Below are 144179 nucleotides of genomic sequence, written 5' to 3'. Positions count from 1 at the left end.
ACTAATTGCAAGTCTATATCAATTCTAAATGATTGAACGTTCGTAAAATCATGAAAATGTAAATTTTATAATTTTTTCTTATAATCCAGGTCAATTCAAAACCTCAAAAACATTACTACACAATAAACATAAAGATTTTATATTAAATGTGTATATGGAGAACAATGGTCACCGCTGTTTGCTCCAAAGTCTTAACAATTTAAAAAAAAAGCCCGCGAAGCTGACAGACGCAATATCTGAACTCCTTTATAGTATGTGATGTATGGCCTCTTTCGGCGTCTCTGATTTATGACCCACTACCGTGCTCTTAGAATTTAATAAAGTGACACTAGATTCTTTAATTTTTTTATTAATTCGTCAAGGAATGAGATCCACTTGTGTTATACGGTTTGTCACAGCATTTCTAAGGTAGGGTTTTTTAGATTATTAAAATTGTCTGGTTTCTTTTTTATGTTAAGATATTTATTAGTACCAAGCTAACCTACCCAACTTTGTACCTCCATATGTTTTATTTGTGATTTTTTTTAAGCTTATTGTTGACTATAATAAATACAAAAAAGAATTGTGTGGTATTATGAAACAACGATGCAAGTGATACTTTAGTGAATAAAAACATTTACATTATATACACAGATCAAAACACATATACCGCGGTACACTTGTGACATGCGACATCCGACATGCGACATGCGATAGATGAACGAAAAATTTTGGGTCGATAGAATAAAAGTTTCACTTTAAAAATCCAGTTTGATGTTGATCGCAAATTGCCGGTGTAGGCTGTATGAGGATTGCACAAAACCGGGATGTCTGGCGCGAACTTTGGGAGCCTATGTCCAGCAGTGGACTGCAATAGGCTGAGCTGATGATGATGATACCTACATTTCTAATTTATTTAGATTAAACATTAGTAAGTTAACAATAAGGAAATAGTTCACCTAATAACTACAATCTCTGAATCAGCATACAGATGACAGATGGGTACATCATAACACCAATGTGACAGATTAAAAATAAGCCTTTATTGCAATAAAACTTCTTTACGCGTGCTTGACTCGGGAAGTAAGCTGGTGGAAGTTAGAAAGACAGATTTACGTTTGATAAGTTTTAGTTCAATCGTGTGGTCTAAAGCACACTCGCTTTTATTAATTAACCCTTGCTGTCCTACATATAAACCAGTAACTATCAATTGCAACTCACTTATTAGCAAGCTTGTTCTGGTGGAAAGGTCTTGTAGGATTAGTTTTTATCACAGTCTTTCTAGTCTTATGTGGAAATGCAAGTTGTAATGTCAGCATACGAGACCAAAAGTCAAAGAGGCAATTATGAAGTCACACCAACGCGCTTTAAGTCGTGTATGACATTATCTGTGACTTCTTTATTAGTAATTAAGTGTTAATTATAACCTTTAGTATTGTGAGCTTCGAAATATTTTTTGTCATTAAATTTTTAATTTTTGCTTGAACTAATAGCTACTTCATCGCAAATATAATTAACATCGTTAAATCTTCAAAAAGATAAGCAAATGGTACTGTTCTCATACTTGAAAGCAGTCCTATACACTACTGCGTTGTGTTCCTGTGGTGAGTAATCCAGAGCGATGATGCGATATAAGGTTGAGTCGGAAAAGTGCTTCTGGTGTTCCATACGGCCATAGACTATGGAACCGTTTACTATCAAGAGTTAGTTTGTTACCCTAATTGCACAATCATTTAAGTCGTTAATTATGTATTCGATGCAACGAGTATGAATTTTTATACAACTGAAAAAGATTTTACGATGAAATTATATTTTTGTTACTTCAACAGTTATAAAAAGTAATATGAAGTAAAAATTATACTAATAAATTATTTATTTATTTAAATTCTTTATTGTACAATAAATACACTAATACAAGTGTGTACAAAAGGTGGGCTTAACGCTAATGCATTTTCTACCAGCCAACCTTGGTATGTGCAGGAAAGTATAGTGTGTAGGTGTACAATCAAATATATACATATATATATATATATATATATATATATTATATATAACATAATTAATTGTATTAATTCACACTACACAGTTAATAAATTTAATTGTGTGACAATTTGATGTCATTAATAATAATCACATAATTAAATAACAAAGTTGTCAATAGTTGTCAATTTATTATTATCTTTTTGTTGAGCTAATTGGAAATTAAAAATTTAACAGCGGTAAAAATTCCTGCATCGAACAATAGGAATGTTTATGTCTTATCGATATTATTTTTCGTGTCCGGACGATGTTATTTCTTTTTTAATGCTTTTTAGTATTTTATGAATATAGTGTGTGTATTGTTAGTCGATAAACAAGTTTGACGCTTAGGCATATTTTGGAAAAAAAAATATAATTAATTTTTTAGATTTTTAAGTAAAGTTCTGAAGAAAGCGTTATGAAAAGTGTTATCGGGCGAGGCGAACGGAAGTTAAACGTGAGATACATATATAAAGTTAGTGAAAGTAGAAAGAGAGAGAGTTACGTTTCGTATATTACTGTGAAGCAACTAAGAAGTTTTACTTCAGTCGTGTGGTCTAAAGCACACCCTTTTATTTCTTATTTTCTTTGTACTAATAAAGATATACAAATCGAAACAGCAAAAAAATCGACGTCAATATTTGAAATATTTTTAATGTTGTATTCAAATAAATAATACTAATTTATATCTAACTGATTCATCACGGAGCCTTATTAGTGAAAATTACTTGAAAATGATCAATGGTCCTATTATAGTCGAAACCTTTTATTTGTACGTGTCAAATGTATTTTTCTGTGGTCAAAACACATGAGCTTACGCCGTTTTTTGGCCCGAACTTGTGGAGGCCTATGTCCAATTGTGGACTGCGAAAAGTTTGTGTGTGTGTGTGTGTGTATATATTTTTTTGTATACGATGTATTTAATTTAATCTGTATATTTATATGTATGTATTTTGATTTCAATTTCCTACATTCTATTGTTTTATATATAATTATGTTTATTTCTGTTTTTCTTTGTTTCTATGCTAATTATTTTCTATACTGTTTTTTCATTGTATGGACCTTGCCTAAAGTAAACGTACCATTATTATTACTATTATTAAGGCATACTTAATACTTACACTACCCTTTTATTTACTTATTTTTTTTTTTATTTCAAATAAATAAAATGTGTGAAAGAGAAATTGTAAGGATTATTTTAAATTTTCAGACAAACGTGTAATATTCTAGACCGTATCCATTCAATTATCAAGATTGTGTTGTTTTAATACATTAAGGTTTTAATTATTTTAAATTTTTTACTAGTACTTACGAATAATAATTTAATGGTTATTAATAAACTACTCAAAATATTATCTCAAACACAATATAACACGCATAAGAAGCTAAGGAAAAGAAAAAACATATACACTCTTTCACAACTATTGATAGTCAATAAATGTTATTTATTACTGTAACCATCAGTATGTCATATTTCATAAAACGCTATTGTTTTATAGTAATTACTAAATGAATACGTGCAAGTCAAGATATTGTGATACATATATAGAACTCAATTAGGGTTCCCCTCCATGTTACTTAGCTCGGTAAACTATACTGAGCGATGCAAGTGCAGCAATCTCATCAAACAGAACAACCCTCGTTAAACATAATAGTTGTTATAAAGAAAAGTATCAGCCTATCGCAGTCCGCTGCTAGAGATAGGCCTCCCCAAGTACGCGAAAGACATCTCGGTTTTTTCAATCCTCATCGAGCCTACACCCGTGGTCTTACATAGATCGTCGGTCCAGCGACATAAGACGGTATAAAGAAAGTATAACATAACATGAACTCATAAACCAACCTAAGATATGACTTCAAGATATACATACTTCGTCTTCATAAAAGTTTGTGAGTTTTTAAATCGTCACTGTATTAATTCGTTCCAAATAGGTTATTTTTTTTTAATAGCAGTGGAGCGTTATAAATGCTATAATATAAGGCCATGTAGAACTACAGCCTTAGAGACAAATTGCTATCGCTCGGTGTATCGTAGTGCCACATCTGTCACATCTAGACTGTAGCTATAAACTATGAGTCTAAATTAAGATGTTATCTCAAACTACCCCCTTCTCTCAATGTATGTCCACTCCGTAATATCGTGATGTTATATCAATTAAATTGTTCATTGTTCGTTGTTGTAAACTGAGAAAATGTTCTTTTCGCTTGAAATATAGAGATAATTAATAGATAGAAATACGGCACAGGTGAAAATATCTTCATGCCCAAAATCTGGTGCAGATGTGGCCATGTCACAGATAAATAACACTGCTCTCCAGCAGTGTTGTGTTCCTGTGGGGGGTGAAGTAGTCACAGCGCCTGGAAAAAAATATTTCAATTAATAAATTAATACTGCTGTGTGGCTACGGCACCAAAGAATATAGCCACCCCCTCTCTTCCCGTGGGTGTCGTAAGAGGCGACTAAGGGATAACAAGGTTCCACTACCACCTTGGAACTTAAGAAGCCGACCGATGGCGGGATAACCATTTAACCGCTGGCTTAGAAACACACAGACCGAAGGCGGGCAGCAGCGTCTTAGGTGCAACAAAGCCAGCCCTGCGGTCACCAACCCGACTGCCCAGCGTAGTGACTATGGGCAACACACATGAGTTCACGCATTTTTGGTGCGTACTTGTGGAGGCCTATGTCCAGCAGTGGACTGCAATAGGCTGGAATGATGATGATGATGATGAAATTAATACTAATGTGACACATAGCATCATGTACATAGTGTGTTAGTACGAATATGTATCTACATATTACACAGTTTTGTACAATATCGTATACAAGTTGAGATGACGATAAAAATTGCATAGAAATGAGTAATATTTTAAAATATAACATAGTATGAGTGAACAATCGACAATATCGGACGCGAACAAAGGAAGCGGTCGGCTTTCATTGTGCGATCACGGCCATAAGTTACCCGCGCGTACGCCGCCACCAACAAAACGACGCCCGCGCACCGCCGCGCTACAGACAATAGCGCGGTCAATACGGTAGCCCGGATTTGCATATCGCACATCGCAAGCGAACTTTGTAACAGGGCCGGATAGCGGCGTAAAGAGGCCTAAGGCCCCTTTTGGGGGCCCTCTTTACTTTGTAATTTTAGACAGTTTTGATTCTGCGAGACTTACCGTGATTATTATTTTAAAACTCGTGAAATTACGGTGACGTTGCAGGTGCCATGGTCGCGGGGGACTTTAAAAACTGACAAATTTCGGAAAGATTTTGAATATTAAATGTATATTTTTAATTATAGTAATTCACATTAAGAAAAATAAACAATATGTTCAACTTTTATTTAATTATATTAGTAGTGTTTTGTCATAATAATTAAGGCCCCCGTTCAGCACGGGGCCCCAAAAACATTTTTGTATCCACACACAAATCCAACCCAGTTCTGTACACCCTATCCAAATTTCGAACACTAAAAACGAAACGCATACTTTTATCAAACTTATATTATATATAAATAGGGAGGAAAATGGCTTGTTAAGTTGTACAGATATGAATATAGTTGCCGATTTCGAACGCTATTGTTTCCTTTAGCGAAATATTCTAGTCTTTTGTCCTTTAAAAGAAATTCGCGGCGAGATTCGCTCGTGTCGAGCACGCGGTAATCTGCGATGTATCGATTACGAGCGGCTATTCGACTGTTTATACTAACGATTATGCGGTTTTGAAAAATTTTATTATAAGTGCTATTGTAATTTGAAAAAATATCTATGAAATTAAAAGTTCCTAAAGTAGATAACCTAATGCCTATCTTATGTATACTAGTCGATAAATAAAGCGATATACAATAAAATACATAAATAATACAATAGACAAATAAAATATCGACAGACTCGGAGCGAAATTCAAACCCCCAGAGCAGAGAGCAGGGTCACTGCAAACTGCGTCACTTCAGAGGGGCTTGTTAAATTGAATCCCCGAGCAGATAGCAGGGTCATTGCAAACTGCGTCACTGCAAAGGGGCTTGTCAAAATGAAGTAAATATACGCTAACCGTTTCGGCGTAGCGATCACATCTACAAAAAGCTAACTACATAACACTAGTAAAACTTAAGAACTATTACGAGATACCTACATATTTCATTCCATTGAAATGTTGCAAAATATAACGAAATATGGTTAAAAGTTTTCAAATACTTTTTAGAAAGTTTTCTTCAAGGGATGACAAATGAAAAATAAATACATAAAAAATTGTAAAATTTCAAAAAACATAACGATTTCTTTTTCAATTTATACGTTTAAAACGTAATAAAGATCTACGTTACGTATAATAAACGTATATCTAAATACATTTAAAACATTAGTCAAATTTGTGTAGTATGAACCGATTCCAAAACGCCTATACATATGTATAGACCCCAGTCCTTTTTATTAAAAAAAAAGTATACCATAATATATTCTAGTACCGTCGTTCTATAATGAAGTAGGCATTAAAACGATGTAGTTAAAATGGATGGTGTCACGTGGAGCCACGTGAGACAATTAGCATCGATTTGAATTGAGTGACAGCGCATGCGGCGGTCGACGGGAATTTTCCAGCACAACAGTCCTTCAGGATCGACCTATTTCTAGATACATTTCATATATTCGACGGGATCTTTATATAGCTATCTTACATACACTATCTTCTTATACATATACATAACATAGCTTATTTAACTCAAATGATTTATCGGTAAATAATAAGTGTATTTAATAATTAAGAATATTACATTAGTAATAGGAGTATCTTGTAGTCTCTTATATAACTTTTTTTATCTATGTAGTTGGTAAATAAGTTTTTTTTGTAAATATTAATACCTTATGTTGTTGTCAATGAACCTTAGAGTTGTATTTAAATTAGATGATCTTAATAGAAAATATCGTTTTTACATTTCGGTTACGTTAATCTCATTAATATTGATGGCATTTTGGTGTTTGAGAGTGAAATACGAGTATAATAATGTGTGTGTGTGAGTTTTGTAAACCTATTGAATAACTATTCTACGCCTATAGTATTGTTGTTTATAAATTATATTCGATATTTAACATTGCTACTAAAAACATTTTTCTGTTTTAATTTTTAGTAGTCTACAATCGATACCGAAGCCAAAAATATAGTTTTTAGAATTTTTGTCTGTTTGTCTGTATGTATGTCCGGGATAAACTCAAAAAGTACTGCATGGATTTACTTCAAATTTGGTACGAATATTATTAAGAAGTCGGGTCAACATATAGGCTACATATTATCACGCCTACGGGTGACGAGCAGGAGCAGCAGAACCTTTATTTCTTCAACGCATTCTGTAACAACGTGTAATCTAACGACGCATATTTGAATGTTGTTGTTATTATGTCATATAACCATGTCATAAGCTAGCTTCACACTATAAATATAGACATTCTGTAGTACATTTAGTATCAGCATTGCACCCGTGCGAAGCCGAGGCGGGTCGCTAGTAACATTACACACAAAATCACACAAAAAAATATGTTGTTTTCGCTATAAGTTATTATAATTACAATTAATTTAATATAATAAAACATTTGATACGTTACGTTAAAATGTAATTCTTAACTATGCACATTCTAACGCCAAAAATAATAAATATATAAATAAAAACTATCTTTATTAGATAAAAAAAAAAACGAGCGTGCCTTAGACACGACTAAAGTAAAACTTCTTTAGAACAATAGGCCTGAACTATGTCTTAGATATACGCAACGTAACTGGCTATGAGAGAAAGAAAGTGTGTTCGCACCTCTCTCTTGCTCCGTTCGCCTCGCCCGATCACACTCTCGTCACACATTCACCAGCTTACTCCCCAAGTCAAGCGTACGTAAAGAAGTTTACTTCAAAAATAATAATCTACATATATTTATAGCTATTACACATATAACATTACACTTTGAAATGTGCTTAAGAGCCATTTCACAATTTTACGCTCTGCAAGTTTAGGTAAATTTGGTCGCATCGCGCGAGTCGTACGAGCCGCGCGATCTTTGTGCTAGTACGTATAGTGTGACAACCAAAAGACCATCGTGATCATTTTCTGATGTATAATAAAAATTATAACTATGGTATAAAATGTTTTTTACATAATTAATTTGTTAAAAATTTCAAGTATGTTATATAACAACAGTCAATAAATTTAAAATAAAATTAAAAAAATCAATTTTATGAAACATTTTTTTTAAATTGATTTAGTTTTTTCAGTTTACGAATGAATCTAATATTTACGATATGAATAAAAAAGCATTTAATGACATCGACACCGACAAACATATTAATTAACAAATAACAAGACAAACAGATTGAAATGCCTATTTGTATTGATAGTGTGAGAAAAGAAAATTAAATTATACATTTGTTTACAGAAATTATCATTATATTATTTTACAGTCATTTTCGTAATATGTTTATTTTATTTATATTTTATTATGAAAGTATCAAATGCGTTTTATCCGCTATAACAACAGGCGCTTGGCGCGTGTGAGCGAAAGAGACGGCTGCGCAGAATTTGGCGTGGACCTTACCTCTAAGAGCGCTAGCGCTCGACTGATTTACCGGGCTTGATGCGTGGCAATATATACTATCTTTTTATTATTTAATATAAAATGTATTAAAAATAATTACATCTTTTAATTATTTTTTTTGTATTCCTTAATGATGTAAGTTTACTTTGATGAAGATAGTTCGTTAAAATTTCTTAGTTTTCTAAGAGAAATATCGCTTTTAAAATTGTACTTATTTGGAAAATATTCGTAACTTTAAATTTTTTTTTTCGTTTAATAGAGATACAAATGGAATAAAAATCTATGATAGTGGACAACAAAATTATATTCCACATATTATGATATTTTTTTAAAATGGTTTCAACGTAGAGGTTATTGAAAAGTAGGACTTCAAAGTATACATTGCGACCGTTTACCCAGGGAGGAGGCTGATGAAAAGGTTAATAATTTTATACACATAATATAAATCAAAATTCTGATTGGACTATGGACTACAACAAAGGTTGCTCTATTATATTTCAAGAATATAAATTACATTATTGCATCCAACACTGAGATTAACGACGTCAAAATATTACAATTTCGCGGATTGTTACCGATTTTTGTGAAATGGCTCTTAAATATTCTGTTACAAGAAAAATAAAAACAACAACATTCATTATGTAAATTTTAATATCGACATTAATACAGACTTAGAAGAACCAATGAGTGTACTTCGTACGTTACCTACAAGATGTAACGGCTAATTTGACCATTATAATTACATATTTAAGAATTTTTTACTAACCCAAAATTCAAAGAATTTTGCAAGGTGTATAACTAGAAAAATATATAAATTGAAAAGTCGATTTCATATAATAACAGGATCAATGAATGTTAATTAGTCCTTAGCTACCCTATTTACAAGGTATCGAAGCCATATTTGTCTCATTACGCTGTAATTGTCACTAATTATGTACATCTACGACATATATCTATAATTGTAAAGGTTTCAGTATTTAATATGTTATTTCTGTTTTGCAAGGGTTTGGAATATAGGAGGAGGGGTGTTTTGTTTATGAGAAATTATAGGAAATGTTTATGTGACTGATGTGTCTTTAATTATAATTATATATAATTATTTTTACTTTTTAAATATTACATTTATTTACGTGTAATTTTTATATAATATTGTAGTGTATTTTGTCGTATGTTAACTTTATTTATCGACTTAAAATCGATTCCTAGGTTTTGAAATGAATTTGCTAAACTACGAACATCACATTGTTTTCATTCCAGTTATTTTCAGTGATGTATAATGTGACACATTTCTGTTGTAACTAAATAAATAAACATACATATTCTGGCTTATATTATGTATAAAATAATAAATAATCTTTCTGCGAAATCTGGAGAACTGAGGCATCAGGGGAGTACCTCAACCTTACAGAAGACTGCAGCTAAATTATACTGCTTTCAAGCAGTGTTGCTGTCTTGTGATGAGTAATATGACCAGAGCTTCTGCGGGATTAAGGGTAGGGTCGGCAACACGCTTGTGATGCTTGTGGTGTTGCAGACGTCAATAAGCTACGGTAATTTCTTACATCAGGTAAGAGACTTGTTTTCCGACCTAGTTGTGTAAAAAAAATTGCAATTTATTTAGTATTTTATTAAAGTTAATTTTTGAAATTGATTTAAATGATTTAATAAGTTGTTCATTGGAACTGACTGAACTTATAATTGTCTGATCATTGCAAAGCCTATTTAGTGTTATACGTTATAGGCTATAAAACATAGTATTATGACTGATATTAACAATGAAGTAACTGTTAACATCCTAACGAGTCAACTACACTTGCATTATGTCAAAATAAATAAGGTTAAAAGTAAAAAAAAATTGGATAGCAAATAATTATCAATACAAATAAATAAAATTGGAGTGTCTGGTTGTAATATTAAAATAACCGCTTTTTACTAAATGAATATGGATGTATACACGGTACACATGTATACCAATATAACATTTTTTACAATTTTTTGGTCTATCTGTCTGTCTGTTTGTTCCAGCTAATCTCTAAAACGACTGAACCGATTGTGATGGGACTTTCACTGTCAGATAGCTGATGTAATAAGGAGTAACTTAGGCTACTTTAATTATAGGAATTATCAATTTTATAAGTCTGCGAACTGAAGAAAGAGTTTTTTGTTACATTCCACGCGGACGAAGTCGCAGGCACATCTAGTCTATAAATAAAATTATTTATAAATTTTGTTATTTATACCATAATTTAAAATCAATAAAAAATATGTCAAGAGAAGTAATGTCGATCTAATGCAACCGTTACAGCACATCGTTGATTTAATTATCATTAATTAACAATGATGAATCATGTTTTTATGCAAAGTTCACATTTGAATAGGGCTTAATACCAACATTAAAATATTAATTAAAACTACAAAAACATATATATGCACTTACCGTTTTGTTTTAATATTCCACATTACTAGCCGAGTACGATCTTTGTACCTACCACCATGTTTTCTTTTCGTGATAATAGCGGTTTTTTGGCTATATTCTTTACTGCCGTGCCACATTACGTTTATCAGTTGGATATAGCTATATACCAGATACTTTTATCAGAAGCAGAATTGGCCCTTAGAGTTAATTATTACATTTCAATAAATATTTTATACACTTTTCTTCTTATTAATTAAAATCTGTTATATAACCACGTCACAAAAGTAATTTTAAGTTCAAAAATTAAGTCATAAATTACGTACTCAATGGCGATGATGTAATAATAATAATATATTATTTATTGCACATCATTAAAAGATACAAACAAAAGTAGTACAATTAGAGGAAGATGTGCAAAAGGTAGTCTTATCGCTAAAAGAGCGATTTCTTCCAGACAACCTTTGGGTATAGGACAGGGATTAGTAAAGCGGTTAGGAAATATACAAATTGTTATAGAAATTAAAATAAATTACAATAGAATATATTATAGATGTAATTTACGCCGTTTACTTGATGTCTTAACGCCGAGACAAAATAAGATGTTTTAATTACTATTTGATTCAACGTATTTAATGCTTAAGAGATTAAAATAATGTTTTTAATTTTAATCCTAGTTTAATAGGAAAGTTAAGACTAGAGAAACAACATACATAATTATCAAATATTAAAAAAAAACTACTAAGAACAAATTAGAAATAATATGATTTCAACGGCCTCTCACATACTAAACGACGCACGGCTGGCCGAAATCCTTTGCTAGAGATAGTATTGAATATTTTTGTAAGACCTATGAGGGTGGCATCGTCAGACTGACGAAACCATCCATAAATAATAACGATTTAAAAAAAAGATCCAGGCAAACACAAACCAACTTAAACAACCAAAGCAAAAAAAATTATGAGTATGACCTATAAAGCATTCGTTATAAACAGTCATTGAAACGATCGCTAATGCAACAGACAATTTTTTGACACACGAATGAGTAAAAAATTAATAAATATGGAAATGATATTAACGAACATTTTAAGCATTAAAAATTTTAAAATGTCATAAATTATGATAAAGGAAAAACAATTAATTCAAGAAACAAACCATTCAACTGGTATGTAATATGGCCTGCAAAATAAACATAATTAGTGCACTAAAATTTATCGTGTGCCATATTCAAGCTAATTATTACTGCTTATAATGATAGCTGAGCAAAAAGCCGTCGATTAAGCCTTATTGAGAATGAAAATTTCATACCAACGTTGTATTTTGTATTGAATAGAATTATATTAATATCATTTCATGTAAATACATTACCTCTTTGATACGAATAAAATTGTAAAATAAAGTGTGTGATAATTTGTATGTGTGTTGTACCCCTTTTTACGAAAATTGCGCGGACGGAGGAGTATGAAATTACGCACACTTATCTAATATATAAAATTCTCGTGTCGCGGTGTTTGTAGTTAAGCTCCTCCGAAACGGCTTGACCGATTCCCATGAAATTTTGTGTGCATATTGGGTAGGTTGGAGAATCGAACAACATCTATTTTTCATCCCCCTAAATTTTAAGGGTAGTCCACCCCTATTTTTTTTTTAATTTTTAGATAAATTATTTATTCTTTATTTTATTATGAGCGTTGAAAAATATATACAACCCAAAATTTTCACCCTTCTACCACTAACCCCTATTTTTAATTAGCGTTTATCGGCAAGACAACGTTTGCCGAGTCAGCTAGTAGCTTATATAAAGAATGAGTGCAGAATGGTAATGTCACACACGCATATATACTCTTTTGTTTATTATTATAGAAGTATAGTCTTTGACAAGAGAACCTAAATAACGTTCAAACTTATAATTTAAATTAATTATGGTCGAATTTTAACAACTAGGCGACCACTAGTTATTTTAACACATCATTCCAGCCTATTGCAGTCCACTGCTGGACATAGTGTGTGTTGTCCATAGTCACCACGCTGGGCAGGGTTGGTGACCGCAGGGCTGGCTTTGTCGCACCGAAGACACTGCTGCCCGTCTTCGGCCTGAGTATTTCAAAGTCAGCGGTTAGATGGTTATCCCTCCATCGGTCGGCTTCTTAAGTTCCAAGGTGGTAGTGAATCCTTGTTCTTTGGTGCCGTAGCCACACAGCATATTTTTATATTTTTTTATTTCAGCTTATTTTAAACCAATCACCACAAAATCCACCAGCCCTCTTGTCACCACTTGAGATAATAAGACGAGGAGTCATCTATTTTTAAAAACAAATTGTACTGCTAATCCAAGTTATTTCGACTGCAAACGCCACAAAGATGTAATTCGGAATTCGTGACGAATGTAGTAATATCTGCCGGTAATATAATTCTTTATTTATTGAGATACGCCAGGCATAATTGTAGGATAAACGCATTACACATATTCTTGTAGACACACACACACACACACACGAGAAAATGCATTGCCTGTTGCCTAGTAACGCATAAAACTCATAGTTATATTTTGGTAAGTGTGCTCGAGAGCTTAAACCTCGCTCGTTTTTCTACAGTCAAATTTCATTTAATAATTCAGTCATTAATTTACTTCAAAAACTGCTTGCAATAGTGCAGCTGATTTCGTCAATGTCACATAGGATGAAGAAAACACGAAAGATATTAATCAGTGAGATTAAGTTTACAACATTGACTGTATTGAAGACCGTTTAAAAGTAGATCTTGTTCAGTTAACATTTCAACCAAAAACAATAAACAATAACTAATAAGAACAGCAAAAGCTACTCTTGATGATCATTAAAACATTAACCATTAAAAATTTAATCACCTGTCAAACTCATAAGCTAGACTTTTTTTACCGCTTCAGCCTGTAATATCCCACTGCTGGGCATAGGCCTCTTTCCCCTTGTAGGAGAAGGATAATAAGAAGGGTATGAGCCAGACTTACATTACACTTATTTGTTGTTAAAATGGATATATGTCCATGCATAATCTTTTATCATTAAATATAATTTTCCAGTTCAAAAACTTTTTGAAATAACACCTTTGAACGACCAAAAACTTTCCTACATTCTTACATACATAATTCTAACCGTAAACTTCACGTGATCCATACTTTCAACTCTTTAATACCCTCAACAATAAAATACTTCTACCTATGATATAAAACGTTCCATTATAAATGACTAGTCAAGCTACTTTCGCTCCAAGAATCAATATATTATGATTACAATGTTTAAAGTGATTATTATAATTTAAATTTGTTTTGTCAAAATTTCTGACAAACAAGAAAAATTTGCGATCTTTTATCAAATTCCAGTTCAATGGGACATTTTACGAGAAGGTATCGTACCATTAACGTCGTTTCATACAGGTAAGGTAGAGGCAACATGCAAAAAACACTACCATGTTTACCATATTTATCAATAACACAAAAGTTTAAAAATATCAAAATTAAAACATTGGTGAAAAAGGTATGTTAGTAAAAGCACCTGCGCACTGCGCCAATCCGAAGGCAAGGACCGGTAATCGTCGTTGTGACCAAGAAATTGCGAGTCTCACTTACAAAAGGGGCAGGATCGAGTGGAACGCGACACCCGTCCGCCATATTAAAAGTGCATGCCTGAGCCATTACAATGGACATGCCATGTCGAGCGTGTCGCAAATATTGTGAGCTAATTACAACACACGGACGTAATTGTGGTTACATGTCGCACGTTTTTGACATTGGCACAAAATTATCAAATGCCAAATAAAATATATCTAATCTAATGTTTTGTAATGTTAAAATTATATAATTGTCCAAACAGAAATTTTATAAGAAATGTTGGTTTCTTACTTGTCTCGATAGGTTCCTATAATTGAGTAAAGGTAAAGATGTTATCAACACAAATCATCAAGCGACAGGGTAACGAAGTTAGAGACAGTGCCAACTTCTTTGTAAAAGTATATGAGACCATGTATTTAATTTGTTTTATCTTAGTTAACTTCTAATTAATTTTATTATCGATAAGATTCGCAAACCAAAATTTCTCTCTCGTCATACTATATATATATTACATCTGATAAATGTCAAAACATAAAATTTAATTAGCATCAGATTCACATGAATGGTCAAAAACTTATATAATTTAACCGACTTCAAGAAATTGTGAGGTTCTCAATTCAATTGTATTTTTCAGTTGCAGACTCAGAGACAAGTATTGTTTAGGAATTTAAAACTTTGTTCGTTTGATGTTGGTGTGGTGCAAAGTATTCTATTGGATCCCTTATCAGAATCTGCTAGAATGATTTTTGATTTTTATAAGTTATAGTTGATTTATGTACTTAACTAGATTTTAGTAATGGAGGTATTTTTGTAAAGTATTTTTGTGCGTTTGCGATTATTTTGTAAAAGTTACAATGGGACTAGCGCGTCCATGTAGGACAAAAGTCCCTAAAATTAATAAAATAATTTTAAAAAAGTAGGGACTCGTATATAACACCATAATTTTTTACTGGATGTAACCGATTTTGACGATAATTTTATTCGAAAGCTGGCTGGAAATTTAACTGCAACTTATTAACCCTTAAATTGTATTGAAAAATACGCTTACAATTTTAACCGTCAAATTATTAATAACTTTCATCGATCCCACGCTCCTAAATACAGTTGTATCTAAATCGTAATTTAAAGTTTAAAAAAATAACTTTCGATCATTTAATTACACCAACATATATAAAATAAAACGACCCTATTGTCTGTACGTTCCCGACGTTTGATTTATCACCAGCACCATTTGAAAAGTTTTTGCCACTCGAAACAATGATCCTGAGGATATATTTATACGCAAAGGAATCCAGTATTTGATGGGCATGTATCAAATATTGTATCGGTTCGTTCGTTCGCGGTCGCCGACTTTTTCCCGCGCCACCGAAATCCCTCAAATGGCAATTCTAATGTATTATTCAATTGATTTTATTAGTGAATAGTTTTTCACCGTCGGCTCTCGGCAGGGTCATGATACATATGTATGACTCTCTAATAAATTGGACGGAGCCATGTTTTTAGATAAGCGAGTGGTTTTTATTGTCGGTTTGTTGGGGGACAGGATTATTTGATGTGCTGTAGCCTGTAAGCGTTCGAGTTCGTGAATGTAAGTGATTACTGGATAAGGACGCTTCGACTTTAACGTGTTCTTAGTTTTATTTTGTGTCCGAGGGTAATAAAATGTACGTCTGAAATAGCTTTTGTACTTCACAATGATAAAGCAAAATACATGTTTTTTTTTCACTAGTTTGGCAAACAAGCTTACGGCTCATGGTAAGAGATTACCGTAGCTTATAGACGCCTGCAACACCAGAAGCATCGCAAGCGCGTTGCCGACCCAATCTCAATCCCCCAGGAGCTCTGGTCACCTTACTCACCAACAGGAACACAATACTGCTTGAAAACAGTATTATTTAGTGATCTTCTGTAAGGTCGAGGTAGTACCCCAGTCGGGCTGCTCCATATTTTGAGCAGGAAATTCCTGCTGTGCCCTACCTCAGTTATAGTTTTGTACTGTCCAGTAGCTTGCCAAACACCAGTTATTTTGATACAATTCGAATAAATTAATCAAAAGAAAAAAAAGACTAATTATAATACGGAAGATATCTAACAGTCAAAATAGAAAAGTCGTTATTCCAGCGGGCGTCAAACTTACTTTCGGGCCGTCAATTGCGCTGACGGAGGAGTATGAAATTTCGTACACTTGTCGTTTATATAAAGAAGGAGTGCAGAATGCTATTTTTTTTTTCAAACTTATCCATAAAAGTATATTAAACCGATAAAAAAACATTACACACACTACCGTAAGTACTAATACTTATTAGACACACGCATATTATATTCTTTTGTTAACTGTCAGTTTATAGTCAAAATGAAATTTTTAGGTTCTTTATTTTCATAATTTTTTGGTTTTCTTTAATTTAAATTTTTAATTATGGTCGAATTTCGACCTCTGGGCGACCACTAGTAATATTTAAACACTCCTTCAATTAACTAATTACAGTAAATGTGTTGGGAGACTGGATGGACTGGGGACTTTGGAGATGTCGGAGTTGTCTGGAAGAAATGGCTAATTAGCCATAAGTCCGCCCATTGTACCTCACTCTCTGTAACTATCTTTATGCTTTGTTTGTATATATTTGTGGTGTACAATAAAATATAAAATAATAATAAATGTGTAGCTACCTTTATTTCAGAATGTAAAATTACTTTTTTTGAAAACTGCCAATCCCATAAAATTAGTCGACATATATCAGCCTACACATCTTTGTCATTAATATCTTATTATATATAAATTACGTGTCACGTAGTTTGTCCGCGATGGACTCCTAAACTACTTAACCGATTTTAATCTTTGCACACCGTGTGCATTTTGATCCAACTTGAAAGATAGGACATATTTTATTTCGATTAATGAGTGCAATACATATTTTTATTGCAAAATTTAAAAAAATATGGCGGTACGAAGTTCACCAGGTCAGCTAATAATTTTATATGCTTTAGCTGTTAAAGTATTTTCAATAAAAACTTGGAGTTTCTATTCGTAATTTCAAAACCACACGATTGACGTAAAACTCTTTAGCTCCATCTAGCTTATATCTCCCTCTCAACTTTCGTTCGCATCGCCCGATCACACTTTTCGTAACGCTCTCGTCACGCATTCACCGGCTTTAGTCCCCAAGTCAAGCGTGCGCAAGGAAGTTTTACTTCAAAAATATATCGAAATCGTTACAGCCAGTAGATAGTTACGAGATAACACATGAATAAATACAGTCAAATCGTGATACTCTTTCTTTTTTAAGTCAGTCAAAAATATTGTACCATAACTTCACTCATTCTCAAGTTAAGGAAACAACAAAATAATTTAATTATATTTTATACTGGATGTGACCCGCGTTTCTTTTGCATTAATTTGATAAAAGAAATAGCTATAGTCTTCCTCGGTAAACAGACTATCCAAAATCAATAGAATTTTTCAATTCGAACCAGTCAGTATTCCTGAAAATAGCGCATTTAAACAGATAGTGCAGATAAATTAATAAATTCCTAGTTAACATAAAACAATAATCTTAAAACATTAATTTAAAATAAATAACTACATATCAATTCATTTACTTCACGATTAATTATTATACGACAAATAACGATATTACAACATTTATATTACAAATATTAATGCAGGAATTACCTACACAAATGTAACAAGACTTACAAGTCCTAGAGCCGGCTGCACCGGTTGTCGCATAAAGTTTATCCAGCAAATAAGCTACGAATAGACTTTAACAGCAGGAGATAAAGTTGTCTACAACTATGACCTGATTATTTTCAATTACTTCAACTTTACCTCTTAGATTCATAATTTAATTTAATTTAATTTACTCTTTATTGTACACATAAAAAAGTTTACAATTTACAAAACGATTCACAAAAAGAAATGTACAACAGGCGTTCGTTTCGCTAAACAGCGATCTCTTCCAGACAACCAGCTTGGAGGAGAAAATGTGAAAAAAGCCTAAAGGGTGTACAGAATTAAAATTAATAGAACAGGAAGAAAACCAAATATACACACATATATGCATACATATACATACATACACATATTAAAAATATATTAACTATACAAAAAAAAAATTCATATTTGCAAATAAATATCTCATATTGTGGATTCGATGGATAATGGATTATTATGGTATGGTATGATATAGATTGGATGATTTTGGATGATATAATGGATTTCGATGATCAAAATGAGTAAAGTTAAAAACTTTTATCTGTTGGATACCATTATCCGCACCTGTTGAAACACGCCCTAAGACTATTTACGGCTCACCTTATTGTAAGTAATTACCGTAGCTTCTAGACGTCTGCAACACCAGAAGTATCGCAAGCGCGTTGTTGATCCTATCCCTACTTCCCCCCAGAAGCTCTAGTCATCTTACTCACCAAGAGGAACACAATACTGCTTGAAAGTAGTATTATTTAGCTGTGGTATTCTGTAAGGTCGAGGTACTTCCCCAGTCAGGCTGCTCCAGATTTTGAGCAGGAAATTTCTCGCTGTGCCCAATCTCAGTTAAATCAGTTTAGCGCTTTAATTACAATTAAATTTAGTCTGTTTTTGTCCCGATTTCTCATTGAATAATAATAGTCACAAATTCTACATCTAATACTGTAAATTTATATAATTCATCACTCATCATCACTTCAGCCTAACACAGACCACTGCTGGACATAGGCCTCCACAAGTCCGCACCAAAAATGGCGTAAACTCATGTGTTTTGCCCATAGTTACCACGCTGGGCAGGCGGGTTGGTGACTGCAGGACTGGCTTTGTTGCACTGAAGACGCTTAACACATTTAAGGATATTTAAGAACTCAAAGTTGGAAGCATGAAAAATTAATACTACATTTGCTAACGCTATTTTTAAAAAGTTAAATCAATGGTTCAGTCAATCGAAAAGGGCTTCAAAGGCGTTTGCAAACTTGTCATGTGAATTATTTATACTTATTCAATTCAATTGTCATAATTTCTTATTACGTTTCCCACAGATGCTATTAATTACATTCTATGTGCACTTAATATTATTACCAAAATGGCCGTTGGAGCAGACATGTCCTAGAGTGGAGAAAACGGAAATACACAGAAAAGTGTATGAAATATTGTGTTGTGAGAAGTTCCCCATTTAAAACTATATACAGTCCTAATAATCGCAATCATAATAATTCTATTATATAAAATTCTCGTGTCATGGTGTTAAACATTGAACTCCTCCGAAACGGATCGACCGATTTTAATAAAATTTTGTGGGCATATCGGGTAGGTCTGAGAATCGGCCAACATCTATTTTTCATACCCCTAAGTTATAAGGGGGGGAGGGATTAAGGGTGTTAATAACATATATGGCAAAACAACGTTTGCGGGGTCAGCTAGTCTTTTTATAAATTTCCATGTACTTCTAAAAAATTATTTTAAATGTAGAATTTATAATTATTATCTCACACGAAGTATATACGTCTAAAAACAAATAAGAAAAAAACATTAAAAAGCACAATGAACACAATAAATCTATGTCATAGATCGAACTTCCCTGAGACGTTTATAACGAGCCCTTATTATTTGCAGTTCGTAATAGTTTCCTAAAAAAGCGACATTAGTACCGGAGCGCACGCGGCGCCCGCGACCCGGAACGTCGACTTTTTTACGACAAAACACTGCGGAAGTTATGTTTCAAGGGCATTACGCACAGATCATTAAGCGACGCTCCTCTGTTAAGTGAAAGAGCAGAAATATTTATTACTGTACGCCTTGACAACCCTGTCCGGTGACCGCGCTGCGGAACGCCCCTCTCTTACAAACCCTTTGAATTAATCCATGCTTTAATACTATAACATAAGGAGTAATTTTCAATGAAGCTGCGGTATGACTAGGGATATTGTCCCCAGGGTTGTCAACTAGAGAATTATCTTTCGGAAAGTTATATTGTCATTATTTTATGACATCTTCATCGGGACATTGGACACGGCGCGCGCGCCAACGATCTCGAAACGTGTAAATTCATACAAGGATAGATTTCAAAGAGGGCTGAATGATATTGCGCAATTTATTTGTATTGCGGAACGATTTGTTTTAAATGTAGTTTTGTTTATATTAAAATATAAATTGTTTGCGCTGTAAATCAATGTATCTACGTTTTGTAGTTTCAACATTAAGGGCAATTGCTAAAATTAATGCATTGCGTGTGCAGGTGTAGTACCTAAAATACAAAATTTTATTATTTTACCCACTAGCTGAACAACGATCTTAGCACCGACACTTTTTATTTTGTTCCTGAATATCTTGTTCGATTTTTTATTTTCTGTTGGAAAAACCAAGTCCTGATAATTTTTTCTTTACTAACTGACATATAGGCCTCACCAAAACATTTTTTACCTACGAATAATTCTTTGATATAATATAAAATGTGTGTGTGTGTTAGTACAATTATAAATCTATGCAATTCACACACGGCAGAAGTGAAACTTCTGAAACTTCGTTGGAAAGTAGACCGTTGCGATTTGTTCTATTCACGACGATCACGGTCTCGTGAAAAAGGTCATAAGCGACATACAAAACGCGTCGCTGTCATGTGTTTCTTTCTTTATCTGGAATTATTAATGTGGAACTAGTGGCACTATACTTCATGTAAGATAAATATTACCAAACTAGCGGACCCGGCAGACGTTGTCCTGCCCGGAAAACAGCTACCAAATTTGATAGCTTACATACCGATAGCAGCGCCACCTAATGGGTCCATTTGAGATAACTACCCTATCTCCCAAGTTAGACCAAATTACAGATGCTTACAAAATTTGATAAAAATTAATTCAGTAGTTTCGGAGCTACATACAGATAGTAGCGCCACCTACCGGGTCCTATTGAGATAAAAACTACCATATCTTCCAAGTTAGACAAAATTACAGATGCTTACAAAACTTGATAAAAATTGGTTTTGTAGTTTCGGAGTTACAGACCGATAGCAGCGCCACCTACCGGGTCCGATTGAGATAAAAACTCCCCTTTCTCCCAAGTTGGACCAAATTATAGATGCGTACAAAATTTGATAAAAATTGATTCAGTAGTTTCGGAGCTACATACAGATAGCAGCGCTACCTACCGGGTCCAATTGAGATAAAAAGTACCATATCTTCCAAGTCAGACAAAATTACAGATGCTTACAAAACTTGATAAAAATTGATTTTGTAGTTTCGGAGCAACATACAGATAGCAGCGCCACCTACCGGGTCCAATTGAGATAAAAACTACCATATCTTCCAAGTCAGACAAAATTGCAGATGCTTACAAAACTTGATAAAAATTGATTTTGTAGTTTCGGAGCTACATACAGATAGCACCGCCACCTACCAGGTCCGATTGAGATGAAAACTACCCTATCTCCCAAGTTGGACCAAATTATAGATGCGTACAAAATTTGATAAAAATTGGTTCAGTTGTTTCGGAGTTACATACATTTAAAATTTTTATTGTTAACGCTCACCCGCGCAATCCTTATTGGGGATGAGTTATCCTAAAATTCGCTCATTGATCATTTCTACATCACATAAAGGAAATTCGTACCAAATTTGGAGTCGATAGTTTAAAAACGGGAATTTTCCATTGTTAACGTCCCCGCAAGAACATTATAAGTAATGTGAAATAGCTAGTTAATACCATTTTTACTGTATGTAAAATTAAAATGCGGTCTACAATTAAGATCAATTTAATCATTAATAACTTACGTAAAATGCGCCCTAATATATTACTTAACATGAACTTTATTGAATAGCAATAAAGTTCAAATTGACTCTATATTTTAGTTAGAAAACGTTTTTGTGGGAAAAGAAAAGGCATGTTTTTAGGGTTTTCTTGGAAATTATTCGAATTTTTCTCGCCGTAAAAACCATTCTTTGACTTCAATGAACATTTAAAAGAAAGAATTGGTAAAATTAGTCTAGGCGTTGTTGAGTTATGCGCTTACCAACACATTTTGCGATTCATTTTTATATACATATAAGAGATATATATATAGTTATTATATATTTAGTTAAATTGACTTTTAAGTATTATCACAAATCTTTTGTATGGGAGTATAGAAAAGTGTTGTTTTTAGACTTTTTCAGGAAATTTAAATTTTTTTTTTTTTAGAATTTTTCTCTCCGTAAGAACCATCCTCGTACTTCAAGGAACATTTTAAAAAAAGAATTAGCGAAATCGGTCCAACTGTTCTTGAGTTTTTCGGTTAGCAACACATTCAGCGACTCATTTTTATATTATAGATTTGTATAAATACAGTTAATATTTAATAATTGTGTTTGCGCGCAAACGAAAAAAAAACCGACTTCAATTACATCGACAAGTAATACAACGCAGATCGACGAAAAAATAGTCAAGCAACTACGCGTTATCAAAGATTACTCAAAAAGTAGTTATCAGATCTCGATAAAATTTATATGTGACCACATGATAAACATCAGCTTTCGATTAAATTAAAAATTATCAAAATCGGTACACCCAGTAAAAAGTTATTGCGGATTTTCGAGAGTTTCCCTCGATTTCTCTGGGATCCCATCATCAGATCCTGGTTTCCTTATCACGGTACCAAACTAGGGATATCCCCTTTCCAACAAAAAAAGAATTATCAAAATCGGTACATCCAGTAGAAAGTTATGTGGTATAATACAACGTAGGTCGACGAAAAAAGCGTCAAGTAAAAACGCATTATTGGATATAACTCGAAAAGTAGTTGTTAGATCTCAAATAAATTTAAATGGGACCAATTGGCACACACCACCTTTCGATTAAAACAAAATTTGTCGAAATCGGTCTACCCGGTCAAAAGTTCTGATGTAACATACATAAAAAAAAAAAAAAAAAAAAAAAAAAAAAAAAAATACAGTCGAATTGAGAACCTCCTCCTTTTTTGGAAGTCGGTTAAAAAAAGTAACTGCGGAGTTTTTCGCAGATTCTTCTCCGCTAAAATTTGTATTCCGAGCGCGTGGTTTTAAATTACTCCACTTTTAAAAATTTGTAAAATGACGATTCGAAGGTACTTTTAAAGTAACACAGTTTATATATTATTTTTCAAAAGAGTAAGAGTTTCTTGCCGATTCTTCTCTGCATAATTTACATTCCGAATCGATGGTAGCTTTACTTCTACAAATATAATCATTTATTTTTAAAGTTTTAATTTGTAAAATGAAGATTCGAAAGTGCTCTTAGAGCCTATATATAAAGCTGTTTTTGATTTTGATTTTGATTTTTAAAGCCTATTTGAATAATGATATTTTGATTTTGATGTTATCGTGACGAATTTCAGTTACATCGAGTTTCGAATCACGATTCTAAAGTTTTACTGTTATAGCAAACTGCCATCTAGTGTAAAATTAGCGAATTACAATAAAGTAAAATCGCAACCTTATATTTATGAACCGCAGTAGTTCATTTCGTACTCTCCCTTGTTCTGTTAGTAGTACCGACACGCACTAAGAGATGTCGCTAGTTCCAATTACCAACAATGTTACGTTTAAGTTTAAAAAAATAGTATAAATATTTTTTAGTAATAAGTAGATACATTACTATTAATTATTTTATATTTTTTATAATTGTGTTAATACAAAGAAAACTGTAAAGAACAATGGTTCTGCTTGTTATATTTTTGATAGGTACAAAAATAACTCTAATAGTTTTTTATCGGGTTCTCTCAAAATAAAACATTGTTAATATTTGGAGTTTATATAATATTAATAGTAAATGAATTATCATGAAGACCAATCAATGAAATACAATTTATCATTTTTAATATATCGTCAACAGAGACAACGTAATAAGTATGTAACAAAGTTGATGACCGGAAAGGCTTGATAATCGGTTACCATAGCAACAGATAATCGGTTTACCATCGCATAAAAACTATTCGATAAAGGACAGTGACTTGACAATCGATACAATTACAATCCATGAAGTTGTGTTTCGAAATGACGCGTAAAGGATTCTACAATCAAATGCGCCTGTCATTGTGCGTCCGGCAGTTGATAGATTATTATTGCATGCATGTGTTGTTTTGTGGTCGCGGCTTGTGAGGAGTGCTATCTCCTTGTTGTGAGGACGGCGAGGAGGCTGGCCGATGAGCGTGTCGGTGCGCGCTGTGCTGGTGGAAGGCCCGCAGGCCCCGCGCTCCAAGGGGCCGTACACGTATGCTAGCACGCCGCGCGCTCTGTACAACAATGTGAAGCTAAAACGTGACCCTTCGTGGTGAGTTTTTGAAGTTTGGAACTATGTACCTACCATTAACCATTTACCTCATATGACACTACATTTCTATCGAAATAGAATTTTAATTATTTTACTTATCTATAAAATTTGGCAACAAAATTCGTACAAATTATGCATTATTTTATATAATTCAACATATAAAAATCCGCTTTATTTTCGTACATAGCGCGTAAAAGTGATACAAATATGTATGTATACTATAGGATATAAGTCAATCAACCTCACAGATTGAGATCACAGATTTTTTAAGTTTAAATGAAAGAAAAGGTGTTAACTCTTTTTTTTACCAGATGTAAGTATAATGAGAAGTATTCTGGAAAACTCTGTTACGAAACAGAGACTGACTCTGATGCCATTGACCATAGTCATACATCTACCAACGTACTCTTCTCCGCAAAACTACCATCCTCACCACTTGGATGCCTGGTTATCAATGTACAGACTTCACGAGCAGTTTGTACAGGTTATGAAGGAACATTTCTCTGAACGTTTTTCCTAATTGGGCTAATTTGGGCTATTCAAGCACCAAGCATACAAACACCTTTTCACTAAAAACCAGTCAAGCACTTGCAAACTCTCCAGTGTTGCAGATGTCCAGACAGTAACCACTACTTCTTAACCATCAATTGCTCATCCCTCCCCCCTTTTTAAATCACAGAGGTACATATCTATTCATTTCTCCTCAAAGTAAGAGAATGTTGAATTTTTACAGAGCATTTCATTCTCAATTTTTAACAAATCCTGCTCTGTGGTTACAACAGTAAAGAATATAGCCTCTTTTCCCGTGGGTGTCGTAAGAGGCGACTAAGGGATAACACCGTTCCACTACTACCTTGGAACTTAAAAAGCCGACCGATGGCAGGATAACCATCCAACTGCTGCCTTTCAATTACACAGGCCGAAGACGGGCAGCAGCGTTTTCGGTGCGACAAAGCCAGCCCTGCGGTCACCAACCCGCCTGCCCAGCGTGGTGACTATGGGCAACACACATGAGTTTACGCCATTTTTGGAACAAACTTGTAGAGGCCTATGTCCAGCAGTGGACTGCGATAGGCTAAAGTGATGATGATGATGATGTAATATAAACTTAATGCTTCTACGACTCATAAACACGCTATGAATGTACTTGTTTATTTCGTACTAATCTTAAAATTTCTTGTACAAACTTTTGTACATCAAGCTTCATCTATATATCTATACATATAATAAAATAGTAGGAAAGTCAAAACTGTACATTAAATATTTTTTTAAAAGAATATATGAGGTGTGATCTACAATCGATACCGAAGCCAAAAATATAAGTAGTTTTTAGAATTTTTGTCTGTTTGTATGTATATCCGGGATAAACTCGAAAAGTACTGCATGGATTTACTTCAAATTTGCCACGAATATTATTAAGAAGTCGGGTCAACATATAGGCTGACCGCTATATCTGCACCGCTATGTGGTTGAAATCCCACGATCTCGCACTAAACGATTTGCTTCCTCGTTCCTAATACGCACCGCAAAAATTTGGAATGCCCTTCCGGCTTCCGTTTTTCCAACGAACTATAACTTGGGTATCTTTAAATCAAGAGTGAATAGGCATCTTCTAGGCAAGCGCGCACCACCTTAGGCTGCATCTGCACTTGCCTTCAGGTGAGATCGCAGTCAAGCGCTAGTCTATATATTTAAATTTAAATAGGCTACAAATGATCACGCTATCACCTACGTGGAACGAGCAGTGAACCTTTATTTCTTCAACGCATTCTGTAACAACGTGTAATCTAACGACGCATATTTGAATGTTGTTATTATGTTAATAACCATGCTATAAGCTAGCTTCATACTATAATTAAAGACATTCTGTAGTATATTTAGTATCAGCGTTGCACCCGTGCGAAGCCGGGGCGGGTCGCTGGTAAATAATAAAACAATTAAACTTTTTATCCCATTTAACTTTATAGAGTCATACTAATAACACAAATTTAAGGCTTCGAATATTTTCTACTGACGTCACATAGTTGGTAGCATTTCCTAAAACTAATCGATTGTTTTAACTGGAATTTTCCAGTGATAACAACATGAAATAGTCAAATGTAACTTTATGAGCGACGAACATGCAATTTATTATGATTGTTTTACCAGATTTACGTTTATGACGATAAATACGACAAAGAATGTAAACTTTTTTAATAATTAAAACAACCTCTCTGGCTTAGTAGTTAGTGTGGTCGTCTAAAACCCGGGTTCGAATACCGCTTGAGACAGATACTTATATAACAACATTAATACTCTCACGATGATGATTCTCCGTGCAGATCTCTTAAACGTTCTCTTCTTCAGATGCCCACCCACCGTAACCGATTTTTATTCTTACTCCTTTACTGTACATTCCGTTAGACTTTGGAATCCCCTGCCATATGAAATTCGCGATTGGAAAACACTATCGCTATTTAAGAATAGAGTGAGAAAATTCTACCTTCATCAATCCTAGTCTAAAATCAATTTAATTAAGTGTCCATAAGCGTATTGGAATATATTATCGTATGTATTATATTATGTATCGTATATGTGTATGCGTGTATGTATAAGTATCGTATTATTTGTATCTACGTGTGTATAAATTATTATGTATGTGTGCATTTATATATTGTATAATTATGTATTTATATTATATTTTTATTATCTATATGTTTAGACTGCACACGCTAATTTTGCGACTGTTTTATAAGTTTCCTGTAGCAGGACTACTGGAAGAGATTCCATCATGGGATAAGTAGTGCCTTTGTACCAGCATTGTTTATAAGAGCTATTTCCTTTGCTATCCTAGTGTACATAAATTGTTAAATAAATAAATAAATAAAATAATAAATTCATATTAATAAACGCTTCACTCTCAACGGATCCCCCAGTAAGATTTTCTCCTGTGTTGGGGGTCCGGAAACACATACAAATACATAAACACAACGCCCAGACCACAACTAAGATCTACATAGTCGATACACATGTCTGTCGTGAACGGGAATAGAACCCGCGACCGCCAGTGCTATTACCGCTGCGCTAACGCGTCGTCAATATTTATGGTCTGTGTAATGTCTTTGTGATCTTCCCTATTGTACCTCGGAGAGTACGTTAAGCTGTCGTTCCCAGTTATTATTATAAATACCTTATAATAATCACATCACAATCACTCAATAATACGTATTTACTTGACTATTTTTTCGTCGACCGTGTATCGATTTTGATAATTTTTATTTCAATCGAAAGTTGATGATTATCATGTGGTCCAATATGATTAAGATTTGATTACTACTTTTTGATTAATCTTTGATAATCGTCTACTTACGCTGTATTACTTGTCGATGTAATTAAAGTGTTTTTTTTTTTTTTCGTTTGCGAGCAAATAGAATTACATCAAATTAGTTATAGCGTAAACCTATCCTAAAATTTAACCTTTCTAACATATATAAATGTGTAATGTTTCGACTCGGTTACAAATATATATGTAAGATATCAATTTATGTATTACTTTATATATCTACAAATCTTTTTTAAGTTCAATAAGACAAAAGTACCTATTGCTAAAAATCGTACCAACATAAAACAGATTTACGAAAATATTTCCATTACAAAGGTTTCTTTTGTTATGCATTCTATCTAAATAACAACTTGAAATACCTATTGAACAAATTTCACGTGAATTACACTATTTTAAATTAATATTATTACGAACCTTCTAAAAACGATAGCCAAATAGTAAATGAAATAAAACGCAATATTTGCATTAAACTGAGGTAAGGCACAGCAGAAATTTCCTGCTCAAAATATGGAACAGCCCGACTGAGGTAGTACCTCGACCTTACAGAAGATCACAGCAAAATAATACTGTTTTCAAGCAGTATTGTGTTCCTGTTGGTGAGTAAGGTGACCAGAGTTCCTGGGGGGATTGGGGATTGGGTCGGTAACGTGCTTGCGATGCTTCTGGTGTTGCAGGTGTCTATAAGCTACGGTAATCGCTTACCATCAGGTGAGCCGTACGCTTGTTTGCCGACCTAGTGACATAAAAAAAAAGTCTATACACATGTCTATAAAAATGTCTAGATTCCTCCTCAATCGAATAATTAGTCGTCGTTTTACTTTTAAGTCTTACCTATTGAATAAAGAAATTAGTGATTTGATGTAATCTTGTAGACTTGTATCGATAAAGATTTTTTTAACTTGAGCTACAGCTTAACAAATACTTACATAAATACTTACAGCACGTAACACGTAAACGAACATAAATAAATAACCTGCACTTGACCGTTTTCAAGGCATCGCTAATAGTCTTACTCGCCAGTCGCCCCTTTCATTAGCCGGTAACAACTAATGCACGTATTAGCGGTAGCTCCAACAATAGCGCCAAAGATATAAATCAGACTTACGAGAATTGGTATGTATATTAAAAATACATTAAAAATCCCTTGAAGGCACTCAGAACGTTAAGCAACTATTGAATTATAAAAGTGTGTGCAATTCACACACGACAGAAGTGAAACTTCTGAGAAGTAGGCTACGGGAGTTATGGGGGGGGGGGTTTATCTCATTCTCTCGCCGCTTGATCCTATAAATAAATGTGTTTGTTTCTTTACCGTGCCGCATTTTTGTTTTATCGAGTTTCAAATCACAGCGATTTCTAAGAAGTTTTACTTCGAAATTCCTTAACATCATTTTAGAAATGAACTGATAATCCTCAAACTGCTGGATCTATTTTTATTTAAAATAGCTAAGAACTACCGCAAGGACCTCACGTTCAGGAAAATCGAATCATCCGTTTAAGAGCTGTTATGCCACACATAGGAACATAGGCCTCAAACTAATAAAGGCCCTCTTTTTGCACTGGTTAGTAGACATCTAAAACCATTTTACAAAAATAAAAACCTCTCTTATGCCTAAACTATTACTTCTGTTAAAGTGACTTTTTGTACCAATATTTTAGGTATGGTCCAGTAATCGCGCAATGTTTTTAGCAACTTTTTAAGACCCTTTTTTGTTCCAAAGTATATTGAAATTTTCTGAATACCTATTGCCTTTAAATACAGATGTAATCTGATTAAATTTTAGGAAAAATTACGTAGTATCACGATTAAAAAACAGAAATAAAAGTTGCAAGGTTTTGGTTACAAGTTTGTTGTTAGAGCGTTCAACGAAAAATAAATACGAGTGATATATCATTAAAACACACACGCTCCTTCCTTGTGATATTTCGTGATGTTTTTCCGATGCCCCCCTCACTTTAAAACCCAAGTGAATAAAAGACGATCCCTTAGTAAATAATTTAGTTCATTAAATACTTTTCGCTTGTATCCTCATTATATAATTTTAAAATATACTAAATATAAGTGTTTATTATATAAAAAGGCAAATATATTAAAATGTATTCCTAGAACAAGGGTTCATGAGGTCGTCATCACCAGCGGTCGCGTGCCCAACGCGAGCTGACCACGTCTTGCAGACGATATTATCACAAGGTCAGAACAGATCTCCGATTAGCGGAGCTGAGGTTATGTTAGCGTTAAAAAGTAATTAAATTTTATGTTCACGAATTTAACTTAAATACGAGTATTTAATTTTTGAGTAATTTTGTGTTACTCTTTACTGAATGACTTTTTAAGCAAAAGTTAATATTTTATATTATCAAATAGGTACCTATAACTCAGGCTTAAGCATTAAATACTAACGCCCACTTTCAATAATTTATCTATCTCTCGTTTTGTCTACTAGCAATAGGTTTTTGACACAATTTGTATGGAGCTTACGTCAAAATTCTATGTCAAGTAAGCGAATTCAGAGATAGGTAAATTATTGAAACTTACCGTAGGTGATTAATTTCAATATGTGTGTAGATTACTAACTGATTCAGCCTGTAACATCTCACTGCTAGTAGTTCTTTGTGTCCATGTTAAAAACGGTCGAAGCCAAACACTGTGTAAACTATAATATCGATATATCTTAACCAATAATAAATAAATAAATAAATATCATATAACATACACACACAGTCGTCTGTTCCTATGGTAAGCAACTTAATGCTCGTGTTTCAGGTACAGCCGACTGTTATAGCTACTTTTTTTATAAACATACATAGAAATAATACATATATAAATATATAAATACAAATATTATTTTACACCCAGACTCAGGCGGGAACCGAACCCGCAACCCGCAGAACAGAAAGCACTAAAAACTGCGCCAACGGTCAAGTCGATAATATGTACTCATATTATACTGATGCCAGTTATTTTGAATGTTTTGAAATTTAATGATAGTCTTTATGGCGACAGAACAGCGAGCGCGTAGTGCGTCAGATGCTTGTCCCAAACCCACTAGATGGAGCTTGAGATCGTATTTAAAAACTGAGAAACTCAAACTACCCTCGCTTTCTCTTTCTCTCACTCACTCTCCGCCTAACTCTTGATATACACAAAAAATTGACTTAATATAAAAAATTAAATTTAAAAACTTAATTAAGATATCTGTCTCACTCTCCGCCTAACTTTTGATACAGACAAAAATTGACTATATATAAAAAAAATATGTAAAAAAATTAATTAAGATATTTTCTTTCAATGTCTATTATACATATAGTTGAAGGCTCTTTTGTGCTTTTTCTAAGAAGAGAAAAGATTAGAGGTTATTCACAGGCAATTACGCTACCGGTCGAGGAATACAAAATTATTTCTATCGTTCTATTATATGCAAATATATTCAAAAATAAATATGTATCAAATAGTGTGCGTGACATAAAATGTCATCATTTATGGTCCTTTTTTGGCAAAAAAGCATTAACTTAATAATAACGTAATGAATAGGTAACTCACGATTAAGTGGGACTCGTACAAAATTATTTGGTTTTAATGAAATACGATTCAGCCTATAATCCTACTGCTGAGTCTCCATGACATTTAAATGAAATAGCAAAAATCCAATTTAAATTGTTTCCATCATCTTTATTGTGACTTTTACCAAACTTCCAAAATGTAGTTTCATGAAGTAATATAAATTAGAAGTCTGTAAATGGTCCACTATTAAAGAGAGTTGGATCCCTTCTAATTTTAAGGACAAGAGTTAATTTTTTTTGCTACGCAGTGCATTATCACTGTTTGATTAGAATACGCTTAGGCTCCAGCCTGTAATATCCCGCTGCTGGGCATAGGCCTCTTTCCCAATGTAGGAGAATGATCAGAGCTTAATCCACTACGCTGCTCCGATGCGGGTGGCGAATATATTCCCTACATGAGTAACGACCGCTATCAGGTGTACATGAAACAACCGGGACCGACGGCTTAACGTGCTCTCCGAGGCACGGTGGGGAGACCGAAAAGGCCTGCCCAAACACCCAGACCGCGGCAAACATCTGTATGGCCAATACAAATGTTCGTCATTTGCGGGGATCGAATCCGCAAACACCAACGCAACAGCCACAAACCAGTGCTGTGGCCGTTGCGCCAATGCGTCGTTATTATTAGAATACTCAAGGCAAATTTGTCATGATCTAAATGTTCAGGATGTAACTTTTCAAAGGACGAAATCAAGATATATTTAAGTGACAGTACCACTGAATTTTTTTTAAATATAAATCATAGCTTTCTTATTATCTACGAAGAACCCAAAAACGCGACAAACGTTAAGTGAGCAGGTAAATCCTTAATTGCTATGTCGAACGATCGCGTGAAGGATCACGGGTTAAGATAAGACGGTAATACATTCTGTTAATAAATGAGAGGAGCATTGCCCTTAACCTTGAGTCACTGGGAGAGGGTGTTGGGGAGAGCCGCGTGGTCGCCGTAGCCCGGGCAACCGACCCCCCCTTCCGTTCCACTTTACCATATAACTTGGCTGAAATTCTTAAAGCGAGGTAATGACCGATTCAACTTATACGTAACAAAAAGTGGCTTAAGTTTTGGACTAAGTCCGCAATCCATATTGCTTGCTAAGGCAAGTTGGAAATTTTTAGCCGAGTTTTATTGATATCGGGGTTGTAGGCAAGGGTAGCTAATTCTCCGGGTAAATATGATCCATATTTAAATCAAATCAAAAATATTTCTAATTGAGTAGGCTTTAAAATCAATTTTCAATCGTCTTTTTCAAATTAAAATTATATATATTTTTTTTAATTTTTGTTTTTTTTTTTTTTTTTTTTTAATTAACTATATTTAATGTCAAGTTCCCACCGATTCGGAATGTAGATTATTATTATATTGATATTTAATATTTTCTTTTGTACGTCTGTCTACCTACTTTAATTTCTGTCTGTAATCGTTCCTTTTTGGGTGTGCTGGAAGAAATCTATCACAGGGATAAGCACACCCATTATACGTGAGTCTCCATGACAAAATATTGTGTATAATCTAGTACGTATAAAAAATTGTTAAATAAATAAATAAATTCTGCAGATAAGAATCGACAACAAACTCCGCAGTTAATCTTTTAAAAGAACTGACAATTATTATAATATTTATATTTGGCCAGTAGTAAGACATGTCTTGCATGTAACGTTTTATTTTCTACGTTGATATATAGATTTTTTACAACTAGGTTCGCAAACAAACGTACGGAACTTACTTGATGGCAAGCGATTACCGTAACTTATAGACGCTTGCAACACCAGAAGCATCGATAGCGCTTGCTGACCCTTGCCCCAATCCCCGCAAGAGCTTTAATCACCTTACTCACCATAGGAACACAACACTGCTTGAAAGCAGTATTATTTAGCTGTGATCTTCTGTAAGGTCGAGGTACTACCCCAGTCGGGCTGCTCCATATTTTGAGGAGGAAATTTCCTGCTGTGGCCTACCTCAGTTAATTTTATTACACCTGTATTGAAAGTTCGATATTTTAACCTTCTTTACTTGACACAGAGACAGGGTATTTTAGATATTAAATATGTCACTCGTTTTGTTTGTAATTATACAAAGAAATAAAATTGGAGTGTCTGTTTGCAATATTAAAATAACCGCTTTTTACTAAATGCATATGGATGTATACACGGTACATATACCAAAATAACATTTTTTACAATTTTTTTCTGACTGTCTGTCTATTTGTATGTTTGTTCCGGCTAATCTCTGAAACGGCTGGACCGATTTTGACGTGACTTTCACTAACAGATAGATAATATAGTAAGAGGTAATTTGTTTTTGAAATATTTATTTTATAGCTCTGCGAACTGAACAATAACTTTTTTGTTAAATTCCACGCGGACGAAGTCACGGTCAGCTAGTAAACAATATATAATATATATTGTTTACATATTATGTAATGCGTCGGTAACATACCCTACTCGGTCACTAAGACCGTTCAGTGATTGCGATTTTAATCATGTTAATAATTGTAATATTTTTATTGAGTTACTTTTACCAAACTAATCAGAGTCCCATATCGTCAGTGAATAATTATAAACATGTAAGAATATTGATTTCTTTAATTGTTCTATTTGTCTATTCAAATAAATAAATAATAAATATTTACACAATACACACACGGCCGTCTGTTCCTAAGTAACAGCCGACTGGTATTTAGCTACATTTTTTTTTCGATAAACATACTTATAAATAATATACATATATAAATATATAAATAAATATTTATATTACACCCAGACTCGGGATGGGAATCGAACCCACAACCCTCGGAGCAGAAAGCAGAGTCACTACAAACTGCGCCAACGGGCTAGTCATTTGTCTATTCTATTCTATCCGGTAATGTTTTGAATAATAGCTTCATATAAATAATGCGCAAAATTTTGACACCTTTTTATTTTTTTTTTTATTTTTTTTTTTTTTACCTTTGTCAAATACATTTAAAGTTTCGAGAATTTTAAATCAAAAACAGCTTCTGTAATTATTGTGATAATAGAAATCCTTAATTTGAATAAATACTCTATAATATAGACATGAGATAATTAAATTAAAAAAAATACAATCAATATATCCACTATGGATTATTAAGGTCCTTGACCATAATTTTTAAAATTAAAAATCTTCAATTGACGTTACGTTCGTTCGTTCGATTCATTACTTAGTGTCTAGATGTAATCGAATTGTAAAAATAAAATTGAATACCCATTGAAAGAATCGTCCTGTATCATTACAGCCCATAACCTTTTATCAGATCATGAAACTTTTCATCAAACACTCATAAGGCTGGCTTTTGAAATGTTAAGCTATACTTATCTATATTACAGATGAACGCAACGGCGCTATGAGCATCTTATTACCCTGCTGTAAAGAAATTCAATGAGGAGTTGATAACAATAGACTTTCCATTGACTACTGGGGTAAAGGTGCTCATAGTAAAATAAGGAAGCTCACAAAAGCCTCAAATTAAAAGCTGGGGCGGCCGAGAATAATGCATAATGTTTAAGCTTTCGTTGAGTTTGAAACATTTACGTAATTGCTGGATAGCTAGGAAGTACAACTTCTAGAATGACATCAACCGCCGTGTCCAAACCAGCTGGGCAGCGTTCGGGAAACTTCATGTGACCGACCAAACCTTCCAAGTGACTTATTACTAGCAGTAGCTATTGTCATAGCATATCTTTAAAATGATAAAATGAGATGGTATAAGTAAATTCTTAAATAATGATGTAACATTTTAAGTCAACCATAGTAAAAGTATCTCAACTCAAAATACGTTCTGCGCAAAACATATTACAAGGTAGCTTAGCGTACCATATCAAAGAGCAGCATAACTCAATGTCATGTTGCGGCCACGCGCCGCTCACCTTTTTCGCCATTTCCAACAATCTGACGCACGTCCGGCTCTAAATATCACATTTACTTGGAAAACATTTAATTTTGACCTCTAACGCTCTAACTGTTATTTTGGAACACGCAATTTAAATAAAAAAAATATTATATATTGAACAGTGAAATTATATTAATAGTCTATTTTTATACGATTCTTATTGAGGCAGGACACAGCAGGAAATATATTGTTAAAAATTTTAAGCAACCCAACCAGGGAAGTGGCGTTGGCGCAACGGTTACCGCCATGGATTGTACCTGTTGCGCTGGCGGTTGCAGGTTCGATCCCCGCACATGACAAACATTTATAGTGGCTATACAGGTGTTTTCCGTGGTCTGGGTGTTTGTGCAGTCCTTGTGGGTCTCCCCACCGTGCCTCAGAGAGCACGTTAAGCCATCGGTCCCGGTTATCATTTACACCTGATAGCGATCGTTACTCATAGTAGGGAATATATCCGCCACCCGCATTGGAGCAGCGTGGTGGATTAAGCTCTGATCCTTCTCCTACATGAGGAAAGAGGCCTAAGCCCAGTGGTGGGGTATTACAGGCTGAAGCCAACCAGGGAAGCACCTGCCTTTTTGTCACGTCTATTGCATAAAATAATTGTGGAAAAAAGACCTAAACTAATATCGACTAGTAATAAAATGAAAACATAATTAATTTAGGTAGTCGATGAAACTTGCATCTTCAGAGATAAACCCAACATTACTCCTGCCGAGTAATCTTGCTCAAATTTAAATGGCACCATAAAACAAGCATCAGCTTTTAATGCGCTTTTTTTGGGGTTTTTTTTAATGGCGTGTCACGAAATTTTGACCGCGTACCTCAGATTCGGATTCAGCAACCCAAAATACATATAGAATGAAAGAAATCTACTACCCCAGAACTTTCCCAGTAAAGACACAATTTAACCGTGTTATTTTTGTATTATTGTCAACGTAGTTGGTGAAAACTATATTAAACTAATGTAAATTTCTTTCATATAAAATTACAAGTCATAGTTGTAAAAGAAGTTCCAGTCTGTACTTATTACAATAAAACGGAAACAGGTCAAAGTCTGTACATTTAAAATATTTTAAGAATTTTTTTTTTTTGAGGGTAGTCTGTGACCGGTATTTTTATTTCTTTTTTTTAATATTGGCTTGCTGAGTTGGCTTGGTTGTATATTGGTCGTACATTAGCACCAAAACGTCTAAATGATTATAAATGAAATTCTACACAATTCTAGATAATAGTTAATTGTTTTTTAATTATACTTCCCAGGGGTATTTATAGGTTTAATATGAAAATAACTTTGGTTTTTTTTTTTTGTTTTTCCTTTTATTTATTTCTTTCACGTTTGTTTTAATTTAAATTTTAAACAGATGGATGGTCGTAATTGGCCTTTTTGATTATATTTAATTCTTGTTTGTTTTATAATTTTTTCTGTGCTGTGTACCATCCCTTATGTGTAAATAAATAAATAAATAATACTACGGTTTAAGGCATTAGGTAGGTACTTTTTATCCGGAATTTTAGTACGGTTTTCTAGGGAAATGTGATGAAAATTAAAATGTGGAAACGCTAACTTGTAGGTACAGCATATTGTTAAATATAATTATATAATAAATTATAAATTTTCCCAGAACGTTCATCGACTAAACAAAATAATTATTTCGCAAGAGATAATTACGCTGTGTCTTATCAGCCTTATTCGCCGCAGCGTGTGTGAGTGCTAGTAAACCGATTAGTGTAAAAGGCACCGCGATTGAAACGGTCGCTCCATTACGAGTATTATATATGTATATCTCAGTATTATGTCTTAAATCAAAAATAAATGTATTTACGGGAGATTGTATATATTTTTTTATAATATGCAATCTGTGATAAGTTATTATGTTTGTTCCAGCATAACCGTTATTAAAAGTAATTAATGAATCTTGTTGATTTGAAATATATTTGAAGGTGTACAATTCCTCTGTTTTTCGTACGATTTATTTTTATGTTACCCATACATTAGGGAATTTAAACAATTTTTGATATGATATTTGAAAAATTTCTCTGTTTTTTTTTTTCATTTTTTTAATTTTTCTTAGTGCGTATTAATCGTACCGGTACTCGATTTGAAAGTGTTTCGTACCTCGACACCCTCGTGTTTACCGTCTTAAGCCCACGTGGGCGCTTGCGCGATAACATGTGCCGCATTCGTTAACATATCCGCGTGAAAGGACGTAAGCGACGCGAGAACGCCAAGCGCTTATGTTTCTAAGTCAAGCCGCTGACCGCCGGCCGCCGCGCCGGACACTCGCCCGCCCGCCGTCACCGCCACCACTCGCGCACCACGCGCCACCACCGAGCGATACTCGCGACACACCGCCCGCACCTAACGCGAATCCCCAACATTACTAAACTATACCGCCACCTTCATGCACGACAGGAAGTCATGTGACGCGCGATGCCAGCGTTAGATATACCTGCTGACGATGCAAACGCATTCACAGTAATCAACCATGAGGAGGACAACCATACCGCGAAGCACGTGCCGTTGCCACGTATCGTAAACGTCGTCAAGCCGCTCCAGCGCGATGACGGCCGTACACACGTACCGAGCGCGACAAAAGACCAGCTGACGGAGAGAATGGTCGCCGCCGTCGTGCCCCAGACAATTCTCGACCCTAAATTTACACGGGCGCTTGATTTTAAGCTTCGTCGTCTAAAAGAGAAAGAAATTTTGGAAGCCAATCTTCGGCGGCCGACGCGCTATCGCCGGCGTCCCGGAGCGCTAGCGACATCCAATCCTAATCTCACTTGGAAAGAACAAACGCCGCCCAAAAAAACGATGAGTCAGTCTCAACCGCGAATCGATATAATTTCGAGTGATGGGGAGAGGACAAAAATATCTCCAAAGTTTGATAAATCTCCGCAGAATCTCAGCAAAAGTCGCAGCAAAATCTCCGGTGCTAGTGAGGTGGATAAACCAAGATTTGTCACTACAGTGAAGTCTGGGCAGTTTCTTCTACCACCACCGGACGTCGCTCACCTTCTTGGATTGGAAACCCTGTATCCACCTCAGGAGAGAGAGAAAATTGTGTATTCATATGCGAACAAGCCTAAGGCTGTGACGAATAAAAGTAAGCGATCAGTACCGGAAAAGAAGGAGACTGTACCAAATGGTGTGCCTCATGGGGCTCCTACTTTGGGCAAAGCAAAAAGAACCAACGTCAATGGTGGCGAAGTCTTCAAGGGTGTCCGAGCGCTGATAGCGGGCGTCGCCGGCATGAAACATCTTCTCGAAGAACATGACCATGTGTTAGTACTCCTTACTCTAATTATGTAACCTTAGCTCGTAAATAAGTCTGCAAATATAATAGTAGTGTCTTGTCCATGTTATCGCTCGGTATCGATTACAGACGCTCGTGAAGGTAACGCGAATCGTTTTCAATAATACTTATTTCGAATTATTTATTCACTTCAAAATAACTGTTGAAGTTAAACCTGCAATATTTGAAACTTCAGGATTATGTTCATCTTATTGTTAGTTATATAACATATTCGTTATTTGGTAAGGCTTTAGATTAAGAACCGTCGAATTATCTAAGCTCAAAATTTAACCGTTTATCGACATAATTTGGTTACAAAAAAATAACCCTAACCTGTGTAATTTCAAAATGCGGTTCTTAATGTAAAGCCTAGCCCGTTATTTTATTAAAATCTGATGGAAACATTCCTGTATTCAAAAATACTAGATTTTGTCATCATTTTATAACAAATCCATACGTAGAAAATCAATCCTAAACATAATTTGAGTATATTTTTTAGTCTCTTCAACTTCACTTTATGCCTTGCCACCTATGTTTTTAATTTCTACTGTACAGTAGGTATATTAGTATGTTAATGTACCTCTAGTATTTGATTTATGCTGAAACCACTAGAAAAAAGTATTCTAACATGATTAGTAAAGAGGTCAGGCTATTTGTAGGGGATCCGGCGCGGTCTACTTCCGGCCGACGCCATTGGCCGGCCGCCGGAGGTCAACTACCCCCGCATGCCTCAAATAACATTACAAAACTGTGCCATATCTTATCTCTTATAATAAATTTATTAAAACAATCAATAAATGACTATAAATAGTAGGCTACGTCGATCTCAAATAGTAGCCAATTAGGAATCTCGTAAAACAAATACATTTTATAAAAAGGAAAGAAACCAGTGTTAGGTTAATTACCATTCAAATTTCTTTTAATAGACAAGGAGTTTTTATATAATTAATAACTATGTAATTTTAATTTAACGTTAAAACACATATTAAATCAGTGTTCTGTATAAACAGATTTTTTGCGCTAAAGTAATAAAAAAAAATCTGACAGTCATTCAGATACTGTATACCAAACAAAATTTGTAATCACACATTTTTAAGGTCGACCTAAAAATGCGAAAAAGGCTATATATATATTGTAACTTTAAAATTTTTTATTACTTAATATCGGGGTCTTCCATAAAGTACCTACTGTATAACAATTCGCCGATATCGATCCGCGATAAAGCATAACAAAAAACCATTGACACCTTATGCGGACGGAACCCTAAAAAGATCTGTTACATAAGACGTGCCGTAGTGCATGTGTCGTAAATAATTTCCAGTAAATTAATTGTAATGGCAAACAAAGCAACTGACATTATTTCACCTTTGATCCAGTTGTTAACTGCAAATGAATCATATATCACAAAATTGTTATCAAGGTACCTGTATCAATAATTATGTACTTTATTTCTCTCCGCGTCTGCCTTTGTGTAAATTCTACGCTAATTAAGCGTTGAATACTATGAAACTTATTATTTTGTGATGTAGACAACATTTTTAAAATGTTGAAATGAAGGAAATGAAGGTCTTGATAAAACTCCGCAAAAAAAAACTGCAAACGCAAAAGCATTTTTAAAGTACTTGTTAAAATGGTATTGTCACAAAATCGATCGAAAAACTGGAGACAGGATTATCAAAGTTATTTGGTTATGGGTTCTGAGGTAACATATCGTTTTGGAAGGGTATCTTGTCCAAAATAGTTTTGAAATCCCTGCTGTAGAGGATAGGTCAAGTTAAGGTCCATCCCTTCCTTTACAGGAAGAGAGACCTATACCCGTCTATGAAACCTTTGCAGGCCGTAATTGTGCAGTATAATGAATATTATGTTTACAGTGGCAGCATGGCGACGGGTGTCACGGCCGCGACAGGAACGACGGGCTACTCCAATCTCATGCACGACAAGCGCGTTGTCCGCGGCAGCACCTTCGCTTCACACCCACACGCCGCTGTGAGTATTATGTTAACTATTATTTCCTTTTCAAAAAATTGTTTTCGTGTTTGACAACAATATTGTGTAAATCTTTCGTGTCCTAATAAATATTTAGTAATTATAAAAACTTAAAAGGTTAATTTAAACAAAAATGTCTCATTTTTAAACTTTACCGTGTATTGAGTGAAACACAATTCAAGAACTTTTAGAAATATGAGGTTGCCATTATCTAATGTTTTTATTATTATATCAAATTATAGCTGTGCCCGCCACTTCGACCGCGTGGAATTAAAAAAAAAAATATTGTTCAGTTCGCAGAGTTACAAAATAAATAAATTTCTGAAATAAAAGTAGCCTAAGTTACTCCTTATTACATCAGCTATCTGCCAGCGAAAGTCCCGTCAAAATCGGTCCAACCGTTTCAGAGCACTAGCCGGAACAACAAGATGGACAAAAATTGTAAAAAATGTTATTTTGTTATATGTACATCCATATGGATTTAGTAAAAAGCGGTTATTTTAGTATTACAGACAGACACTCCAATTTTATTTATTTGTATAGATTATATGAAATAGTATCTTTTATTTATTTATTAGAAAGTCGCGCAATGAACCCACTATAACAATCTTTTTTTTAGCTATATTACAGGTAATTTTGTACGATTTGCCTTTACATGGGTATAAATCATTTCAGTAGCAATAGCTTGTGTGCAGTTAAGGACATTTGTCACATGCATGAGGTGGTAATTAAAAATTTATAATATATATGATAAATTATACTTTGTCCTTTATAAAGCAGTGGGTAATATTAAGGAAGACTGTTTTTTTTTGGAGAGTTTATATAGGAAATTTGAGGAAGATTTTATTTTGGAGAGTTTATATTTTATCGTTTTTTTTATATTTATTTTTATTATTTTTTTTTTTACATTTTTAGAGTTTATAAATTGATTCAATATATTTATTATAGTACCCACTAAAAAATAAAACAATTTACAAGATTTAAAACAAACGTACAATGACGGCCTATCACTAAAAGCGATTTCTTTCAGGAGGCTCTCTGAGTGCGTAGAGAATTTATTTCTATTCAGTCCAAAATAGTTACCAGTTTAATAAAATACTTCTATTAAGGAAAACCTAGACCAATTTATTTTAGACTTTAGTCTCTTAAAGACTAATGGCCAGTTTCAATACTCTATCTATCTCTAAATTTGCTTACTAGAGATAGAATTTTGACGTTAACTCCATATAAATTGTGTCAAAAATCTATCGCTAGTAAGCAAATTTAGAGATAGATAGAGTATTGAAACTGGCCATTAGCCTTCTCTTAGAGAGTTAGATCTCAAACAAGAAAAAAACCGACATCAATTTACATTGACTGAGTCGAAGACTATTTAATAAGGACCGACGCGCACCGAGGGTTCCTTACAAACAAAATTATTAAAAATATTTTTATTATATGATGTAATTAAAAATTTATGCTTTTCGCAATCTCTCCACTATCGTCGTGTGTTGTTGTGTGTGTAAGACGTTGCTTTATACTAAATTTTAAGATTTTGAGTTCACGGGAAGTACCCTATAGGTTTTGACTCCCTTGCGAGTGTCGAAAATGTGCAGCATAAACGGCTGTAACCTTTGATTGCGTTGGTTAGAAGTATAATTTTTTCAACGGTCTAAGGATCAGTAGACGTATTATGAGTATTTGATGTGATATTGAGCTTGATACTTTTACGCGTTCCTGAGAAAAGAGGTCTTGACAGACAGACGGACAACAAAGTTATCCTATAAGGGTTCCATTTTTTCCTTTAGATGTACGGAACCCTAATAACTCAAAAACTACTCAGATCTCACTCAAATTTAAATGGGACAATATGACAAGCACCAGCTATTGTATATATCATCAATATCGGTACACCCAAGAAAAGGTTATGAGGTAATACACATTAATAACGAAATGCAGTCGAATTGAGAAAGTCCCCTTTTTTGAAGTAGGTTTAACATCAATTGTTTCATCGACTATATTATCAGTTGTGTTCATAGTTCGTGAAGACACAGTAACCTTGCATTGTAATGAATCTGATAAAGTACCTGAAACAGGAATTACGCAAAAGCAAAGTGTTTTAAAATAATTTTTAAAACTGCATTTACTCAAAATCCGTAAAACCAAATGAACAAAGAACCTTGGACTCGATATTCGAGGGTATAAGTTCAAAGCGACTCTATCTAACAATAAAAATGAATTTTAAAAGTATAGATAAATGTAAATTTACAGAACTAAAATCATCTATACATATAATAAAATGGTAGGAAAGTCAAAACTGTACATTGAATATTTTTTTAAAAGCATACTTGGGGTGTGATCTACAATCGATACCGAAGCCAAAAATATAGTTTTTAGAATTTTTGTCTGTTTGTCTGTATGTATGTCCGGGATAAACTCAAAAAGTACTGCATGGATTTACTTCAAATTTGGCACGAATATTATCAAGAAGTCGGGTCAACATACAGGCTACATATTATCACGCTATCACCTACGGGGAACGAGCAGTGAACTTTTATTTCTTCAACGCATTCTGTAACAACGTGTAATCTAACGACGCATATTTGAATGTTGTTATTATGTTAATAACCATACTATAAGGTAGCTTTCATACTATAAAAATCACGCAATATAAGTAACTAAGCCGATAAACATAATTAAATAAATATAAGTAGACAAGACAATTTTAAAGCAGCGCCATCTATGAGATTTTTCTGTAGATATGAAATGTAAAGAAGAAACGGGTAAATTAATGTTATTTTAAAATGTATAATCGTAGGTATTTTTGGTACTGTATAGCGTTCACGCAGACGACGTCGCGTGCAGCAGCTAGTAATGAAAATATATTAAATTCAAGAATTAATAGCGCAAAATGTAATTTTATTCTTAACACGAATGTGAAGAAATAGTCTTAAAGAAGTTTTTCAAACTTTTATAAACATATGTAATGGAAAAAAATACAAATTCGTAGCTAAGATGACGTCACAACTAAGTAATTTCCGTCTAAACGTTGTTTATGCAAACTCTTGCAACTTTGCCCGCTTTAATTACGCGGTTTTGTCAGTTTTGTAATCTTCCGTTAAAATATAACCTAAGTCACTCAGTATTAACGTAGTATCATTTTTGTAAAGATTTTTTTTAATCATCTCATTAATTTTTGACTTTTTTGAGACTTGATGAGTATTGATTGAATGGTACGTATAACAACCACCCTGGTGTAGAGTTTCGTGTAGTTGCCTAAAACATCGACGGTTTGACGCTTAGATTTCCGCTCGGGATGGATATTTGTATTTGTACAAATATTACGTATGCTACATCGCGCTATCAAAGTTTTCAGAGCAATTAAGTATATATACCAGAACCCGACAACAACCGTCGGGGCGTTAGCCCGCCAGACACAACTTCCGTCTGGCCCGAGGATCCTCCCTTTTCAGTGGTAGACGAGAAATTCAACACCACGTTTCCCTCACACACCCTAAAAATATTTCTTTCTGGTTTGAATGTCTGTCCTGGTGAGTCTCCCCACCGTGGCTTGAAGAGCACGTTAAGCCATCGGTCCCGGTTGTTATCATTAATACCTGATAGCACGTCGTCACTCATAGTAGGAGGGAACATGTCCGCAAAACCTGCAGTGGAGCAGCGTGGTGGATTAAGCTCCAATCTTTCAAGTAACTCAAAGTAGTCATCAGATCTCGATTAAATTACAATGGGACTACAAGACAAGTATCAGCTATTCAGGTATTGTATTATATTAAATATCAAATGGACAGTGAAAATTTATACGGTATAATACAACGAAGGTCGACGAAAAAATAGTCAAGTAAATACGCATTATTAGATACGACACGACACGCACCACCTTTTAGTTAAAAAAAAATCATTGAAATCCGTCCATCCCATAGAAATCTAAATAATATTGACTTATTATTTAGATTTCTGTGGTCCATCCAGTCAAAAGTTCTTAGGTAATATACATAAAAAAATACAGTCGAATTGAGGACCTCCTCCTTTCTTGGAAGTTGGTTAAAAATAAGTTAACGCCATGCCTCGTAAACTCTCATAAACGATAGGCTATTACGATGCCATTAAAAATGTAAGTCGGTCGATTCTAATTGACTCTCATAGGATATTATTGTTTAATTGGGTTTATTAAAAGGCCAGTAGGTTAACTGTTGGACATGTATTCATTGTAAAAGTGAGTTCACCTTTACACGTTACCTGTTACAGGTAAGCTTGGATAAATCTATATGTATATGGTATAGCAATATATGTAAAGGTAACATCGAAACTTTTTTAAATGATAATGCTACCTTTTTTTCATTCATATTTCAAACTTCATTTCTTATTTATTTAAATATATTATATTATAATTAATTTGTGTTAGGCGATTCTGAAATAGTGCATTTTCCTCCCTGCAACATTATTCGACTACACCTGAATGAATTGTTTTTCTCTATTGTCGACTATCTCTACAGTTGTTGCCAAGGTCTACTTAACATTTAATCATCATCAAATAATTCATCATCATCATCATCATTCCAGCCTATAGCAGTCCACTGCTGGACATAGGCCTCCAGAAGTTCGCGCCAAAAATGCGTGAACTCATGTGTGTTGCCCGTATTCACCACGCTAGTCAGGCGGGTTCGTGACCGCAGAGCTGGCTTTGTCGCACCGAAGACGCTGCTGCCCGTCTTCGGCCTGTGTGTTTCAAAGCCAGCGGTTAGATGGTTATCCCGCCATCGGTCGGCTTCTTAAGTTCCAAGGGGGTAGTGGAACCTTGTTCTCCCTTAGTCGCCTCTTACGACACCCATGGGAAGAGAAGGGGTGGCTATATTCATTGGTGCCGTAGCCACACAGCACATAATTTAAATATGTGATATATTATTAATTATCACACATCTCAGTGTTTGCTAATAAGTCAGCTATCACACGAATATCCAGAGCTTAACCCAAAAATAATGCGGTCAACAACCCAACGACATTAAATTATTTGGTCTACCTCCTTAGATCGAAATTTGTTCTCATTTTTAAACAATATATGCGATTTTTATCTTTTATTTTATTATATTAAAAAATTTACTTTTAAACTTGATAAATTTATGATTTAATTTAAATAAATAATAATTTTTGTACTTTACTTGAAACGAAATTAAATTACGTTTTTTTAAATTAATTTGTTTTAAGCTAGCGCGTGGCGTACATTTTATTACCAAATAAATATTTTTCGTTTGATTATGATTTTTTTTATTACAAAACATTACTACAAACATATACTTTGTATTTTTATTAATTTGTAACTGTTTTTTTTTTCTTTTTTTTAATAAAATACAAACTATATTTATATGTACTTTGTATTTTTGTTAATTTGTAACTGTTTTTTTTTCTTTTTTAAATAAAATACAAACTATATTATAATAAAAACCTTTTTAAAAATGAAAATGTTTAAAGATTACAACAGTATAATTACCGTCCGTTATGAAACACCTAGATTTAGATTTTTAAATATAGTTGACTTTTCAGTTATATATATATAAATGAATGTTTGTCTGTATGCCCTTTATAAAATCGTAAACTATGCAGTTGATCATATCATGATCTTCAGCAGTGTTGTGCCTGAGCCAACATAGGTCTCTGAGTTGGTACGACCAAAAAAAAATAAAAACGTAGCAACGCGCGCAGGTTACACCTAGTTAGTTAAATTTTCTGCTTTATTACATGTCTTCAAGTTGCTATACACGAGCTCTTAATATTTAAATACGAGATTTACAAGAATTCCAAGTAAACGTTTAATATCATGACAATAATTACGTTGGATGTTGAAACTGAGTAAATAGCTTCGTCGCGCTAATGGTACCTTATGAATGTTGATGGCTGACTCCGCCGATGACAGCAAGGGGTTATTATTAGTACCGTTTCAAGTAACTGCATTATCAGTGGTTTTGTAATTAGCCTTGGAACTAAAAAATTTAATTTCTTTCGGATATCGACAATTCTCATTGTTTTATTTATTTAATGACGACGTTAGAAGTCTATCTTTAGCTTAGCCTAAGCTTCGACCGTCGTAAAAAGTGGTGATCGAATATGAGCACAGAATTTTTTTTTTATATTAGACGAAAAATAAACCAACGGTCTAGCGACCTGGAACCGTTTTTTTTTTAATGTTTTGAAGTAAAACTTCTATACGCACGCCTGACTTAGGGAGTAAGCTGGTGAATGCGTGACGAGAGCGTTACGAAATTTGTGATCGGGTGAGGCGAACGGAGCTAGAGAGAGAGGTGCGAACACACATATTCTTTCTCTCTTTCTCTCATAGCCAGTTACGTCCCGTATATCTAAGACACAGTGCAGGCCTATTGTGCAGACTTATTGCAAAAGACCTTCCACGTTCACAAACATACATAAACACTTACTTTAATATTACACGTTTACTAATTAATCCTATTCTTGATTTTTATTAATAGAATAATTTGCAATTTTAATAATAACTGTAATTTTATGTATGCTAATGTATTCAGCTGATACGAGTACAGTGCGAATAACATGTATGCGGGATATGCGCCGTCAGGTACAGGGTTCGATGCGGGCAGTGATCGATAGTCTGATAGCGCCTATTTAGGAATGACGTTACAATATACTTTTTAATAATCTATCTATAAGTATTACTTACAATCTACAAATATAATCATTGATTTTTAAAGTTTTAATTTGTAAAATGACGATTCGAAAGTGCTCTTGAAGCCTATTTGAATAAAGCTGTTTTTGATTTTGATTTTGATTTAGATTTTACAATATACTTTTTAATAATCTATCTATAAGTATTTGTATATAAATAAAATGACTTTTATCAAGCGGACTAAAATGCGAGAATGGCTCTACCGATTTGGCTTTGGTTTTGAAAAAGAAGTTTGAAGTTTGAAATATTTGCAGTACCTACTCCGAGGACGGTTTACTTTAATTGATTTATAAATTTAATACTCTTGTGGGTTTTCTTGATAATCTTAAACTTGATGGTACGTGGGACTTAAATAAGTTTACGTCTATATAGTCTTCTAGTAAATTATTTTTAAAAATAAAATATATTTTTTAATTTTCATTTTATTATCATTATTTAGGACAATTAGTGTCCAATAATTTTTCAAATCTGAGTGGAATAAATTGGAAATCGTCTTATTTCTAAAATATTAAAATTTACCTATTTTTTTATACGAGGAGAATGGCAAACAAGCTCACGGGCCACTTGATGGTAAGTGGTTATAGTAGCCTCCGATACCAGTAGTATCGCAATTCCCAAGCGCTAAGCTGACATTAAAACACGAACGTCCCCCTCCTCTTCTAGAAAATTTCTATAGGTAGGCCTTTACGTAGGAGCTCTGGCTGCCTACTTTGTACTCATCACAGAAAAACAACACACTTGAGAGCAATATTATTTCGCTACGATCATCTTTTAAATGTTGAGGTACTTTCGCTCGTTTCAGCCTGTAATATCCCACTACTGGGCATAAGCCTCTTTCTCCTCTGGATCAGAGCTTAATCCACCACGCTATTTCAATGTGAGTTTCCCTTCTATGATTAACGATCGCTATCAGGTGTACATGATAACAACCGGGGCCGATGGTTTAACGTGCTCTCCGAGGCACGGTGGGGAGATCCACAAGGACTGCACAAACACCCAGACCACTGCAAACAGCTGTGTGGCCAGTACAAATGTTCGTCGTGTGCGGAGATCGAACCCGCAACCGCCAGCGCAACAGGCACAATCCATGGCTTCGGCGTCGGTACTTTATTAGTCATTAACCGACTCCAAAAAGGAGGAGGTTCTCAATTCGATTGCATTTTTTATGTAAATTAACTCAGAACTTTTGACTGGGTGAAGTTTTTTAATCGAAAGGCGTGTCAAGTATTCCCATTTAAATTTTATTTAGATCTGATAAGTACTTTTCGAGTTATATCTAATAATGCGTATTTACTTGATTATTTTTTTGTCGACCTACGTTGTTTTATACCGTATAATTTTCACTGGGTATACCGATTTTGATGATCCTTATTTTAATCGAAAGATGATGCTTGTTTTGTAGTCCCATTTAAATTTGATCGAGATCTGATGATTTCATCTACGTAAGTTGTATTCCTCGTTGGTGTAATTGAAGTCGATTTTTTTCGTTTGCGAGCAAAGACAACTAACTACGAGTATAAGTCATTCTACTCCAAACTTTGAGCAGAACATTTCCTGGGTGCCCTACCTCAATGAAAAATTAAGTATGTCTTAGAAGAACTATGAATTAATTCTTAATGCTTCGAATACAAAGTGTTAACTGGAATCGACCGTGTAGACTACGTATTGCATTATGTAAGGAAAGCTGATCGTCTACATCTATATTACATGATGGTGTTTGATTACCATAAACATACATATTGACTAAACAAATTAGCTCGTTACATTCTTGTGTTACTATGGGTTGAGAACTAGTTAGCTGTTCACACTTCTTGCGGGCTTTTTTGAGGTTTGATGAAGTAGTCAAATTGTAGTAGATAAAAATAACTCAATTTCTAAAAATAAGATTTTCGTTCACAATTTCGTCTTATTTTTTAACCGACTTCGTATATATATTTTGTTTTATGTGTGATCGGGGATAACTCCGTCGTTTATAAACCAATTTTGATAATTCTTGTTTCGTTGAAAAGGAGATATCCCTAGTTTGGTACCATGATAAGGAAACCAGGATCTGATGATGGGATCCCAGAGAAATCGAGCGAATCTCTTGAGAATCCGCATAACTTTTTACTGGGTGTACCGATTTTGATGATTTTTAATTTAATTGAAAGCCGTTGTTTATCATGTGGTCACAAATTTTATCGAGATCTGATTACAACTTTTGAAGTAATCTTTGATAATGCGTATTTACTCGACAATTTTTTTTTGTCTACCTACGTTGTATTACTTGTCGATATAATTGAAGGCGGTTTTTCTTCGTTTGCCTGCAAACACAATTATTACCTAGTAATTCGAAGTTTATATTGGGCATTTGCTAATGGAGATAAAACGTACCTTCATTTTGACTATTAATTTTTATTTATCCTCGTAAGGCCCAAAGATCTAATTTTAGAACAAAAACATTCAGAGGTTGCGACTCCACTTAAGTTTCTAAAATTATAAAATGACTACCCAGTGACCTAAAATAATGACTAAGGATGTAAATCTCCTTTTTTTTATTTAAAGAAACTCAACAATTCATACATTCTATCAAAATATTATCAAACTACAAAAGATATTTTTTTTTATCAATTTATTGGCCAATACAGAACAAATACATTTTAATTTGCAATTTAGGTACCACGAAAACCTCGCGGGTTTATCTGGGTACAGAGAGTCACTCAGTTAATTCCGTTTGTTTTTGTAAAAAATATTTTTTAAAACGTGATTTGTTTTTCGTGGTACTCTTATACATTTCTTGCAGTTCTCTGGGCAATTCCTTAATATATTTGGGTATTAAGTAGTCGTCAGTTCTCTTTAATTTTAATAATGTCAATTTGTCATTTTCGAACTTAAAACAAAGTCAAGTGACTGCGGAAGAGAGATTGTAGTTTGGGGCCGCAAATACAAAAACTAGTTTTAGTATATTAGGCCGTAATTAACAGATACCTAATTTTGTGGTGGGCCTTACGAAGAGTTCTTTCTCTCTTCAGCCTATCGCAGACCACTGCTGGATATAGAATTCCCCAACTTTGTACAAAAAATCCCAGCTTCTAACATCCTATTGCTGGGCATAGGCTCTTTCTCCGTCTAGGAGAAATATTGGAAATTAAGAGTTGAATATGTTACCCTACCTACCTTACTTATGATATGTTAAAGTTTATTTTATTATATTATGTTTATCTAACCTACTATGGAATAACAATTGCTATCAGGTATTTAGGATAACAACCGGGACCGAAGGCTTACCATGCACGGTGGGGAGACCCACAAGGACAGACATCCAAACCGGAAAGAAATATTTGTACAAATACATTTGTATCCATCCCGAGCGAGAATCGAACCCGCGAACCGTCAATGTTTTAGGCGACTACACACATATCTACACTAGAATGATTGCTCCAACAAAAACATCCCGGTTTTCTGAAATCCTCATACAGCCTCTACCGGCTATCTTACGTAGATCGTTATATACCTATTTGTAGATTGGTAATACGTCATTGTCCACAGGGCGATGGCCTGGAGTCTGGCGCGGCGCGTGCGGCGAGGACAAGGCGGCGGGCGCTGGCGCGGCGAGCGGCGCTGGCGAGGCTGAGGCCCGGCACTCCGCCGCCCGCGCCCGGCCGCCGGCACCACCCCATACAGACCGAGTACTACCTCGAAGAGGTAAACTAGATGTGTGTTAACTGTTAAATGTTGTCGATCTAATGTTCAGAAATTACTACAAGAGGTAGAAAATAAATTTCGATGTTTATTTCACTATTGTGATGTGTTTAAGGGGTTGTGATGAATCAATATAAATATATATGTGGCGTGTTTCTTTTAACACTGTTTGACTACTAGTATCCCAAAAACCTTAATTTCTCCGCATTAGAGCTTTAGAAAATTTCTAATGTCCTAGATAAGTCCTATTCTAACGTTCAAGCTGTTAGTTTGTCCATCACATTTACAGCTGTAAAAAATATACCTATATTGCTATATTGTTCCTCTTCTGTATACACCACAAATTAACATTTTCTAAATGACGGCTCGAAAAGTCGTTTTTGATTGATCGATATTTTGCTATTTTTTTTTTTTTTTTTTTTGTAAATATAAATTTTTATTTGACGTTCATTAATTGTGTGTAGTAGCCTCACCTTATCGCGAAATAAAATATTTTCATTTTATTTTATTTCATTTATAAAAGTTATAATGCCACCTTCGTAATTCTGCCAGCTATTCGACAAAGGCGTGGAAATGGAAGTTGGTGTACAAACAGACCTCTTCGTCGATCGTCCCGCGACGCCCATCTACGTGCCCGCTAAGACTGGAGCTGATGCTTTCACACAGATACAGCCTGGAGACGTAAGTGTATTAATAAAATTAATGGTACGTTATAAATTTCATGCCATCAAATCAGCAACTACAATTATCTCTATCCTTAGTTTTCTGTTATTCATGACATCTTTTGCACTTGTCAATTTTTGACTTCACTTGGTCTCGAGTAGAGGCGACATCGACAAAAAGCTACACTAATTATTTAATGGCTTTAGATTACTTTTTTACAAATAAAAAAACGGAGTTTCTATGTGTTGTACCAACTTGGTTGCAGAAATTATATTCAACTTACGACTAAAAGTCTAAAACACTTTCAACGTGTTACGTTCAGGATACGAGCTCTTTTACTTATATGGAACTTACCGTGACTGGGATATTTTTAACACGGTGACTGGGTGGAGTCGCACATGACCATGTCGTCTAGGAGGTCGAAAAACGAGAATTTTAAAAATGATATAGTGTTGAAAGAGACCATGAAAGCTTAAAAAGTTGTACTGATGCAAATATTTGGTAGAGCGGTTTCAAACAGAAAACGAGTAACTCGAAATTGAGCTACAATCTTCGTGACTAGCGTGTCTAAAGATAGCTTTGCACGCTGTCTTATACATTTCAACACAAAGGTCGTGTCTGACAGCTTTGTATTAACAAAAAAAATCAAAGAAAAGCGTACAATAGCTATTACTAGCAACTCCTTATTCCCGTGTCTATTATAAATCATATGCTAACTGTAATACGTGACGTCATTTAGTTTACTGAATTAAACTGAGGCAGGGCACAGCAGAAAGTATCCTGCTTAAAATCTGGAGCAGCGCTACTGGGGTAGTACCTCGACCTTACAGAAGATCACAGCAAAATAATACTGTTTTCAAGCAGTTTTGTATTCCTATGGTGAGTAAGGTGACCAGTGCTCCTGAGGGAAGGGTATATAGGGTCGGGAACGCGCTTGTGATGCTTGTAGTGTTGCAGACGTCTATAGATTACGATAATCACTTACCATCAGGTGAGCCGTATACTTGTTAGCCGACTTAGCTGTATTTAAAAAAAAACTATTTCATTTTACCTTTCATAAGTAAGGATATCTTATTGCCTTACCTTTACCTCAAAAACACTTTTTTAATCGAACTTAATTATACGATTTAATAGAGTACATTACAGATTTTGCACAATTTTTCAGCTATTCGACTTCGACCTGGAAGTACAACCGATACTGGAAGTTCTGGTGGGGAAAACGACAGAGCAAGCGCTGGCTGAGGTGGCCCAGGAAGAGGAACTTGCGACTCTTCGGGAACAGCAGCGTCGTTACCGAGAACTGCGTGATGCTGAACTAGCCGAGAGACAGCGCCTTCAGCTGCGTGATGAGCGACTCAACCAAGAGAAGGTAAGCGTACCTTAAGACTCAATACGCGTAAATCTCCATCCCCTGAAAATTGTAGAGAAAAATATAATATCCACCATCGGTTGTCTATTCCTGAAAGTAGCAAATAGGTGATTGTGTTTAGGTAACAGCTGGCTCATAATTATAGCTACAATTTTTGTTGTTTACTACAACTATAACTATTTACATATAATTTATTTATTTTATTTATCTATTTATTTTATACTTTATTGTACACCACAAATATATTACAAACAAAGCATAAAGATAGTTACAGACTGAAGTACAATGGGCGGACTTATGGCTAATTAGCCATTTCTTCTTAATTCACATTTAATTCTATAAATAAATACATATTGTACTGCTGTCGGTTTGACTCGAGGTTTGAATCTAAACTATAATCCCTACAACACTAAGCTAAACCTCTTCAAACTGCCTATTAAGTGCCTCGGGGCGTGTACCGAATTAGTCTCACCAGGAATCAAAGTCCAAAATTGCAACAAAAGTGTGTGCAGTTGAACTTGGATACTATAAACTAAAGTATTAAAGAAAAGAAAAGAGAATAAAACTGCTCGTGTAGTTTTCATTCGTATATCAGCTCGATTTTTGCGCCATTTTCTGCCACGCACGACCCCTCTTTGGAACCAGCTGCCACCTACGGTATTTCCGAACGAATACGACCTAGGGACCTTCAAAAGAAGAGCATATTCCTTTTCGAAAGGCCGGCAACGCGCCTGCTAATCCTTTGATGTAGCGGGTGTCTGTGGATGTTGTTTTTCACTTACCATCAGGTGAGCCAACTGTCCATTTGCCCCCTCTTCTATAAAAAAAAAAATATGTTTCCGTTTCAGGAGCGTCGTGTCGCAGAGGCCAGAGAGGCGCGCGTTGCGGGCGAAGAGGCGCGCTCGCGCGTGGCGGCCGCGACCTTGGTGCAGGGCTACGTCGCCGAGCTGCTGCCCGCGGTGCTGGCGGGGCTGCGGGACAGCGGCTACCTCGTGCGACGCGCCACGAGAGGTACGGTGGTCAGACAGTGATGATGATACATCACTGCCATTTGTAACTGAGGTAGGGCACAGTAGGAATTTCCTGCTCAAAATATGGAGCAGCCCGACTGGGGTAGTACCTCGACCTTACAGAAGATCACAGCTAAATAATACTGTTTTCGAGCAGTATTGTGTTCCTGTTGGTGAGTATGGTGACCAGAGCTCCTGGGGGGATTGGGGATTGGGTCGGTAACGCGCTTGCGATGCTTCTGGTATTGCAGGCGTCTATAAGCTACGGTAATCGCTTACCATCAGGTGAGCCGTACGCTTGTTTGCCGACCTAGTGACATAAAAAAAAAAAAAAAAAAAAATATATTCTTCAGCTCATCGATGTTATCATCCACTGCAGTGGTTTTTAGCCATTGTTACCTGGAAGCACCACAAGTGGTCTGCGCAAGTTGGATTCAAAGTGAGTGAGTCTCACTAGGCCAAAACTAAGTATTACAAACTACTACTGTGTAGGAAAATCTAATTATTCCATATTTTCCCGAAAAACAGTTGTGGTCCGTAGCCAAAAATACATTTTAAAAAATAGTTCCTCATAACTAAAAAGGTATCTCGAATAGGGACTCCTATTACTTTTATTTCATTTATTACTTGAAAAAGATTAAACTCACTGATAAAGGGCCGAATAGATATGGAAATCTTAATAAGAGGCTTCTGTTAGCATCCTTAGCGTACAGCATCACAAAGAAAGCACACAAAACTTTTTTTAAGTATAATGTAATTTCGACATTCGACAGTTTCAAAACACTCGGATGTTTTTTTTAAATACTAGCGACCCGCCCCGGCTTCGCACGGGTGCAATGCTGCTACTAAATATACTACAGAATGTCTTTATTTATAGTGTGAAGCTAGCTTATAGCATGGTTATTAACATAATAACAACAACATTCAAATATGTGTCGTTAGATTACACGTTGTTACAGAATGCGTTGAAGAAATAAAGGTTCACTGCTCGTTCCCCGTAGCGTACGTAGATAGCGTGATAATATGTAGCCTATATGTTGACCCGACTTCTTAATAATATTTGTGCTACATTTGAAGTAAATCCATGCAGTACTTTTTGAGTTTATCCCGGACATGCATACAGACAAACAGACAAAAATTCTAAAAACTATATTTTTGGCTTCGGTATCGATTGTAGATCGCACCCCATATATTCTTTTAAAAAAATATTCAATGCACAGTTTTGACTTTCCCACCATTTTATTATATAAATGATTCTAATTGATAGAACAGATAATATTTTTACGTAATTCATAATATAATTATCATTTGTGAAAAATATATGTTTAATTTATGTTTTAGGGGTTGAAGAGGAGTTCATGCCGTGGCTGATACAAGAGGTGTCTCTCGAGATCGAGTCCATCATCACGAGTAGAGACGTCATCGCTGGTAAATCTTTTTTCATACCCTACTTTTTAGACTTACAACATAATTATATTATGTAGATAAATTGATTTTAGTACATCGCCCTAAAGGAACTGCTAACCATAACATCAAGATCTCTTAACAATTGTCTTACGAATGTAATTTTTTCAGATCAATAGTTACTCATAGTAGAAATCTCCGTTGATTGTAAACCGTTTATTTATGATTTATTTATTATATCCATGGTGGTTTAAGCCTTTTCCCACATAAAGGTAGCCTAAGGCCAGATGTGGGACGTCATCAATCAGATATCTAATATATAAAATTATCGTGTCACAGTTTTCGTTGCCATACTCCTCCGAAACGGCTTGACTGATTTTGATGAAAATTTTTTGTGCTTATCCGGTATCTATGAGAATCGGCCAACATCTATTTTTCATCCCCCTAAATGTTAGGGGTAGTCCACCCCTAAATTTTTATTTTTTATTTTTTAGACAAAATTTTTAATTTCTATTTTTTTATGATACAACATTAAAAAATACATACAACCCTAAATTTTCACCCTTCTACCACCAACCCCTATTTCTTAATAGCGTTTAGCGGCAAGACAACGTTTGCCGGGTCAGCCTAGTTTATAGATAATAATAAAGTAACATTCGACGTGTGTCCAACAGAGATAGTGCGAGACGTGGTGGAGGCGCGCGCGGAACTGCTCGGCAGAGACCGGCGCGACGCTCAGCGCGCGTCGCCGCCCGAGTCCGTCACACCGCCCTCTGTGCCAACGGAGGAAGGTTAGTGTATTTTTAATATAAATATCTGTACTGATGTTGATATCTGACAGATTAGCGATCGCTTAGCAGATCGTGCAGGTGTCGTAAACTGAAAATAATTTTGTACAGTAAAAAATTAAAAAGTATTTAGTACTCATAAAATATTTATATCTGTATGCACAAAATGTTGAAGGTTAGCGCTAAATATCCGTGCCGATTACTATATTACAATGTATCAAAAATTTTACTAACTCATAGGCTCAAAAAAGATACTACTAGCTCACGTCTGGCTCAGAGTGTATTTTAAGCAAAATAATGTTCGGTCTCACAATCGACTCTCAAAAATAAATTTAAGAAAGAGGCTTAGTTAGAATAATAAAACCAAGTAAGATTGAAGTCGTCCCAATTATAATTAAACTATATTTTAACTTCATGCCAAAAAGTTTACAATTATAAAATTTCTTAGAAGTTCTTATGTAATATGAATACATAAAAAACAATAACAACAATTTGAGACGAGTAAGTCAAGCGTATACAAGTGACGAGACCCGGTGCTCCGCACAAGCCCACAAGTGCAGGGCTGCAGAGCGCCGGCGCAACCTGTCGCCGGTTCGACACACGCACGTGCGCTGCACCACCACACACGCACCCTCTAAACTGTATACATGAATACACTCATTACAACGATATGCCATCCCCATTAGCTTATTGCAACCTTGCTTTATAGTTACAATCTGCGAAGCGTTACTTATGACACTTTGACCGTGGCTCTCAAACCGTGATATATTTACATCCCGGGAGTTCCACATTTTCATTCTGGCGATTTGATTAATGGGATTTTATTCCAATGAATACTGCTCGATACTAGTTCAGTTGGACTGAAACAGGTTTATCATATATTTTGGTCGATCCTTGCACTTATTAAGCACTTAATTATACAGTTTGCGAACATAATTTACTGTTTACGAAATCAGTCTTACAAAAAAACTTATAATACATAAAAAATAACAATTAAAAAATATATAATATATAAAAAATAAAATATATATTATTTATTGCACTAAGTAATTTTACAATAGTCATTATAATTTAGGAAGTTGACAAGGGCGAACTTATCTCTAAAAAGTCATCTTACTTCTATTCTTCAAATACTTGTAATATTAAAACTTACAAAATTGTAATTTGTCTCGAAATTTCATTCATAAAGTAGAGCGTTTTGCATTTGTGTTATAATTAGTTATAATACTTGTCATACGCACATACATTTTGGAACAAAAATTTCCTTTTCTCATCGTTAATATCTAACTTATTACCAACTGACGTGCCTTGCGACGGATTGAGGTCTTTGGAGATAAAAATTTGAGAACCACAGTAAAGTGTTATCCTATCGATAAACTTTTTACACCCCAACTTTTTAGACCCCAATGTCACTAACACAAGGACTATATTGGCTCGTTAAATAATACCGTGGGGGTTCTGAATCGGTTTGCGGTCTCGGCCGATTAAGATTGATACGCTGTGATGACGTTATAATATCGTTTTGATAACCGTCGCCCGCGCACGTGCGACGCTATTGTGCAAATTATTTTTAAACTAATTTATTTGAACGTTTATTCGAGGACCGCTATTAAAAAATAATAAAATGTATTGTTGTTAGAACGAGGTTTTATAAGTGTGAATCGTTTTACTTAATCGCTTCACTACAATTATAGTCTAGGGCCTAGAGTATTTTTTTTTTGGCTGGTTTATTATCATTCTTTAAACGAAAAGCTTGCAAAGTAGTAACTTTTTAATTGTAATAATTATCAGATAGTTTTTAAAATCGTATTTTTCTTCTATAGATAACTTACTTGGCTTTTAATTTAATTATCTTGCGTAGATACCCAAAAGAAATCTTTAAACGAATTTTTATATATTAAATAATTATGGTACCTATAAATAATATACCCTTTCCCTTATGTCTATACATAAAATATTATATAACGATATTTTTGTTAAAATTTGTCACCAAAATTGTAATTTTACCTAATACATACAAAACTTCATTGCGAGTCCCTTGTATAATGTAGTTACTTGAATACGAAGTTAATTTGATTAATGCTACAGATAAGACAAGCTGTGGTCAACGTTAATCGCGAATATAATATGACGGTATCGGTTTCTGGGGGGTGACGGATTGTTGATTTGTAACAGATTGCGCGCACGTGTGCAGGCGCATAGTGCGGTGTGTATTTACGCGTTTAATTCTTGGGACGTTTATAAAATTATATTTGACATCAAAAATGGGACAGAGTCCTTCCGAGCGGGGAGAAGAAGGTTTCCGTAGGGTCTGCCTAATTATAAGCGTATACTAACTAGTAGTCTATGGTAATCTGCAAAACCAGCAGCATTGCCAGCGCATTACCGACTCTACTCCTGACCCTCCTCAGAAGCTTTATCAATATATATTTAGTGCTGTGTGGCTACGGCACCAATGAATATAGCCACCCCCTCTCTTCCCGTGGGTGTCGAATGAGGCGACTAAGGGATAACAAGGTTTCACTACCACCTTGAAACTTAAGAAGCCGACTGACGGCGGGATAAACATCTAACCGCTGGCTTTGAAACAAACAGGCCGAAGACGGGCAGCAGCGCCTTAGGTGCGACAAAGCCAGCCCTGCGGTCACCAACCCGCCTGCCCAGCGTGGTGACTATGGGCAACACACATGCGTTCACGCATTTTTGGCGTGAACTTGTGGAGGCCTATGTCCACCAGTGGACTGCGATAGGCTGGAATAATGATGATGATGATGAAATGTTTAGTACATAAAATAAAATATAGCTCGACTGTGGAAGCACTTCAACCCTACTAGTCTAGTCAACAACTTCAAAAACTAGTTAAATAAAGATAAAACTCCTATAAATATGAGCCATAGCTCATTCGTTCCGGAACGACATCTAGAAAAATAGGTCGGAATGGTATTCTAGCACGCAAAAATTGCAATAGCTATTGACAAATTAAGTTGCAAAAAAAAGGAATTTCGTCTTTTGTTAATAACTCCGAATCTATTGACAATTAAGGAATTTAAAAAAAAACTCCTTAAAGAGGAGGAAATTTTTGAAGTTGTTGACTAGACAATAGAGAGTATCACAGCTAAATAACACTGCTCTCACTTAGTTTTGTGAACCTGTGATCAGTAAGGTAGCTAGAGTTCCTAGATGATTGGGGATAGGTAGTACATACAGCATAAACTTTTCGTTCAATAGCAAATAACAATATATGTATATAGGTATACGATTAGCATTCGTTCCGAAAAACATAAAATTCATAACTTATTCCAAAACCTAACAAAATATACACATATAATTATTTCCCGTAGTCCAAACAAATAAAATAAAATACAAATGCAATAAATCCGAATAGTAAGCACAGTCGCATTAACAGCGGCTTATCTTGATCGCATGCGACTGCGATAAGTGGGTAATGCGTTTAGTGCACTCCGCGGACCACACACCTGATGTACACACAGACGTCAATATTAATTTATTTATATGTATGTAAGAACAGGGTGAATTTTACTAATGTGTGAATGACCTAACGGAAATTATAGGCAATGAAACCTTGACAGAAAACAGCGTTTTTGGATTTAGAGAAAAAATGCATGGCTGCTAGTATTGCTAATAATAAAATATTTAATATATTTTATAAAATTTAATTTTGTATTATTGGAATATATATATATATATATATATATATATATATAATTTATTTTTTTGTATTGTGCAAAATACTACTCGTTTTAATTTTACTTTTGTAGTTCAATTAATGTTACACGATCTCATGATATAATCTCCTTTTTTCGAAGTTTAAAGTTCTTTGAATAAAAACAATATCACTTATTTATCAAATAAAAAAAATTAAAATAAAATACGAAAACACGAATTAATATTTACACTTATTGGTCTAGAAATAAAGCCACCAACAAATCATTTGTGATTTTCTCGATAAAGCCATTAGTGAATTAAAAATATCCAGTTACAATATAGTCGGTAGACATTTTCCAAAATAAATATTGTTCGAACACTAGAACACATTAGGGAACTGACAAACAATTAGAGTTTCAACCTTCACAAACCCTTGCAATACTATCTCTTCCCTGCAGAAAAATGCACTAGTCTTACAGGGATGCTATATTAATCAATTTTAATACATATTTTTATTTCAATAAGGTATAAATTTGTAACGATAGGGGTTGTTTGTGCAGCTGCGGGCGCGTTTGCGTCGCCTCGGTACAATACAATTATAATGTAGAGCTTAAATGTTGCTATTAGGAGTACTTCATAAAAACACTTGCTTTGATGTACTGCGATTGAAAGATTTTAAGCCACTAAGTGTAAATTTCAGTTGAATTTATGCAAATCAAATGACTTTGGACATTCAAATGATTGGTTAATAATTAAGTTCTTCACTTTTTTATAATTAATTGTCTAAACTAAGCGCCTTGTTGCTGTATAATTACCATTTATAACGATATAATTATCTATGAACACGTAAAACTATCAAGCGTTCGACTTTTCTTATTTTCTTCGTTATTAAAAACGAATATTCACAGTGTATATTAAATATATGTTAGAAAATTAAACGCAAGTATTAAGCTACATCAGTCCAAGTACACACGTGGTGGATGTAGCAGTTTAATCGTTTTATAATTTAAATAACTTCCCCATTGTCCGTCAGTCGGAATAGCTTATGCAAGCAAAGCGTGACGCCCGACGTCGCCCGGATTATGTCAAGGGTCACTTGGTCATTTCACTAGCTCTGGGCGGCATTTTAAATTTAATTCGCTAATCTTTATTGGGCATTATGCATTATTTTAAAAAGTAAAATTACTTAAAATGTAAATAAATTAGTACTTGCAAATTGCTAAATATTTGCACCCTCTCTTCCCGTGGGTGTCGTAAGAGGTGACTAAGGGATAACGCAGTTCCACTACTACCTTGGAACTTGAAAAGCCAACCGATAGCGGGATAACCATCCGACTGCTGGCTTTGAAATGCACAGGCCGAAGACGGGCAGCAGCGTCTTTTATCTATAATATATACTAATATAATATACGCCGCGTTGGCGCAACGGTCACAGCTATGGATTGTGACGGTTGCGCTGGCGGTTGCGGGTTCGATCCCCGCACATGACATACATTTGTATTGACCATACAGGTGTTTGCCATGGTCTGGGTGTTTGTGCAGTCCTTGTGGGTCTCCCCACCGTGCCTCGGAGAGCACGTTAAGCCGTCGGTCCCGGTTGTTATCATGTACATCTGATAGCGATCGTTACTCATAGTAGGGAATATATCCGCCAACCCGCATTGGAGCAGCGTGGTGGATTAAGCTCTGATCCTTCTCCTAGATGGGGAAAGAGGCCTATGCCCAACAGTGGGATATTACAGGCTGAAGCGAGATACTAATGTAATTTTTTTTATTTACAGAACTGGAGCAATAACAACGTGTGATTCAAGTAAAATTTTTAGTTAATAAATAAATGAGGACTCTGTTCAAAATATCATTATATTTTCAACTTTACTTTTAAGCTACTTATACATTGATTCATGTATGAAACTCTACATAAGAATCATCTGCGTAAAGATACTTTCGAATGTAAGTTGGTTTGACATGACTGGGTAAAATAAATTCCGTGTATCATACAAACAATGAGAAATTGTACTTTTGTATGTAAGTATTATACTATTGACATTTTCTTGAAACGTTGTAATTACAGTCACTTTACTTAACACGTCACTCATACGTGAGTCGAGACGTCGCTGGAGCAATATGATCGCAAATCTCTCGGCAATATAGCCTCGTCTTACCAGTGATTGGTTCTATTTTGCTGCAGAAAGAAGCTAGACTAAGTAGAGTAAAGGTTGACGCGTTCATTTGTCGACAGATTACACATATTCAAAATATTACGAGTTATCGTTACAAAAAAAAAAATCTTCATTTTTATCTACTTCCATCGCGCGTCCATATTAAACTGTCAAACAATTGCCATCGGTATAATTTTAAGAGAAAAAAAAAGACAAAAATTATTGTTATATCTAATTCGCATTTAGTATAAATTTAAACTTGGATCGTGACTAGGGATTAATATATAATGTACAGTTATTGGATAATGTTTAATATAGATAATATATACCTAATTAAAAAAATTATGTTTGTCAATCGATTGAACAATGCTCAACACATTATGAGATTGCACGCACTAGTGTTTAGTTTATAAAATGATTATTAAATGTAACTTTACTTTTATTTAAATTGGTGTATGAAAAGTGGTCGTGATATATTGTCGGTTTTTTTTTGTATAATATTGTTATTAGTTGAAATTCATTTTTTAAAATATTTGGAAAGGAATAAATCTTTATATCGATGTACTGTATTGTAAGAGCCTATAAACATCCCCCTACTGGGTGTAGGATTCTTCTAAGATAGATGTGAACTTAATCCGGTACTCTACGCTAGTTCAGTTTGTTTTAGATTGAATTTTACTTATTTAGGAAAATAATCACTAGGCCAGTTTCAGTATTAAAAAAACGGATCGCTTAAAATTGGAACAGGGCTTCTTTATATTGTTTAAATTGTAGTTTATTTTGAAACATAGTAAACATTAACGAAACTTTTTATAACGTGTACGTTTGTAAATTGTGTACGTAATGAGGTATTATTTAAATACATTTGTTATAGTTTTACAATAAAAGTCTTGATTAGATATCGATTTTATTGTTTTATTTTACCTTTTGTAATAAAAAAATTGCTTATGACAATACATTTTCGATTACGTATTGGATATTTACAAAGCTAACTTTTAAAAAAGGATGTATTTGATTCGTTTGTGGTTTTTTTTGTGTAATACTCACACATGAGACAGCGTGTCGGAGGTGCGGGTTCGATCCCCGCTGGAACGGTCGGTATTTTTAATATGATATTAAAAATGTTTATAATTTTCTCATGTGTGAGTATTACAGAAAGAAATAACACAAACAAATTAAAGGTTAAGTGTTGTCTCTTGTCAAAGATTTCATAGTAATATAGAACTTTGACTAGTTGCGGGGTTTGTAAATAATGAACTCACTATAGGCGGCGGCGCCGGAGCTTAAGACCGAATACAAAATTCATCATATCAAACATTTCGACCCGACACGGTGAGTAGGAGGTGCGAAAAACTATGTATAACCTCGTAAGTCCCCACGTACTTGTACAAGTACAAATTAACGATAACAGTTCAGACCTGAGATTTGTACTACATAGATGGAGTGACTGCCTAATATACTTACCCAAGTACAAATGAGGGATTGCTCATTTATCGGGTAGTTTTTTTTACATCGCCAACATTGCTACTGTTATTATAATTCTTTACTCTGTAGTCAATTCCGTCATGTTAGACAGGTTACGTCAACTGTCAGTGTTAGTGTCACTTTTTAGCAAGATGACCACGCGGTCGGCTCGTCGGCTAACACGAGGTAAGATTATCTGTTTATATCAATTAAATCATTTGTTTTTTCTATTGTTTTTGAAATGAAATAGTGCTTTTAAATTATGAATATTGTAAAACAAGCAATATTTGTAAGAAAACTATATATTTAAAGTAGTTCCTGATCAGTCAAAATAATTTGTACTTGACATGGTACGTTAGGCGTTTGTTACATAAATAACTGTTTATAATTTGTACTTGAGATGGTACATTCGGTCTATATAACTACTGTTTTTTTTCGTATTTGTAGCTTTCGACGAAATACAAATAGCAGAAGTTCTTAATAATTCGGAGTTCGAAGACTCGGATGATGAATATGTGCCTGACCTGACCTCCCTGACCTAACCTAAACCTGTCCTCGGAATCTGAAGGTGGAGAAATAGAAATCGCTGTAAGTGGAGGTGGATCTACTCGTCGTACTTAAATTGCTCGTGACCAACGAGTTGGACGTGGCCGTGGCAGAAGTACAAGTACAAGGGCACGACATAGCGGGCATAGTGCCTGTACCATCAAAAATGCGACGCTTATATGGCAATATCCACTTACCGGAACATCTAGACAAACAACAACGAGGCCATCTCTCTGGGTGTGACAAAAGGAGTTTATTTAAAAGCTCTGACTGTAATGTAGCTATTTGCCTGAACTCAACAAGAAATTGTTGCAGGGCCTTTCATCGACAAGAGAATTAATAATAAGAAATAAAAAAGTGATTTTGAAATAAGATGTCAATTAAACTAGCACGTGTCCTCTATCCTATTTCGATAATTAAGAATAGTGATACTGTTATCCTCTGGTTTATAAAAGTAAATTATGCTAATATTGTCTTTGAGGGAGTATTTTTTATAAATGTTTCTAGAAGAAAAATATTGTTTATGTTGTAATAAAATAAAATATATACTACTAAGTGATTTTAGAACAAAAATAATATTTAATTTTAATACGAAATAAAAGCTTATAACTTTTTCATATTGTTTTATTATACTGTGTTAAAACCTAATGTACTCCCACAAGTACAAAATATTTTTATTTATTTCCTTTTTAAGAAGGTGCTATACATCACAAACATACCGTAAAAAATACACACAACGAACCCTCACTTCAAAAATTGCCTAAAATCGACATAATTTTGTCTCGGTCTGAAGCATTATTCTTAGTTTGTACTTGGTATAGTACAGCCGGCAGATATGACTACTGGTGTTAATAAAACACAGGACTTACGAGGATAAAATAAAAATTACAGTCACGTGAGTTATCGAAATTAATAAAGACCTTATAGAAATAATTAAGTTTAATTATAAAAAAGATATCTCAAACTAAAATTTAATGTATTCTTTTATTACTTTTCCAAAAGTTAATTTTTTTATTTATAAAAATGCGCCTACAAGGTAGGCACTAATACATTCACAATATATAACAAATGGAATGTTATCTCAATTATAAGCACAAACTGCTTACTTGAGAGCATTTCATTTTAAAAACACAAAAAACAGATACAAATTATAAAAATAATAATAAATTAAAATTAATACAATACTAATTAAATCAATGAAAATAAAATTATGACATTCAAGTTAAGAATAAAACAATCAAATTTAAACTAATTAACAAATTAAAATTGATACGATTATTTAAAAATAATAATAAAAATTAATAGAAAAGATTAGAAATAAAACAATCAATTATAGGTACTATTTGTTGTCAATTACTATTTGTGACTTTTAATTTATAGTTATTTAAATTTTTGACTTCCAACCGGTTGCAATTTCAAATGTAGCGGTTACAATTTTTTTTTTAATTAAATGTAGGTATTTAAAAATTAAGCTAACGGTAACATAATTTTATATCAAAAGTTAGTTAATATATTAAATTGTTACTGCACAGTAACTTTTGACAAGCGATCACCGCACGCCCGTTTAGTCTCGGTATGCGGGGAGGCGTAGCCCGCGTCAAATCGGGACGCGGATTCAATAACAATTGTTTAATCATAATTTGCGGAGGGTGTTCCGCAGATTTCGTGACATCCCTCTTTGCACCCTCCGCCCTCCGACACATATATATGGAATCAAACCGGACCTGTTGCCATTCGACACCTGCGCTTACACACCATAACTACCAAAACCATTCAGAAACTAGGTTGATCAGAAAAAAGTGACCAGTATACCATTAAAAAAATAAGGTTTTCGTTGTGCCCGTTTTACTATTGAGGAACAGTTGTGGCGACCACTAAAGACAGTGTCAGTGATTGGTTATAGAATGTCTAGCTACGGGCGTGTGATGTCGCGTCGCGGTCTCAGGAGTGGCTGCCGCTCTCGACACTTCACACTCTCAGATCTAATTGAAGCCAAAGGAAATGTTGAGGAAAACGTTCGTATACTTTTTTATCATTTGTGTTGAAATTTTGAACTGTCCATTTTTAAAATAACTTATGGTGTAGCGACGAAGGCTTAGTGTCAAATTCACACTAGGACCAAGTTTTCATATGTGTTTCCATATTATGTGTTATATTGCAATACCGATCACTTCACTTCACTAGAGCTTGGGTTTATTGCTTATTGTAGTAAATACTTATATGCTAGTAGGCATGATACTAAGTATAACCTAATACTATGGCACCATGTGGCATATGTAGAACTATGTAGGTACTTAGGGCTAAATCGAAATAAATATGACAATCCTTCAGCAAAACAACAGGAATATCCCTAACTATGTTATTTGTATATAATGGACCCTTTGTCTAATAAAAAAGTCTTTTTATTTCTAGTATGTATCTGAGATGATCAAATTATAAGAAAAACAATGTCCCCTAGGTGTATATAGAAATGGACGCGTGTGGACAACTAACAGCTCGAGGAGGTCCGGCCCGTGCTGTACGCCTCGCTCGCCTTGCTCCGGCGCCTCCACACGCCTCTGCGCTACTCTGCCTTGAACAACCTCTCATATCATCTTCCGCCTCTACCACCCTTCGATTAAGCCTACGCTTGACCACTGACGCACCACCACTGCACGAGCTGCTCCTTTGGTTCGACGAACAAACGCTCGCACATCTCGATATGCCGTTCCTCACTTTACGTAATATTACTGGTAAGATTTTTAATATTGCCTGTTATAGTTTTTAATATTAAAATTTGTGCGAGGACAAAAAAAAATTGTGATAAAAAAATTTTGACTTGCAATTTTCATGCAGTGTTTTTGTTTGTTAAAATGTATTCAAGCATGCACCTACCACCTACAGTGTTAGAATAAAATTAACTCAAATTATTGCTAGCCAAGTCTCAAAATTCAATTTTACATTAACAGTATACCACCTACCTACTATAATATAATGAAATTATCTTAGTATTCCTATATAAAAACTTTCGTACTTATGTCAGCTTCTACTATCGCTTGTCAAACTTTATGAACTTAAGTTAGTTTAACCTCTTTTTTCAACAGGTAAGAAAAACTACACCTGTCACATTTGCAACGCGGAGTTTGAACATCCAAATCCGTTGAAGATACACATATTCCTCTCGTGTCGAACATTCCAACCAGATCTGTTCTGGGAGCGTTGCATATCGCAGCTACAATCATCGACTTCTTCTGCCTCAGCTTTGAGCCCGTCACCCGTCTCCCTACCCTTGCGACTCGGTACCCTACCTCCCGTAACACCTGTCACAGACCCGGCACAGCTAGAATCGTTGGCGGCGGCGTGGGGACGATCACGTGATGGTCATGTTTGCCTCTATTGCGGGAAGTTGTACTCGCGCAAATATGGGCTTAAAATTCACATTCGGACTCATACAGGTTATAAACCATTACGGTGTAAGCATTGTCTAAGAGCGTTTGGGGATCCGAGTAATCTAAATAAGCATGTGCGTTTGCATGCGAGCACGAGTAACACCTCTGAACATGCGTGTGCGTTGTGTCACAAGCCACTCGCGCGCAGAAGAGACTTGCTTCGACACTTACGCGCTCACCACCCTCAACATCTTTCTTCATTATCTGTGTCCGATGAATACATTGACATAGTCTGACATATGAATGTGAAAAAAAACGCCGTATACGTATTTTTTTTTTTATACAACTATAAGTCATGTGAAATAGTTGAGAATATATTTTGCAATTTCAATCATTGTGTCAAACTTTATGAATAATAATACCACGTAAAATGTTTGTTATTGATTAGGTTTTATATTCTCGTGAGCTGAACTATATAATTCCAGTCTATTGAAAGCAAACCTTGCAAATAGTAAAATTCCAACATGAACTTTAAGTACAACTTTTCGCTTTTTGCGAACCTCAGGCACAGACTTCGAATATATTCTGTGGAAATACATTAAAATCTAGTCTTCTAATCTAAGGACCTCATGTAGATATATTTATAACGTTGTTTATTAAATTATTTATTGTAAATAGCAGTTAATAAATTATGATAGATTTATTGATCTACCTTTATTTGAAATGTAAGACTTGACCCTACCATTCTAGCTTTAACCTTTTGACCGCCTAGTCACCTATACTTACAAGAGCTCGCGAGTCCTGTGCTCCAACGACGTCTATAGGCGACAAAAAACCCGGACCACAAAAATGTTAAATAAAATTAATAAAAAATATTTCTAGTATTTTAATTCAATATTTCTGAAAAAAGAATATTCCTGCAACATTTGAGTATAAAAAACGAGTCTTTTAGAGCTACACGTACTGAAAAACATTGAAATAAAAACATGCATTCTTATTCCACGTCAATGGTACCTATGTCCAGAACGCCGAAGTCTCGTCTATAGTTGACCGCTAGGAATGTGACGCAAGAGGCATAGATATTTTTTAAACTATTCAAAATTCAACTCAAATATTACATTATATTGTTTTTTATAATATATTTTCTATGAATAATTTGATATTTGAATAAAACAAAACGTAAAAACATAAAACTATCATCAGATAACAACATAAATAAAAAATGAATAAAAAATCAAATCAACTATAATCAATCAAATTACCATAATAAATCAGATATCTCGAATCTGGCGCATCCCTACCGCGTCACCAATAATCAGTTTACTGCACGCCGTTGTCAAGCATAGACGAAACCTGGTGACGTCATAAGCGAATAGCGAGAAAAGTAGTGCAGTGCAACATGAGCGATACCGATTCCTTAGAACTCCTTCGCATTTTGGAAGGCGTCGATGATGACGAAGAATTCAGAATCTGAATATTTACTACCTGAAGAAGATTTTTGAGGTAAGTTTCTCAATAAATTAAATTTTAATTACTAATAATACCCATTTTGTGTAACTACTGTTCATTTTGTATAGTTGTAAGTATAATAAGTACAGTTTATAGGACCCCGTTTAACGCTGTTTCGGTTTAACGTTCTATTATTTGAATTGTGGGTTTCCCCGAAGTTTCACCTAGCGTTAGTGCACTAAAAGGAATTTTTATAGATTTCCGTACCGAAAAGGTAAACCGGGACCCTATTATCTGTCATCAGGCTGTATCTCGTGAACCGTGATAGTTACAGTTGAAATTTTCACAGATGTTTTATTTCTGTTGCCGCTATAACAACACATACGAAAATATAGAATATAAAAATACTTAAGGGGGGCTCCCATACAAAAAACGTGATTTTTTGCTCGATGTTGATAACGGCAATAGGTAAACGCTTGAAATATTCACATAATATTGAGTTATATTATTAACTTTAAAAATAAATAATTAAATAAAAATAAAATTAATATTTATAATCCCATACAAGAGACATGATTTTGGGCCATGTTTTTAGATAATGGTATTTCTGTTTCGACTCAGTTACAAATATAAATGTAAGATATCAATTTATATATTACTTTATATATCTACAAATCTTGTTTAAGTTCAATAAGACAAAAGTACCTATTTCTTAAAATCGTACCAACATAGGTAAAACAGATTTACAAAAATATTTCCATTACAAAGGTTTCTTTTGTTATGCATTCTATTTAAATAACAACTTGAAATATTGAACAATAATTGCAGCCTATTGCAGTCCAAAAATGCTTGAACTCATGTGTGTTGCCCATAGTCACCACGCTGGGCAGGCGGATTGGTGACCGCAGGGCTGGCTTTGTCGCACCTAAGACGCTGCTGCCCGTCTTCAGCCTGTGTGTTTCAAAGCCAGCGGTTAGATGGCTATCCCGCCATCGGTCGGCTTCTTTAGTTCCAGGTAGTAGTGGAACCTTGTTATCTCTTAGTCGCCTCTTACGACACCCACGGGAAGAGAGAGGGTGGCTATATTCGTTTGTATTGAACAAATTTCACGTGAATAGATTATTTTAAATTAATATTATTAGTACTTCTAAAAACGATAGCCAAAAAGTAAATGAAATAAAACACAATATTTGCATTAAGAGTGTATGCTACCTCAAATCGCTTATTTTCCACTCGGCAGGATGTCCATATCTTCCAAACTACTGAATTTTTAAGTTTGAAATTTATGTATGGTAAAGTTCAGGACATAAACTACCTTTCATATGTTTCGAAAACACGATTCCATAAAATTTTCTCGATACAAAAAAATCGCAAAGTTACCTCTATTTTTGTATTAAAACCCTAATATCTTAGTAAATATAGAAGTTATGGACTTGAGATTAAGCATTGTAATTGAAATAAGTATGAACAACATTTTATATGTTGCGTTTTTTAAAAAATAAGTATTGGTAATGTTTGTGGGGAGAAAATAGATATAATTCGCGCGATGAACAACCAAGCGCTCTCAATTCTCATGTGTATTTAGTACGGGTGAAATCTGAATTCGAGCTGAGGTACTGTAGCCCCTTAACTATTTAAAAACATTCCTACGATTGAACAAAAGATTTTTTTTCTATAATTTTTGAGAATTCCATATAATTTATGACCTCAAACAAGATTGTAATGTAATTTTCACCTTTATAGCTGTACTTGTAGGGCCATTGTTGTTCGAAAGTATCGAGTTCCATTAAAAATTCAATATTGTCCAAAAAAAATTTATGACCGGTGCGTCGATTTCTATTGAGTAACAATAAATTAATTAATAGCCGTTATTGCAAGATGTTAAGGATGACATTGATATGATGATATATGATAGTAAATATTTTTGTTATAATATATTCTAGTGTTACTTTGTTAAAGGTGGGTTTTAACATAGATTTACTGGAATCTAATGAGAATGAACCTTTAACCCTTAACTGGAGTCGGGGGTCATAAGTTACCCCAGCGATACCTATTTTACTTAATAACTTTACAATCCGACGTCGTGTGAACCCGTGCATTTAGGTAATCTCATTACGTTGTGGTGCTGCGGGTGACGAACGTGCGTCGCTTGAACTTTCTTAGAAGCGGAGGTACGTATGTATGTGGGGTCAAAATTGACCCCCGACTCCGGAAATGGTTGTATTTTTGTAAATTCATTTTGTTATGTCTTTTTTGTTTTTTTTTTTCAGTGAAATATTAACGTTATGGACGACAATCATATTGCACAGCTTTTAGAGGATGGAAGCGATTGTTCAGACTGATAACCCGTTCGTGATGCCACGTTACCTGCCTGCTATGATGAAGAAATAATAATATAAATAGATCGCTGAAACGAGAACTCTTATGGCCTTTAAATGTTAGTTGTATCGTAGCATGTGATTCTATAGTATTACAGGTGGATAGCAGTGCTCATCAACATCCAACTAGACCTTCGACATGTCAGCAGGACTGTCATAGAAGAAGTGAGCCAGAATCGTTTCAATGGACTAAGGAATCAGCTACACCCGATGATTACTACATACGACCGATTCCAGTCTTCGATGACTTTCAATCTGGCTTTAATTTTATCATATCCGAGGACATAACTGAAATTAGTGTGTTCCAAAATTTTGTTGACAGTACTTACCTACTTTTATATCAACCGTTGTCGAAATGACTAATATGTTTCACAATTACTTTGTGTTGAATGTAAATTTGCAAATACATTCCCGTTTACAGAAATGTTATGATGTGACAATTGCGGAAATGTACATTTTTTCAGCCCTAATGATGCTAATGACCGGGAACCATCATTTATCTATTGAAGAGCATTGGTCTAGTGATATATTACTTCACGCTCCTATATTTTCAAAACTAATGTCAAGAAACAGATTTTGCATGGTTCTAGGGATGCTACATTTCACGCTAAAGATCGAAGAAAATGATTTATTATCGAAGATAGCAAGATGTGTAAATCACGCTAGACAAAAGTTTAAAAGTTGCATAACGCCCTATAAGAATGTTTGTATTGACGAGAGTATAGTACCTTTTAAAGGGCGATTATCAATAAAACAATATGTGCCAAAAAAAAAGAAACCGGTTTGGAATTAAATTATTTTTGTTATGTGATGTATTATTGATTTTTTCACGGGTTTTATTATTGATTTTATTGTTTACTGTGGTGCAGCTACAGATATAGTTGACCCCCTGTAATTTAGGCGTGGGTGGGGCTGTTGTTGCTTCATTACTCAAAGACTTCTTTTACTGTAATCGCATTTATATGTAGATAATTGGTTCTCAAGTCCTTCATTATTTAAATATCTTAACAAGAATGGCATCTTTGCCTGTGGCACAGTTAACAAAAAAAGAAAAGGTATCCCAAAACTTAACAGCAGACTCCAATTGCATGAAATGGAGATGCAATACTCTGCACCATTGATGGCACTGAAATGGCAGGACAAAAAATATATGTACATCTTATCTACTATCCATGACAGTCACATGGAACCATCAATGAGGATATATAGAAATACTGGACTCCCTGTAATGAAGCCAAAAGCTGTTTTAGATTACGCAAAAAATATGGGAAGTGTCGACACCGCGGACATGCTATTGTCGTGATTGCAATGCATACGAAAAACCGAGAAGTGATGCAAGAATTATTTTTCCGTAAAATCGATATACACCTTTTAAATGCGTTCTATTGTTTCAAACAGCTGAAGGGTATGCCGAATTTAAAAATTTCCGAATTCCAGCTATCTGTCATTCGAAAATTGATAGAACGGTATCACACTGCCAATGTTTTGAAACAACCAAGGTCAATAGCAAGATCAAGAAGAGACGATCCCCTTCGTAAAATACCGGAAGACGCAGCACATCATATGGCGTCACGAATGGGTAAATACCAAAGATGCAAGATATGCGCTACCAAAGAAGAACGAAAACATACTCGCTTTACATGTAAAATTTGCAATGTTTTATTTGTGCGCAGCGCCATGTTTTGAGCAATATCATTTATAAAATTATCGTTAAACCAAAGATTGTCATTTTCGATGGTTGATTTCTATAGTAAGTGCTGATTTTTAGATTCAATAACTAAGATTTATAATAGGTATTATAAGACTGACAACCTAGTTCGAAAAATTATGTGTGATTGTTGATTACTGAATCTATAGGTATATATAATAAAATGGTAGGAAAGTCAAAACTGTACATTGAATTTTTTTTAAAGAATACTTGGGCGTTATCTACAATCGATACCGAAGCCAAAAATATAGTTTTTAGAATTTTTGTGTGATCGTCTGTATATATGTCCGGGATAAACTCAAAAAGTACTGCAAGTATTTATTTCAAATTTGGCACGAATATTATTAAGAAATCAGGTCAACATATAGGCTACATATTATCACGCTATCACCTACGGGGAACGAGCAGTGAACCTTTATTTCTTCAACGCATTCTGTAACAGCGTGTAATCTAACGACGCATATTTGAATGTTGTTGTTATTATGTTAATAACCATGCTATAAGCTAGCTTCACACTATAAATAAAGACATTCTGTAGTATATTTAGTAAAAGCATTGCACCCGTGCGAAGCCGGGACGGGTCGCTAGTAATTATATACAATTGTTGATTACTTAATAATTATATACAATTATTGATTTTTATAAGTACCTAATAATTTTTAAATTCCATGACCAATATCTATAACATAAAAATGAGTCGCTGAATGTGTTGCTAAGCGCAAAACTCGAGAACGGTTGGACCGATTTCGCTAATTCTTTTTTTAAAATATTCCTTGAAGTACGAGGATGGTTCTTACGGAGAGAAAAATTCTAAAAAAAAAATTAAAATTTTCTGAAAAAGTCTAAAAACAACACTTCTATACTCCCATACAAAAGATTTGTGATAATACTTAAAAGTCACTGTTAGGCGATACGAAGTTCGCCGGGTCAGCTAGTTTATAATATTTTAAGACTGACTACTTGGTGAGAAGAAAAAAAATTATATACAATTGATAAGTGAAGAATTACTATATACAATTGTTCATTTTAATAATATACAATTTATAGCGTGTGGCTTACTTATAATAATTAGTTAGTATAATCTTAGTTATAATATAGCGGGCAACCCCGTGTAGTTTATTATTTCGCCGCTAGGCTAAGCGAGCGAGCGGAAATCGAGTCAGTGAGCGTGCGACTACGCCGCATGACGTTTCTCTGTGTTCGACGCCCTCCCGGTACACATGTACTACAACTGGCTCCCAACGTGTGTATTAATTACTACTTGGTCGACGAAATTCACTCGGCGAGTAAGTTTAGGGGTTTTCGAACTCATTACGGTACTGTTACGCGGTAAACCATCGTAATCATCTGTCTTCGGTGGCTCAAAACCGATCAACAATGCCGAGAACGCGGAAAATGTCGGAAGACAATGCGGACAATAATGGCGCCGGCGGCGCCGACGCCGCTTCGAATAATACTATTACGCTTTCTCAAGAAACGCTCACTAATTTGCTAACAAGCATTCAACAAAGCCAAAACGAATTTTGTCAACAATTAATTAGAGAAGTACGTTCATCTACACCGCAAGCTAACATGTCGGATTATCTAACGAGTTCAACACATTCTATGAATGGAAATTTCGCGAAGTGTTTGTCGCGTTATGGCGGTCGCCCGGGGGAATCATTAGATAACTTCATAGATGCGGTTATAACATATAAAGAATGTGTAAATGTATCGAACGAAAACGCTCTCCGCGGTTTTTCTATGTTGCTGGAGGGACCTGCCGCGGTATGGTGGCAAGGTGTCAAGCGTTCCACTACATCCTGGTCGGAGGCGCTCACCAGAATTAAAGGTGCCTTCGGTGACCACGACCCGCCTTTTCAAGTTTACAAGCAGTTATTCAGCCTATCACAGGATCTAGAGAATACAGACCTGTTTATAGGAAAGGTACGTGCTTTGTTCGCTAAATTACCTAAAGAAGACCTATCGGAGAAGGTCCAGCTCGACATGGCATTCGGTCTTCTAAGTCCTCGTATACGTAAACGCATCGAGAGAGACAGCGTTGACAGTTTCGAACAGCTCCTCCTAAAGTGCCGTAATATCGAGGACTCGTTGAAAGAAGCTGTTAAGAAACCAAGTTCATTTCAGAAGAGTATGCAGCCTGCTTTGGGTACACGGTCAACTCCGAGTTCGCGTACAGCGCTCCCGGTGAGGTCGTCGCATAGCGCCCCCGCCGATTCCGCGGACTCCGCCGGTACTGAGGTCGGTTCAAAAACAAAAGTGTTGTTCTGTGTTTATTGTAAGCGATCGGGTCACAACAAAGATAAGTGTGAAAAACTTAATAATAATAATAATAAGGCCAGTAGTGGAAAAAGTGAAATTAAGTGTTACGGTTGCGGTGCCGCAAATGTTACGAAATCAAAGTGCAAAAATTGTCAGGACTCTTTTTATTCAATGAACAATAATAATATTAATAATAGTCATAATAATCGTTATTTTAAGTATTGTAAACAAAAGTTATGTACTGAAACTAGCTGTACTTCTAACAATTGTAACAGAGAGGCGAAATCGCGTCGCTGTCGCTACGCGCGCCCGGCGGAGCCCGCCGCGCTAGCGCAGCTGTCAATGCCAAGCGCTGTTAGTGATCCGCAGTCGTTACATTGTGATAACACTTGCTCTCGTGAAATGTATGTACAAGGTAACCCTACGCGTGCCGCAGGGATTTATTGTAATAAATGTTTATCTAATTGTAGTTGTAATAATAGTTATAAGAATAATAATACTATTGTTAGTACTAGTTATAATGGTGTATATGCTAATAATTTTGAGGCACCCTTTCGACGCCCCGTGCTAAATATAAACATTCTAGGGAAATGGGGCACGGCTCTTGTTGATTCAGCTGCTAAAAGCTGTGTAGCCGGCCACACGCTCTACGCTCTCCTACTGAAGTTAGGACACCGATTAGTGCCGTCAACACAAATTGTTAGGTTGGCGGATGGTGTTAGTAGGGAGATGAATGTACTTACTACGGAGGTATGGGTGACTCTTGCATACAAAACACAACTTGTTAATTTTATTATATTTCCTGATTCAAATAACAATGAAAGTTTATTGGGCATAGATTTTCTTACAAAGTTTAATCTTGTTTTTAATTTTGGTGATAATACCTGGCATTTTGCAGATAATAATAAACAAAAATTCGAATTGCAGTTTGAAAGAATGTCACCTATACCTTCGTGTGCCGCCTTAGAGGTGCTAAGGGATGATGAGGCGACTTCACTTACTGATAACCAGTGTGAGATTCTTGCCCAACTTCTTATAGAACATCAGGATATTTTTGAACCAGGGGGAGAGGCGACCCCTTTTGCCGAGCATGTTATAGATACCGGTGATCATTCCCCAATTGCTGTTCCGCCTTACAGGGTGACACCAGCCAAGAAAAAGCTCATGCAGATGGAACTCGATAAGATGTTAGCGGACGATATTGTAGAAGAATGCGAGTCGGCCTGGGGTTCTCCAGCACTTCTTGTACCCAAGGCGAACGGTAAGGTTCGTTTCTGTGTAGATTATAGAAAGCTCAATGCGGTCACTAAGACCGATGTCTATCCTATGCCGTTAATAGACGAGCTTATCCAGTCAACTAAAAGTAACTGTTTTATGAGTACTCTTGACATGCGCAGTGGATTTTGGCAGATTTCAGTTCGGGAACAGGACAGGGATAAGACTGCGTTTTTAACACCATTCGGAGCATATCGCTTTAAGCGTATGCCCTTCGGGTTAAAGAACGCGCCTTCGACGTTCCAGCGCCTTATCGACCGACTACGGTCAGGTGCGTCGCTGAAGAACGTAACTTTACTAGCTTACCAAGATGATCTATTGCTTATATCACAGGGTAGCTTTGAGCAACATGTGTCGGATCTGCGAGCGGTGTTTGAGAGATTACGCCTGTTTAAGCTCCGCGCTAACAGAAACAAGTGTGTCTTTGCACGAGACGAGGTAAAATATCTTGGTCATGTCATCACACAGGAGGGTGTGTTGCCAGATAATGACAAGGTCCGTGCAGTGTTAGAAATGAAGACACCTTTGTCTTTGCGTCATCTTCGCACCTTTTTGCAGACCTGCTCTTGGTTTCGAAAATTCATTCCGAATTTTTCTAATATCGCTGAGCCTTTAACTCGATTACTTAAAAAGAATCGGCCATGGTCCTGGGGTCCAGATCAGGCTAATGCCTTTCAAGAGCTTAAGCAGCGTCTCTCGTCTGCACCGATTCTTATCCAAGCGGATTATAATAAGCCGTTCGTGTTAAGAACAGATGCTAGCAGTTATGCCTTAGGTGCAGTGCTGTTACAGGGTGAAGGCAGCGAGGAGCGTCCAATAGAGTACGCTAGTCGCCTTCTTATCCCTGCTGAGAGAAATTACAGCACCACCGAGCGCGAAGCGCTCGCAGTTGTGTGGGCTGTAGAACGCTTTAGAGGTTATATTGAAGGTCATGAAGTTATAGTTGGTAGTGATCATCAGCCTCTAAAGTGGTTACTTACCTTAAAGTCACCTTCGGGTAGACTGGTCAGATGGGCACTTAAGCTGCAATGCTTCAATCTTAAGTTCCAATATACACCTGGAAAAGCTAATGTCATCGCAGATACGCTTAGTCGGCCTACATGTGAAGAAAGTAATAAAGATGACTGCGGAGTATGCTCCGTAATCATAGACTTACCTGCTAGGAGTCCTGCTGATCTCCGGCGCGCGCAGCTCGATGACCTGGAACTAAAAAAAATTGTTAGTGACCTCGAAGATATATCAGACGCAGATTCTGTAGGTGTAAAGCGTTGGTCGGAAAGAGGTTATTTCTTACAGCAAGGCGTCTTGTATCGTTACAACCCAGATGTGGACTCTGAAGAGCCACAGTTGGTAGTCCCAGCTTCTCTCCGCTCAACTATTTTAAAAGAGTGCCATGATTCAGATATAGCTGGTCATCATGGAGTCGATAGGACATATAATAAAATGTCTCAAACCTTTTATTTTCCTGGCATGCGTAGAGCCATTACTGATTATGTCAAAACATGTGTCACCTGTCAAAAATATAAGTCCTCAAATAAGAAACCTTCTGGATTTTTACAGACTCCTGTGCTCAACCAGAGAGGTGAAGTTTTGGCAATAGACTTGTTCGGCCCACTCCCTCGAGGAGAAAATGGGGAAAAATGGATCTTGTTGGTGGAAGACACAGCAACTCGCTGGGTTGAACTGTTTGCTTTAAAAGATGCAACGTCAGAAGCATGTGCCCGTACGTTGATTGAGGAGTATTTCCTTCGTTATGGTCTTCCTAGACGCATTGTGTCAGACAATGGCGTTCAATTTGTTTCGGCTGTTATGCAGCAATGCATGTTTGTTTTAAATATTACTCAAGAGCTATTACCTTTATATCATCCTTCAGCTAATCTTGCTGAACGTAAAAATAGGGATTTAAAGTTTCAGTTGTCTCGTCTGGTAGATGTAAATCATGCCTCGTGGCCTCAACATCTTCCTTCAATAAGATTTGCTATGAATTCGGCGGTTTGCCAAACCACCGGCGTGTCGCCAGCCTACCTTAATTTAGCTAGGGAACTTCGTTCACCACTAGACGTACAACATGATATCAGGTCAATCCTCAATAAAGATAACTTCGTGCCACAAATTACCCCTTATTTGAAAAGGTTCGTGGACTCGTTTGTTGCGGTCAAGGAAAGGGTCGAATGTCAGCAAGATCGACGTAAAGAATATGCTGATAAATCAAAGAGGCCTACTGAAGTCTTCGAAGTAGGAGATCAAGTGCTCTTGAAGTCGCACGTCCTTAGTAGTGCGCCTAAAAATATTACATCAAAGTTTGTTCCAAAAAGGGATGGTCCTTACGTTATCGCAAAAAGAGCTAGCCCTACAGCGTACCTCATTGCTAATGCCAGCAACCCTGAGGAGATTTTGGGCAAGTTTCACGTATCGGAACTTACACGTTTCTTTAGCCGGGATAGTTCGCCTCCGCGCCCCATAGTTCCCAAACGTCGAAGAGGACGTCCTCGTAAACATGCTTGTCCGGTATGTTCTGTATGTTTTAATGCGAGTTCATGAGCGGGGGCGTTCTCACGAACTCGAGGGGGAGTGTATAGCGTGTGGCTTACTTATAATAATTAGTTAGTATAATCTTAGTTATAATATAGCGGGCAACCCCGTGTAGTTTATTATTTCGCCGCTAGGCTAAGCGAGCGAGCGGAAATCGAGTCAGTGAGCGTGCGACTACGCCGCATGACGTTTCTCTGTGTTCGACGCCCTCCCGGTACACATGTACTACAAATTAAAATTTTAAAAAGCAAAAGCAAAGATTACGATTATTTTTTCTTATTCTGAAAATTATCTGGCAGCTTCAACATCATCTCTAACCCCCACCCCACTCTCATAAAACTTTTCTTTTGTTTTTAAGTTGGGTTACACTTGTGTGCCAGAACCACGGCTGTCATGGAGAATAGAGAATGCTCTATGCTCCATGACGGCTGTCGTGAGTTCGAATAACGTATTAGATCCGATGAAACAAATTAATATACTCGGTGCGTACCCATATATTAGTGTATTGTCTATGGTGCGTACGATGCTAGCCTTAGTTAAAAGAAATATTTACATGCGTTAAATCTTAAGGCTGGCACCGACACCTCTAAATTAATAGCAGGCTTTTAAACTTTTAGTACTCCCTTTTTAGTTATTATCTAATAAGAAAAATTAAAAATTTGAATTTGGTTAATTTTTTTTTAAATTACTTTTCGTGTATATATCGATTAGATTCAAAATCGATATATACCGTGCGGCTTGCATGCGGCACAGCACGTGTCTAAGAAAGTTTTGACGACAAAAAATAGTGTTGTGCTTTACTATTATTATTTTTGTAATGTTTGTTTTTCATTTATGTTATTGTAAGTATATATAATGAGTTCAATATAATACAAGAAAAATATTGAAAAGATAAACCTTCCTAGATTATATAAGTAGTCATTTATTGCATAAAAACCATAAAAACAAGTAACTATGTGGTACTCGACGCAACACTATTTTTTTCGTAGGTATTTTTATTTTATGCCTTGGCGTACAGGGCACGGGAATGGATTTGAGGCGTGGCGGTCAAAAGGTTAAAAATGTTATAAAAAAATTTAATCAGATGAAGTTATTTAATTTCCTTGGATATGTACGAAGGTAAATCTCGCGAACAAGCTTTTATATTATATAAATTGTGTAATTATGTTGTGTTGATTGTGAAAGTTATTTCTAGCGCATTTAAAACAGGAAGCTTGTTTTTAAAGTTACTTTTCATTTATTGGAGTTCATTGTTTTGAGTTTTTATTTCACTGCTCCGGTTTGAAAAAAATATGAGTAAAATCTATTGAACGAAAGACCTCGTTACGTTTCTCGTAACGCCATCTATCGGAACAAAATAGAGTTCCGTTAGACGTCGACGTTTTCTAATAACGCTATCTATCGGAACCCAATAGACGGCGTTATTGAAGTCTATTATTTACCCTTTGGTGTTATAGTAGTCTTTTTTTTAGACTAGTAGTATTAGTGCCTATTTAGATAGTGATGATGATGATGATTTCTCGAGATACTCGGTAAAAATTTGGCACCCATATTGCAGATGTATTAAAATTTTTAGCAAGCCCTTACACTAATACCCATATTAAAGGAGTACATTAAAATTACTAGTCCGTTTCGTTCACAAATTAAGAGAGAAGAGGGCGTGCGTTTGGTTTTTATGGGTTGAAAATGTATAAGAAATTGTTTTACTTCAAACTCCAGGACTTAACAAATCGTATTCCCGGTATTTGAATACCGTAAAATGAGCCGGTATGACTAATCTAACCTAACAGTAGGTGCTGGTACAATAAAACACAGGTGCTAGCGGTAATTATTTAATACGAGCTAGTGCGCGGCCACCTTGGCGGCGATGCGCTTGTCGCGCTCCTCGGCGATGGTGAGGCGCACGCCCTTGCCGCGCGGCAGCGAGATGTACGCCTTCGTGCCCTTGCCGATGATGAACACGTTGTTCAACCTGCGGGGAACATCGGTATTAGCGCCTTACACGCTCACCAATAACTCTCACTTCAATTCAGAAATAAACAGTCTGCTTTAGACCACACCACAGAGAATGCTAAGATGGATGTGTGGAGTAACGAGGAAAGATCGGATTAGAAATGAGTATATAAGGGGAAGTTTGAAAGTAGCATCCGTGACAGAGAAAATGAGGAGCAATAGGTTAGCATGGTATGGGCATGTAATGAGGAGGGATGAACGCTATGTTGGTAAAAAAATGTTAGGGATGAATGTCGAAGGACGAAGAGCGATCGGCAGACCGAAAAAGCGATGGATGGATTGTGTGAGTGAGGATATAAGAAAGAAAGGAGTAAGCACTGAAGTGACGAATAATAGAGAGGAATGGAAGAGGAAAACATGTTGTGCCGACCCTACATATGTGGGATAAGGGCAGGAAGATGATGATGCTTTAGACCACACGACTGACGTAAAACTTCTTTAGCTCCATCTATTTATTTATTTTTTTGTTTTATATCACTAGGTCGGCAAACAAGCGTACGGCTCACCTGATGGTAAGAGATTACCGTAGCTTATAGACGCCTGCAACACCAGAAGTATCGCAAACGCGTTGCCGACCAAATCCCCAATCCCCCCCGGAAGTATGGTCACCTTACTCACCAACAGAAACACAATGCTGCTTGAAAACAGTATTATTTAGCTGTAATCTTCTGTAACGTCGAGGTACTAACCCAGTCGGGCTGCTCCTTATTTTGAGCAGGAAATTCCTGCTGTGCCCTACCTCAGTTACCTTATTTATATATGTATATAAACAATAGGCCTGCACTGTGTCTTAGATATACGAAACGTAACTCTTCTTTCGATCTTCACTAACTTATATCTCCCTCTAAACTTTCATTCGCCTTGCCCGATCACACTTTTCGTAACGCTTTCGTCAAGCATTCACCACCTTATTCCCCGTCATGCGTAAAAAAGTTTTACTTCGAAAAGTGTATCACAGTTCTATTCTCAACTAACTCCTTTAATAAAATAAAATAATATTTTATTTACATTGAATGTAAAAGTAGAATTCAAGAATAGAAGTTAAAATATTATCTGGAACTTTTTTCGAGTAGTGTAAGATAGTGTAAGCATCCAAATAGCTTAGATAATAAACAGCAGGAAATATCCTGCTCGTAATCTGGATTAATTCCTACTGAGAAAGTACCTCCTTACAAAAGATCACAGCTAAATAATACTGCTTGTAAACAGTATTGTCTTCTCTTGGTTAGTAAGGCGACTAGAGCTTCTGATGTTGCAGGCGTCTTATAAGCCACAATAATAACTTACCATTAGGTAAGCCGCATGCTTGTTTACAAACACATTATTATAAAAATATCTAGAATAAATTAAGACATTACAATTACCTAGTGGCAAATGTGTGTCCTGTTGAGTCCTTAATGTGGACAATGTCGAAGGATCCTGGATGTCTCTCACGGGACACAATTGTGCCCACACGCCCCAAGTTACGACCTCCGGTTATCATACACAGGTTTCCTGCAAGATGACAAAATAAATGTATCACACTCAATGGCATTAATAGAATATGAAGGCTGTGTGGGGAGGTCTGGAAACACAACACAAACACCCAGACCATGACATATCTCTGCCTACAAAACCGATTCAACCTACGACTGCTAGACCATCAGCCAGATTCATTATTAAAAAATTACATGAAGTGCATCAGAGAATGATTCAAACCAAGATATGAAATTAATGAATTATGAATTAATAATTATGACATTTCAGACACGATCACAACTCCATTGTATTGGTATGTCACAGTTACAAGTTTTAAATTATTTGGGATTATCCTAAACATGTCATAAAATTAAAATTTGTAGTTAGATAATTTTTTTATTTTTTTTATTTCATACATACAATAACTTTTAGTTACGGTTATGGAACTCCTAGTACACCCTAATTCACAGTGTATTAAAAAATTTATAATAAATATAATTCAGAAAAATAGGATAGCTGAGAAAAAAAATTGCACTAGTGTTAACGGATAGCTGTTTAGCCCTATACCAGATATTTGGCCAACCATAATATAGCTGGACAGAATATTTGGCCAACCTTATAGCATACGATATTCAGCCACTGAATATCCAGCGTAATTACCGTTACGCGAAGGTAACTACATTGCTGTTTAGTACATTACACAAAGACCATATTCAACACTGGCTAAAAAAAATTGAGAAGAGACAGAATTACAGACTTTGTAAATTACCTCCCGATATGTAACTTATAATGAGGAAACAACTCTACTAACCTGATTCAAACTTGATGAAGTCCATAATTTTGCTTGTGGCAATGTCGAGCTGGATAGAGTCATTCACTTTGATGAGTGGGTCGGGGTAACGGATTGTACGGCCGTCGTGTGTCACTAAGTATGGGACATTCTTAGGTCCAGTACCTACGTTACGAACCTTGCAGAGCTTGTACTGAAAAGATAGATATCTGATGTAGAGAAGTAGTAGGAATTATAAGCTTTTTAATAAACCCATTATGTTTTAGAGATCTTTTTATACAAAAACTATACATTATAGGATATCTTTATCATACAATAACCATGCTTTAACATGTTTTAAATGAATTATAACATTGCAGATCGCTTGATGACATCTTAGTATACCTACATTTATAATAAATTGAATTTAATGGCTGAGTAGTGACAATTTAAATTCTAACCTTATTTGCAGTTGTTTTATGTTTTTGATATTTATTATTTGAGTGAAGTAAAATTAATAATTTTAATCTATTTTTATTATTCTAATATTGTAAGTGAGAAATCCGAGTCTATAAACTACATAAATCGCTTAATATCAGGTGAACCGTGCAGTTGTTTGCTGACCTATTTGTATTAAAAAAAAATACCAACCTTAGCTTCCTCGGGTGTGATACGGTGGATGGTGAAACGTCCCTTAACATCGTAGATCAGTCTGAACAATTCATTGGTCTTCTCAATTGAGACCACATCTGAAATAATACATTTTGGTTTCGTAAGTTTTTACTTAATTCTGACTAAAACAAAATTACGTAGTACAGTTATAACATAATTTAAATAGTTATAAAGGCAGTATAAACACGTGAAGGAATAACAAATTAATTATCTTCATCATTACAGCCTATACAGTCCACTGCTGGACATAGGCCTCCACAAGTTTACGCCAAAAATAACGTGAACTCATGTGTTTTGCCCATAGTCACCACGCTGGGCAGGCGGGTTGATGACCGCAGTACTGGCTTTGTCGCACCGAAGATGCTGCTGCCCGTCTTCGGCCTGTGTATTTCAAAGCCAGCAGTTGGATGGTTATCCCGCCATCGGTCGGCTTCTTAAGTTCCAAGGTGGTTGTGGAACCTTGTTATCCCTTAGTCGCCTCTTACGACACCCACGGGAAGAGAGGGGGTGGCTAAATTCTTTAGTGCCGTAGCCACACAGCACCCGTAGCCACACAGCACACCATAGCCACACAGCAGCAGCAATTAATTATCTTAGGTTATGGTATTTTCATAAGTGCTTTTGAAGCAAACTTGATTAAATATTTGATGATGATTTTGACATCAACAATAATATAATTAAGGAAAAGTAAAATGACATATTTACTACATTTCCATTTTGTAGTAATTTCGAAAGTTCCCAATATTTTAACATTGTTTTAATAAATACACATCATAAACTCAGAATGACTGACAAGACACATTTTATTTATCCTATTTTACTGTAATACTGTTGCTAAAATAATGCTGTTGTGAGACTTTAATTAAACAAATATATAGAATACTGGCCAACTAGTTTTTCCACTATAGCAATCATTAATTAATTTTAAATTAGACTTTTTTTGTTGTAGTTTTTTTTTCTTTTGTACAAATGATTGTCCTGACAATAAACAAACAAAAATTAATTAGACACAATTAGGCACACTAATTACGTAGTACTATGATATAGAGATTGTCTACGTTACATTTCATTCTATATTTACTGAATAAAAGTGTCAATGCAGCAACGGCGTAATGTTCCCACGGATTTAGTTTTAATAATTATTTTTGTAAAAGCGATCATTCCATATTTCCACATCGAAGTGGAATCATGTTTATAGGATTAAATTGTTTTAGTTAAAATATTAATAAAGTTAATTTTAAAGTAATTTCGGTTTTTTTTTTTCGATCTTCTGTCTGTCGCAAACGTAATTCACTCGTACATACTTTTTAGCAAATCATTTTCATTACATTTTTTATAGTCAACTTTACTCAGTGTTTTGTCTAGTCTACATAAAACTAACAAATTAATATGTGCTTTCTGGCAATAATAAATTAGTTAGTGGCAAAAGTATTAAACTTAATAGTATGTAAGTATGAAGAATAAATCAACATTATAAGTGTTGGTATTGAAATAAATAATTTACCATTATTGACAATCCGACAGCACAATAATCACAATTACTGGCTGTTGCTTTATAATTTACAGGTTAAATTCACGTTTATGATAAGTAATTCCATAGGAAATACATATTATTATTCCGGTCTAGGTTAGTCTACATCTAGCCATTAACAATGTGTTAGGTATGTTTACAGAGCCCTGATATGGTATTGTCACCTTACTAGGAAGCACTGACTATGAGATTACAATTGTTAACTTAGAAAATAGACAGGAAAGTTGAACTCACCCATAAATCCAGCTGGGTAAGTGGGATCAGTTCGGACTTTGCCGTCCACTTTGATCAGGCGCTGTTTCACGATCTTGAGGACCTCATTACCGGTGAGCGCGTACTTGAGACGGTTACGCAGGAAAATGACGAGCGGCAGACATTCCCGCAGTTTGTGGGGACCGGTGGACGGCCGGGGCGCGTACACACCCCCCAATTTGTCCAACATCCATGCTTTGGGCGCGTTTAAACGCTTCAAATGCTTTTTTGGTCCACGAGCCTAAAAGAAATCATGTTAATTTTAAATCACATAACCTTCAAAAATAGTACCATAAAAACCTTTTCCTGAGAAGTTCTTAAAACTGTTTCCCAGTGTTCACTGTATTTACTATCTACATTATTAACAAAATGTTTTTACGTATTTTCGAGTCGACTTTACTGTTTTTGTTGTATTTGTTTTATCGAACGCAATATAGCATGAACTCCAAAAATAGTTCTAGCACACATAATTTGAATAATTAGTCTACGCTTTCATCACTCAAAATATTTAATTTAATTTAAGTTAAAGTAGATTTAAACGGATTAATCGCGGAATTTGTGGAGAAACTCACCATGTTGGACACAAAATTTAACAAGAAAGAAAGTAAACGTCAACCACACGTCAAGGAGTTCAACACAAAATCGAACAGATTACAAAGCTGATCGAAATGACAGATGTAAAAAGAATCGACATTTATATCAATCGATTAATTTTTATTATAATCGATTTAGATATTCGATAGTAGTCGATTCTTCATTATTAATAATTTTTAATAAATCGATTAAGTTAAATGTGCTCTATTCTTTCCTAAAATCAAAAAGATAACATACAATATATACCAATAAACTTTGATGCTGGGATCCAATGTTTTAATCAAATATAAATATCAATATATTATTGAAGTGAATATCCCTATTTTATGTCAATTTAAAACCGTTAGACAAGGGTTTTAAAAAATCACTAACTCAATGGCTTACAAAACTATACTATGAAGAAGCGGAAGCTTTACTTGAAAAAGTTAACTAAAAATATGCAAAACGCAACACCAACAAACATATACAGACACAGTCATACACAAATTCTCAAACACAATCACTCACGCAAACACACACACACATACACACACACAAACACGCACATACATGAATAAACTGTTTTTTCTCTCTTGTGATTAAATTAAGATAATGTTATGTTTTATTTTAGTAGTATGAATATGGAAGAGTGGGATATTTTAACACAGGTAAAACACTTACATAAAAGTATGTCCCAACAACGGTTTCATAATAAGTAAATGTTTTTTCTAAATAAATTATTTTTATTTTATTATGGGTGCGTTCCACTAAACGACTTCAACGAATGTAACGCCCTCTCTATCATTATATGACATAACTGTTCGCGACCACATCGCGCCCATTTCGCACTCAAAATATTGATAGATCAGAGTTGGCTTTCATCAAAATGTGGCAGGAATTTGAAAAAACAACCGTCAATGTCAAATCGTAAATGTCTTCAGAACTTGATGAACTTTCCGAGTCATTATCCTTCATTCGTTTCGTCAAAAACACAACGATAAATTCACGGGAATCTATGTTAAATTAAGTTTTATTTCAATCCATGCGAAATATTTACTCCACAGCTGCGTGATTTATCATGTCACCATATTGCGAGCACACAGTGCTTTCCACCTATAAAATTCGCCTAGAATACCAGCGGCGTTTTTACGTTAGTGGAACGGCAATTTCAGTGGTCATGGTCGATGGCGTTACGAGCCTTAAGTGGAATGTCGCCTAAAGAAGGTAGAAAGGAGGAGAATCATATCATATTTGAGAAAAGTTGAAATAGTTTCCATCATATAGCATGCATCAACACAACTTGTATCACCATACCAACAAGCAGGTTTACCCTCGCCTATAGATGTTTCATAGTAAAAACCTTCCACAATCGCGCTGATGTAGACAAAGGGTATGGTATGAATGTAGCAATTGTAGAGGAAATGAAGTATGCCGAGTTCAAAATTTTGATATTATTGTTAACTGAAGTAGTTAATTATTGAAAAATTCAACAACTTAGGTTGTAGAAAATAATGTAGTAAATATAACCTTAAAGAATTATTATAATAAAACGTAAACTTAACGTTTATCGATATATTAACATTTAATTTTACGAAAAAGTATGTGAATAACAGTAAACCAACTCTTATAATATTTGGCGCTTCCTTTAACATTTACCCTGATGCCAGTGTGGCGCCACTTTAATTTAATGCATATCGACGGTCACTTTCTGTTATATAAAAATTATTTACCTCCCCTCTACTCTGTAACTCGAGCCTGACTCAGTGCTCTGCACACCACACAGCACTTCGTCTACATCGACTTCGTGCGATCTTGCTAGGAGACACCCTTAGGACTCTGGTGGAGGTGCTCGCCTTTTTCTTTCACGGCTGGATCTCAATACACGGCCACCCCACCCGGTAACGCTGTCGAGGCCGCTAAGACTAAAAGCACTAGACACTTCGAAAAAAAAAGTCTTGACAAATGGATCGACAACCTAAGTTGTCGATAGATTAGGTAATTAAGCTCACAGATAACTCACAGATATTATTAAACCTTATTTAAAATTGAAGTCATCAAGTAGAGTTAAAATTATTTAGTTCTGTCAAAATTTAATAGTAATTTTTTTAGTATTAAAATCTTCCGTGGGCCTTAAGGAACATATAAAAAAACTAGCTGTGCCCGCGGCTTCGCCCGCGTTGAAATTAATGTGTCACAAAGTTTTGCCGGCAAAGTTCCAGTGTAACTCATCAAAATCGGCTTAGCCGTTCCGTAAACCTTCCTCTTGCCAATGGTGGAGCCCTCTACAATGGTGAAACCGCATGAAAATCCGTTCAGTAAATTTTGAGCGATTCGATCACATACACTTTTGGGGACTTTGTTTATAATACACTAACTGTTGCCCGCGATTACGTCCTCGTGGTTATGAAGATATATATTAGTATTAAGATGTTTAACGCAAATTATTTTTTTATTTCAGTAACTTGAAATGCTTATCAAACTGAGTAACTTTTTAAAAGGCACAATTTAGTATAATTTAATAGTTATTTTTATAAAACCTCTCTATACACCACATTTTTGGTTTTATTTTCAGGCTGTATATGTTTCATACAAACTATAAACCCCAATTAAACCCCCTTAGCGATGGAATATCGTAAAATCCGTTCTTAGCGGACGTCTGCTAACTATAATCTACCTCCCTGCCAAATTTTATCTTTGTCCAACCTGGATGGATAGACCATCCAGCGGTTTTTGAGTTCTCGTGATGAGTGAGTCAGTGACCTTTCTCTTTTATATATATAGATTACGATGCATTATTTGGACACCTCCTCACCATCTATAGAGCATATATTTTAAATTTCAAGTCTCTTACTTCAAAAATATAAAGACTTCCATACAAACTTCCGACCCCCGTTTTATCCCTTTAGGAGTCGGTTTTCGTAAAATTAGTTCTTAGCGGATGTTTACGCCCCATAAGGAACCTACCTGCCAAATTTCAAGTTTGTAGCTGTTATAGTTTCGGAGGTTTCGTGATGAGTGTGCCAACCTACCATCCCCGTTTTAACTCCAAAATAGAGTTGACTTCTAAAGATACATTATTTGGACACCTTCTCACTATCTAAAGAGCGTACATTTTAAATTTCAAGTCTCTTACTTCAAAAACATAGGACTTTCATACAAACTTCCAACCCCTGTTTTACCCCTTTAAGGGTCGAGTTTCGTAAAATCAGTTCTTAGAGGATGTCTACGCCCTATAAGGAACCTAGCTGCTAAATTTCAAGGTTGTAGGTATTATAGTTTCGGAGATTTCGTGGTGAGTGAGTCAACCTACCATCCCCCGTTTTAACCCCAAAAGGGAGTTGATTTCTAAAGACACATTATTTGGACACCTTCTCATCATCTATAAGGCATACATTTTAAATTTCAAGTCTCTTACTTCAAAAACATGGGACTTTCACACAAATTTTCAACCCCCGTTTAACCCCTTTAAGGGTCGAATTTTGTAAAATCCGTTCTCAGCGGATGTCTACGCTCTATAAGGAGGCTTCCTGCCAAATTTCAAGTTTGTAGCTGTTATAGTTTCGGAGATTTCGCGATGAGTGAGTCAGCCTACCATCCCCCGTTTTAACCCCAAAAGTGAGTTAATTTCTAAAGATACATTATTTGGACACCTTTTCACCATTTATAGAGCTTACATTTTAAATTTCAAGTCTCTTACTTCAAAAACATAGGACTTTCATACAAACTTCCAACCCCCGTTTTACCCCCTTAGGGGTCGAGTTTCGTAAAATCCGTTCTTAGCGGATGCCTACGTCTTATAAGAAACCTACCTGCCAAATTTCAAGTTTGTAGGTGTTATAGTTTCGGAGATTTCGTGATAAGTGAGTGACCTTTCGCTTTTATATATATTATAGACTAGCTGTGCCCGCGGCTTCGCCCGCGTTGAAATGCAAACTTCCAGTGAAACTTTCATCAAAATCGGCTTAGTCATTCCGTAAACCTTCCTCTTGAAGCACTCTCTCCATTGGTGAAACCGCATGAAAATCCGTTTAGTAGATTTTGAGGGAATCAATCACATACACTTTTGGGGACTTTGTTTTATAATAAACTAACTGTTGTCCGCGACTACGTTCGCGTGGTTTAGAAGATATGCATTACTATTAAGATGTTTAACGCAAACTATTTTTTTATTTCAGTCACTTGAAATGCTTATCACACTGAGTAACTTTTTAAAAGGCACAATTTAGTATAATTTAATAGTTATTCTTATAAAACCTCTCTATACACCACATTTTTAGCTTTATTTTCAGGCTGCAGTATAAATAACCTATCAGGCGAACTTTTAGCTGCTGTTTATGTTTCGTACAAACTATCAAGCCCAATTATAAAAAGCCCTCTTAGCGGTGGAATATCGCAAAATCCGTTCTTAGCGGACGTCTACTTACTATAATCTACCTCCCTACCAAATTTTATCTTTGTCCATCCTGGATGGATTAAAAACCGCTGGATGGTCCCATCGGTTTTTGAGTGATGAGTGAGTCAGTGACCTTTCTCTTTTATATACATAGATTACGATACATTATTTGGACACCTCCTCACCATCTATAGAGCATACATTTTAAATTTCAAGTCTCTTACTCAAAAACATAGGACTTTCATATAAACTTCCAACCCCCGTTTTATCCCCTTAAGAGTCAAGTTTCGTAAAAGCCGGTCTTAACAGATGTTTGCACCCTATAAGGAACCTACCTGCCAAACTTCAAGTTTGTGACTATTATAGTTTCGGGGATTTCGTGATGAGTGAGTCAACCTACCATCCCCCCTATCAACCCCAAAAGAGAGTTGATTTCTAAAGATACGTTATTTGGACACTTCCTCACTATCTATAGAGCACACATTTTAAATTTCAAGTATCTTCAAAAACAAAGGACTTTCATACAAACTTCCAACCCCCGTTTAACCCCCTTAGAGGCCGAGTTTCATAAAATCCCTTCTTAATAAATGTCGACACTCTATAAGGAACCTACCTGCCAAATTTCAAGCTTGTAGGTGTTATAGTTTCAGAGATTTTGTGATGAGCGAGTCAAACTACCATCCCCCATTTTAACCCCATAAGGGATTTGATTTCTAAAGATACATTATTTACACACCTTCTTACCATCTATAGAGCATACATTTTAAATTTCAAGTCTCTTACTTCTAAAACATAGGACTTTCATACAAACTTGTAACCCCCGTTTTACCCCCTTAGGGGTCGAGATTTGAAAAATCCATTCTTAGAGAATGTTTACGCCCTATAAGAAGCCTACCTGCCAAATTTCAAGCTTGTACGTGTTATAGTTTCAGAGATTTCGTGATGAGTGAGTCAAACTACCATCCCCCGTTTTAACCCCAAAAGGGAGTTGATTTCTAAAGATACATTATTTAGACATCTTCTTACCATCTATACAGCATAAATTTTAAACTTCAAGTCTCTTACTTCAAAAACATAGAACTTACATACAAACTTCCAACCCCCGTTTTAACCCTTTAGGGGTCGAGTTTCGTAAAATCCGGTCTTAACGAATGTTTAAGCTCTATAAGGAGCCTACCTGCCAAATTTCAAGCTTATAAGTGTTATAGTTTCGGAGATTTCGTGATGAGCGAGTCAAACTACCATCCCCCGTTTTAACCCCAAAAGGGAGTTGATTTCTAAAGATACATTATTTAGACACCTTCTCACAATCTATAGAGCATACATTTTAAATTTCAAGTCTCTTACTTCAAAAACATAGGACTTTCATACAAACTTGCAACCCCCGTTTTACCCCCTTAGGGGTCGAGTTTCGTAAAATCCGTTCTTAGCGGATGTCTACGTCCTATAAGGAGCCTACCTGCCAAATTTCAAGTTTGTAGGTGTTATAGTTTCAGAGATTTCGTGATGAGTGAGTGACCTTTCGCTTTTATATATATTATAGATTATAGATTATAGATAAATTGGGCGAATTGCTTGAGCTATTCTCAAGCTCGCTTAGCATCATTCATTTTTATTTATAGAGATTTTAATAGATTCCATAAAAAAATAAAGAAAGCAAAAAATATTCGATCTTGGAATACAATAAATATTTATCAAAACATTGAATCAGTTCGATATATCGTACGGAAAACATCGAATAAATTCGATATATCGATGTGTTAAGTGAATATCGCGAACCCCTAACAACTAACAAAATATAACGCGAACTTTTAAGGTTATGTTGTGCATGTAATAACCTTAGTGCAACTGTTATTTTTAAATATATTAATGAAAATTAAAATAGTGTTATAATATTATTTGTTGTATTGTGTTTAATGGCTTCCTCTGACGATAGTTTTGCGTGGTCGGATGCTTCTAAAGATTCTGACGATATGTATGTATTCATTTAATTTCTAAATCTATTAAATAACTTTATAAATTAATATTAATTCTAATTATTTGTTATAATTTACCGTCAATAAATTTGCTCCGTAGTCAATTAGTGAATTACACAAGTATGAGATATTTATTTTAATTGTAATAAACAGAGTGGTTTCAAACAACATGAATACAGTTTAAATATACAATACTATAAAGCTATGTTTTATTTTTAGTAAATAATTATAGTAAACAGAATGAAATAGTAAATATTTTTTTCAATTAAAATTCCTCCATTCATAAAAGATGATTTTATCATAATATGGTATTTCAGCGATATTGGGACTCATTAATCAAAATGAAGTAATAAAAAACGTGGTCAAGTTTGCAACACATTTTCTATGTGATGCCTTTATAATATTCATATTAATTTATAATTGATAATATTGATATATAATTGACTAGCCCATTTGTGCAGTTTCTAGTGACACTGCTTTCTGCTCTGGGGGTTGTGGATTCGATTCCCACCCCTAATCTTGGTGTAATATATATTTATATATGTATTATTTATATGTGTTTATAGAAAAAAATGTAGCTATACTTGGCTCTTACCTATATCACAAGCGTTAAGTTTAGGAAAACTTTAGGAACAGATGATGTGTGTGTGTGTTGTAAAAAATAACAAGTTTGTGATTCTAAAAAAATTAAATTAAAGTAGAAACATAGTCTGCTTTCAGACTACCAACTCAAATCAAATAACTTCATATATACATAGTTGTGCGAAATCAATCAATCACTTAATAATATTTCAATAAGCTTTGACTTATATTCAAATGTTTATTTTTGTTAGTTTCATATTATTATTATTTATACCACTAGGTCAGCAAAGAAGGGTATGGTTCATCTGATGTTCTGGGATTATCGTAGCTTATAGACGCCTGAAATACTCCAAGCATTGCAAGCGCGTTGCCGAACCTACCCCCAATTCCCCCAGGACCTCTGGTCACTTTACTCATCACAGGAACCCAACACTGCTTGAGAGCAGTATTATTTAGCTGTGATCTTCTGTGAGGTCGAGGTACTTCCCCAGTCGGGCTGCTCCAGATTTTGATCAGGATATTTCATGCTTTACCCTACTTCAGTTACTATTATGTCATAATAAGTACATAAGTGACTTTTCTTCATTTCTGTATTTTTGAATATCTAAATGCCTAATATTCGTCAACATTTAGTCTGGTGGATTTAGTGTCTAATGTTTATTTTGATACTTTAATTTTGAATAACACACGATAGAAATTGTATTGTAATAATAAGAATTTTTAATTTTAAAGTTACTTTTTATACTTTGATTGTCCCTTTATGCCTTATGTAATGAAATAAGCTATGTTGTTGTTGTTGTTGTTATACACGGGCTATTTTCCGCAACTCGACGACTTGATGCGCCTTTTTTGCGTGATCGGCTGGTGGGCACTATTCGTGCCAGCCAAGCTCCTTGAGGAAGCCTAGCAGACCCTTCACGTTGCCGACGACTTCCTGGAGCAACCTCGGTGTCCCAAGGTGTAGTGCCCTGTAGTTCGCCACACCACCGCATTCCAGCAGGATATGTGAGGCCGTTTCCTCTGCCTCCAGGCACGCTCTGCACAGGGGGCTGTCTGTAACACCTAGATTGTGTAAGTGCTTGTTATGCAAGGCATGTCCCGTAAGCGCCCCGACCAGTAGTCGGAGCTGGGCTCTTCCATAACCGCGAAGTTTGCGGGACAATCCTGGGTTGATCGTCGGAAGAGCTTCCTTGGTCTGCCTGCAGGTAGTTAGGTTTGTCCAATATTCTTGGTGCATTACCTTGGTGTTGTGTCGCAGCTGGCTGCGCAGCCATCCGAATGGCAGAGGCAGAATGGGTTCGGGTCCGTGGACCCTCATCTCCGATCCATTCCTCGCCAGTCGGTCGGCCGCGTCATTGCCTCGCGATCCACTGTGTCCCTTTATCCATTGAAGGGTAATGGTGTTTGTTTCACTTACCTTCGTCAGAGCTCGATGGCACTCGTATATTAGCCCTGATGTCATAATGTCGCTCTGTAGGGCTTGCAGGACCGATCTGCTATCGGAAAGTATACGGATTGGAAAACCCTGTACCTCTCTAGACTTGATCGCTGTTGCTGCCATTATGATTCCCATACATTACGCCTGGAAGACGGTGTTGTGGATTCCTAATGGCGATGAGATGTGGATATTCAGGTCTTCTGAGTAGACCCCAGAACTTGTACCTGTTGATGTTTTCGACCCGTCTGTGAAGATTCTTAACTCTCTAGGGTTGAGGCCTTCACCTGGGTCTTCGTGTAATTGTATTCTGTATTTTTTGTCGAATACGTACTGTTTGGGTATCCTGTCGGTAACCGCTTCAACGAGCGGTTCCCTGTTTGCCAGTTCGCCAAGTATTCCTGTATGTGCTACCTTTACGTTCCTCCAAAGGTTTAGCTTCCTGAGTCTTACCGCAGCCGCTCCCGCCTCCTGTTGGATAAACAGGTGCAGCGGCGGCAGGTTCAGTAGGGCTTCCAGGGCGGCTGTCGGAGTAGTCCTCATGCAGCCCGTAGTCGCCATGCAAGCTAGCCTTTGAAGTCGTTGTAATTTTGCTTCACCGGTGATTAGTCTGGTTCTCGGTCACCAAACCACAGCACCGTAGCTGATAATTGGCCTGATGACGGACTGGTACAGCCACAGAGTGACTTTTGGGGATAGACCCCATTTCTTACCTATCATTCTGCGGCACTGCCAGAAGGCTATTGTAGCCTTGTCAATTTTGCTGTTGAGATGCTTGCTCCAGTTCAGTTTGCTATCTAGAATAATTCCTAGATACTTTACCTCCGAGCTGAACTGTAGCTCCGTACCGAACAGTCTAGGGGGTTTGTAGCTCCCCAATTGCCGTTTGTTAGTGAACATTACCTGTTCCGTCTTTCCAGAATTGACGGTGAGTTCGTTATCTATGCACCATCTCTCCACAATTCGTAGCGCCTGCTGTGTGACATTGCACACGGTACTGCTGACTCTGCCGCTGATTAGAATAGCGATATCATCAGCGTACCCGATCGTGAAGTAGTTGTGCTGGTTCAGTCTGGTTATAAGGTCGTTTACCACTAGGTTCCACAGTAGTGGGGAAAGCACCCCTCCTTGTGGACATCCTCTGGCTACCAGTGCATGTTGTGCCTCAGTTGATGTAAGTTTGATGACTCTTTTTCTGAGCATGTTACCTATCCAGTCAATCATCATCGGATGTACCCCGTGCTTAACTAGGGCCGACGAGATGCTGTTGAAGTTAGTCTTGTCAAAGGCTCCTTCTATGTCGATGAAGGTGCCAAGACACATAGCCTTGTTTTCAATGGCCTCTTCTATTTTACTGACCACTGCATGTAGAGCTGACTCTGTTGATTTACCTTGGCTGTACGCGTGTTGGTTTGGATGTAGGCGTACTTTAGCTAGGGCGTTTTCTCTCAGATCCCGTTCGCACAACCTTTCCAGAGTCTTCAGCAGAAAAGATGTAAGACTTATAGGTCTGTGGGATTTGGGTTCAGAGTAGTCACTTTTTCCCGGTTTGGGGATGAAGATTACCTTTACCTCCCTCCACTGCCTCGGCACGTAGCTGTGAGCTAAACATGATGAAATAAGCTATTACAAGATTTATAATTATTTTGAAACCTAATACTGATTAAATATATTTCAGGGATGTCAACAAAAAAGACGAAACCGAGGAGTCAGGTATTAGTTACAAAAAGAGCCTTCAAGAGAAATTATTCAAGGATGAAGAACAAGAACCTAAAAAGAAATCGAAAAAGCGAAAGCATGAAGAAACAGCCACCATAAACGAAAGTGAAGAAGAAAAACCAAAACCTATAAAATCAGAATCAGAAAGTGATTTTGATGCACCGAAAAAGAAGAAGAAGAAAAAAAGTAAGGATGATTCAAATATCAATGAATCTCAACAATCCAATAATTCTGATGACAGCTACCTCAATTATCTAGTGAAACAAGAACAGACCTCTTTCGCTGAGCCGGCTCCGGTCAAATCAAAAAAGAAAAAGAGACATAAAAGAGATTCTGAAATGGTTACTTCTGAAGAATTAGATAATCATAATCATGATAAGTCTACTGATAAAAACGATATTGAGAATGGTGTAAAAGAAGAAATAGAAAGCAAGAAAAAGAAAAATAAAAAGAGTAAACATGAAGCAAACACATCAACTGACGACTTCGAACCATCAGATGATAATTTAAAACCAAAAAAGAAATTAAAAAAGAAGAAGCAGGAAAACATAATTAACAGCACTAGTTATGATAAAAGTGAAATTCCACAAATCTCACAGATTGAAGATATAAGTGCAATTGACAGCTCAACCTTAGTTAACAATTACTTAGACGATGATCAAAGCAAAGTTAATGTTGATGAGAATGACATGTCACAAGAGATAGAATCAAATACCTCTACATGTCCAGATACCTCTAGTTCCAATAAAGTAAAGAAAAGTCATACAATAGCTGATAGATTAAGATTTGAAGAAGAAGATAGTGTTGATTACACACTGAAAGAAAATGTTGATGATACAAAATTGTCAAAAAATCTAAAGAAATTCATTGAGTCTAATAGTAACTTATCAATAGTAAAGGCTTCAGCTGAAAAAGGAACTATGTTAACGCCAAATGATGAAATATGGATTATTAAAGCTCCACATGATTTAAATGTTCAAGACTTTGCAGGGATTAATATGAAAATAGGTGGAAGAAATAAGTTAAAGATCAATGGTCAAACCTATGATTTAGTAAGCGATGACAGCATAGAAAAAGCTCCTATTTTAATGTGTGACAAAAATAAAATATACATCCCACATGTTCCTATAAACAGCATTATAAATGTACAAAAAAGGATACCTAAAGCACACATACCAGAAGAAAATGTAATGGTAAATTACCAGCCTAATTTTATTCCTTTACCCGAAACTAAATGTCGTCATCCACTTTTTGGAGTAAACTACAGAAAGGCTACTAAAATTGCACCATCGGTAGCAGAGCGTTTAAAGGACACCGTAGTATCATCACCAGTTAACGATGAGAGAGTTAAAAAGAAGAAACATAAAAAAGAAAAAAGAAAACTTGAATTAGAATCAGAATCAGAAATGAAACCTCTTGATGAGGAGGCAAGTGTTATTTCATCAAAAAAGAAAAGAAAAAGAAAATCTAGTATAAAAGAGGAACCAGTCACAAAGAAAGCTAAGTATGTAAATAATGAAGATACAGGTGATGTTTGGGAATCCGAACAGGCAATAGAGAAAAATCTTTTTGATTTTTAATAGTTTTTATTAATAAAAACAAGATACATTTATATATATTTTTTATATTTTCTACTCTGTATAAAAATATTATCGTTGTTATTTTACATTACAATTCAAGATAACATGAAATCATAATATTTAATCTGTCAACCACTTCCTATTTTGAATAAGAAAAAGTTTGTAAATTTAACTCAAAATTGAATTTTAAGAATTTTTACAATAAAATTGCAAAGGAGTTTTTGAAGTATTTTTTTTTTCTATTTTGTAAATAAATTGTTGAAGAAAACTCTTTTTTGTTTGCATTAATTTTATTTATTTTCACATAAAAAAATAATTAGTTTTGTAAACATTGCGATAAACCGAGTAATAGTTAGAAAAATTAATTACACTTTACGCTTCAAGTCGTCACGAATGTAATGGCGAATGATATCGACAAAACTTTTATCGACATCAAAACCAAGACGCAAAGCTCGTGTATTGTCCCACTTGCTCGGAAAGGTAGCGACCATACGTTCGATCATTTCATCCCGCTTAAATTTCACTAACGACACAGCTTCAGATCCTGCCACTTCTCGCAAAGCTTCAATCATCTCACCTACTGAGATACATATGCCTGGTAGGTTCACAACACGCCAAGGGCGCAACACATCCATCGGCAACGTAGCTGCGTGTATTATATTCTGCACTACTGTGTACGGACTTGTTACCAATAGCTGCTGTTTTGTGTCGACCGGGCAAATACAAACTTCTCCATTTAATGGTTCCCGTACTATACCACTAGCAAAAGATGTCACTGCTGCATTTGCGGTACCTGCCCTTACGCTCACTGTAGGTAGCCGCACTACTCGTGCGTCCACATAACCATGGCGAGAATAATCATTTAAAAGAAGCTCACACATTGCCTTTTCAGTTCCATATGAGTTTTCAGGAGTAACTGCGGTTAGGTCATTGATAACTTCTGGCAAGTTACCTCCGAATACTCCAACGGTACTGGTGTATACAAACCTAAGCTTAGGAGCTTTACGTCTGGCGGTGTCGACTAGAGCTCGTGTTGCATCAAAGTTAACACGAAGGCCGAGATCTAAATCAACTTCCGCTTGACCACTTAACACAGCAGCTAAATGGAACAATACATGAACATCGGATTGGATAATACGATCTGCTGCTGAAGAATCAGTGATATTAATTGCTAAAGTCGTTACTCTGGGATCTTCATACGAAGGTGGTTCTTGCAGGTCCACTAAAACTAGTCGCGCCACTGGTAATTTTGAGTTCTTAGACAGCAAAGCATTCGCTAAGCGCGATCCCAAAAATCCTCCCGCGCCAGTTACAACCACGTTCATTTTGTTGAAAAATTCCGAATCGAACTAAATCGAGATACTAAACTTTACTAACTGCGATACAATAGATAGTTGTTATGTTTTGTAATCATGATTATGAATATGTAAATATTGATTACCTACCTATATTTTGGGTCCTGACTTTGTGCGCTTGTTGTTTGTATAAAAGAGATAAAATATTTCAGTGGTCAAATGTAGGGTATGCTTTTTTACTTATTTAGGTAATTAATTTTAATTTTGGTATGATGGTCGCCGTAGGTATCAGGTTAAGCCGAAGATACAGATAGGGATGATATACGTAAGAGATGCTCACCCAAGAATGTTTCTTTAGAAAAATCAAAATATAGCAGAAGTCAACGGCTTTTAAGGGTTGCGTTTGTGGATAACAAATTATATAGTTCCGTGCGTGTGTAAGTGTAAAGTATTCAATGACGTTATTTAACCTAGTCTAACAAACACGATGCTTTGTTTTAATTAACCGAGTATGAGTAAGATTCGTCTTAAAATAAGCTTAATCGCTACGGTAATTCGTAGCCTTTAGACGCCTGCAACATCAGGAGCATCACAAGCGGGGCTCAAGACTAAGGACTTTCTTATCTCCCCCTAGAAACAACACTATTTGAGAGCCGTATTATGGACTATGATCTACTGTAAATATTCTATTGTATTGTTTTTTTTAACATTATCATCAATCAATCATTACAGCCTATACAGTCCACTGCTGGACATAGGCCTCCACAAGTTTACGCCAAAAACAACGTAAACTCATTTGTTTTGCCCATAGTCACCACGCTGGGCAGGCGGGTTGGTGACCGCAGTACTGGCTTTGTCGCACCGAAGACGCTGCTGCCCGTCTTCGGTCTGTGTATTTCAAAGCCAGCAGTTGGATGGTTATCCCGCCATCGGTCGGCATCTTAAGTTCCAAGGTGGTTGTGGAACCTTGTTATCCCTTAGTCGCCTTTTACGACACCCACGGGAAGAGAGGGGGTGGCTAAATTCTTTAGTGCCGTAGCCACACAGCACATTTTTTAACATTAAATTTTGGCCAATTGTTCATATTAGTTTTATGTTATCACAATCACAATATTCTATAAGTACCCGCACTTAACAGTCGGAGGCAGTAATAGTAATGCGTTGATAAATTCTAAATTAAATATCAAAACAAAGTCTATTAATTAGCAAATTATAATCCTATTTTATATACAGACAGATATTTATGACAGTTTTATATCACATAAATATAACAAGGGTTATAGGTTACAATCAAAACAGCGATAACTTATAACATGGAGAAATAAACATATTTAACCTTAAATATTTTTAAGTAAAGTGGTTTATATTACTTTAGTTCATACATGGTGTTCGACTCCTAACTGCGTTCCTTGAAATGAGTGGTTTCTTGATGTAATTAGTAATACGACCACGATACGCGTGGAAAAAAAATCTAGCCCATTTTTAAATTTGACTTTCAGTAAAATAGACGCGCTACTATGTTAGACTCATATGCTACCGTTCGTGGGAACGTAAGCTCCGCTATAAAAACATTCTACAAGAAAAATAATTCATTATATGCGGTACCTACTTCAGTTGTATGCGGCAGTTAGTATTTACTTTATCAACGTTTCTTAGGGCTAAGAAAAATAGTATTGGACCATTTCAATCGATGCAAATTGGAATGCTGATTTCAAATTGGCCAATGGAAAGCTTAATATCAATTTTTTTTTTTTTTTTTTGACAGGCATAGTACTCAGGGCCTGTTTCACCAGTTACGGATAAAGTTTGTCGTACAAATAAGTTACGATTCGACTTTAACAACAGGAGGTAAAATAGGGCATCAGGACCTGTTTCTCCTCAATTAATAAAGTACAGCTTTTAGATTCATTTCTTCCGAATAGAAAATCCGAATAGAAATCTCATATAAATACAATGGATTTCGATATTGAAAAAGAATATAAATCAAAAACTTTTATCCGTTGGATATCATCATCCGTCACTACGTATCCGTAGTACTTTTTGTTAGTAATTCACATTTTCATTCAGGTCGCTTTTACTAGTAGTTAGAGAACACAGAATAAAACAGTTAACAAGAATAAAAGAATGATAATGATAACGCTTTTAAATGTTATGTTCTATTATGGCAATTTATTTAAATGTTGCTAGTGACCCGACTCTGCTTCGCACGGTGAGTTAATGATGTTTTTCGCGGGAGTATTCGCATCAAGTTAATCGTGTCATTGTTTTGAGGCCCACAATTTGATTTATTTTCTCGCTTCCTTATATATACTCTTTAGTTTTTACGAAAACCGCATGAAAATCAGTTTAGTAGATTTTGCTATTATAACAGACAGGCAGAGAAATGCAGCACAGAACTTTATTGAAGTAAGCTTGACTTGACGAGTAAGCTGCTGAATGCGTGACGAGAGGGTTACGAACATTGTGATCGGGCGAGGCGAACGAAGTTGAGAGGGAGATATAAGTTAGATGGAGCTAAAGAAGTTTTACTTCAGTCTTGTGGTCTAAAGCACGCTCGTTTTCTTTTTTTATAATATCTATGTGTAAATAAAGATTATTATTTAGAATATTGTTTTGGTTTGTAATTTCCACTGCAGGACATAAGGTTCGCCGACATTTACTTACTCTCCTGACTACATGTTGTTGTACTTTGTAGTTTTGTACTTGTAACGTTAATAAAATATTTTATTATAAAAAAATGATTGTGTATTCTTACTTTATACCATTGAAGTATAATGTATACGTTAGTAATAATCATTTAATAATAGTTCAATGCTTTCAGACAAGTCTGTCAAAACGTGACATTGATAAGATTTTAGAGGACAGTTTGAGGACATATCTGTCATAAAGTTCTATAATTGTTGTTGCTTTGAGAGGGAATCGGTATTATTTTCAAACTTACCAATGCTAGTGCAAAAATTAATAATACTAGACATAAATGTCATAAATTAGTTTATTGTTTTATTAACATTCTAAGTTGTTGAAAGCCGATGAGATTCCTTCAACAATTAGAAGAAAAATAGAGTAAGCAATTTACTTTTTTAATTATTATTCTTAATTTTTTGTTTTTATTTTTCGTTCATGTGTTTAATATGTTCGGCCAATTTTTTAGTTATGATGCAACTCATTAATTACACTGAAATAAATAAATAAATCGCTAAAAACTGTTTCATTTTCTTGAAACTAACAAAACTTTGTTTGACATTTTATGTAATAAAAATCATATGCCTTGAAATGTTTATTATAATTAAAATTTTCAATTTTATTGAAAAATTAATCATTAAGAAATTATGCTCATTTAAATTTGTTAGATGTATAACAAATTTTAAATACAAATTTATTTAATATTAAAAAATATAATAAAAAAAAATTATAAACATACTTACATAATACCTTCTTTGATTCTGGTGTGCCTAAGTAATTTTGAAATGAAATTGGATGCTTAAATAAGTGTGTCCAGTAAATTACCATGACAAATCTATTAGAACTTAAACATGCTACTCGGACAAAAATGACCATACAATATTTGTATCACATATTTCATTAAAAACATGATATTTAAAAGTATAACAGAACAAATAGCAAAAATATCATGTTTAAAGGTACGTGGGGATTTTTTTATGTGTATATTTAACATTTTAAGGTGTTAAAAAAAAGTTTAACTGTCTTAAATTTAAATTAAATCTTAAGACAAAAGAGATAAGTTAATTTATAAATATCAATTAATTATTTAATAATTTTACAACTATAATGTATGATAAGTATTCAAGAAAAATAAAACATATTTCTTAAAAGAATTTGTTAATTAAATTAAAGTAAAGAAGCAAATTGACTAATTAATATCTTATTTTAATCAATGTACAAATTTTAATCAGGATAACTAAGTTGTTTTTAAAGAAAAATTGCCAAAAATAATAAAAATATATCTCGATAACAGCCATTCAGGTGTAGTGATGTATGTTGCCATAATGCCTATGTGGTACATACCTGCTCGAGTCCGATCTGTAAAAAAATGCATTTTTGGTCTAGGACTCTAGGTGAAGGTTATAATGAGTCTCCGAACCACCACAAAAAGACCTGTGTAAAAAGCTGTTGTTATTGTGGATACCCCATAGTGATCTTTACTAATTGTAGAGAAAGTGATTCGTGAAATTGCATTAAACAAGCATTCTGAATTAAGTTCCAAACTTTCTCCTACAAGAAGAAAAGACCCTTGACTAACTATGGAATGTTTATAGGCCGACTTGTGTAATTCTTCATTGAGAAGTATGATCACATGCTCAAACTTAAAAAAAAAATTGAAATGAAGGGCCACAATGAAAAAAGAGTTAGTCACTTCAACCAAATTTTAATTAAAATCTGGTTGTCAAATTTAAGTTAAAATCACCTTTATTTAAATATCCTATCAATTGAAGGCATAAAAAGGACTTTTGCTACTATTTTCAAACCTTTTTTTAGGTGATTATAAAACTTTTTTCCACATACTACTATGCCACATGATATTAGTCAACAAGAGCTATGGCAATCAGTCAACAATTCATTTTTCAAAAAATGTGACTTTACACCTTTAAGCCTTGGACCTTCTAATGCATTCTGAATTATAAGAAAAAATACTTTAAAATTTTTTATTTTAAATTTCTTCTAAATTGCTTAATAAGATTATAATATTTAAAAATTACCTAAAATAATATTAATCATTCATTGATACGCATACAGCATGTAAATAAGATAAAGACGTGATTAATCACATATTCATGTTTATTTTATATGTAGGTGAAGTTAGTTTTATTCACAAAAACGTAGATAAGATTTTGTACCCTTAGTTACCAATGAAGTATTTTAACTAAGGTTAGTCCATATTCTTTGTTTGAAATTTATAAGGTTAATGTATTGTAAAGAAGAAAACCGACTTCAATTACATCGACAAGTAATACAACGTAGGGAGACGAAAATATAGTGAAGTAAATACGCGTTATCAAAGATTACTCAAAAAGTTGTTATCAGATCTCGATGAAATTTATATATGACCACACGATAAACATCAGCTTTCGATTAAATTAAAAATCATCAAAATTGGTACACCCAGGTTATGCAGTATAATACAAGTCAAGTAAAAACGCATTATTAGATATAAATCGAAAAGTTGTTGTTAGATCTCAAATAAATTTAAGTGGGACCAAATGACACACACCACCTTTCGATTAAAAAAAGTTGTCAAAATCGGTCCACCTAGTCAAAAGTTCTGAAGTAACATACTTAAAAATAATTGTGTTTGTTCGCAAACGAAAAAAAAAAAAACCGACTTCAATTACATCGACAAGTAATACAACGTGGATCGACGAAAAAATAGTCAAGTAACTACGCGTTATCGAAGATTACTCAAAAAGTAGTTACCAGATCTCAATAAAATTTATATGTGACCACATGACAAACATCAGGTTTCGATTAAATTAAAAATTATTAAAATCGGTACACCCAGTAAAAAGTTATTGCGGATTTTCAAGAGTTTCCCTCGAATTCTCTTGGTCCCATCATCAGATCCCGGTTTCCTTATCATGGTACTAAACTAGGGATATCTCCTTTCCAACAAAAAAAGAATTATCAAAATCGGTACTCCCAGTAAAAAGTTATTGCGTATTTTCAAGAGTTTCCGTCGATTTCATCTATCATCAGATCCTGGTTTTCTTATCATGAAACTAAACTAGGGATATCTCCTTTCCAACAAAAAAAGAATTATCAAAATCGGTACATCCAGTAGAAAGTTATGCGGTATAATACAACGTAGGTCGACGAAAAAAGCGTCAAGTAAAAACGCATTATTAGATATAACTCGAAAAGTAGTTGTTAGATCTCAAATAAATTTAAATGGGACCAATTGACACACACCACCTTTCGATTAAAAAAATTTTTGTCGAAATCGGTCCAGACGGTCAAAAGTTCTGATGTAACATACATAAAAAAAAATATAGTCGAATTGAGATACTCCTCCTTTTTTGGAAGTCGGTTAAAAATACAGTCGAATTGAGAACTTCCTTCTTTTTTGGAAGTCGGTTAGTAAATAAATAACAATAAACGCCTCGAACTCAAAGAATCCCACTAGGATTTATTCCTGTATTGAGCCTGGAAACACAATAAACAAGCACAAACACCCAGACCACAGCAAACATCTGTATGGTTAATATGACCAATATAAATGTTTGCCACGTCATAAATATAAAATGAAATTAAAAGTGAAGAAGGATAAGCAACTTGTTTCTTTAATATTAAACAGTATTTCGATTTTATGAAAACGAAATAGTACTTAGTTATTCGGCTGGCTTTTTTGTATATCGTTGGAAGATTGTACGTTACATGACTTTTTGTTTTAGAATGTGCAAAATAATCGAAAATAAAGCTTACACAGTTGCAAAAATCCCGAAACCCAGGGGCTAGTACAACTCACGACAAGGCGATATTTTTTTGAATAATTTAATTTATAGACATTACATGACAAAGCCTTATATATACGTATTTCAAATAGTACAATTATAACGTGAATACGTACAAAGTACAAAAGTCCTACGCTCGACTTGCTTCATTGTAAGAACTGGTTGGTTACCAGCGAAGCTCATAAAAGTAACAGAATCCTAACGTATCGTTTTCTTGTTGTCTCCCGTGGTTATAAAGGCGGGTGAGACACTGGGTCTCGGATTACAGCGTATGTGCTCATGGCGCGCTGTTCCGCATACATGCAAAAGATGCTCACTCGCGAGAAAAGCGACTACGGTCGAAAAGTTTATGAAAAGGCTGTTATTGAAAAGGTTGCCAAATGTTAATAAATTCAAATCAAGTTTTTTATTGTTGTATCAGACTTATAATTGGCATAATATTCTCAAAGTAAATTGCGTATAGTGGTGGTGTGTAAGTTTGTTTAGCAAAACACTATTTAAAATGTTGGTACATCATTTATTGTATCACAGATTGATAGATAAGCTTATAATCAATTTGTTGGTTTCAAAATATTACGAACAGGTTGATGAATATGTTAATTTGTCTGTTTGAAAATGTTGTGAAGTTTAGTTATTGTGAAATAAACAGTTAAGGTGTGACAGAGGCAGATGGCGGTGGACAGGTGCGAGACCCAAGAGGCTCGCGAACGCGAAGCCGAGGCGACGCCGGTCGTACGCACACTCACTCTCAACCATGGCGAACATCAGGATGCCACACTTTACAGGTAACTCTAAACCTAATATAATTGGGCTGCACATTTTGTTATCTTCCTTACATCTCCAGAGGTGATTGAGAATCTGCTTAAATTTCGGTCCAAATTTGGCCATGGTAAACATTGTCTTGTCTATTTTCAGATTCGACAAAGGTTACCATCTGCAGTTCTGTCCAGGACCGAGTTTGCTCGGTCGAAAAGTATTCGTTTATACAAATTATGTAGTTTCGGAAAATCGTAAGTAATTTATTTATCTCCATTCTTTCTTCTCTTTTTAATTCGTAAAATATTATGCGTTCACTATATTGTTGTAGCTGAAGAGAAGACTGAACAGGACAAATTTGTTCGAAATCAATACTATGGATTGGAGTGGAAGAGCCAAGAAGGGGGCGAAGCCCTTGGGTCTGGTCTATTGATCGATGACAGTGACGTCTATTGCGAGATACGTTTAGCACGCGCCGGATCTTTCCACTACTACTTCGTATATGACAGTCCGTTAGTACACTTTATTTTGTACTCTACCCTTTCTTCAATCTGATTCATCAGATCAGTTTAATCGAAATCAAAATCAAAAATTACTTTATTCAATAGCATATTCAAAAAGCACCTTCGAATCGTCATTTTATAAATTAAATTTTTTAAGTAATTATTATATTTTTATAAGATCTGCCGCCTAGTTTCTCGATGACTAAAACTTTGCAAGGGGCTGAAAACAATAATTAAGGCACTCCCATTTGCCTATGCTAGATAGCAACAATGATTTAGTTATTTATACGAGCTAATTGTGTTTGCTCCTATTAAAAAATCCAGTTTCAATTTACATCGATAAGAACACCACCATCGTTGTCAAATTCAATCAAATACGCATAATTAAGGATAACTCAAAAACTACTCGGATGGTTATCGCGCCATCGGTCGTCTTTTTAAGGTCCCATGTGGTAATGGAACTGTGTTGCCTTACTCGCCCTTACGACACCCACGGGAAGATAGGGGGTGGCTATATTCAAACTTAAATGGGACTAAATGACAAGCACCAAATTTTGAATATAAATAGAATTGTCAAAATCGCTACAACTACTAAAAAGGTTATGATGTTATAATAGTTAACACAAAAAAGTTACGAGATAACACACATTAAAAAGTACAGTCGAATTGAGATTCCTCCGCACTTTTTTAAGATAGTTAATAAAGAAGTAGATGAAAAACCATTTGTAACCCTCTCTACATACCCTAACATTCATAACCATAACTCTCATAATCATAACTCTCATAACCATAACTCTCATTACATAAAGTTTCGTAACCTATTCTACTATCCATAGGGAGTTGGGATTGGGCCCGCAGGGTTCGGCATTTGTATAGCCATGTATTATTTATTTTCTTGAGCTGGGATATCATCCATAGGGAGTCGCGCGTGGGCCCTCAGGGTTCGGGCTGGTTCCACGTGGCGCCCACGTTGAGCGCGGGGGGCGTGTCCGTGCCGCTGGACGGCGTCATGTGTCAGACCGTGCTGGCCAAGTGCCTCGGTCCGTTACCGCGCTGGCTCAACGTTTTGAGGGTTGCTCACGAGGCCGGCTTTAATATGGTCCACTTTACTCCAGTACAGGTATGTTTACTAGATGTAGATTTCTACACGCTTAAAACTCACTTAATGATGTCCACTCAGCTTCTTAATGGACTGGATTTAGCCGTGTAGAGATTGTCACTTAATAAAAGACTTATTTAAAAAAATATAAGGAACATTCGGTTCCTTATATTTTTTTAGTTCTTAGTTTTATAAAATAGTACCAAAAAGTTGATTTATTTTTGTCATAAGACTTACGAAAGTTTGAGCTCATAGATGGGTAGCAGGATAATATGACCTAGTTTTTGTATTATTTCTTAATACACAATACAACATATATATTAAGGTAGGGTACAGTAACAAATATTTTGCTCAAATTTTGGATAAGTTGGGGAACAACCTAAAGCTTACAGTAGATCACATTCACAGATAAATAAGAGTAGAAAGTCTCATATAGTGTTGTGTTTCTGTGGTAAGATAGCACGAGCTCCTGGGGAGGGTCAGAGGTAGGGTTGGCAATGTACTTGTAAGGTCCTGGTGTTGTAGATCCATCACCCATGGTCTCAGCTTAACATTAGAGGCCGTACTTTTGTTTGCCGACCTAGTTGTATAAAAAAATAAGGCTCAGCTTTATTTATTTATTTATTAAATAAATAAAGCTTAGCTTTGTAAGTAAAACCGAACTATGGGGCTTTTGGGGGTGGACGGCGGAGGGTGTAGGGGGAGCTATACTAGGTAACACTGCCACACTTGGAAACCCCCATGGTTATGGAGATTTCCATGGTTAAAGTTTTAAGATTAGAGGAAAAATTTAAAGCTATTATAATACATTTGAGATCCGCGTCTGACTTCACCTTAGCTCCAGCGTTGCGTGGAGTGCCACCCATGCGCCGTTTCGCAACTTTAATAAGTTATTTTCGAACAAGAGTACGTAAAAACGATCTCGACTGCAAGATCAGCAAACGATAGAACTTGCGTTAACCATGCTTCGTTCCGTAGCTTTCAATGTAAGCATAAATTCATTGTTTTTGTCTAAATAACTGTAAAGGCAAAGGTTAAAGACCATACAGCCTTGTTTCATGTTATGTTTTTAACTTAAATATATTTTATTTTTATTTATTTACTGTTATATACGAAAAATATTCAATATTTTTAGTTCATTTTATATGTCAATAAAAAAATAAAAATATATACTACTGTTTGAACTTGTGAAAATAACGTATGAAATGTGAAAATAACGTGTGAAAGCTGCGTAATTCTTTTTCTAATCTCAAAACTTTAACCATGGATATCTCCATAACCATGGGCTTTCGAAGTGTGACAGTAGTACCGGGGGTAGCGTTCCCCACCCTCACCCCCCCTTCTCCCCACAATCCCGAAATTCGATTTTTCCTAATCTAAAGCTTTACCGAAATAAAAAAAAAATAAGCTCAATGCAGTATTATTTAGCTGTGATCTTCTGTACTTCGGTACTTCCCCAGTAGGGCTGCTCATGATTTTGAGTAAGATATTTCCTGCTTTGCTCTACTTCATAAAATGCTTGTTAGCCGTCTTTGCCGTAAATATGTACCTTATAATTGGTCATATTTAATGACAGGAGCTAGGAGCCTCAAATTCAAGCTACAGTATCGCAAATCAGTTGCGCCTAGATCCGCGATACAACGACGTGAACTCTGGGCGCGAAGTGACCTTTGCGGATGTCGAAAATATCGTTGCTAAAATGCGGAATGATTGGAAGGTAAGTAACGTTTTTAGACATGGCAATCCCTAAATTCTTGATCTTTCGTTTGTAACTTTGTGATGGTTCATAATAACAGACTAAATTTCCCGGGAGTTAGATGGCTCAAATTTGAGCTACAGTATAATGCTGTAAATGTGACGATACGAGTTGAAATTCGCTTATCTTAAATCTATCGTTAAAATTTCAAATAATTGTGAGATTATTGGGTAAAAGAAAAAGCGTAGACTCAGCAGATAAGATATAAAAAAAATGTTTGTGAAAAATATATGTGCTGGAAAAGAGTGCTCAAACAAGACAAATAAAGTGGGTGAGACTAGATTAAATTGGTGATCAGAAATTCTGAAATATTGGATTGGGTTAAATGAATCTTCTTTATAGTATAGAAGATACTTGCTTGGTTGGTACAAACTCAGTGTGTGGATCGTCCTGGCAGGCCCGAGGGCCTGTCTATACGAATCAAAAAATATAATGTGCCTTAAGGATTTCTTTTAAAGTTTACTATCGCTATAATACCAGCGTTTGTTAATTGGCATTGTATCGGAGTCAAATTTTAAAGCTGCGTACATACTTTTAATACGCTTTCTTAGTTCGGGCTGCAATAAAAGCACGCAACTAGGAGCCGGTTAAGCCTTAAGCCTAATATTGCACAGGTTTAATGACGTCTCGTTGTACAGATGCTGTCAATATGCGACGTGGTGCTGAATCACACGGCAAACGAGACGGCCTGGCTGACGGAGCACGGCGAGGCCACGTACAACTGTCAGTCGTGCACGCATCTACGCCCCGCCGCGCTGCTGGACGCGCTGCTGGCGGCCCTCACGCGTGATGTGGCGCGCGGCGCGCTCGAGCCGCACGTGCCGCGCCGCGTCACCGCGCACGAACACATCGAGGTACTGCTCCTACAGCACACCGCTACCTACGGACCGACTCTCAGCCCGAGCCCACGTAAGACTGTCTGCTAGCGGCCCTCACGCGTGACGTGGCGCGTGGCGCGCTCGGGCCGTACGTGCCGCGCCGCGTCACCACGCACGAACACATCGAGGTATTGCTCCTACAGCACTACCGCTACTTACAGACCGATTCTCAGCCCGAGCCCACGTACGACTGTTACCAGAACCATGGTTTTTTTTTACGCTGGGAAATGCATTTACGCACTAACCTACCGCCCGGGGGCGGCAGGAATGTGGGGCTCCCGGCGCCGACAGAACGTGCACGGACTACCCACTAAAACCCAGCAGCGCTCTCATCGTCATTGTGTGGCGCCATGTGATCGCTAACGCATGCAACCGCGACGCTCCAACGGTACAGTGACTAAGATGGGGATGTATTGCGTCTACCGTCGCTGAGCCCGCCGCTGGGGACTACAAGTCCTCCTTCCAGTTCATCTGGGCTATCTGAACCTAAGCCCTGATGCGTTCGGTCCCATTTGGGATTAGTCCTCTAGCTCGTAGACTCGACAGGTACTTGTATACTTTCGCGAGCACCTTTGCCTGAAGTTCCCAGGGCGGATCACTCGCGAGAAGCGTCGTCCACGACACCGTGCGGTATCCCCGTATGGATCTTATCGCTATGACTCTGGGGTTTCATTAGGGGGGTCTAGTTCTGAGCAGCGAGAGCGTCTGCTGCCGTGTTTGCGATATAAAGTCGCCAGCACGGCAAATCTGGTCCACCTACGTTCGGCAGGAGTCTGCCCAATACAGCGGCGGCGCTCTCGAGCCTCAGAGCGAGTTGCAAAGCTCCACTGGCCGTCTAGGATTAGATCCAGATATTTCATCTGCGTCTTAGTAATTGTAAACGCTCACATTTTTTTTTCAATTTATTAATCGAAAGCCTAATGATGAAATTTTAGCTTATTATCAAAATCTACATAATATTAGCAATTAAAAAAAACCTTCTCGATACATTTTAAATGACAGGAAATATTTTTTAATCTAACTATTCCTACTCACCTTGTTATATGTACAAAGTTTTAGATACCAAATTTTGTTTTGGTCTTTACAGGCGATACGTGACATACTCCAGACTCAGCGAATACCAGAGGCGAAAATACACGAAATGTTCATATGTGATGTTGACGACATCGTTCAAAAGTTCTACTACTTGGCGCGTAATAAGTAAGGCTTGAACTATTTTACATGTAATTCGCCTACTTATCAAAAGATGGCGCCATCAGTTAAAAACTCCAATATAAATTATTTTTGATAACGAGCTTGGGACAGAGGAATCTTATAAAAGTATTTATTTCAAGTTTGAAAAAGTCCATACATACTGAAGAATTTCCCATTTTCTGCCCACATCTAGGCTTAAGGTACCATCTTATTAATACGAGATGATGCCTTAAGCCTAGCTCTGGATAAGATACAAACAGCTACAAGTAATTAAATAATTAAATAGAAACTGATCAAACGCTAATTGATTAGCAAGTAATTCAGAACTGCAGACAAGACTGAACGAAGACTTGCCATTAAAATAAAAATTTCATTATTTCTTTAGTCTAAAAATTACCTGTATGTTGCAGGGTTCCGCCGGTAAAAGGTGTACCAGAAGGGACAAAGGACGCATTGAAATTAATACCTGATCCTCAACGAAGACGCTTGGCAGCCACTATTGACCTTGACCTTGCACTCCAGATCTATAACGTATACAGGTCAGTAGGCTCGCGGCATCGCCACGGTTCTACATCATAATAAATAATATTGTACGAAGAAAATAAATAGTTCCAACAGGATGTTTTTATTTCTTTGAGTGTTAAGTAACAGTTACTTGTGTTAGACTAACCATTGAACGGCAGTACGTGCAAAGAAATTAATCTTTCACATGTGAATTTTGTGGGTAAAGCTTGAGATTACCATCGAATTATGGGATTTTGGTGGAAAATGGAAAATGGCGCCCATCACCCTCGCACCCCCCATTCCCATTCAGCCATTCATTGGGGAAGGAGGGGAGGGAGGGTGTTGGGTTGTCTGGAAGGAATTGCTAAATAGCCATAAGTCCGCCCATTGTACTTCACAGTCTGTAAATGTTTTTTTTTAAATGTGTTTATTGTTTAAAATGTAGTTGTGGTATACAATAAAGTATAAATAAATAAAAAATAAAAAAAAAATATGTATTTAAGTATAAAACAAGGCAGTATGGTCTAAGATCTTTGCCTTTTACAGTTATTTTGACAAAAACAATGCATTTATGCTTACATTGCTTTGGAGCGAAACGATAAGTGGTGCGCCATTTTTTTTAAAGCATCTATTTCTCAGTCGTTAAACATCAGTTGTATCGTTTGTTACAAAATCGTGTGAAAATGTTAAAATAAAGTGTGAAATGTGAAAATAACGTGCGAAATGTGAAAATAACGTGTGAAAGTTACGGAACGGAGCACGAGTAACGTAAGTTGTAATGTTTGTTGATCTTGCGGTCGAGATCGTTTTTACGTACTCCTGTTATAATAACTTGTTAAAGCTGCGGAACGGAGCATGAGTGGACTTCTCGCAGCGCCGGAGCTAAGGTGGAGTCAGAGGCGGAGCTCGAAGCTATTATAATAGCTTTAAATTCTTCTTCTAATCTCTAAACTTTAACCATGGATATCTCCATAGTATCTCCATAACTATTGGTTTCCGAATGATGGCAGTGTTACCTAGTCTAGCTCCCCCTCCACCCTCTGCCCTCCACCCCCCAAAATCACATAATTTGATGGCTCTTAATCTAAAGCTTAGTCATTTTTTGTGTTTTCTGATACAGGAAGATAAATGAAGTTGTTGGATTTCGATTCCGAAACTATAGAGATACTCATAAAAAAATATGATTTTTTATTTTTTTATTTCATTGTTTTTTTATTTTTTTATTTTAGGTTTTTAATAACCCTAGTTTTTGTCCAATCAGGTCGGACTGCTACGATGAGGAATCACGGTTAAAGAAATCCTGTGAGGAGTTGAGGCGACATTTGGAGCAACTAAATGAGGCGCAAGCCGATATCGTTCGCGACCATCTCTGCGCTGCCGTTGAAAACTGTGTGGCGGGGATGAGGTTTGAGCTTGGCTATATATACTAGGGTGGTCCAAAAATTTTTTTAGACCCGCCAAACGGCAGCTGAAAAAAAATTTTCTTGAAGGGTCTCCAAATTTTAAAAAATCTCAAATCTTCAATAATCGATTTTTTTGACGTGACAACATCTAATAAATAGATAAACGCCGGTTGTAGCACGAAAAAGGATGACTCATTGTCCCGTTACGCTCATTATACATTTGCGCCGCATCTATCTTCCACTCGATTGGCCTGTGCGCCCGAGGAGATGTTTTGTTATGGCGTTGTCACGTTAAACTATCGTCCGTAAACCAACTTTACAGACAACCATTTTTTTTGATAGTTTTTCTCATTATTTCATTTTTTTTTTTGTACAAGAAAAATTATCCTGAAAATCTCAAGTCGAAATTCCAATATTTAAAAGTCGCTCCAAATTATTCAGTTTCCAAGACAAGTACTTTACATCTTTTAGAGCTACTTCTGAACACGAATATCAACGAACTCGATATTTTTTTTTCTTGAATTTGTCAACTAGACTTTTTAAAAGAAATATTTAAATGATTAGTGTACCTATTTTCTAGGTATTTCCGCCTTCAGGCCGACGGACCGAAGATAGAAGAGGTTAGCCTCAAAAATCCATTAGTTCCAAGGTGAGTAAGCGTGTATCCATTTCAGCCTATCACAGTCCATTGCTGGACATAGGCCTCCACAATTTCGCGCCAAAAATGGCGTGAACTCATGTGTTTGCCCATAGTCACCACGCTGGGCAGGCGGGTTGGTGGCCGCAGGTCTGGCTTTGTCACACCGAAGACACTGTTACCCGTCTTCGGCTGTGTATTTCAAAGCCAGCAGTTGGATTGTTATCCCGCCATTGGTCGGCTTTTTAAGTTCCAAGGTGGTAGTGTCTTGTTACGTGGGTCATATATCAAAATAGAGTAACACTAAAAAAGGGATTAGAAATATTCGACTTATGTGGACCGTGGTGGACGAGTATATTACATACAGAATTTTTCCTTTAAAGGATATAAAAAAGCTGTACGTTTTCTATAAATGTAATTTACATTGGCTTAATAATGCGTTGATAGTTTTAAAATATGTAACTTAATTAACGTTTATATCATTTACTATACGATATTGCTCGCGAGATTAGAATTTTTTCACGGAGATCACGCGTTACTTTCTTTTTTCTCAAATAAAAAAGCCGATTAGATCTCTAAGTCGAAATTACAAACCTTTGTCTTCCAGTTACTTCACATTCCCTGGACCGTTGGGCACGCTGGCAGAGATGGAGGCGGTGATCTACGGTGAACAAGGGCGGTTGGTGATGGCCCATAACGGATGGGTGATGAATGCGGACCCGCTGCAGGATTTCGCAGCCCGGGAACATGATGGCCGTGTCTATATCCGTCGCGAGCTCATCGCGTGGGGGGACAGCGTCAAATTGAGGTGAACAAACAAACCAAGAAAAAACATGTCGAAACAAGTTATATACTTGTTCATAATAATGTATGGAATCTGATTGTTTTAGAAGTCATTTGAATAAATATATTTAGATAAATTTAAAGTAATGTACTTAATACTTTATTCAAAGGTACGGCGACAAGCCAGAAGACAGTCCGTTCCTGTGGGCGCACATGAGAGAGTACGTCGAGTTGACGGCTGAAGTGTTCGATGGAGTTCGTCTTGATAACTGTCATTCGACACCGTTGCACGTGAGATATATTTTTTAAATCTTTAAAAGATGTGATACAGTGTTCTGTGAAACCAAACATATGTATAAAGTTGAGTTAGACATTCAGTCAGACAGGTTTCATTTTAAATTATAGACGTGTTTACGCGCTCATTGGTTTTTGAAGTAAAACTTTTTTACGCACATTCGACTTGTGGAGTCAGCTGGTGAATGCGTGACGAGAGCGTTATGAAAAGTGTGATCGTGTGAGGCGAGCGAAGTAAGAGAGGTGCGAGCACACATTTTCTTTCTCTCTTTCCCTCATAGCTCATAGCATAGAGTATAGTTACGTCTCGTATATCTTACAGTGCAGGAAAGAAGTTTTACTTCAGTCGTGTGGTCTAAATCACATTCGTTTTTTTTCACGTGGTATATGATCTATAACACCTACAGGAGCCCTATTTGAAGGACCGCAGTTAGCGGTCGAATATTTTACATAATAAGGATTAAGACTTACAAACGCTTCCGGCGGTTTGAAATATTACTTGTATTCACGGCAGGTGGCAGAGTACATGTTGGACTGTGCTAGAAATATTAAGCCGGATCTTTATGTTGTGGCAGAACTTTTCACGAATTCAGACCATGTCGACAACATCTTTGTGAACCGCCTAGGCATCACTTCGCTTATACGAGGTAAGTTTAGTTAGACGAGAAAAAGTAAAAAGGTAAACTGTAAAAAGGTCTGAGTGCACTAGTTATATTGGGTATTATGAGTTGGGACGACTGTTATGAACCAAATGTAGCAACACCAAACTATTATATTATCTATGACAGTTAGTATAGTTTACGAAATGGTTTATCTATGAGCTGTCATTCGTCACCTTTTGAATTTAAAAATTTGCATCGTTTTTCCGGTCTCCGTATAAAAGTTACGCTTTTGTTTGCACTTGTTCGTCTCGCGAAAAATTATCGCCTTTTGTTGATCGAACCATCCTTTGTTGTTTGAAGTAATTTAATTGTTAATAGCAAATTGTATTCCTTGTATTCCTTGTTGAATTATTGTGAAAAACGTGAGGGAACTACGCCGAACAACGGCCATTTTGATTGCTGGTTCCTGCTTCAGCCCGCCACTTCAGTTAAGTATAATTGATTAGCATTAGACGTAATGATTGGCCAATTATAGTTTGATGTTAATTAAGTTATACCTGGCGAGGCTTCACCGAACAGTATTCAGTGAAACTAAGGTAGGATTTTTATTTAAGACATTGAGTGTTAGCTCTGCGTACTGCAGACAATTGTTCGTCCCGTTCGTACCTGAGATCACGCTTCCACTCGTTTTCAATATACTCCAGGTCGGACGTAACAAGTTTTTGGTAGCAGAGCGTGGTTAACTTATTGTTGCTCAGTTTATTATATTGTATGAATAAGTTAGGTCACAATTTGTTTAATTCTTTCTTTATTAAAATATTATATTTAGATACTTAAGGTCTAATATTTGGATTTGAGTTAATAACAGCTGTTGTCTTATGCTTTATTGAAGGTTAATTTCTTATAAATACTCTTGTTTGTTAGTATAAGATTAGAAATAGCTGTTTAAATGGGTATTTATCAGTAAATTCATTAATTTGTTGAGTAAATTGTGTTATTGCTTTGAATCTAGTTTGTTGAAATATTAGATTAAAAAACTTAGTTTTAATTTTTTCTTGTATTATTACTGAAGTTATTTAAGATTTGATACTTGATTTCAATTCAGTGATAGCAGTTGTTTCATTGGAATTAATTTGATTATTGTTTGTTGTTACTGTTGTTATATCTGTGCCTTTGAAGATGACTTCGACCGCGGTCACCATGGTCCGTGAATCTTGTTCAGGAATCACAGCTCAACTGAGATGGTTCAGTTCAGCGGTCGCCTTGGTGAATAGGGAAGACCGCACGGAGGCCTTAATAGACAGGTACGAGAAATGCCCGGCTCGACTTGAACAGGTCGAGACTCTGTACCAGCGCCTCCTTCTGCACCTTGACGATGTGCCAATGGAGTCGCTTCCGAAGGAGCGACGGGAGCAAGTCCACGAGGACTACGTCCAAATTTTGGGCCTCGCCGATGAAATCTCCCAACGCGCCCGGGAGATCTTAGCCTCGCGCGCCGGAGTACTGCCTACAAGGGCCTCTTTGAAGACTCCCGTGGGCCTTTTGACCCGACTGCCTAACCTGGATCTCCCCCATTTCGATGGTCGACTCGACGCGTGGATGGGTTTCATCGGCCTGTTCGAAAGCCTTGTGGACTCTAGGGAGGATTTGAGCCTGTCCCAAAAGCTGGCCTACCTGCTCTCAGTACTGGATGGAGAGGCAAGAGAATTGGTGCAGCACCTCCCGATTTGTGAAGGGAGCTATGCGGTCGCGCGGTCATTACTCACCAAGCGCTACCAAAACCAGCGCTGTTTGGCCGATGCTCATATCGACCAGATAATGGACATTCCTGTCGTGAGTAATACCGCCCAGTTGAGGACCAAGATGCTTAACCCCCTCGTTGCAGCTACCAATGCTCTTAGCCGCTTGGGCCTGCCGGTTGACCAGTCGTCATACTGGTTGGTGCGTATTATGCTCAAGCGGTTGCCGGTGTCCCTGAGAGCACGTTTTGAACAGGCGCACACTAGGGATGAGGCATCTCCTCTCCCTAGTTATGAGCAATTGTTGGCGTTCCTGGAGAATGAGTGTCGCATGGGCGACGTTATGGATGCGCCGGTGGGACTATCAAGCTCCGGACCCACCAACAAACGGCGCACTGCTCAAATGGCGCCAAAGGGAAGGGCGTCCCCCCGCTTTGCAGTCGCGCAGGCTGCGCGACCGGTCTGCCGGTTCTGTAAGTCCCGGGGGCACCGAACGATGCAGTGCCCGGACTTTGTAGCGTTGCATGTGGCCTCTCGTAGGCGGATTGCTAAGGCCCGAGGCTGGTGTTTCTCCTGCCTGGGGGACCACTTTCAGCGCGCTTGCCCCGACATGCACCCGTGTCCTGTTTGTGGAGGGCAACATTTAAAGGTGCTGTGCGCCAACGCAAATGGCCGCCGCGACCACCCGGGGTCGCCTTCGGGCGGGTATGAGAGCGGACACCGGGCTCAGTCCCGCAATTTGGAGTCCGGCTCACCTCCCCCCCGCCACGCAGATTGTGCTGCTGTGGATCGCCGACATGATTCGGCGCGCAGCCCCACGGGCGGGTATGGAAGGGGGCCTCGGGTTCAATCCCGCACCTTTGTGCCCCGTTCGCCCTCACCGCACCCTCGTGACCAATCACGGTCACCTCCAGTCATTTACCACGATTACCGTGACGCACGTCCGGTACGATTGCCGTCCCCCCCTCTGGCGGAGCGTCCCCGTTTGGAGCCGCGCAACCCTCAGTACGGACGCTCCCGGCGCTACGAACCGCCGACTATGGCTCGTGGCAGTCGCCATCGAGAGGAGGGCGAGTTTAAACCACTCCCTCGTTTTGACGTGCCGTCCCGGGACAGCGGCGATAGATCGCCGCCACGCCAACATTAGGATGTTGGCGTCTGCCCCCGCTATGCACCACCCCCTTTTGAGACCGTTCGGTTGTCTGCGGATGCGGTAAAATTGACCGCCGATTTGGACTTGGCTGACCCTAAATTCGACCTACCTGGCACGGTCGATTTGTTGCTTGGCGCCGATGTACTGGGCAAAATATTACTCGGTAAGGATCGTGTTTTGCAGCCAGGTGGCTTAGTAGCCCTCCGGACCATATTTGGGTTCGCATTGATGGGGCCTGTATTGAGGGCTCCCCCTCCTGCTGAACCTGGAACGGCTTTGATGGTGGGCTCCGCCCTCTCTGACGCCGTGCAGAGATTTTGGGAAGTGGAAGAGCCACCACAAGCACCCCGCTCTGATCCGGAACACGAGGAGTGTGAACGGTTCTACAAGAGCAACACCAGTTATCTTCGTTCTGGCCGGATCATGACAAGATTGCCATTTCTTGCCGTACGACCGCCCCTTGGCGACTCGCGGCCTACTGCAGAGAAGCGTTTATTGGCAATGGAGCGCCGCATGAGCAGGGACCCGCTACTTAAACAGAAGTACATTGACTTCATGCGGGAGTATGAGAATTTGGGACACATGTCTGTGTCAAAACTTGACTGGCGCTCGACGGAGCATTTTTTCCTCCCGCATCATGCTGTGATAAAGCCGTCAAGTGGCAAGCTGCGCACAGTATTTGATGGTTCTGCGCAGACCACATCGGGAGTGTCCTTGAACCAGTGTCTTCATTCTGGTCCCAAATTGCTTAAGGACCTTTGTGACGTCATCACGCGGTTTCGGCGTCACCAATTCGTTTTCGTAGCTGACATCAAGATGATGTTCAGGCAAACGGTAATCCACCCTGATGATCGTCGATACCAGCTGATATTGTGGCGGGAAAACCCGCAAGATCCCATACTTGTCTACGAACTCAACACGAACACATACGGGCTGCGGTCTAGCCCCTTTTTGGCCATACGTTCGCTTTGGGAGCTCGCAGATCGAGAGCGTATGTCGTTTCCTCGCGCAGCCGCCATTTTGAAGGAGGACCTATATGTTGATGACATATGCACTGGTGCGTCCACGGAGAGAGAGGCTCTCCTTTTGCGTGACGAATTGATTGGCATCCTAGCCTCCGCAGGATATGAATTGCGTAAATGGATCTCCAACTTACCTGCGCTCTTGGATGGGCTACCTGATGACCACCAGCAGGATCCTCACCTATTTGAGAACCGTGACAATCCTACCATGATGACAGTCCTTGGAATACAGTACAGACCAGTCCAGGACATCTTCACGTTCAACGTCGATTTGGATTCGCCTCGCACTTGGACGAAACGGCTGGTTCTGTCGACTGTCGCGAGAACGTTTGATCCCAATGGTTGGATATGCCCAGTCATATTCTGGGCCAAATGCTTCCTGCAGAGACTTTGGACTGCAGGTCTTGGATGGGACGAGCCACTCCGCGAAGCTATTTTGAAGGACTGGCTCCTGTTTGCTTCCTCATTGCCTGCTATCAATATGATATCGTTGCCCCGTGCTATGCTTCCACCAGGGAAGCATACAGCGTCCCTTCATGGGTTCTCGGACGCTTCGGAACGTGGGTACGCAGCAGCCGTATATTTGCGCACCGTGACCATGGATGGTCAAGTGAAGGTGTCATTGGTCATGGCGAAGAGCAAGGTCGCGCCTCTTCGAACTACCTTGACAATTCCCAAGCTAGAGTTGTCAGGGGCGGCCCTTCTTGCTCGCCTCTTGAATCACGTCATGTCCACCTTGTGCCCGTCAGTTAACATTGAGACAGTCTATGCATGGACTGACAGTCAAATTGTCCTATGTTGGCTGAAGACGTCAGTCCACACCTTAGAGGTGTTTGTTGCAAATCGGGTCTCTCAGATCCAGAAATCGGAAATCCCGTTAATCTGGAGGCATGTGCCTGGCGAAGTCAACCCTGCTGATTGCGCATCACGGGGATGTATGGCCCCCTTTTTGGTTGAGCACTCCCTGTGGTGGGGACCTAAGTGGTTGACCAGGTCAGAATCTAATTGGCCGCGAACACCGGCCTTGGATACTGTCACATTGCCTGGGTTGCGAACCCTTGCGATTGAACGGCGGGACCATCCGTTCGACCCAGATTTCCTAATGAATCGCTACAGCTCATTAGACAAATTACTGGGGGTCACCGCTTGGATCAAGCGCTTCACCAGAAATTGTAGACACCCACAGAACAAATGCTTGGAGGCGTTCTTATCGCCACAAGAGCTCCAGGATGCTCTTCTTCATTGGGTTCGTTCTGTGCAAGAAGAGAACTTTGAAAATGAGATTGATATTTTGAGAAAAGGCAAATGTAAGCTGTCTGGAGCCATTTGCAAACTGAACCCCTTTTTGGACAGTGCGGGTCTTTTGCGAGTCGGAGGGCGTCTAAGGAACGCAAACCTCCCGTATGGAGCTCGTCATCCCCTCCTGTTGCCCAAAAGTGGCCACTTAGTGAGTTTGTTGGTGACTGATCGTCACATCAAGAACTCCCACGCCGGCTGTAATGCCTTATTGGCCATTTTACAACGAGAATTTTGGATTTTATCAGCCCGAAGGACGATCCGTAGTGTGGTCTTTCGCTGCATGTCTTGTTATAGACTCAAGGCCTCTACCATGCAGCCTATCATGGGTGACCTGCCGTCGGATCGGGTCACAGAGACAAGGCCCTTTGCTGGAGTTGGGACGGACTTTGCAGGTCCCTTTTCGGTTAAGACCTCGACCCTCAGGAACAGTAAAACGGTCAAGTCCTACCTGTGCGTCTTTGTTTGCCTGTCCACCAAGGCGGTACACTTAGAACTAGTCTCAGCCCTCTCGACAGAGGCCTTTGTTGCGACGTTAGATAGATTCACGACGAGGACTACCGTCCTTGATTCGGTCGGATTGCGGCACCAACTTCAAAGGCACAAATAACTATTTAAAAGAGATATATGAATTTTTGGCGTCTAATGAGACTGAGATTGCGTCTAGACTAGCTAGTCGCAGAATAACTTGGAAGTTCAGTCCCGCGTCATGCCCCCACTGGGGAGGAATTTTTGAAAGTGTTGTAAAGGTTGCCAAAACACATTTGCGACGAGTAATTGGCGAGTCCGTATTAACATTTGAGGAGCTCGCAACTGTGTTTTGCAAAATTGAAGCCATGTTGAATTCACGCCCGTTGTGCCCGATCTCTTCAGACCCTAACGATTTGGAAGCCCTCACACCGGGCCATTTTTTGATTGGACGGCCGCTGAACGCCCTGCCGGAATACCCCTATGTTGATGTGAAACTCAATCGTCTCTCGCGGTTTGAATTGATCCAACAACTCACTCAGAGCTTTTGGAAACGTTGGAATTTGGAATATTTGCATATTCTCCAGCAGCGCGTTAAGTGGACTGACAAGACTGATCCACCGCATGTTGGTGACCTCGTTCTGGTTAAGGACGCTAACTCACCGCCACTGTGTTGGCGCAGAGGGCGCATTCTTAACCTCGTCTTTGGAGCAGATGGAGTGCCCCGTTTTGCTGAGGTTCGGGTGGACGGTTCTGTTCTGAAGAGAGCGGTATCAACCTTGTCACGACTGCCAATTGATTAGCGGCCAGGTAGTCCTGGCCGAGGCGGGTAGATGTTATGAACCAAATGTAGCAACACCAAACTATTATATTATCTATGACAGTTAGTATAGTTTACGAAATGGTTTATCTATGAGCTGTCATTCGTCACCTTTTGAATTTAAAAATTTGCATCGTTTTTCCGGTCTCCGTATAAAAGTTACGCTTTTGTTTGCACTTGTTCGTCTCGCGAAAAATTATCGCCTTTTGTTGATCGAACCATCCTTTGTTGTTTGAAGTAATTTAATTGTTAATAGCAAATTGTATTCCTTGTATTCCTTGTTGAATTATTGTGAAAAACGTGAGGGAACTACGCCGAACAACGGCCATTTTGATTGCTGGTTCCTGCTTCAGCCCGCCACTTCAGTTAAGTATAATTGATTAGCATTAGACGTAATGATTGGCCAATTATAGTTTGATGTTAATTAAGTTATACCTGGCGAGGCTTCACCGAACAGTATTCAGTGAAACTAAGGTAGGATTTTTATTTAAGACATTGAGTGTTAGCTCTGCGTACTGCAGACAATTGTTCGTCCCGTTCGTACCTGAGATCACGCTTCCACTCGTTTTCAATATACTCCAGGTCGGACGTAACAACGACCAATGTAATTTATATGTCCAAGAATGCTGCAATTTGGATTCAAAGCTAGGATAACGTTCAGTCTTGAATAGATATTTTTTTTATTTATATTAATAGTGTGACAAGCTGGAATACGGTACGCCTGATGGCAAGCGTTTATTGTAGTCTGGCAACGCCAGTAACATCGTCAATGTGTTGTTGAGCCTACCTTCGAACATCCCCAGGAACTAAGGTTACCCTATGTACTGCAGAAACAAAACATTACTTGTGAGCAGTATTATTATAACTCTGTGGTTGCTCTAGATTTTAGTCAGGATTTTTCCTGCCGTTCTCTACCTCAATAAACCTCCTCAGTAAACCATATTTGATACCGCATGCGCGAGTTTGTTGTATTCTGGTTTTTATTGGGATTTCTGCTTAGATATTTCAATAAAAGCCAGATGGTCACGACTTACCTGTGTACGCGTTACTTTACCTCATAAATAACTGATGTAGGATTATTAGCAGCATATATTCTGCTCAAAATCTGGAGCAGACCGACTGGCGAAGTGCCTCGATCTTGCAGAGGATCCCATCTAAATAATACTGTTTTTTAGCAATGTTTTGTTCTTGTGATGAGTAAGGTGACCTTAGCTACTGGGGGGATTGGGGGTAGGTTCGGCAACGCGCTTGCAATGCTCGTAGCATTTCAGGCGTCTATAAGCTACGATAATTCCTTAACATCAGATGAACCATACCCTTCTTTGCTGACCTAGTGGTATAAATAATAATAATAATATGAAACTAACAAAAATAAACATTTAAATATAAGTCAAAACTTATTGAAATATTATTATTAAGTGAAGTGGTAGTCGCTTACCATCAGTCGGACGTCTGTTTGCCGACTTACGCCGAGTTGCACGAAACAAAATTAAAATTTAAGTAGAGATTAAACTAATTTAATCACAAGAATTTCATTCAATTCTTGCGATTAAATTAGTTTAATCACTACTTAAATTTTAATTTCTTTTCGTGCAACTCGGCGCTAGTCTTAAAAAAAAAACATGAGACGGTCCCAAACGGGCCGACCCCCATGCGCGCTAGCCCCTCCGCCCTCCCGTGTGTGCAGAGGCGCAGAGCGCGTGGGACGGGCGCGAGCAGGGCCGCCTGCTGCACCGCTTCGGCGCGCGCGCCGTCGGCGCCTTCACGCGCGCGCGCGCCCGCGCCGCCACGCCGCGTGTGGCGCACGCCGCGCTGCTCGACCTCACGCACGACAACCCCGCGCCCGCCGAGCGCAGGTACGTCCGCCCACACAGCCACGCTTCGGCACGTCGCCTCAGGCACCTGATTTTGACCCGATATGCCAGGATCCTATGACCTTTAATCGCAGCAATCCTATGACCCTTCGATCGTACGCCTGGTGATCAGGAGAACCCTGTTATTCTGAGATACAGTTATCTAACTAATTAAAATAACGGGTGGACTTTAATTGTAAGTAAATTTCGACATCGTAAATACACGGTGGCATCATCGGGATATCATCCCTCGCGTCGTCCGGATCGTCGCCATCGCTGTCCGCGCTGAGCCGACTCGGCGGTAACTGCGGGTACGAGCAAGAGATACTTCGCACTGCTACTTTAGTGCGCGGCTAGTGGTATAGATGGCGCTAATCAAAATTAGTCCCCGGATATAGACCTTAAGCTCGCGCTACTCATCGTGGTTCTCCGAAATACTCATTTGACGATCTTATCCAGAATACGTCTCCGTCGGCGCCCGTCGGTCCTGCGACGCACTATTTGCGTTATTATCTATCAACGTGTAATATTAAATTCTTTTTAAATTTAGATGTTTCATTTTAACATCTTAAAAACAATTCGAAAGTATTTTTAAATTATGTTTTTATCTTTCAATGGATAGGAGCGTGTTTGACATGTTGCCAACGGCTGCTTTAGTGGCGATGGCGAGTTGCGCCACCGGCAGTACTCGGGGCTACGATGAGCTTGTGCCGCATCATGTGAGTACTTTAATTAGTGGAAAGAATGAAACGTACGAACAAAATTGCCATTACTTAAATTTATTTATTTATCAAAATATCGTGACTAAGTTAGGGTTGCTGGATAACAATGGGTGTTGCATAATGAGGCCGCCAAGCTACGACGGAATATTCAATTATATATCTTTTAATTTTTGGAGAGCGGAATGATTTGACGTTTCTAATAAGAAACCCCAACATTTTAGATGCTGTCTCCACAATATTATCAATATGAGGAACACAAGTTAGCTTGGAGTCAAACAGGCTATACTTTAGATTAAGAACCATCGAACTATGGGGTTTTGGGGGGCGGAGGGTGAAAGGAGAGCTACACTAGGTAACACTGCCATCATTCGGAAACCAATGGTTATGGAGATGTGATGGAGATATCCATGGTTAAAGTTTTGAGATTATAAGAAGAATTTAAAGCTATTATAATAGCTTCGAGCTCCGCGTCTGACTCCACCTTAGCTCTTGCGTTGCGGGGAGTGCCACTCATGCTCTGTTCCGCAGCTTAAACAAGTTATTTTCGAACAGGAGTACTTAAAAAAGATCTCGACTGCAAGATCAACAAACAATAAAACTTACGTTACTTGTGCTCCGTTCCGTAGCTTTCACACGTTATTTTCACATTTCGCACGTTATTTTCACATTTCACACGTTATTTTAACGTTTTCACACTTTTTTAACAAACGATACACTGATGTTTAACAACTGAGAGATAGATGCTTAAAAAAAAAAATGGCGCGCCACTTAACGTTTCACTCAAAAGGAATGTAAGTATAAATGCATTGTTTTTCTCTAAATAACTGTAAAAGGCAAAGATCAAAGTCAAGTTCATACAGCCTTATTTCTGGTTTTGTTTTTTACTTAAATATATTTTCATTTTTACTATTAGACACGAAAAATATTCAGTATTTTAGTTCATTTTTAAAAACTGAAGTGAAAAACATGACATGAATTAAATAAAAAATAAAAAAATAACTTATCCTATCTAAGGTCAAAATCAGACCTTTTATTGCCATAATTTCGTTAAAAAAAATAAAATAAAAAATAACATGTGGATCTAGCGATAGTGAACCCGTGTTGGTGATTTGACGAGTAGGTACTTTCGAAGATAATTTTGAATTAAGGAGCATATTAGTGATTCAAAGGTTTTTAGTTAACTAATTTTGGTCTGTAATTGTTAACTATTCTAGCTTTAACATCGGGTTTAAGAATGGGATTCACTTTCCATCGATCGAGAAAGATGCCCAGATCTTAGGAACTGATTAAAGATTAAACTCATAGAGATCGCTAACCTATCGGCACATTGTTTTATAAAGATGGGTGGAATATTATTTGATTCTGGTCTTTTTGATATATCAAGACTTTTAAGAGACACACGACTACAGCGACTACAGACTACAGCTTGTCGGACAGTGATTATATTGGAAAACGAGTCAGAGTGATTTGATAACAATTCAGAAGACAATGAAGACAAACCTTAGAATTGTTAATTGGGTATATACAGAAGAAAAGTAGTCACCATACATCTTACAAATGACACGTCCATTATTTGCCACACCATCAATATATAACCATAATATCAATCATATATAAATATACGAATTGTAGTTTTTTTTACTACTTGAATATAGTATTACTAAGTTGTAATCTTCTGTAAGAGGTATTTGCCCTCTCGGGTTGCTCGAGATTTTGAGCAGGACTTTTCCTTCTGTACCCTTCCTGAATAAACATGTTGTTTCTACTTGGCGTCAGATCCACGTGGTGGACGAGGCGCGGCTGTACGCGGAGTGGGGCGAGGGCGAGAGCGCGGTGGGGCGCGGCGCCGGCCTGCTGGCGGCCAGGCGGGCGCTCAACGCGCTGCACGCCGAGCTGGCGGCCGCGGGCTACAGCGAGGTAGGGCGGGCCGTTACTGTGGGGTGGGGGGCGGTGGCTGGGGTGAGGACGAGGGCGTGGCGCCAGGCTGGCGGCCGCGGGCTACAGCGAGGTAGGGCGGGCCATTACTGTGTGTTAGGGGGCGGTGGCTAGGGTGAGGGCGAGGGCGTGGCGCCGGGCTAGCGGCCGCTGGCTACAGCGAGGTAGGGCGGGCCGTTACTGTGGGGTGGGGGGCGGTGGCTGGGGTGAGGACGAGGGCGTGGCGCCAGGCTGGCGGCCGCGGGCTACAGCGAGGTAGGGCGGGCCATTACTGTGTGTTAGGGGGCGGTGGCTAGGGTGAGGGCGAGGGCGTGGCGCCGGGCTAGCGGCCGCTGGCTACAGCGAGGTAGGGCGGGCCGTTACTGTGGGGTGGGGGGCGGTGGCTGGGGTGAGGACGAGGGCGTGGCGCCAGGCTGGCGGCCGCGGGCTACAGCGAGGTAGGGCGGGCCATTACTGTGTGTTAGGGGGCGGTGGCTAGGGTGAGGGCGAGGGCGTGGCGCCGGGCTAGCGGCCGCTGGCTACAGCGAGGTAGGGCGGGCCGTTACTGTGGGGTGGGGGGCGGTGGCTGGGGTGAGGACGAGGGCGTGGCGCCAGGCTGGCGGCCGCGGGCTACAGCGAGGTAGGGCGGGCCATTACTGTGTGTTAGGGGGCGGTGGCTAGGGTGAGGGCGAGGGCGTGGCGCCGGGCTAGTGGCCGCTGGCTACAGTGAGGTAGGGCGGGGCGTTATGTGGGGTGGGGGGCGGTGGCTGGGTTGAGGGCGAGGGCGTGGTGCCAGGCTGGCGGCCGCGGGCTACAGCGAGGTAAGGCGGGCCATTACTGTGTGTTAGGGGGCGGTGGCTAGGGTGAGGGCGAGGGCGTGGCGCCGGGCTAGCGGCCGCTGGCTACAGCGAGGTAGGGCGGGGCGTTACTGTGGGGTGGGGGGCGGTGGCTGGGTTGAGGGCGAGGGCGTGGTGCCAGGCTGGCGGCCGCGGGATACAGCGAGGTAGGGCGGGCCGTTACTGTGGGGTGGGGGGCGGTGGCTGGGGTAAGGGCCAGGGCGTGGCGCCGGGCTGGCGGCCGAGAGCTACAGCGAGGTACTGCGGGGCGCCGCTAAGAGACGAGGCTGGTGGTCTTACTTTTTACGGAACACCAATTTTATAATGGCACATAAAATTTTTGGTGTACCTATTTAAAAAAAAATGCTTTGAAATACATACAAGGTCGCATGGTGCAAAGTTACCAACTTAAAAAAGCTCGTGTTGTTGGCAAGCGTCGGCTGATATAGATCCAATTTTTTTTTGATAAATTTGCAAATAAATAATACACTTACAAATAGAGATATATATTACACCTGAGACAGAATTCAAACTCCGGAGCAGAAAGCAGGGTCAATGCAAACTGCACCAAAGGCCTATTCAATGAAAAATATTTTTTAATACTTTAGTCACTAATTCTAGACTTAACACATATGTATGCTTTTCCCTTGTAGGTATATGTTGACCAAATGGACCCAGATATCGTGGCTGTGACAAGACACGATCCTCAATCGAGAAAGGTATGGATTTTTAGATCTTTTTTTATTAATTTATAATATACTTACCAACTTTAAAATAAATTTGATTGTAACCTCAAACTCTGACATTACTAAATCGATTAAGATGATACTTTCGTGATTAAAAAGGCACATTATCCAGAAGTATCACAGACCAGTGGTTATTTTGGAAATATGATTTTAAAAGCATATTTTTATTCCCAGTCAGTCATATTAGTCGCGTATACTGCGTTCAGCCCACCTGAGCCATCTTTCGGTGGTCGCTACGTGAAGCCGCTGCAGTTTGAGGGACAGCTCGATGAGATTATACTCGAGGCCACGCTGAAACATAAGGATTACAGGTTGGTTCTATAAGAACTTTTTTTCTATAAATAAAAACTTTTCTAATAATTGTGTTTGCTCACAAACGAAAAAAAACCGACTTCAATTTCATCGACGAGTAATACAACGTAGATCGACGAAAAATTAGTCAAGTAACTACGCGTTATCAAAGATAACTCAAAAAGTAGTTATTAGATCTTGATAAAATTTATATGTGACCACATGATAAACATCAGCTTTCGATTAAATTAAAAATTATCAAAATCGGTACACCCAGTAAAAAGTTATTACGGATTTTCGAGAGTTTCCCTCGATTTCTCTAGTATCCCATCATCAGATCCTGGTTTCCTTATCACGGTACCAAACTAGGGATATCCCCTTTCCAACAAAAAAAGAATTATCAAAATCGGTACATCCAGTAGAAAGTTATGCGGTATAATACAACGTAGGTCGACGAAAAAAGCGTCAAGTAAAAACGCATTATTAGATATAACTCGAAAAGTAGTTGTTAGATCTCAAATAAATTTAAATGGGACCAATTGGCACACACCACCTTTCGATTAAAACAAAATTTGTTGAAATCGGTCTACCCAGTCAAAAGTTCTGATGTAACATACATATAAAAAAAAAAGAAAAAAAAATACAGTCGAATTGAGAACCTCCTCCTTTTTTGGAAGTCGGTTAAAAATAATGAGATAAATTGTGCTAATCATTTATTAAGTTGACCAAATAGATTTAATTGAATATTAACCTTCCGATACCCGCGTGAAAAATTGTAACATGTATACCTGCACACGGTCTGTTGGACCGAAAATTATTAAAATACTTTTATCATTATTAATATCAATTTATATCATTATTTTTTTTTATTATTTATTGTAAAAACGGTAAAGTATACACTGAAGTAAAATGGCCTAATTTATTAACCTCGATCCCATGCGTGTACGACAGTGTTTAGGTGTGACGAAACATCTTAAGTGTTCAGAAATAGACCGAACAATGTATTAAGGTGCACGGGTGTGTGCGTGGGTACTTAGTATTGCGTGTGTTCGTACGATAGTGCGTGCGCACTTGTTTACGTTAGTGCATGCGTATTTGCTTACGTCAGGACGTGCTCACTTGCTTATGTCAGTGCGTGTGTGCGTGCGTCTGTCCTAAGTGTGTATTGAGAATGCGAGTGACGTTCCAGGAGCACGGGTCGCGCCTTCCAAGCACCGAGCGCGTTCACCCGTCACCCGCAGTACATCAACGGGCTGGACGAGTACGAGGCGCACGTGCGCGGCGCCGTGCCGCTGGCGCAGTCGGGCGTGTTCGCGGGCGAGCGCCGCGAGGGGGCGCTCACGGTGCTGGAGTTCCGAGCGCTCACTCCCGGCACAGTAGTGGCGCTGCGCGTGTCTCCTCACCCCCCTCAGGTAACTTCTCGATACATTGTGCGCGGCGCCGTGCCGCTGGCGCAGTCGGGCGTGTTCGCGGGCGAGCGCCGCGAGGGGGCGCTCACGGTGCTGGAGTTCCGAGCGCTCACTCCCGGCACAGTAGTGGCGCTGCGCGTGTCTCCTCACCCCCCTCAGGTAACTTCTCGATACATTGTGCGCGGCGCCGTGCCGCTGGCGCAGTCGGGCGTGTTCGCGGGCGAGCGCCGCGAGGGGGCGCTCACGGTGCTGGAGTTCCGAGCGCTCACTCCCGGCACAGTAGTGGCGCTGCGCGTGTCTCCTCACCCCCCTCAGGTAACTTCTCGATACATTGTGCGCGGCGCCGTGTTCGCGGGCGACACAATTAATTAATATTCTTATATTCCCACAGGCAGCCGCGATCGCGACTCTACGGCGTACGGTGGACGCAATAAACGCGGGCCGCGGCGACCCACTGGGTCTTACACCCGCACTAGCTGACCTCGACTTAGCCGACTTCAACGTACTACTCTACTGCTGCGAGCCCGAGGAGCGAGAACGTACAGATGGCGGTACCTACGACGTACCCGGACACGGCCCGCTCGTATACGCCGGACTCCAAGGCATAATGTCGTTACTGGATGAGGTAGCGCCTCGCGACGACCTCGGCCATCCGCTATGCGACAATTTACGCGCCGGGGACTGGTTGCTCGAGTACCAGTGGCGCCGCCTCGAAAACGAGCCGCGCCTAAGCGCCGTGGCGGCGCGTTACCGAGAAGCGCTGAGGCCGGTGAGCGAGCTGCCCCGCTTCCTAGTGCCGGCCTACTTCGAGGCGATCATCCGCGGGCTGTACGCCGGCGTGTCGGGCGGGGCGCTGGCCCGGTTGGGCGGGGCGGGGCGTGGCGGGGGGCTGTCGCGTGCGCTGGCGCTGACCAGCGTCCAGCTGAGCGCGGCGCTGCCCTCGGCGCGCCTGCCGGCTCTGTCGCCGGCGCTGCCGCCGCCCCGCCTGCCCCGCCCCGTGTCGCTGTCGGCGGGCCTGCCGCACTTCGCCGTGGGCTACATGCGCTGCTGGGGCCGGGACACCTTCATCGCGCTGCGCGGTCTCTACCTGCTCACCGGACGGTATCAGGTTCGTTCTAAACTAATCGGCAGTTAGCGTATTTATTATAATTTTATTTTACTGTATTGTTATATTGTACTGTCTGGCTACGGTACTAAAGAATATAGCCACCCCCTCTCTTCCCGTGGGTGTCGTAAGAGGCGACTAAGGGATAACACAGTTCCACTACCACCTTGGAACTTGTAAAGCCGACCGATGGCGGGTTAACCATCCAACTGCTGGCTTTGAAATACACAGGCCGAAGACGGGCAGCAGCGTCTTCGGTGCGACAAAGTAGCCCTGGGGTCACCAACCCGCCTGCCCAGCGTGGTGACTATGGGCAAAACACATGAGTTCACGTTATTTTTGGCGTAAACTTGTGGAGGCCTATGTCCAGCAGTGAACTATATAGGCTGTAATGATGATGATGATGTATTGTTATTACTCAGTACAACTGTGACTTGAGTATGTTAGAGAGTGATCCGTGATTGCTATATTTTCATATGATATATATTTTTTCTCAATGTAAAAAAAATAAAATAAAAAAATGGCGCAGTTTGTGGGGAACCTGCTTTTTACTCCGCTAATTGAGTTCGATTATCACCCCACATATTTGTCTAACATAACCTATTTATTTATGTATGTCAACAAAATAAAAAATCTATATCGGCTGTTACCTTTAAAAAAATCATTAAGTTACTAACACCCGACGATGTGTGCATAACATTCAGGTGTTCACAGGTCAAAACAAGGGATGCAACGAGGTTTGTAAAAAAAAACCTTGTGCCAATGGTATATTTCAAGGTTATATTTTTACATTCCACCAAATTTAATAAGACAAAACATACATAATAAGCGCGACGTAAAATACCATTAGCGCCATCTATCAAGAAACTTCAGAACTAAATTTAACTTACAGTTTTTACAATGTATTTGTTAAATTATTTTATTTATTTATCTGGTTCCTCGATGTTCTGTATCTATTTTCTGACTGCCTATTTCCCGCAGGAAGCTCGATACCACATTCTCGGCTTCGGCGCTTGTCTCAGACACGGCCTCATACCGAACTTGCTCGATGGAGGTCGAAACGCTCGCTTCAATTGTCGCGATGCCGTTTGGTGGTGGTTGCAGAGTATCAAACAGGTGAGTGTGAAGCCGATCTAGGCATAGTGGAGGGAATTGAAACTCAATTGTGATTGTCGATTACAATGCGTTTCGGTTTATCTTATGCTCAATTAAGTCATTTATAGAAATAGTACATAGTTTAGTCAAATATAAAATAGTCCCCGAATAGGATACGATGAGATGTTAAGAGAATGTTACCGTTCTATACCCAATCAAGTGCACTTGGTCCGATTTATTCTCTGAATAAATCGGATTATACGTCACATAGTAACTGCATACCTTACCGTTTTTCGTTATATATATATAAATGACTTGGCTCAGCAGTTGAAGTGTCCGTTTAAGATGTATGCCGATGATCTAAAGATTATAAATGTATCAAGACTGAAAACGATGTCAAAATACTACAAAAAGATTTAAGGTAAAAATATGGAGTGAAAACAATAAAATGAAACTTAATGTTGAAAAATGTTATCACATAGAATTCACTCGTAAAAAAACCCACTACGGCCATATACACATAAAAAGAGCCCATCTAAACGAAGTTGATGAAATTAGAGATTTAGGAGTTATAGTACACAGTCGTATAAGCTTTATAAGTCACGTAGATAGCATTGTTAAAAAAGCCTCTAGATTATCTGGGTTCATATCAAGGCAAACAAAAATCTTTAAAGACCCTAAAGTTCTTATCCCTATATACAACTGCTTAGTAAGAAGCATCTTAAAATATATCAGCCCAATATAGTCACCTGGGTATCCAGTGCACACCAAAAGAATTGAGCGGACCCAAAAAATATTCATTTATCATTTAACTTACATTAAGGGTGTACACTACCTCAGCTCGAATTCAGATTTCACCCCCGCTTCGTCTCAACCGCAACGCGCTCGCGGGGAGCGCGCGCGGCTTTTCGGCGCGCTCTCTCGCTCTTACTACGAGTAGGTACACACATTGCTATTATGCCGGCTAGATGCCACAGAGAAGTAGTAGTACTCGCGCGCTCGCTCGCTTGTACCTACTACACACATAAACTACTATGCCGATCGTTGCCGGACGGGTAGGTACTAGGTATAGGTTATTATTATATATTATTATACTGTATTTATCTTTAGGTAAGTACCTAAAATTATCAAACAGCAGTAAAATTGTGGTATAGTAAATATTTGATAAAAATAAAATAAACATTGCTGTTGATGCCCGATAATAAATATCTTTGGGAATCTTTATGTATTTCCTATGTGGATTTTTCTAAAATGTACCTATTTGATACTAACCTTATCCTGAAAATGAATAGAACAAAAATAATTTACAAATTAGGTGAAATTCTCGTTTATAAAATTTACTACTACAGCTACACAGTACAGCTATAAGAATAAATACTAGTCAATTACAAGTCATCATTGCGCTGGGGGTTCCGCACAATATTTTACATTATATTTGTTGTGCCCACACTAGCATTTCATAAATAATATTATTATTTTATCTTGTGGGGATGATGAATATACATAATATAGGGTGAAACAAAAAGGATGACATTTTTTTAAAGCGAACAAAAAAATTAAAATCATAACTTTTGAAAACAATTCGTAAAGGATTTTACAATCATCAAATATATTCTTCGTCTCATAGATATACAAGTCTTAAAATAAACCTGGCCAAGTGCGAGTCGTACTCACGCACGAAGGGTTCCGTACCGTAAAAAGAACAAAAAAACATCACGTTTCTTAAATGGGGGTCCCCTTTATTATTTATTTTATTCTATTTTTAGTATTTGTTATAGTGGCAACATTATCTGTGAAAATATTAACTGTCTAACAATCACGGTTCATGAGATACAGCCTGGAGACAGACAGACAGACGGATGGACATCGGAGTCTTAGTACACTATACTTTACTACTATTTACCCGTTTTTACCCTTTGGGTACGGAACCCTAAAAAGAATAAACACTATTTAAAACATGCGGTCTTTTCATCGATAGGGAGTTTCCATTTCAAAAAACATTCAAAAAACCATGGCAATAGGTATGATGAAGATAACTGAGGTAGGGCACAGCAGGAATTTCCTGCTCAAAATATGGAGCAGCCCGACTGGGGTAGTACCTCGACCTTACAGAAGATCACAGCAAAATAATACTGTTTTCAAGCAGTATTGTGTTCCTGTTGGTGAGTAAGGTGACCAGAGCTCCTGGGGGGATTGGGGATGGGGTCAGCAACGTGCTTGCAATGCTTCTGGTGTTGCAGAGGCCTATAAGCTACGGTAATCGCTTACCGTCAGGTGAGCCGTACGCTTGTTTGCCGACCTAGTGACATAAAAAAAAAAAAAAAAAAGATAAAGCTAGCAGCCAATACTTCGTGCGAGTTAAACGGACTCTGTACGGAACCCGTTTCGCTCGCAATTGAAGGTGGGCATAAAAGTAAAAACTAAACTATATTTAGTGACATTCTGTTATATCTCTAAGTGGCATATTTCGTGCATGTCTAGGATCACAAATCTCTGGCAACATGAATTTTTCATAGAATAATATTAATTTATTTTCGATTTCCTTCCAATATTGGTTATCTTTTTTTATGATTTCAACTCTTATAGGATTATTGCACCCAGACCAAACGCCAAAAATGCATTGCTCCCGATCAGCTATCCGTAATTGTCCTTGGACTTGGATGTACCAAGGATGTTTTTTATTAATAATACAACCATTTGCCGTTTTTTTCCAAAATTTTATCTTTTTTTTATCTATAGCTTCTTCCAAACTTGTTTTAAAGGCCGTTATGGGGCACTTAATTTCAACTATAGTGTCTTCTCCTACAACTCCATCGGGAGTCGCACCAAGAAATGGAAACTCCCTATCGATAAAAAGACCGCATGGCTTTATTTTTAAATTGAGTTGGGGTGCCAGTTGGTCTGTAGCTGCTGCTTCATTTTCTATTCCATGTTTCAGTGATGGTACATGGCTTAAATTCCTGGGGTAAATTATATTTTTTACAAAATTTTGCACTTTTGTATTCTGACGTCTATTGATAACTTTTGCAAAATTTGAAGCAGTTAGAAGTTTTCTTCTTAGTTCTAACCATTCACTAGAATCTCGCTGCAAAACGGTTGCTCTTTGAATTGTTTTTCTTTCTTCTTCTGAAGATGGTAAGCCTTTTAAAAAATCTGTTTTGACTCTGTTGTATTCTGAAGTGGTCATATCGGGCTTTTGACAATTTGCACCATAGTCCTTTTCGCTGTCTTTGGTGTTGAAAAGTATTTTTTTCCCTTTTCTCGAATAATTAGCTCTCCGTTCTCGTTGTTTTGACCTTTTCTCTTCGAGCTTTTTAACAAGTGACCTGGGACTTTTTCCTAAAATAGCCCTGTGTAGAGTGGTAAGTGGGCGCTTGGTATTGAATGATACTACAGCAGCTTTGCAGCGAGATTCATAACCCCGGCGTAAGGTAAAGTTAAGGCGTTTCCCGCCGACAAATTTAGCAATGATGCTGTTGAAGGACTCTACTCTATTACTATCGCTATTGTGCATTAGGCTTCTAGATTTAGCTGCAACAGCGCTCACTATAAATCTAATTCTGTGCCATATAGAACACGTCTTCAAGGTCAAGGTCAGATCTTCGCTATTTTTTGCACTTGTGCAGTAGTAAGGTTTGCAGTTTTCATGGTTTCCGAATGCATGATTGTAAGAATTTGATATATCTGTGTGTAAGTTACTTACTTTTGCGTCGAAGGTTGTATCTTTAGCATTGTGTTCAGTTATAGATAAGCAAATGACTTTTCGGATGGCAAGAATTCTTTGTGTTGTTATTTTTTTTCGTAAATTAGAAGGATATTTTGTTTCTGTGGTTATATTTTTCAGCTTTTTACACATATTTCTGAAAATGTGATTTTTACATTCCACTTTTTCTACTGTGCAATCAGGATATGGCCGCCCTTCCAAAATTTTTTTGTAGGTGCTGGAGTCACCATCAGCGACCATCCGTTCGTAGATGAGGTTGTACAAAGGGATGGACTGCTTGAAACCTTCTAACAATATTTCTGACTCCATACCAGTAGAAGAACCACTATAGTTTTTATAGCACGCATGTTCCCTTGATTGAGTACCTTTGTTATCAGATCGTGCACATAAGCAGCAGTACTTGTTCTTCACGCCGATGAACAAAACTTCTCCGAATCGTTTTCCAATTATAGCAGCAGTTCCAGATAGGGCCGAAAAATTTGTATTAAACGATCGTTTAGACCAAGCACCATCTGCAATTACATCGATACAAGGAATACCGTTTCTTAATCTCCCTTCTGCAATTGCAGCATCTCGCTCCCGCGCTGCAGCTGCCTCCATCACGCTTATAGCTGTTTTTTGCCAATCATTGTACACATCATTTTGGACTTTAGCGTATGTTTTTTCTGAGAGAGATGGACAGTCAATAGATGCACATAATTCGCTAAATTGGGAATAGCCAATTCCTGTAGATATAATGCCAGATGTTGCAGCCTTATTCAAGTCTAACATTGATTCAGGCTCAGAATCAAGATAAAATGTTAGGTTACACATATCGCACCTCAATTTGTATTTGGAAATAAGCCCTTTTCTATTTTCTGATACAATGTGAACATTACTTAATGTACATCTGAATGCCTTATTGTGATCGCAAATTTCTTGAAGCTTTGTATAAAAATGTTTTAAATCAATTATTCGTCGCCCTTCTATTGAATAATTTGTATTTGTTTCTTCTATAGCATTACTTACTACAAACCTGAAATAGCGTAACAAAAAAAATTAATCTCGAAATTCGTATTCACATTACTTATCAATAATAATCAGTTTAAAAAGTACCCATTCGCATCATCACATATGTTTAGCATTTCATTTGATGTGTTCAACTGAGGAGTCTGGCTTTCTGAATCTGATGATTTTGAACAATTTGTGTCTTCATCTAGTTGGAATCTGAAAAAGAAAGTCTTTCAAGAAATATACAGAACTCCATAAATTTTGAAATAATGCTATCACGAGTAGGTAGTGCAGTCCTAGTGGGTCTCCCCACCGTGCCTCGGAGAGCACGTTAAGCCGTCGGTCCCGGTTGTTATCATGTACACCTGATAGCGATCGTTACTCATAGTAGGGAATATATCTGCCAAACCGCATTGGAGCACCCCTGCCTGCCACCAGTGATGTGCGCCGATAGAAACGGTGCATCACACTCTCGAGGAGTGCGCCACTTGGGGGCCCCAGCGCCATGCCCTGGTGGCTGTGATAGGCGGAGACCTCTCGTTGTCGAGCGTGATTTACTGCATGCTCGGCAGCGAGAGATGCTGGTCGGCCATGGTCTCCTTTTGCGAGGAGGTTATGGCTTTGAAGGAGGCCACGGAGCGGGATCGTGAAGCAGACTTCAACGCTGACCCGCTCCGCAGGAGACGACCGGTGAGAAGGAGACGACGCTACGCGCTCTTTCACCCTCCGCATTAAAGTGGGAGGGGCACCTATAATCCTGCCACTCGCCATCAGGGCAATAGAGCGCTTCCGGTGCCCGCGAGCGCTCTATAGGCGAAGGGGGGCTCGCATAGGCGGGCACACCGTCGGGGCATCACGATTGCATGTGCAAGCGATCCCGTGGCGCCCTATTACGACGATGAGGGTACGGCTGGGTTTTAGCGGCTATTCTGGCACGTTTTGCGTGCCAGCGAGTCCCACATACACGCTGCTTCTCCGCAGCGGGATGCGTTAATGCATTTCGCAGCGTTAAAAAAAGGTACTTACAAATTCACATTTTGTAAAATATGAAAACTTGTTGAATTTGCTTCAGAAGTCACAAGATCAGCAGTTGACGGTATTATCGTTCTGTAACAGTAACATTTTGCAAAATTTTCTCAAAAATATTTCACCTAAGGAACCCTAAAAGCACTTGTAATGCTATGTATAAAAATTTCAGAAAAATATTTTTCATCGGCACATATATTCTAACGATAAGGAATTCTAAAACACCTGTAATAATCCTATTGATAAAAAAATTCACAAAAATATTTCATTCAAGGGATCGTAAAAACACTTGTAATAATGCTGTATATAACATTTTTCTCTAAAATATTTTTCATCGGCACTTTTATATTCTAACAATAAGGAACCCTAAACCTGTAATGCTGTTGATAAAAAAAAATCCGAAAATATTTCATCTAAGGAACCCTAAAAACACGTGATGCTGTGGCTGAATTTTTTCACTAAAAATAGTTTTTATCGGCACTATTATATTCTAACGATAAGGAACCCTAAAACACCTCTAATGTGGTAGGTAGATAAAACTTTCCACAGAAATACTACAAATATGCACTTCTATATTTTATTTTAGTAGGTAGGATCTTACCTAGACTCAGGAGTAATTGTGGTCTCCGTGGTTATCTCATTTTCGCCACAAGTATCGTCTGTGTTTCGACCAGTTTGTAATCGACGGCTTCTAAAAATGCAGACAGTTACCTAGGTAAATAATTGCATTTTCTAATAGACTAGATACAGAAAAAAAAAATATCGAAAGGTTATTCATAAAGAAATAAGCAGATTTATGACGAAATCATAATGATATTACTTACTAGGTAGGTAGGTAGGTAGATCGTAGAAAGGTAGGAAAATACTCACTCGCTAATTCTTACTTACTTTATCAAAGCTTTCATGCGGTTCATATGTTGGGCATTTTTCTTACGCCACGTCATATTTTTCTTTTTGTTCTTCTTATTATTATTTAGCATGTTCACGAAAGTATACACACGTAAATAGAGTAGTACCGTTCTCCGTTCAATTCGAGCGCAAGCGACACAGGTATCCCCCACAAAAGCCGAAGCGGTACTGACACACATGAGAATTGAGAGCGCTTGGTTGTTCATCGCGCGAATTATATGTATTTTCTCCCCACAAACATTATCAATAGTTATTTTTAAAAAAATGCAACATATAAAATGTTCTACATACTTATTTCAATTACCATGCTTAATCTCAACTCCATAACTTCTATATTTACTGAGATATTAAGGTTTTTAATACAAAAATAGAGGTAACTTTGCGATTTTTTTCTATCGAGAAAATTTTATGGAATCGTGTTTTCGAAACATATGAAAAATAGTTTATGTCCTGAACTTTACCATACATAAATTTCAAACTTAAATATTCAGTAGTTTCGAAGATATGGACATCCTGCCGAGTGGAAAATAAGCAATTTGAGGTAGTGTACACTCTTAACAATAAATGCAAAAATTTAGAAACTTATGACTAGACTAAAGTATTATAATCTCAAGCTTAAGTACTCGTCGAAAATAGCGGATATTTTGACTTTATACAAAATTATACATGGTTTAATGATCTGTCCAAACTTTTTAAATAAAATTTATTTTAAAATCCCACGTTCTAGTAGTCGTCTGTCAAATATGTATAGCTTTCAATTACCGCGTTTTCGTACTAATATTGGACATCATTCGGTTTTATATAGAATTCTGTCATCCTATAATGGTTTTGTGTCCAAACTTTGATATTTTCAATGGCTCCTTGGCCACGGCCAAGAATATAGTTCATAGATTGGTTAAATAGTTTTTAATATCCTGTGATTAGTTTAAGCTGAACATTTCAAAATTGCATCCTGTGTTCACTGTAATAAGAATGAACATTGTACATCGTTCAAATTGTTACACACATAAACTTTCTTATATTGTATCATTCAATTTGTGATATAAAATTTACCATAAAAAAAGTCAATCACGAGCCATGCACTAATCTGCATTCATCTAATATATAAAATTCTCGTGTCACGGTGTTTGTAGTTAAACTCCTCCGAAACGGCTTGACCGATCCTCATGAAATTTTGTGTTCATATTAGTTAGGTCTGAGAATCGAACATCTATTATTCATCCCCCTAATCCATGTCAAGAGTAGTCCACCCATATATTTTTGATTAGCGGATTTGGATTTGATTTGGCGTTGAAAAATACATACAACCCTAAATTTTCACCCTTCTACCACCAACCCCTATTTTTAAATAGCGTTTAGCGGTAAGACACTGTTTGCCGAGTCAGCTAGTAGAATATAATTATTGTTCTGAGTTCTCCGCTCGCTCACTAGTGTTTAACGTGCTTTGGCGCTGCGTGTAGTTGAATGTTGATGCTAAGATGAAATGCCGTAATATTTGGCGAATCTTACAAGTGGTCACCTTTTGCGCTGTCACAATGACTTTGTTCCTTCTTCTTCTTCTTAAAGTGCCATCTTCTCACGAAGTTCGGCGATCATTCTGGCAACTTGTATCCTTGATACCGCAGCCCTGAATAACGAACGCTTTTCCCAAACCATTGGCGTAGATTTTTTAGCCAAGATGTTCTTTGTTCCTTCACCTACGTTTATTGCGGAAATCGTTTCCAGTACTGCACCGAGGCGCCGCAGGGCTACGCTCTGCTGACGGACCCCGTGTCGCGGATCTTCCCCACGGACGACAGCGAGCCCGCGCCGCCCGGGGCCGTCGACCAGCCGCTCCACGACGTCATTCAGGAGGCTCTCGATGTGCACTTCCAGGTCGTCCTTAAGTTGCCCTTTTTTATACAAGTGTACGGCTCACCTGATGGTAAGCGATTACCGTAGCTTAGATACGTATGTAACAGTAGTAGCATCGCAAGCGTGTCGCCGACCCTACCTCTAAGGAGCTCTGGTCACCTTACTTACCACAAGAACACAACACTGCTCGAAAGCAGTAATATTTATCTGTGATCTTCTGTAAGGGTAGAGGTACTTCCCAGTTGGGTTGCTCCAGATCTTAAGCAGGATATTTCTTTTTGTGCTCTCTACCTCTATTATTTACTGTCTTTTCATTACGTCTCCGTACTCCGTTCGGCCTCGACGCACTAACGTTCTCTCGTCCGCTTCACAGGGCCTCGTGTTCCGCGAACGCAACGCCGGCCGTCAGATCGACGCGCACATGACCGACAAGGGGTTCAACCTTCAAATCGGCATCGACCCCGAGACCGGCTTCCCGTTCGGGGGCAACGACGCCAACTGCGGCACGTGGATGGACAAGATGGGCTCGTCGGAGGCGGCGGGCACGCGCGGCCGGCCCGCCACGCCGCGCGACGGCAGCGCCGTGGAGCTGGCGGCGCTGGCGCACAGCGCGGCGGCGTGGCTGGCGGCGCTGCACCGCGCCGGCCGCTACCCGCACGCCGGCGTGGCGCGGCGCCACCGCGACGGCGCGCGCACGGCCTGGAGCTTCGCGCAGTGGGCCGAGCGCATCCGCCGCGCCTTCGAGCGCCACTTCTGGGTGCCCGCCGCGCCCTCCGCCGCCGACGCGCGCCCCGACCTCGTGCACCGCCGCGCCATCTACAAGGACACGCACGGCGCCTCGCAGCCCTGGGCCGACTACCAGCTGCGGTGCAACTTCGCGGTCGCGATGGCGGTCGCGCCGGAACTCTTCGATCCGAAGCACGCGTGGCTCGCGCTCGACAACGTGGAGCGACTGCTGCTCGGGCCGCTCGGCGTGAAGACTCTCGACCCGGCCGACTGGGCGTACCGCGGGGATTACGACAATTCGAATAACGGCACCGACCCGACCGTCGCCCACGGCTTCAACTACCACCAGGGGCCCGAGTGGGTGTGGCCGATCGGTTTCTACTTGCGGGCGCGCCTCGCCTTCGCCCACGAGAACGGCCAGTACGCGAAGACGATCGCGGCGGTGTACGCGGCGCTCGGGCCGCTGCTGGAGGAGGTGCGGTCGTCGCCGTGGCGCGGCCTGCCCGAACTGACGAATGCGGGCGGCGCATACTGCCGTGACTCGTGCCGCACGCAAGCGTGGAGCTCCGGCTGCGTGCTGGAGGTGCTGGAGGAGCTGCGGCGCGTGCGGCGCGCGCGGCCGCTGCCCGCCGACTGACGCCGCCCGCGCCGCGTGCACCACGCCCCGCGCGCGCCCGCCCCGCGCCGCCTGTACGCCGAGCCCTACGAGCGCCCGCCCGCGCGCCGCACCGCCCTGCGTCGCCTACTGGCGCGCCCCCGCCCCCGCGCGCGCGCGCCGCGCCTCCCGTGCGTGGTGTACAGCCTGCTGCCGGCCCGCAGCCCGGCGCTGGCCACGGTGGTGTACAGCGACCGCTACTTCCGCTACGGGCTGCCGCTGCGCACCGCCCCGCACGCCCGCGCGCACCACGCCCCGCTGCCCGCGCCCACTCCGCGGCCGCCGCGCGCCGGCGTACTAGTGGACGCGACGACGCCGGCTCCTCATCTTTTGCCGCGCTACGTTCCCCTTCGTCGCGGTCGTCGCGACCTACCCCGCTTATTTGTGCCCCCGCCCGAAGCAAGACCCGACGGATCGCCTCCCGGCGAGTACCCGACGCGCCTCTTACCGCTCGATTACCGTCAGCCGACCGAGGGCGTGAAACCGCGCGAGGCGATACCGATGAGTGGAGAGTTGCGCCGACGACGCGAATCGCCGATAAGTGAGCGCTCGTACTCGAGTGAATCGGCGCCGCGGCCCGAATTCGCGTTACCGGACGAGGAGTTTCCGTCGCGTGCACCGAGTGCGGAATCGGTCGACGAGCGCTCGGGCGGGCCGTCCGCCGCCTCCGCCTACGTCGCGTACGAGACGTACAAGGCGCCTCCCGCGCCTACGCAGCCGGGCCCGCCCCCGCGCCGCCCGCCCGCCCCGCGCCGGGCCGCCCGCCGCGGCTCCAGCGCCCAGCGCCGCGCCGTGCGCGCGCTGCTGGCGCTGAGCGGCGCCACGTACGCGCTGGCGCTGCTCGCCTTCTACTTCCTGAGCCTGGCCTGACGGGGCCTGGCGGGACCTGACGGGCCTGAGGGGCCTGACGGGCCTGATGGGGCCTGGTGGGGCCTGACGGGGCCTGGTGGGGCCTGACGGGGCCCGGCGCTGTGTGTAGCTTGCGTCGTCCACGCTGTGTGGTGGCGCGTGTGTGCGTGCGTACGTGTTTATATCAGTGTAGTGTGTACGTACGTTCGCGCTCAGGGGTCGTGTATTAATCACGTGATGCTTTTTAGCAACTCGTTAACTCTCTACCCCCGTTGGTGACATGTAGTAAGGTCACGTGTAGTTTTTTCGTGTAAAGTATATTAAAATTTTCAGAGGATAGTTTCAAAATCCAGTTTTAATCGGATAAAATTTAGGAAAATTAAGCTTCGTTATACAAATTTGTAGACATGAAGGTTACAGGGCTTTGTTGATTGTTTTTTGGTTTTGGATAGCGCGCGTTCAACCGTAGATCACCTCCCTCTTCTTGTGATTTTACGTAATTTTTTTCCAGACCCCCCTTTCGA

At 37.7% G+C, this 144179-nt stretch overlaps 6 protein-coding genes and 1 long non-coding RNA gene across 7 annotated transcripts; 5 read left to right on the top strand and 2 right to left on the bottom strand.

Annotated features, from left to right (window-relative positions):
• Positions 1-24709: 24709 nt before the first annotated feature.
• Positions 24710-56530, top strand: LOC123654817. The gene is made up of 10 exons (XM_045590702.1): positions 24710-24837; positions 37517-37533; positions 38070-38916; positions 40802-40916; positions 51136-51291; positions 51841-51969; positions 53117-53320; positions 54169-54331; positions 55672-55758; positions 56409-56530. The coding sequence occupies exons 1-10, from the start codon at positions 24710-24712 to the stop codon at positions 56528-56530; spliced, it is 1968 nt and encodes a 655-aa protein (XP_045446658.1).
• A 7343-nt stretch (positions 56531-63873) lies between these two features.
• Positions 63874-64837, top strand: LOC123654697. The gene is made up of 2 exons (XR_006743264.1): positions 63874-63997; positions 64259-64837. It is a non-coding gene; the product is annotated as an uncharacterized LOC123654697 (long non-coding RNA).
• A 1424-nt stretch (positions 64838-66261) lies between these two features.
• LOC123654816 (histone-lysine N-methyltransferase MECOM-like) lies at positions 66262-68021 on the top strand. The gene is made up of 3 exons (XM_045590701.1): positions 66262-66372; positions 66816-67089; positions 67441-68021. The coding sequence occupies exons 1-3, from the start codon at positions 66262-66264 to the stop codon at positions 68019-68021; spliced, it is 966 nt and encodes a 321-aa protein (XP_045446657.1).
• Positions 68022-81148: 13127 nt separating this feature from the next.
• LOC123654445 (40S ribosomal protein S4) lies at positions 81149-86703 on the bottom strand. The gene is made up of 6 exons (XM_045590348.1): positions 86597-86703; positions 86007-86265; positions 84221-84318; positions 83612-83783; positions 82707-82836; positions 81149-81301 (listed from the first exon to the last, which is right to left on the bottom strand). Exons 1-6 carry the CDS (start codon positions 86597-86599, stop codon positions 81172-81174), a joined length of 792 nt encoding a protein of 263 aa, XP_045446304.1. The 5' UTR covers positions 86600-86703; the 3' UTR covers positions 81149-81171.
• Positions 86704-92745: 6042 nt separating this feature from the next.
• LOC123654443 (MATH and LRR domain-containing protein PFE0570w-like) lies at positions 92746-98314 on the top strand. The gene is made up of 2 exons (XM_045590346.1): positions 92746-92965; positions 96662-98314. The coding sequence occupies exons 1-2, from the start codon at positions 92907-92909 to the stop codon at positions 98280-98282; spliced, it is 1680 nt and encodes a 559-aa protein (XP_045446302.1). The 5' UTR covers positions 92746-92906; the 3' UTR covers positions 98283-98314.
• A 239-nt stretch (positions 98315-98553) lies between these two features.
• On the bottom strand, positions 98554-99657 carry LOC123654444 (D-erythronate dehydrogenase-like). The gene has a single exon (XM_045590347.1). The coding sequence runs from the start codon at positions 99605-99607 to the stop codon at positions 98648-98650; it is 960 nt and encodes a 319-aa protein (XP_045446303.1). The 5' UTR covers positions 99608-99657; the 3' UTR covers positions 98554-98647.
• A 6687-nt stretch (positions 99658-106344) lies between these two features.
• Positions 106345-142788, top strand: LOC123654815 (glycogen debranching enzyme). The gene is made up of 24 exons (XM_045590700.1): positions 106345-106416; positions 106708-106829; positions 106900-107054; positions 107138-107312; positions 108222-108423; positions 109979-110119; positions 110797-111012; positions 112124-112236; positions 112641-112769; positions 113996-114139; positions 114718-114786; positions 115382-115582; positions 115728-115848; positions 116366-116498; positions 124639-124807; positions 125427-125523; positions 127303-127443; positions 128930-128995; positions 129197-129333; positions 130533-130725; positions 131114-131830; positions 132809-132943; positions 141297-141446; positions 141799-142788. The coding sequence occupies exons 1-24, from the start codon at positions 106345-106347 to the stop codon at positions 142786-142788; spliced, it is 4788 nt and encodes a 1595-aa protein (XP_045446656.1).
• The last annotated feature ends 1391 nt before the right edge of the window (positions 142789-144179 follow it).

The sequence above is a fragment of the Melitaea cinxia genome, chromosome 6 (assembly GCF_905220565.1).
Source record: "Melitaea cinxia chromosome 6, ilMelCinx1.1, whole genome shotgun sequence".
Taxonomy (NCBI): Eukaryota; Metazoa; Arthropoda; class Insecta; order Lepidoptera; family Nymphalidae; genus Melitaea; species Melitaea cinxia.
This window is presented reverse-complemented; position numbering and strand designations above follow the sequence as displayed.

Coding starts and splice junctions, on each gene's coding strand:
- LOC123654817 (XM_045590702.1), top strand. CDS start 24,710: ATGAGCGTGTCGGTGCGCGCTGTGCTGGTGGAAGGCCCGCAGGCCCCG. Junction 40,917..51,135: donor CTTCACACCCACACGCCGCT/GTGAGTATTATG, acceptor CATTGTCCACAG/GGCGATGGCCTGGAGTCTGG. Junction 51,970..53,116: donor CACAGATACAGCCTGGAGAC/GTAAGTGTATTA, acceptor ACAATTTTTCAG/CTATTCGACTTCGACCTGGA.
- LOC123654816 (XM_045590701.1), top strand. CDS start 66,262: ATGTCTAGCTACGGGCGTGTGATGTCGCGTCGCGGTCTCAGGAGTGGC. Junction 66,373..66,815: donor AAGGAAATGTTGAGGAAAAC/GTTCGTATACTT, acceptor AATGTCCCCTAG/GTGTATATAGAAATGGACGC. Junction 67,090..67,440: donor CACTTTACGTAATATTACTG/GTAAGATTTTTA, acceptor TTTTTTCAACAG/GTAAGAAAAACTACACCTGT.
- LOC123654445 (XM_045590348.1), bottom strand. Junction 84,319..86,006: donor TTACCCAGCTGGATTTATGG/GTGAGTTCAACT, acceptor GTATTATTTCAG/ATGTGGTCTCAATTGAGAAG. Junction 82,837..83,611: donor CTTCATCAAGTTTGAATCAG/GTTAGTAGAGTT, acceptor GTCATCTTGCAG/GAAACCTGTGTATGATAACC.
- LOC123654443 (XM_045590346.1), top strand. CDS start 92,907: ATGGCTTCCTCTGACGATAGTTTTGCGTGGTCGGATGCTTCTAAAGAT. Junction 92,966..96,661: donor TCTAAAGATTCTGACGATAT/GTATGTATTCAT, acceptor AATATATTTCAG/GGATGTCAACAAAAAAGACG.
- LOC123654444 (XM_045590347.1), bottom strand. CDS start 99,607: ATGAACGTGGTTGTAACTGGCGCGGGAGGATTTTTGGGATCGCGCTTA.
- LOC123654815 (XM_045590700.1), top strand. CDS start 106,345: ATGCAAAAGATGCTCACTCGCGAGAAAAGCGACTACGGTCGAAAAGTT. Junction 114,787..115,381: donor AAAAATCCATTAGTTCCAAG/GTGAGTAAGCGT, acceptor TTTGTCTTCCAG/TTACTTCACATTCCCTGGAC. Junction 132,944..141,296: donor GGTTGCAGAGTATCAAACAG/GTGAGTGTGAAG, acceptor AATCGTTTCCAG/TACTGCACCGAGGCGCCGCA.